Source organism: Brassica napus, chromosome C2 (assembly GCF_020379485.1).
Source record: "Brassica napus cultivar Da-Ae chromosome C2, Da-Ae, whole genome shotgun sequence".
Lineage (NCBI taxonomy): Eukaryota > Viridiplantae > Streptophyta > Magnoliopsida > Brassicales > Brassicaceae > Brassica > Brassica napus.
The window spans coordinates 51913182-52020268 of NC_063445.1; the positions used below are offsets into that span (position 1 = coordinate 51913182).

The 107087-nt window shown below is 35.8% G+C and overlaps 8 protein-coding genes, 4 long non-coding RNA genes and 1 pseudogene across 16 annotated transcripts in view; 7 read left to right on the forward strand and 6 right to left on the reverse strand.

Annotated features, from left to right (window-relative positions):
• LOC106380287 (uncharacterized protein At5g39865-like) overlaps positions 1-1118 on the forward strand; it is a 3007-nt gene extending 1889 nt beyond the window's left edge. Inside the window, exon 1 of the mRNA XM_013820072.3 lies at positions 1-1118. This exon is cut by the window's left edge and continues 1889 nt beyond it. Coding sequence (XP_013675526.2) covers positions 1-544 — 544 coding nt within the window. The 3' untranslated portion in view covers positions 545-1118.
• A 1545-nt stretch (positions 1119-2663) lies between these two features.
• LOC106379863 (transcription factor PRE5) lies at positions 2664-4711 on the reverse strand. The gene is made up of 2 exons (XM_013819720.3): positions 3163-4711; positions 2664-2912 (listed from the first exon to the last, which is right to left on the reverse strand). The coding sequence occupies exons 1-2, from the start codon at positions 3286-3288 to the stop codon at positions 2760-2762; spliced, it is 279 nt and encodes a 92-aa protein (XP_013675174.1). The 5' UTR covers positions 3289-4711; the 3' UTR covers positions 2664-2759.
• A 17087-nt stretch (positions 4712-21798) lies between these two features.
• On the reverse strand, positions 21799-23362 carry LOC111203230 (annotated as a pseudogene).
• Positions 23363-27072: 3710 nt separating this feature from the next.
• On the forward strand, positions 27073-33940 carry LOC106382163. 2 transcript variants are annotated; one of them, XR_002656167.2, is made up of 12 exons: positions 27073-27259; positions 27336-27793; positions 27996-28062; positions 28153-28494; positions 28568-28698; positions 28791-28899; positions 28971-29116; positions 29210-29283; positions 29379-30196; positions 30290-30569; positions 30670-30739; positions 33170-33940. XR_002656167.2 is itself a non-coding variant. In XM_013822129.3 (11 exons), exons 1-10 carry the CDS (start codon positions 27251-27253, stop codon positions 30563-30565), a joined length of 2430 nt encoding a protein of 809 aa, XP_013677583.2. In that variant the 5' UTR covers positions 27073-27250; the 3' UTR covers positions 30566-30569; positions 30670-30859. The 2 variants fall into 2 exon arrangements, 1 of the variants encoding a protein (XP_013677583.2); XM_013822129.3 differs by lacking the exon at positions 33170-33940 and having other exon boundaries at positions 30670-30859.
• LOC125581477 lies at positions 30789-37397 on the reverse strand. The gene is made up of 2 exons (XR_007319100.1): positions 36638-37397; positions 30789-31122 (listed from the first exon to the last, which is right to left on the reverse strand). It is a non-coding gene; the product is annotated as an uncharacterized LOC125581477 (long non-coding RNA).
• Positions 37398-46377: 8980 nt separating this feature from the next.
• Positions 46378-48305, forward strand: LOC106382160 (transcription factor MYB30-like). The gene is made up of 3 exons (XM_013822127.3): positions 46378-46801; positions 47126-47255; positions 47373-48305. Exons 1-3 carry the CDS (start codon positions 46669-46671, stop codon positions 48094-48096), a joined length of 987 nt encoding a protein of 328 aa, XP_013677581.2. The 5' UTR covers positions 46378-46668; the 3' UTR covers positions 48097-48305.
• A 5690-nt stretch (positions 48306-53995) lies between these two features.
• On the forward strand, positions 53996-56476 carry LOC106379862. The gene is made up of 2 exons (XR_001276197.3): positions 53996-55869; positions 55999-56476. It is a non-coding gene; the product is annotated as an uncharacterized LOC106379862 (long non-coding RNA).
• A 13284-nt stretch (positions 56477-69760) lies between these two features.
• On the reverse strand, positions 69761-71093 carry LOC106379861 (protein yippee-like At3g55890). Of its 2 annotated transcripts, none has more exons than XR_007319101.1 (6): positions 70976-71080; positions 70507-70631; positions 70393-70424; positions 70205-70292; positions 70068-70099; positions 69761-69978 (listed from the first exon to the last, which is right to left on the reverse strand). XR_007319101.1 is itself a non-coding variant. In XM_013819718.3 (6 exons), exons 2-6 carry the CDS (start codon positions 70609-70611, stop codon positions 69936-69938), a joined length of 300 nt encoding a protein of 99 aa, XP_013675172.1. In that variant the 5' UTR covers positions 70612-70622; positions 70976-71093; the 3' UTR covers positions 69761-69935. The 2 variants fall into 2 exon arrangements, 1 of the variants encoding a protein (XP_013675172.1); XM_013819718.3 differs by having other exon boundaries at positions 70507-70622; positions 70976-71093.
• Positions 71094-71828: 735 nt separating this feature from the next.
• LOC125581478 lies at positions 71829-73163 on the forward strand. Its single transcript, XR_007319102.1, has 2 exons — positions 71829-72549; positions 72641-73163. It is a non-coding gene; the product is annotated as an uncharacterized LOC125581478 (long non-coding RNA).
• A 5140-nt stretch (positions 73164-78303) lies between these two features.
• LOC125581481 (protein AIG2 A-like) lies at positions 78304-79798 on the reverse strand. Its single transcript, XM_048746996.1, has 4 exons — positions 79470-79798; positions 79319-79391; positions 78719-78811; positions 78304-78594 (listed from the first exon to the last, which is right to left on the reverse strand). Exons 1-4 carry the CDS (start codon positions 79589-79591, stop codon positions 78463-78465), a joined length of 420 nt encoding a protein of 139 aa, XP_048602953.1. The 5' UTR covers positions 79592-79798; the 3' UTR covers positions 78304-78462.
• A 1141-nt stretch (positions 79799-80939) lies between these two features.
• LOC125581480 lies at positions 80940-85020 on the forward strand. Its single transcript, XM_048746994.1, has 3 exons — positions 80940-81414; positions 81624-81692; positions 83140-85020. The coding sequence occupies exon 3, from the start codon at positions 83929-83931 to the stop codon at positions 84952-84954; it is 1026 nt and encodes a 341-aa protein (XP_048602951.1). The 5' UTR covers positions 80940-81414; positions 81624-81692; positions 83140-83928; the 3' UTR covers positions 84955-85020.
• Positions 82115-82984, forward strand: LOC106378717 (glutathione S-transferase T3-like). Its single transcript, XM_013818806.2, has one exon. The coding sequence runs from the start codon at positions 82115-82117 to the stop codon at positions 82982-82984; it is 870 nt and encodes a 289-aa protein (XP_013674260.2).
• A 326-nt stretch (positions 85021-85346) lies between the features above and the next one.
• On the reverse strand, positions 85347-87525 carry LOC106379859. Of its 3 annotated transcripts, none has more exons than XR_007319105.1 (6): positions 86851-87525; positions 86436-86577; positions 86320-86351; positions 86161-86243; positions 86025-86056; positions 85347-85938 (listed from the first exon to the last, which is right to left on the reverse strand). It is a non-coding gene; the product is annotated as an uncharacterized LOC106379859 (long non-coding RNA). The 3 variants fall into 3 exon arrangements; XR_007319104.1 differs by having other exon boundaries at positions 85348-85945; positions 86436-86549; XR_007319103.1 differs by having other exon boundaries at positions 85350-85945; positions 86851-87523.
• Positions 87526-107087: the final 19562 nt, after the last annotated feature.

The window sequence follows — 107087 nt, forward strand, 5'->3', positions numbered from 1 at the left end:
CTTATCGTTTGATGGTGGTTGTAAATGTCCCAAGGGGAATGGTAATGTGATACTCTACTTCACAAGCCTTAGAGGTATAAGGAAGACATATGAAGATAGCTGTGATGTCAGGGTTATACTAAAAAGCATTGGGGTTAGGGTGGATGAGCGTGACGTATCGATGCATTCGAGTTTCAAAGACGAGCTCAAGGAGTTATTACTAGAGGGTAAATTCAATAATGACGTGGGGATCACCTTACCTAGAGTTTTCTTGGGGGGGAAGTATTTTGGGGGAGCAGAGGAGATTCGAAAGTTGAATGAAGATGGGAAGCTTGAGAAGATTCTAGAAGGTTGCGAGAGGGTTGAAGAGAATAAAAATGGTAATGGGCAAGAATGTGAGGCTTGTGGAGATATAAGGTTTGTGCCATGTGAGACATGTTCGGGGAGCTGCAAAGTGTACAATGAAGATGATGAAAGTGAAAAGGAAGATAGAGATTATGGTTTCCAAACGTGTCCTGACTGTAATGAGAATGGACTCGTTAGATGTCCTCTTTGTTGTGATTAGCTGTTTGAACACACACACACACACAGAGAAAGAGAAGCTTGCTCTTCGTTTTGTTTGTTTTAACTTAAGTTTGTGTGTTGAGTGTTTTAGGGTTTTCTTGCCTCTAGAGATTTTATTGTACATATATAAAGAGGTTTTTGATTGTGATAAAGGTATTAATTCCAATGAAATTAATTGATATTAAGAAGTGTGTCGCTGTATATTCTTTAAAATTACACTCATGCTTTACATTTTGTTAGATTTGAGTAGTTTAAAGTTTAAGATCTTAAATTAAAGGTTTAGTTTTTTTAATAAGTCGGTCCATATAAAATCCAACATATTATAACCAAATAAAATGTTATATAATTGAAATCAGTTAATGGCAATAAATGGCATTATTACTATTTTCTTTATTTTTACCCTACTACCATTTAACGTAACCCACTCTATATATTGTATTAAAGAAAATCTTATGAATTTCTCGTCAAAGTAATAATTCTTCATGGACATTTCTAACATTGCATGGGCGCTCCGCGTAACTGTTCCGTCCCGATTTATGCTAAATCGGTTAAAAAAATCGGATATCCGAGTTTTTCCGCTTACACCGCCTAAATGACCGCCTAGGCGGCCGCCTAATCTATTTTTTTATTTTTATATTATTTTTAATAATATTTTTATTTTTTTATTTGATCTAAAATTTAATAAATATCATTTATATTCATATTTTTGATGAAAATTACATTATATTAAGTTTATATATTATATTTGTGTGTTTTATACAATTTTAAACATGAAAATGTATTAATGTTATACACAATTAAAGATTAATATGTTTTATAATATAGTAAACAATCTAAAAATTTTGCCCCGCATAATTTTTGATTAATCCCCGATTTTCTCTTTAGGTGCTAGGTCCAATTCGGCCGTTCGACTAGCGCCTGACACATCAACCTAGTTACGTGGCAGCCCATGAACCAAAGTTTCCAAATAGATTTGTCGGGCATTCATCATATACTACACGCATGCCTGATGCCTATTTGGTTGGATATATTTAAATGTCAAACCTCTCATTACTTCGTCAACGTCAGAGGCCTTTGGAGACGCAGTAAATATGAGCCGGTGCTTACCCAATTAATAACAAATTACGTATTGTAGAAGTAATGTATTTTTTCTTTCTTATAACAGATTAAAAAATTGTATATTTAATAAGATATGGATAAATACCACTTATCCATTAAAGGTAAGATTGTTGGAGTTTCTTGGATATTAAGAAACCATGAAAGAAAGGTTCTACTTCATAGCCGCCATGCTTTTGCTCAGATTGATAGTCTTGATGATGCAAAGCTTCAATGCTTACTTTGGGCTATTGATAGTATGTCTAGTTTAAAGTTCTCTAATGTTATCTTTGGTACTGAAGCAAAAGATTTGATTGGAGCTGTTACAAGACCTAAAGCATGGCCATCTTTTGCATTTCAAGTTTTAGAGATAAATCTGGCGCTATCATCTATTCCATGTTGGAAGCTTCAATCTGAACTTCGTAAAACCAATCTTGGTGCATCGCACATTGCTGAAAGTGCTTCTTATGGAGCCCGGTTACATTCTTATGTGGCTAGGGGTTACCCTTTTTGGCATAAGAACACTTTAGTTAATGATCTTCTACCGGTTTGATAAGTTTGTCTTAATCGTTGTTTTATCCTTTCCGTCTCCTCACCTCAAATTGTCTTAATCGTTGTTTTATCCTTTCCGTCTCCTCACCTGTTTGAGGCTTTTTTTGGTTTATGTTGTAACCATCCCTCTTAAATTTTGTCACCTTGTTTATAAACATCAGTGAAAAAAAAAAAAAAAAAAAAAACTCATGTTTGAACATTTTTTAGGCTCACTGTAATGAATAGAAAAATATAAACCTTCGGTGAAAATAAAAAAAAAGTAATAATGGATTATTCATTATATTTATTCATCCTGCATTTTCTTTAATCTCTTAACTGACACAATCGAGTTCAGATACCACAGTAGTGTCCAGTACTTTGAGAGAATCAAAATTTTCTCCTTCAAAGTCCTACCATTGTTTATGTAAATAGATAACGCATATATTTCGGAGACTATATATTGAATAGGAATTAGTGCAACTGCTGGACAAAAATTCAGAAGTTTATAATAAATATATTAAGGACAATCACGAATACAGATATAATAAATATATATTGGAAAAATTATAATAAGTACATATATTGGAAGGTTACATGAGCAAGCTTCTAATGACGGAAGCTTCATGGCTATCTTCATCAACGGCGTCCAGGAGCTGCGACAAACGGTCACTGAGATTGTCAACTTCTCGATGCAGCTTTCTTATATAGTTGCATGTCTCATGAAGTACCTTTGATGCTGACACCTAATATATTATTAAGAGCAAACATCATCAAACCACATACATGCACGGACATCACACAATGACAAAACATGGCTTTTCGACGTTTCACTTTATCAAATTAGAAAAGAATAATGTTGTCCGGAGTCAAAAGTTTCGACTCTTTATTGATTTGTGTCCCATTTAACGAAAAGGGAAACAAATTTCTTATAAAAACAAAATATATACTTTGAAGGCGTTAAAAGAAATGAATGTTATGCATAATGTAATATACCTTATCAGAACGGCGCCGTTCACGAATCTCGGGCAAAAGTTGACAAAGCTTACTAACAAGGTCGATCATCTGGTCATCGGAGATCCTCAGAGCACTTGAAGATTGTCTTGATCTCCTGTTAGACATTTTCTTGTCGGTTTTTACTTATTAGTTAGCTGTAACTCTACAATAGTTCAAGAAAATAGCCCTTAAGTCGTGTGCTTTCTCTCTGTCTCTTGATTGAACAATAGATAAGAGATGGAGATGGATATAGAAAAATAAAGGTGGTATTAATAAGGGATGAAAAGGAATGAAGCTATATATCTAGTAGAACTAGAGGTTTTTATGTATCCCACAAGCCTTGTATTGTTTTGCAGAAGTGAAAGAAGAAAGAGGAAAGCAATCAGAAGAGAAGAAAGAAGGAAGTGTAAGAAAGTGTTTCGGGGTATAGACTATAGAGATATAAAGAAATTGAGAAAGTGATAAGAGGAATTTAAAGACGTGAAGGACCACAGGAGAGGGATAGAGTAATAAACCTAGACAATGATGCAATGGGAGAGAAAAAGAGACTTGATAACCTCTTGCCAAAATCATTTAAATTAAATATATTTTTATATATCATCTATATAAATATACCTAGAGGGTAAATGCGAAATGAATATATGACATTAATCAGTGTGAAATGGATATGTAATTTCTTTTCTATTTTTGTTAACGTTATGCAATATCATCCAGTGGTTTTGTTCTATTAGTCAAGATAAATAATACATGACCAAAAAAGTCAAGATGAATAATATAATTTGTTTAGATTTACAATACAACATTTTTTCCAATGTAATGGTATTAGTGGTGACATATTTATTTAACAAAAAAATATAAGTGACTATTTTGGGATATACCCTTTCACATAAAAAAATATCACAAGTTACTGTAAAACTTTGTAGCATGCATGTTTATCATTGACAGAAAACTGTAACAAAAAAATGTAAACTTATTTACAGAATTTTCATGGAGAGACGTATCCAAGTCTAAATATCGCTGTATTTACTTAATAAGAAAAATATCATATGTATTCATTTGTTAACAAAATTTTAGAAAACTAGTAAAATATTAATAAACCATTGTATTTAATATAATTATGTTGAATAATGGAGGAGCGTTCGTATTTTAAAATGGAGAAAGAGATGAAAAGAACTGTGTGTTCCCAAAGCTGGTGTAGAAATTGAAGTTGGATTTATGAGAAGTGTTTCATATTGAGCTAACAATGTGGCCCTTTGTGTGCATGTCACTAAAAGGCAATACCATGTGATGACATTAGACTTTCAATTTTCCTTTCCATTACTACTTGTTATTTTATCCCGCATTGGATTAATATTTTTTTTAACATTGTGGTACCCAGATCTATGGAGAGGTTCACGCATTACCAAAAATGAAGTACATCCTACGGATATATCTATTTTCCGAATTTTCAAATGAGGTTCAAATCATGGTTCAATATCCGCATGATCACATATGTTTAGTATTGTAGGGTTGCTTTAAATTCGAGTCGCTTAGCTTTAGGCAAGTGAACAATCCATAATGTTCATATGCAGGATCTCAACAAAATATAGATTGAACTTATCTTCCATCAAGACTAAAACTTTATATGTTAAAAAGGACATAAAACTTTATGTCATGTATGATAATCTCATCGTACACATACAAATATATATATATATATTAATGATTAATTTAGGAAACAAAATATTAATCATCGCTGTTTTAACGTAAAATTTGGGCCGTTGTTTGTTTTCAATTTCCGCTGAATCCAAGTATCCCATATATATTAATTGAGAAGCATTTGAAAAAATGTAACCTCAATTTTATAATAATTAAAAAAATATCATTTGCTTATGTGGCACATCTAAATGTCTTCCAAATCTTTTTCTAAGAATTCTAAAACATATAATATAAACTATAGTTTAATCTAACGTTGTCACGATTTTTCCATAATTATATAACATAAGATCACTCGATTTTAAAGCGGAGATTAATACCCGTATGAAGACTTTGGCGAATGTATGTATAATACGTATGGCGAACAAGAGTCTGTGTTAAGATCTGTCCGTCATTATTTCGAACCAAACTTATGAAAACTACCGTATACAAATTGCGATTGATTTACTCGATCATAAGAACATGGCGATTGATAAACAGTATATTACGTTGGGAAAATAAAAGATGAAAAGCAATACTCTAGCATAACAAGTTGATAAACAATACTCGGCCATACAAAGTTGACACCGAACACTATGATGATAAATTATACATCCGAACAAGTTGACAAACAAACAAAACTTGACACCTTCGTCTGTTAGTATATAGTAACAATTATAATACTTAATTTCTCATGAAAATTTTGACCAAAAAAAAAAAAAAAAAAATTCTCAAGAAAAATTTCAACATAAAACCTTGGTAGCCATTGTAGTTATGATATTACAGTTCTGTATAACCGAGAATTGAAAAACAGAAGAAGGTGTCTCGTTTTGTTGAACCGAATAAAATTGAAAAAAAATTGGTAGGTATAGAATATAAATTTTCCTAAACCAGCAAAGAGACATCGAAGAGATTTACTTTTATTTATTTATAAATGACGTTTTCCTTTTTAGATCAAACGATTAAATAATACTACCTTCATAATCTTATAGTTAAAAATCGAATAACATAGACTTGATACACAAATCGGAATGATCAAAATATAGAAAATTTATATTTAATATGCAAAACTTTGGCAGCAAAGCAGGATTTGATAATATATTGAAGTCCTCTAGGATCTATGACTATAAGTCTATAACCTAATAACTATCATTTATATATCAATAGAAAAACATTAAAAAAGATGTAAAATGTAGTTTGTAATAATTAAAAAAATCTTTATTAATTAACATTTAATTAAGATATCAATTAATTTTACGTGACAACTTAAGGATGTAATTGAAAAAACTGTTGGTCGAAAATCGATTAGGGATTCACTAGGGACATAATATACACCGCTACGAGTTATTCTTGGGTTCACTCATAGGGTAAACCTCTAGGTTCAACAACCAATAGTAGTTGGTTATTTGATATTTGATATATTTTAAAAAAAAAAAACAAAATAATAAGGAATTTAATTTATATTATGTTTTAAAAATAAAAAGATAAAATACCTAAAAAATACTAATAATTGCAACAAAAAAATTAATATCGTTAACACCGTCAGTACAATACTAAACTCTAAACCTTAAACCCTTGGGTAAATCCTAAAACTTGATTAAATCCTAAAATTTTGGATAAATCTTAAACTCTAAAAACATTAAAAATAAAATACTAATAACACAAAACCCTAACTCCTAATCACTAAACCCTAAACCCTTTGGTAAACCATAAACTCTTGAATAATTGATAAATTCTAGGGTTTATGGTTTATCCAAGGGTTTATGGTTTAGTGTTATTAACTTTTAGTTTTTAATATTTATGTTTTAGGGTTTAGAATTTACCCCAAAGTTTAGGATTTATCAAAAAGTTTAGAATTTAGGGTTTATGGTTTACTATTGTGTTGACAGCATTGTCAATATTAGTTTATTAATTTTTTTTGTAATTATAACTATTTTGAAGTTTTTTTATATTTTTATTTAAAAGATATAATATAAATTAAATTCTTTATTGTTTTGTTTCTTTTTTAAAAAGATATCTCATATTAAATAATCAACTACTATTGGTTGGTGAACTTATAGGTTCATCATCCTAGGGGGTGAACCCAATAATAACTCAACCGCTACTTAGAAGATGCGTATATTATTAGGAAATAAAAAATTTAATGTTTACAGACTATACTTATTTTATCGATATGATCTTAAGACGTTAATTAAAATAATTGGTTATTTTTAAATAAAGGCTTGCAATGACATACATATCCTAAACCTACATTGTATTCCAATTATATAGGTATAGTCTCTAAGATATTAACCAAAAAAATATGTGGACATAATATCAATGGTGTAAGAGTCATTTATAAATGTATTATATGCTTTTGGTACATTTTTTCATCGACCATCTTTATAGTTGATCACAAATACTGTTTATTATTATTTTTTATAATATTAACTTTGTATGTATTATAAGTTTTCAAGTATACGATGGCAATTTGAGCAAATATATGACTTAAGGTATTTTTTTATTACAATCTTCATTTATTATCCATAGATATTATTCTTACTTGATAAAATGATATTAAATTTTCTATTTCCCTTATCACTACAAGAAAACAGCGGTATTCTGACGGACATTCCGACGGAAAATGAAATCCTCGGAATATCCCGAGGAATTTCCGAGGAAATTCTGAGGAAACACAAAATTGGGTTTCCTCGGAATTTCCTCGGAATATACCGACGGAATTCCGAGGAAATATCAATCCGTCGGAATATTCCGAGGAAATTCCGAGGAAAAATGGGTTCCTCGGAAAAAACCGATGAATTCCGAGGAAATATTATAGCCGTTGGAGAGCCGTTGGGGGATTTTACAAAATTCCGAGGAAATTCCGACGAACTAGCCTTTTCCGTCGGAATTCCGTCGGAATTCCGTCGGAATTTCCTCGGTCTGTCGGCAGGATTTAAACTATAAATACAAGCACTCCTCTTCCTCTTCATTCACTTCATATCTTCATCCTCCCTCTTACTCTATTTACACACGAATTTGATTCATAAAAAATATGTCTTCTTCAAATTATTTTCGTTCTTGGATCGATCGACCTCATTTGGATCCGAACACGAGATTGCTTACGGAAGAATACCAACGAGGTATAACCGAATTCATGGGGTTAGTTCACCGACAACCGGAAGAAAAAACAGGTATGTTAAGATGTCCTTGCTCTAATTGTAAAAATAGAAAGGTTATTAAAGAGTGGGATGTTTGGACTCATCTATATTTGAGTGGGTTTACACGAAGTTACAAAATTTGGTATCATCATGGGGAAACTGATTATGAACATGGTAGTACTAGCGAACCTCAGCCAGCGGTTAGATTAGAAGAACCATTTTAGAACGGATGTAGATTATGGTGTAGGTACTGAGCATATGGTAAATGATCAAATTTTAGAGGGGAAGATTTACCCAATGCAGAAGTTAGGAGATTTTATGATATGTTGGATGCTGGAAAGCAATCATTGTACGAAGGTTGCAGAGATGGTCATTCAGCTTTATCATCTGCTACAAGATTGATGGGCATTAAAACAGATTATAATTTGGCTGAAGACTGTGTGGATGCGATTGCTGATTTTGTAAAAGGTATTCTACCCGAGGATAATGTAGCTCCTAGTTCATACTACGAGGTTCAGAAACTCGTAGCTGGTCTTGGTTTATCGTATCAGGTAATAGATGTATGCAGCGACAACTGCATGATTTATTGGAGGGCGGATGATCAGCGGGTTACATGCAAATTTTGTGGAATGCCTCGTTATAAAGATACGAGTGGAAGAGTTCCAATGCCATATAAAAGGATGTGGTATTTACCTTTGACTGAAAGGTTGCAGAGGTTGTATCTGTCTGAACGCACAGCGCAACCAATGAGATGGCATGCGGAGCACTCAACAGATGGTGAGATCAGACATCCTTCAGATGCAAAAGCGTGAAAGCATTTCCAATCAAAGTATCCCGACTTTGTGTATGAGAGAAGAAATGTCTACCTTGGATTATGTACTGATGGTTTCAGTCCGTTTGGCAAGAGTGGAAGACAGTATTCTCTATGGCCCGTCATTCTTACACCATACAACCTATCCCCAAACTTGTGCTTGCGACGAGAGTTTTTGTTTCTCTCGATTCTCGTTCCCGGACCAGAGCATCCTAAGAGATCACTTGATGTGTTTCTTCAGCCACTAATATATGAGTTGCAACAACTATGGGCTCAAGGTGCTGAAACATACGATGTTTCGTGTAAAGAAAACTTTCAAATGCGGGCAGTACTAATGTGGACAATAAGTGATTTTCCAGCATATGGTATGTTGTCTGGATGGACAACGCATGGAAGGCTATCATGTCCATATTGTCAAGATAACACTGATGCTTTCCAACTAAAACACGGAAGGAAAACGTGTTGGTTTGACTGTCACAGGAGATTTCTACCACCTGATCATCCATATCGTAGGAGTAGGAATTTGTTTACGAAGAACAAGAGGGTGTTTGACAGTCCACCTCCGGAAATTTGTGGGAAAGATTTGAAGATACAACTAAGAGATTTTGGTGCAGAAAGGACGCCAGACGTCGGTGGACATGAGCGTTTTCCGGTAGATGATGTTGGAGAACTACATAACTGGCACAAAAAAAAGTATTTTCTGGGATCTGCCATACTGGGAGGATCATCTGCTAAGGCATAATTTAGATGTCATGCATATTGAGAAGAACTTTTTTGACAATCTCATGAACACGATCCTTAATGTTCAAGGTAAAACAAAGGATAATTTGAAGTCAAGACTGGATTTAGTCGATATATGTGCTCGTTCAGAACTTCATGTTGATGAGAATGGTAGGGCTCCTTTTCCCATATACCGACTTGATGCAGCGGGAAAAGATGCGTTCTTTGATTGGATTTCAAACGATGTGGAATTTCCAGATGGTTACGCATCAAATTTGCGTAACTGTATCGACAAAAAGGAAGGAAAGTTTACTGGCTTGAAAAGCCACGATTGCCATGTAATGATGCAGCGCCTCCTTCCGTTCGCCTTCAAGGAACTATTACCACGAAATGTTCATGAAGCAATTGCAGGGATAAGTGGTTTCTTCCGCGATTTATGCACGAGATCAGTGACTCTTGAAGGTATTGAAAATTTGAAGACTAACATAGCCGTGATTCAGTGCAACCTTGAGAAGATATTTCCTCCCTCATTTTTTGATGTTATGGAGCATCTTGTTATTCACCTGGCAAGAGAATTGGAACTTGGTGGTCCTGTGCAGTATAGATGGATGTATCTGTATGAGCGGTATATGTTCCATTTGAAGAAGATGGTGAAAAATTTAAGTAGGTTGGAAGGTTCTATAGTCGCACAGATGATCAATGAAGAAACTTCAAACTTTGCCGAGTACTACTTTCCAGCAGAAGTTCAGACCAAAAACAGAAGACCTACTCGGCATGATGATAGAGGCGAACGGGCAACATATCATGTTACGGTTCCAGACATTTTCACAGACGTTGGACGACTTAGCGGAAAACCAAAGGACCGTCGACTTACTGAGCAGGAGCGCAGTCATTTGCAAACATATTTGCTCACCAACTGCGAAGACGTTCTACAATATGAGAGGTAAATAAATGAGCTTACAAATTTTTATTTTAACAAGTTGAAATTTAAATCTTAATTAATTACATTATTGTCATCATATACAGGATTTTCATGGCAGAAAAGCGGTTCGAGTATAGATACGCCACAGAGGACGAACTAGAAGAAATGAAGCAGAGAGAATTTACTAGATGGATGTTTACTTATGTGAGTGTTTTAAACAAATTAAAATATATTTTATCACATATTTATACTAATTCACATTTATTGATATAACATATATATATATGTGCTATTAATAGGTGTCTGCTGGTTTGGCCAGAGGTGAAACATTTGACGATTGGATACGTGAGATGGTCGTTGGACCAAACTTTGTTGTGAAGTCATATCTGAGATTTTGTACTCGAGGATATGCATTCACAACTCAGAAGAGGAGACGTTCGAGTACGACTTATGATGCTGGCGTTTGTTCTGCATCAGGAGATGATGTATACTACGGACACATACATGAGATTTTGGAAATCAAGTATTTGGGCATGGTTGGATTGCGCTGTACTATCCGGTGCATCTTAGTGATCGATCGATGCGTTTTTGGACATATATCCATCGATCGATCCGTTTATAAAAAAACTTACAAGATTTTCCGAGGACATTCCGAGGAACATTTGAGATTCTCGATCGATCGATGGGATAATCTCATCGATCGATCACATTCTTACGGTCCGGTGCATCTTAGTGATCGATCGATGCGTTTTTGGACATATATCCATCGATCGATCCGTTTATAAAAAAACTTACAAGATTTTCCGAGGACATTCCGAGGAACATTTGAGATTCTCGATCGATCGATGGGATAATCTCATCGATCGATCACATTCATACGGTCCGGTGCATCTTAGTGATCGATCGATGCGTTTTTGGACATATATCCATCGATCGATCCGTTTATAAAAAAACTTACAAGATTTTCCGAGGACATTCCGAGGAACACTTGAGATTCTTGATCGATCGATGGGATAATCTCATCGATCGATCACATTCTTACGGTCCGGTGCATCTTAGTGATCGATCGATGCGTTTTTGGACATATATCCATCGATCGATTCGTTTATAAAAAAACTTACAAGATTTTCCGAGGACATTCCGAGGAACACTTGAGATTCTCGATCGATCGATGGGATAATCTCATCGATCGATCACATTCTTACGGTCCGGTCCATCTTAGTGATCGATCGATGCGTTTTTGGATATATATATACATCGATCGATCCGTTTATAAAAAAAAAATTGACGTATTGAAACCCCAAACACTAGTTCCTCGGAATTTCCTCGGAATATTCCGAGGAAATTCCGAGGAAGAAGAGGGTTTCCTCGGAGTTCCCTCGGAATAATCCGAGGAAATTCGGAGGAAATAGGGTTTTTAAACTGAAAACAACGTTTTGCGGTTTGAATAACACCTATATAACCCTTATTAAGTGTCTTACGTTCATTATGAAGTCAAATATTTGTTCCTTACCGTATAATTAACACTTTTCCGATTGTATGAACGAAATCCCACAATATAAGAGAAACACTTATACCTTTTAATGAACGGTAAAGGGAATACTTTCAATTAGTTTTGAAATTTGTTATTTCATAGTTTATTCTCATCTATACAAAGAATCCTCAATGGTATGCATTACAATTGTATAAGAAATGAAATACGGCAAAAAAAATTGATGTTTTGAAACCCCAAACACTAGTTCCTCGGTATTTTCTCGGAATATTCCGAGGAAATTCCGACGGATATTTTACTATCCGTCGGAATTTCCTCGGAATATTTTCATTTTACCGGGCAAATATTTCGCGAAAATTGAAATTAGAATTCCGACGGAATTCCGACGGATATTATCCGTCGGACCCTAGGTTTTATAACCACGAGCCGCTTCTTCTTCCCCATTTCTCTCTTCTTCCTCTGCGCGACTCCTCTCTCCTTTCTGGCGATTTCCCCTTGAAATCCGACGATATCTCCGGCGATCTCCCCCTTCTCTTACACAAATCAAGTAAGGACCCTATCCCACTCTCTTAGGTTCTATTTGTTAGGTTTTTGTGTAGTTTTGATAGATTTTTGTTAGGGTGATTGGTTAGGATTGTGATTTGGTTGTATAATAGGTTTAGAATTATGATTTGGTTGAATAATTTGTTTTGTTGAATTGATTTAGAATTTTTTTATTTTTTTTTTGTATTTATAAAATCGATTTTTGTATATAAAATCGATTTTGGTATTTTACAAATCGATTTTTCTATATAAATTCGATTTTTTGGATTTTACAAAAAAAATTTTGTATATAAATTCGATTTTTTGGATTTTACAAAACATTTTAAATATCTATAAAAAATTTTTGTGATTAAAAACTATTATTTGGGATTTAAAAATATTTTTAATATATATATATTATTAAAACTATTTTTTTTGTAATTATTAAACTATTTTTATTTATTAAAACTATTTTTTGGTTATTAGAACTATTTTTATATATTTATTAAATATTTTTAATATATATAAATCTTTTTTTGTGATTAAATTACTTGGGATTTTTTTTTAAAAAAAAATTAATTTATATATTTCTCTATTTATTAAATATATTTTTTTAATTTACAGGTCTCATGATGATCAGACCCGGCCTCGACAGCGTCGTGGTCGTGGTGATACGGGGAGCCAGTCTCGGGATTCCAGCCATTTTCAGGATTCCCCTTCGCCCCACAGCTCCAACCATACATCTCCCTCTGCTGCACCCGCTCCTGCTCCTCTCGCTCCCACTGCTGCATCCGCTCCTGTTCCTCCGGGTCTTCCGGGAGTGATGCGTGTTGCGGAGTTGGTTCAACAGCCCGGTCGTGACCATCTTCCGTATCTCACTCCGTATCCACATGGACGGGGTCAAACATGGTAATTAAACATTTTTTTTCTTTAAATTTGGATTCATTATTAACCGTTTATTCTTTTTATTAGGTTCAACCGATCCGGGAACGGGATCAGCGCATGGATCAACCGTATGATGTACTCGGCCCTCGACAGTGGACATCCGACTTTCACTCACTTCCCTACCGACAAGCAGGTTCTGTGGTTTCGTCAATTTGCGGTAAGTATTCTAATTTTTTACTTATATTTTTAATCTTTAATATAAATTTTCTACTAATTGTTTTTTTTTTTTCAGCAAGAGTTCAACTGGAATTCCGATGAGACGCTTTTTATCTATCACCACTTCGTCCATAAAGTTATGGACAACTATGGGAAGCAGATCCACGAGTGGAAGAAGAAGTGGGAAATCAATAAGGTTCGATTTAATTTATTAAACAATTTTGTAATTTATTAAACTATTTTTTAAATTATTAAACTATTTTTTTTTTTTTATTAAAATGTCCCAAAGTCGATGAACGACACGGTCTGGAAGGAGTTGTGTGCGCATTGGGATAAGGAAGAGACGAAAGAAACTTCTTCCACCAACTCCACCAACCGCATGAGCGACCGTAAAGGGAAGGGCATCTACAAGCATAACTTGGGTGCTCAATCTATTGCCACTCTGGGAGATCGCATGGTAAGTTCAACCGCTTTTTCTTCAATTATTTGAGTTTCAGAATTTTAATTTATTGTGCATTTCTTCTAATTTCTAATGTTTCTTTAATTTATGTTTTTTTCAAGGCGGAAGAAAATGATGGCGAGCCGGTTGATGATCTCGCCCTAATGAGGAGGGCGTATACCAACAAGAAGACCGGCCATATTGATGACGGTCTTGTGAGGGACGTGGTCGACCTGGTCCAAACTCAGGTGGTAGACGAAGTGTCTCAGCTTCAAACCGAGGATGACGCTTCGACGGCTTCGACCAACTTGTCCCGGTTTCGAATTAACGAAATCGTTGAATCCGTAAGTTCTTTTTTTTTTAAAGTTCAATTCATTTATTTCTTGGTTTAAATTTGTAAATTTGGCTATTTTCTATTCAGTCAGTTCCAAAGAAGAAGGGACGTTTGGTCGGTTTGGGTCGTCGCACCCGGTCGGTTCCTCCTTCTTCTGCACCACCGCCCTTTGTTGATCCAGAAGTACTTACAGCTCAGTTGAAGTACAAAGATGATCGTATATCTTTGTTGGAGACCCAGATGGCGGCTCAACAGGCGGGCTATGAGGCACAGAGGAGGCTGAACCAGCAAATGATGGAGATGATGCAGAGGATGTACCCGAACGAGGTGTTCCCGGACGTGCCAGACCCGTAGTTTTTTTTTTTCCAAAACTCGGAATGTTTTAATTTTATTTGTGAAACTTTGAATATTAATTAATATGATTTCAATTTTAATTTTAATTTCATATTTTCGAATTTAAATTTCAGAAATTTTATTTTTTTAAAAAAATTAATATTTTTTACATTCCGAGGAAATTAATTATATTTTTTACTCGATCGATCGATGCGTTTTTGGACATAAATCCATCGATCGATCTGTTTACAAAAAAACGTTCGGAATATACCGAGGGACCTGTTCCTCGGAATATACCGAGGAACTGTTCCCTCGGTATATACCGAGGGACATTTCCCTCGGAATATTCCGAGGAATATGTCCGTCGGTATATTCCTATCGATCGATGTATATATGTCCAAAAACGCATCGATCGATGAACGTCCGAGGAAATATCCCGACGAAGTTCTCCCTCGGTATATTCCGAGGACATTTCCGACAAACTAGTGATCCTCGGAATTTCCTCGGAAGTTTGTTTCCTCGGAATTCCGTCGGAAAATTCCGAGGGATTTCCGAGGAAAGAAGAAATTCCGAGGAATTATTTCTGACGACTTGTTTCGTCGGTATGTCGTCGGAATAACGATATTCCGACGAAATTCCGACGATTTTTTCCCTCAGAATCCTTGTTGTTTTCTTGTAGTGTATATGCGTAATGACTAATGGAAGTGTCTATAATTAAGTTGATCAAACTTAATGACACTTTTTAAAAATGGAAATACCAATATTTAGCTTTCTAAACATTGTAATACATTTAATATTAGATATAATACCGAATTTTAAATTTTATATCTGACTGTACACAAAATTTAGATATATAATTTGAAATAAATTACGGTGTCTTAAACCCTTTTTACAATTTTTTTTGCGGTGTATAATATATATACTTCGTATGAAATAAATGCATTTTATATGTAAATACATACGTAATGGAAAAAATATCCGAATCCAAAAAACAGAACCAAACCCAATCCAAAAAAAGTTGTAAATCTGAACCGGAATTGATTAAATATCCGAACGGATTAAAATTTTTGCTATTTACATAACCGAACGCGATCCCGACCAGAACTGGAGTATTTTGGGTAACCAAATATATCTGAAATAGATTTATATACCTAAATATATTAATTATTTTTAGATTCAATGCATGTTAAAAACATCTAAAATATATAAGATACTGTTAAGTTGTCCAAAATACTTACAAATAGTCAAAAATAAATATGCAAAATGGCTAAATTAAAGTATAATGAAAACACCAAAAATACTTAAAATAACTATTAATTCTCTATCCAAATATTCAAATCAAACCAATATATATATATATATATATATATATACTAAGTTTAGGTATTTATGTTATTCAAGTTTATATGTAATATTATTTTGCTTATTGATTCTGAGAAATTTAATGTATAAAATGAGTTTTAAAATTTTAAAAATAATTTAAATGAGTTATCCGAACCCGAATCGACCCCGTAAAGATCCGAACCAAATCCAAACCGAAATTTAGAAATACTGAATGAAGATACAATCTTTGATCCCAAAAACCCGAAAACCGAATAGATCCGAATTGAACCTGAATAAAACCCGAACGCACATTCATATATGTACATATGTAACATATATTTTTATAAAGTACTTCATAGTCACCTAGTTGCATCAAAAATAGAACCAAGCGTGGACTTGCTTCGTCCATGCACTTGATTGCCCCCCAAAAAAGTAGCCATGATATGCTCGTATGCTTCCTCGATCCTAATTTAACTTCTATGTTTCGGAAGCTTGGGATTTAGTATACCTGATGATAGACGGCATACATGTCCCATATGGTTGCTTAAGATCTCGGATTATGTCTTCTTAGATTCTTAAACATGATTAATACAGGGACACAAGGTACTTAATTACGTCGTTAATTTGTTTGTCCATTATTTACATATAAAATATAACGTACAAAGGTATTATAAAATTTAATCAACTGAAGATTGTTTTCGGAGATAAGCTCAAAGGTGTTGTGATTTACATTCCCAACATTTCTACAAAAAATTACTATTTGAGAGTTGAAATGAAGTAACTGGTGTTTTTAGCTGGTAGTCTTTCCTTTTAATACGTGTCATTCTAACATTTTTTTTTTGTTACACAAAAAATATCATTTTAGAATTTTAATACAAATTATATTTACTTTCAGCTGAAAATTTATTATAAATTGCATTGATTTTATAAATAATTTTATTTATCTCAAATATTATCAGTCAAATAGATGTAATTAATAATAATTTAAATATAATTTAATCATTTTTTTTAATCTGTGTGAAAAATGTCAAAATGACACTTATTCAGAAATGGAGAAAGTAGTAATCTTCTAGCTTAAAATTTGTCCATGGACTTTTAAAAACATTTAAAAGTTTTCATGTTTTTCCCTTTTATAAAACAGAAACTGAGAAAAAAACACGCAAATAAATGTTAAATTTTAATTATTTATTCAAAACGATAGGAAAAAAACATATCTTCTTAAGATCATCCACAACAATGAGCTCTCATATGTGTCTCATGAATTAAGTAAATAAAAATAAATAAAAAATTAAAAGAGAGAGTATGAAGTGTTCTCATTTGAGAAGCACATACAATACACTTGAGAAAATTTTACACTTGTCACTCATACATGATTTAATAATTTTAGAAAGTTTAAAAATAAAAAATAAATAAAACATTGATATTTTAAAAATTTTGAGAGTATGGTTGAGAGTTTAATGCTGTAAGACTATTTCGAATGTATTTGATATTTTCAACTCTAAAACAGGAGAATTATATAATATATATGAAATATGTTTCAATGTATTCTTCTAAAATAACAATCTTTAAATATAGAGTAAAAATATAAGAATGATATTTCTTTCTTTAGATAAAAAATAAAGATCTCTATTATATAAAAAAAAATAGAAACAAAAATAACAATGAATCAGAGATGCTCTAATTGAATACAGACGATGACATAGCTTGATGAGAGAAACATGCCAATCAATATTTTAGACTTTTTAGTACTAACTATTTATTACAGTATTTCATGAGGACACCAAAGTATGTTCTGTAATTTTGAAATTATTTTTTTCCTAAGCGTCACATCACATTGATTTTGATTTTATTCTCTATTTTAATGAAATGCTCCAACTAATAAATACATTTATTTTGATTTTGATAAACAAGAAAGTTACTCGACAAAAGAAAACAAGAAAGTTATATTCTAATTGATTTTCAATTTTTATATATATAACCACAACATTAAATTACATGGAAAATATGTTAATCTAGGGATCGAAATGGTGATTGCAGTAAAATTAACATCGAACAAGCACAATATGCAGAATGGATAGAATACACATTGTTTTGGGAATATACTAATTGGGAATACTTTTTGTTGACCAAATTAAATCATAGACTAACTCATCATAAATATACAATTAGCGGCGGATTAATTTAGAAATTGTTTTTTGTCGGGAACATGGGAATTTTTTGGTTGCAACAATGAAATCCTTTTTTTCTTCACTAAGTGTGCTGCAAACAGCTAAGAAAATGAAAAAAGCATGCGGATTACTATCTTGTTTGAAGGACTTCATCAATATATAACACCTCTGGTGTTGAAAAGAAAATCGGTCAACAAATATTCATATACCTATCTTTCCATTACAACGTGATTAACGGATTAACATAGTTTAGAATCCATTTGTATTCATCGACAGTAATACTACAAAAATCATCAAAAACGTACCGCTCGTATCTATCATGTGTTTAAAAAAATGTATTTATATAATCAACTGATTGCAAAGGGAGATGTAACATGTTAGTCCATGTGGGTTTCACGTACTGAATGTTTGGTCTCTTAGGCTCCACAATGTTTTAATGTCCAACGATCCTCTTGATTTTTTCCTATCAATTTTTATCCATTCAAACATAATGTAACAAAATAAAAATTGTCAATTTTAAATTTATTAGTAAGAGCATCTCAAAAAAAAACTTTATTTTGAAGTTTCTAAAACTCTATATTTGAAGTTTAAAGGTGTTCTTCTCTAAAAGCAAAATTTCAAACTCAACTTCAAAACTATTTGTATTTTATAACATGGTCCTTATTGTTGGACCCAATTTCGGTCAAAACGTTAATAGGCCGCGATCAAAGTTATGGGCCTTAAGGAACCGAAGCCCATAGCAAGCGATCGAGCTCGAAAGCGAAGGAGTCGAGGTCCCGGAAATCGCGGAGTAGTCCCGGAGATCGCGGAGCAGTTACGGAGATCACGAAGTCGACTTACTATAAAGAAAGGAGAAGAGACATGAAGAAGGACACGTTGAAAACCCTAGAGAGAGCTACACACTAACATCGACCTTGTTTACTCCCGATCTTAGACTCTTTTCTTTACGGTTCTCGTTTGTATCACTCGATCTAGTTCAACTCATTGTATTCGATCTTATTCATCAATAAAGTCCATTTTTACCTACTGGAAACTGTTTAACATCGTTGTGTTCTAAAGATATCGTTGCCTACATCATTTGTCTTCCCTAGATCAAACCCCGATCACTATCAAATGCTTAGTGTAGATTTTAGGTTCTACACTTATATTTGTCATAACTAATTTGAATTTATAAAAAAATTTAAATAACTACACATATATAAACATATTACAACAATATTAATTAATAAAATATTATATTAAAGTATAAAATTTTAAACAAAATAATTTAATTAATATTAAACTTCAAGCAAAATACCATATTATTCCATAAAGTGATTTTCGTAATGCATATATGATATACTAGTGCATTTCGAAGTAAAAATGACTCTTGTAAAAATGACTCTCTTTATTTTTAATTTGTAGATTAGAAATAAAAAAAATTGTTGAAATCGGGTGATATTAATACTTGTAAATACATTAGATCATAACAAGAAAAAAAAAAAAACATAAAATATTGCTAAAAGACTAACTTTTATCGATGATATTAATACTCGTGAATATATTCAATATGAACAAGAAAGAATTGTATGAAAAGACATCATCATCAACAACAACAACAACCATCTTCAGTTACACAAAAAAAATTGGACAATATTTGAAAATTTTAAAGGTTCCGGATCAAACTTACCTGACTATTAGTGGTGTTGTAATATTTAAATTTGTGTAATAGTTATGTCTTCATGTAATTTTTTAAAAGCTTTATTTTTTAAGTTTCTTTTGTATATTTTTGATGTTCAAATCTAGTTTTAAATATTTAAATCTTATTTAAAGTTTTATTTAATTTTATGTGTAAAACTTAGATTTTGTAAACAAAACTTAAAATCTTTATGAGATATAATTTTTATAAAGATTAAAACAATAAACAATAAATATTTATGAATCATAAATGTTATCTGTAGTTGTAGAGACCAAAATATAAATAAAAATATGAAACTTCAAATTTGAAGTTTTGAGTAGCGAAACTTTAAATATAGAGTTTCATTACTCAAAACTTCAAATTTGAAGTTTTGAAATTTCTTTTATGAGAGCAAAAATCTTCATATTTAAAGTTATACAGTGTCTTTCGGAGATGAAAAAACAGCCTGCAATAATTGAACTTTCCGGCGCAACGATTTACTAGTATTATACAGAATAGTTAGATTTACGCTGCGTAATCAACGTCGTAGTTTAAGTACGAGATTACTAAAATGCGTGATAATAGTAAACAGCATGCTATAATAGTGATTGCAACGAGTCATGTATACGTCTCGACTTTCTCATAAGTAGAAAACTGTAAATGCGAACGCTAAAGAATGTTTTAAAGAAATGATAGTATGCCCCGACAGAATACTTAATGATGTTTAAGCACACTTCGCCAACCTATAGCTTTACTCACAAACCCATAGGTCAAATTACCAATTAATGATGAGAAGAAAAAGAAAAAAATAGCATTAAATCAGGTTTTTGTTTTCAAACTAGCACTCAAGGTTAAAAGTCACAAAAATAGCACTTAATATTTTATCAAAAGTCACAAACTTAGGGTTTAGAGTTAAAAGTTGGGGTTTAGGATTTAGGGTTTAGGGTTTAGGGTTTAGAGTTTAGGGTTTAGGGTTTAGAGTTTAGGGTTTAGGGTTTAGAGTTTAAGGTTTAGGGTTTAGGGTTTAGGATTTAGGGTTTACGGTTTAGGGTTTAGAGTTTAGGGTTTAGGGTTTTAAGTTGAGAAATGAGGTTTTGTGGATAAGATTTCAAATTTTGAAAAATTAAAATTAAAATTTTCAAAAGATAAACTTAGAAAAGTGCTATTTTGGTCATTTTAGTTTTTGAATGCTATTTTTGTGATATAAACTTAGAAATGTGCTATTTTGGAGATTTGCCCATTAATGATTGCTATAACTCCTACACACCGACTTACCTTTGCCAACGTTGAATTTGAATGTAACGAATTAATTTTAAGGTAAAATTACAAAATAATATACACATTCAACGAGCTAAAAGAGATTTATACATCTAATATGATAAAAATATTACTACTCCAATCTTTTCATGAAAACTGTCTCCTGACATTTTTTACATAGATTAAAAAATATTTATGTTTTTTATTAATTATATTTATTTAATTAATAATGTTTGAGACAAATAAAATTATTTACAAAATAAATGCATTTTAAAATTAATATTAAATTTAAAGTGAGTACAATTTTTTTTTAAAAAATCCAAAAATAAAACTTTTTGCATAAAGAAGATAAATTATATATTTTTTTATGAAATCTATGGAATAAAATATCCTTGAGTGTCAAAGCATATCATAAGCATTATGCTCCTTATTATACAATCAATAGTTTTTAGAAAAACATTTAAAATATCAAATAGATAATGCAAATGCTTTCCAGATGATTTGTATATCCAATGCTTTTATGTGAAACTTTTGGTATAATATTTGCAGTTAGAATACATATATATTTTTTTAAATAATTTAATATAATTTATTTATTTCATTTAATAATATCACAAAATTATATTTTATTCAAAAATAAAATTTCTATTTTAAAAATAAAATTTTAAACATTTTTTTAGAAAAGCAGAATATTTCACGTTTATAATATAAATAAATATATATAATTAAATTTAATTCATTATTGTCAATAAAAAATTATATACATACATATTATAAATATAATATATTTTCACTATATTCATATTATCCAAAAATATATAAAAATTAATATACTTAAAAGAACTTTCATAAACTTCATTATCTACACTATATTCATATTATCATTATAGACTTATAGTCCATACAAACCTCCCAATAGAAAAAAATTACACAAACTCACTTATGTTTTTTAATCCATCAAGTTTCAAATCCTATGCGTTTGAAGCTGTAACAGCCTTGAATAAGCTCCCTCAGGTCTGCCCACAAGCTCAGAATGGCTGCCTTGCTCCACAATCCTCCCGTCTTGAATCACACCGATGCTATCATTTATCAACCCCCCTTATAGTGGACAAGCGGTGAGCAACTACAACAGTGGTCCTGCCTCTCTCATAAGCCTCTCTAAAGCTTCTTGCAATACACATTCCGATTCTGCATCTAGTGCACTAGTTGCTTCATCAAAAAGCAACACCGTAGGGTTTTTGAGCACTGCTCTTGCTACAGCGATCCTCTGTTTCTGTCCACCTGATAACTGCACTCCTCTTTCCCCCACCAGAGTCTTGTAACCAGATCCTTATTAAAGTGTGTTACATAATATTTTTATTTATAAACAGGCCTTATTTTTTAAGTTGCTTCCAGCCATTATATTTTCAAGGCCGGCTCTGATTGTAGTGTAACCTTCAGGTAAACCAATGATGAAACCGTGGGCGTTTGCAGCTCGAGCCGCCCACATAACCTCGGCCTCAGTCGCATTACCTTTCACATATGCGATGATGTGGAAGATAGTTGCTGCGAAGAGAGCTGGTTCTTGTTGAACAAGACCAATCTTAAGCCTCAGAGACTTTAGGTTAAGCCTGCGGATCTCTTTGCCATCGATCATGACTTTTCCAGAAAGAGGGTCGTAGAACCGTTCGATCCTTGCTATCACAGAACACTTCCCCGAGCCACTGGCTCCGACAAGAGCTTGGCTATGTCCAGCTCGGATTCTTAGGTTAAAGTCTCTCAACACCATTACGTCTGGTCTTGAAGGGTAAGCAAAGCCCACATGCCTAAACTCAATATCTCCGCGGATAGTTTCGACCAGATGAGCATCAGGATCATCCGGTTCAATCCCGGTGTGCCTATCCAACACCGGGAAAACCGAACCCACAGCTTCACCTCCACGTATGATTTCGGGAGCAAGACTGACAGTTTCAGCAACAGAGTTTCCGGTAATGACCAAAACCACAAACAAAGACTTTGATCACTTTGGAGAAGGTTGACTTGCCTTGGCTCACAAGGTGGGCGCCGTAACAGAGGATTAGAGCTTCTGAACCGTAGAGAACAAGCTGGGAGAGACCAAAGAGGAAACCTGAGGTTTGAAAGCTTCTTTTTCTGAGGAACACGTAGCTCGTGACAGAACACAGAGAGGATTTTGCTTTGTGCATTGAAAGCTGCTACGGTTCTAATGTTGCTGACTCCTTCACCAGCGATCATTGAAGTCTTTGCATGAGCCTTGGCTGTGTCTCCAGCAAAACAACCCTTCAGAGATAGTTGCTGCGATATACATTTTTATTCATCAGGACAATTTTAGATGGTAATAAAACATGATGCAAAACCATTCAGTTAATCACATATCTCTATGTCCTTCTGTGTGAAAATTTTGAAGCTTTCAGCTAGTAAACAAAAAAAAAACTTTCACCACCTAATGTACCAAACAAAGTAACACAAGCAAACATTGACCATTGGTTGATTTCGTCATCGTTGTCATGCAACATTAAAATTAATGTTATATTTAGAGACGCATAATGTAGAAAAATATTGCACCATCTAAATTTGTTTATTTTATAACAAAAAAAAACAAATGGTTTCAAATTGTACAATTACACTTTCGCTTCAGTCTTGAGACACATTATACATACTTAAAATCACAAAAGTATATATCTGTTTGTTAGGGCATGATTATCGGCTGGGACATTTTTTGGTCCTTAATTTTTTTTTTTTCTTTCTTTGATTTAAAAAAAAAAGAAAAATTAAATGATGAACTAATTGCAGACCACCACGTGTCAGTGGGGCTTGCAAACAGTGAGGGACAACTCTTGGGACGTTTCTTAATTAAGAACATTTGACCAAAATTCTTAGAAAAATGTGGTGAACCCCACTCCAAAAACACTAAGGACAAAATGCTGGGACTACCAATAATCATGCACTTACAGAAGAGGAAGCTGTCATTCCAGAAAAGGAAAGAAATGATGGTATTAGCCTAATTAAAGGTATAATGATGATAGACTGAGAGAAGGCCTTTAGAAAATGCATTCTTTTAAATTTCTTACTATAGTCTATCGTTAATGTTTTTATTGTCACGACCCTTTACGCTAAACTTCATCATCTTTTCTTCGTTGACTTTGAACTAGGATTGCATACACCAGATTCATCCTACGAAAAAGAGGTTCACCTTCAAAGATACGTCTAGGGTTGTTCTCGCCAAGAGTAGAAGCTCTCTTGCAGCATCTCGATCGGATTTGGTTTGAGTATATGGAACCCTCAAAAAAAAGAAGTATATATATTACAGAGGCGGATGCAATTGAGAGCTAGGGGGGTCAGCTGACCCCTATAAATTTTGGTTATTTACAATAGTTTCTGTAAATTTGTAATAACCCGAAATATTCAAGTTCCCCAGTTAAAGTTTCTTAATGACCCCTATAAAATCTGAGCCCACGTTACTTCAACTGTAACATTTTAAATCTAACCCAAACCCACGTACATTATTTTTCCCACCGAATCCCCATGAGTAAATTAGGCCGCATGAAATGGGTTTATTGCTAAAGTAATTATGTAAATGTTAGAAAAGTTAAAAAGTGATTGCAGAAAATTAGTTTATTTTCTGTGAATATTTATTTTTCCTGAAATAATATCCTGTATTTGTCTTCCTCTTAGGATAAATTCATGCACTATTTAGTCTATGTTTATTTATTAAATTTCAATTGATTTTATATTAGTATAATAAAACATTTATATGAATGCTAAAATTTGGGTTTTACAATAACTTATATAGAAATTATTAAATAATATATGTGTATATAATTAATTTAATCAAATTATGAAAAATTATAATTTAAATAATTTAATTTAGAAATTGGTTCACTAACATAAAATTATAATGTTTTAAACGTATAATAATAAAAAATTAGATTATATAGTATATTATTTATAAAAAAATATATTTTATTATACTTTTTTAATCAAAAAAAATATTGACCCCGGTAACAAAATTTTATGGCTCTGCCACTGTATATATTGAACCCTCTATAGCCTCTGTTACAGGTTACAACGAAGACCATACTCTCAAACAAGCTTTATAGTTCAGCGTCAAGTCGCTCTTTCCATAAGGACGATCGCGTCTTCTTAAACCCAATTCACCAGTGCACCAATATTCTATACATCCGAAGATTCAAAATATCCCAATGGGCTTTAGGGGCTTAAGATTCGAAGGTTGTAGTTGGGGATTAGGCTTTTAAGCTTTGAAGACTTTTTTTTTTTTCCCAAATTGTTTTTATTGATAGATGGGCCAAGCCCAGCGCCGAAGCCCAAACAGCACGAGATTTAAACAAAAACCCACGATACTACGGGCCACAAAGCATAAACACACAATGGGCCAAAGCCCAAGTAATACAAGACTGCCACACGGTCCAAACAACTAGAAACCGGGCTGTTCGCCCTAGGCGCACCGCAAGGAGACGCCACTACCGCCGGAGCTCCGAACCTGCAAAGCCTCCGCACGTACACAAACGTTCATCGCCGTACTGTCTTCACGCCGGAGGATTCATCAGATAACCGAGATCGCCTCCGACTTTGGACCACCAGAAACGCTGGACAGTCGAGCCGAGAACCGCACAAACTTCTTCTAAAAACTTCATCGCCGTCGCCGGAGAGCTTAAACTGATATCTCATCCTCGGCGACCCACGAATCCCTCACAGATTACAAGAACCAACCGCCTCTACAAACCTCGATCTAATCGCCACACCCAAAACAAAGGGTCTCACATCGGTATCAAGGAGCTATGTGAGCCTCCTCTCACCGTAATCCAAAAGCCGGCGTAGAGAGTTAAAGTAACCTCACCTTCCCGGAAGTAAGAGTGGCGACGGTGGATCTCTGAAAGCCTCCACCCCCCACAAGAGAACCGACGTCAACGGAGCAAAAGAAGCCTCCATCGCCCGGAAATAAAATTACCAGAACGCGCATCAACAGCCCCATTACCTCCGAGCTCCACCATACGGACGCTTATAGTGTCTCCGGCCATAGCTTTGAAGACTTTTAAAGGTAATTAAAGTTTCTAAAGCCATCACATTTTTGCTTTTCTAAAATTTCTCAACGTCCCCTAAACTCAGAGTCTAGTTTCTTTTATTCCCATTGTTTTGTTCAAGTTACTCTACTTCTTTTAAAAGCTAGAATCTGAGGCTGTAGAACATATTTTTTGTTACGTCTTAAAAGTCAAATCCACAAAAATAACAGTTATTATATTTTTTTTTAACCACTATTTTTAAAGTCCGGTGAAAGTTCTAAACAATTACAATCAACATATTTTAGTGGGATTTAGAGACTTAGAGCAACATTATTGGTGGGATGAAGAGAGAGTCCCTTGTTCTGCTTTTTTTTTTTTTTTTTTTTGGTCATTAGAGAGTAAGGGACAGTCCTTAATGAAGGGTTTTTCCCTTCTTTTTCTTCCTCGGTCCCCACCCCATTCCCCTAAGGGATGCCTTAAGGGAGTCTCTATAATGTTGCTCTTAGTCCCAAAATAAACTTTGGTCTTATTTTTATTCTCAGCTCACTGAATAGTGTCTACGAAATGACGATCTCTCCATGTCGGTAAACAAAGAGAGAACCCGTTTCTGAGGAAATCCTCTGGTGTCCAACATGTTTCCAGTAGCTGTCAGGCTACATGAGAAGTAGATTATATAATAAAGTTTTGTCATTTCTCTAAGTTGAAACAAAAGTTTTGTTCGGAAACGCAAACGCTTTCTTTTGCGTTTGAACCGCTTATTCTTTTGTCATTCACGAGATCTGCCCATAATGATTCAAAAACAAAAGAGTACGGAGTTTATTCGCCACATCAGACGAAAGGTCGAAAATACAAAACACCAAATCTACCCCTCGTCACATACTCCCATCGTAAACGAAACGGAGGGTAATCACGTCATTTCATAAACACTGCTACGCCCACGTCACGGCTATAAATCTCTACATTTTCCCTCTCCGTTTCCCTCTTCCTTTTTCCATAATCAGAAAAAAGAAAGAAAAGAAAAAATCACTTCGCCGGAAATGCTCTCTTCCGCTTCCCTCCGATCAAAATCAATTGAACAAACTTAGAACCTTCGTTACGTAACTTCTAGCTGATTCCGAACTCCATTTCTCGATTCCGGTGCGCGTTTGCCGTTTAGAGAGGAAGCTAGGGCTCAGAGATGGAACTGGTGCGATTCATCTCACTCTTCGAGCTTTATTCGTCGTATTATCGCTTTTGATTTCTTGATTTCTGTCGTTTTGCAGGTACCGATGAGCATCAATTTCACTCAGATCTTCGATTCATGGCCTCAACCTCCTCACAATCTTTACTCCGCCGTAAAACCACCTCCGGAGCCTTCTCTAACCGCCTTGATGGACTCCCTACGGCGAGACAGCAAATCCGAGTTCGTCTCCCGCGCGAAACGCGTCTTCCTAGGTCAAGACTCGGAGCGCGAGCGAGGCGAGGCGCTCAAGCTTCTCGCCGCCTGCTGCGGCTGCGATTCCGTTAGCTGCGCTTCGTCCATCTTCAACGGAGACATCGGATCGGTTCCGTACATCAACGACGCGGCTGAGGATACGGGACTCTCGCCGCTGCACGCGGCGGCCGAGGCTAACGCGCCGAGGTGCGTGGAGATGCTTATTAAGCGACGCGCTCGTACGGATATGAGGAGCAAAGACGGACGTGCTTTGCTTCCTCTGGAGCTTTCTCTCTGCAGCGGAAGGTATTGTCTTATCTTTTTTTGATCAATTAGGGGAATAAAGCTCTTTAATCACCTCTTGAATGTGTGTTAACTCTCTACCTTAATAAGGAAAGCTATTTACTTTGTACCTACTAATGACACTGCATGTGGTCTCTTACCTTCTTTGTTTGGTAAAGTCTTATCAACTATGTAATTATTAACAATTTTTTTCCTTGTTTTGTAGCATGGATGTGACCTGGGATCCAAGTGGTGACTCTCTTGGAGACTTGGTTCTTCTCCTTGGTGACAAGGTTAAACACTAGTTCCCTACTTGGATTTGATTATGGAATGTACAAGGAAAGAAGCTTGTCATGTAAAAAGTTTGATCTTTTTATGTGAAGGATCTGACGGTGGTGAGACTACTTGCTGAAAAGACGAAGGAAGTGGACGTTGTGGCACATTCATACGCCACGGCTGGTGAAATTGTTCCTTTGACTGCGTTGCTGATTGTAGCGGTTGATAAGATCAGAGAGGCTAGTGTGGCGTTACAGGATGTCGATGATTCTGTGTGGACAAAGCCAAAGAAAACGATCTATGAGTCTGTTATTCGAGAAGCATTGCGTAGTAATAGCAAGAAAAGAATGCTTTTGTTGCGGGAGATTGGGCTCCTTCAGCTCTTTGGTGCTGCAGTTTTTAGTGAATCTGTGGACAAGCAAACCTCGCCGCTTTTCTCCATTGTACAGGTCTCGACTTGGTTACTTCATTAGCATATTGTTATGAGAGTTGTAATGTAATATTCCGTTATCCATCTTGTAGGCTGGAGATGAAGCTGTTCTTGAACTGCTTATAAACACGGACATTGATGTTAACGAAACAGATGCAGAAGGGAACACAGCTCTTCATTGCTGCCTGAAGGGATCATCTGTGCCACATAAGCAACAAACCAGGTATGAGTACTCTCCTTACTACTCTAATCATATACAATAACGTCGCATGGTGATTCTTCCAAACTTGAGAATGGTATATTTGTGTTATCCAGAATCATGAACCTACTTCTTGTACACGGTGCTCGAATTACACATAAGAACAAGTTGGGTTTATCTGCAGTCCACTTAGCTGCCGCAAATGGCAATTTATCTGCACTTGAGGTACACTTTCCTGATCTTGTTGTGTTTCTCATCCTAAGCTGAAACAAGATAATGACATTTTGAGCCTACAGATTCTACTAGCGGCCTACCCTGAGTTGGTTCACTACCGAACAGTAATCAAAGAGACACCACTATTCTTCGCAGTGAAGAATAACCATCTTGACTGCGTTGAGTTGCTACTTCAGTGTGGAGCAAGTTCAGAAATTCATAATCTACGGTGAGGCATTGCACAAACAATTTGTTTTACCTATGGGTCTCTTCTGTGATCACCTTAATCTGATTGGTTACATGTTTCATACATCTTGTGCAGAAAACAGAGACCAATAGAGCTGACTCAGTCACAAGATATACGATTCCTCCTTAACCCAACAAACATCACTTGCTGTAAGTATCTGCTCTTCTATATGGACAAAAACATAAAAGAAAACGACCAACAAGCTTTGTACTTTTCTTCTCACATAAACAACAATGAAATGCAGCTAGCAAAGAAGCAGAACCTGCTAAAGGAGATGATGAAGAAACCAGTTTCGCTGGCACTACCGTGCCACCATGGCTCAAAAAGTTCGTAAAGTGGCTTCCTCGGCATCTCCGAGATGTATCAGACAGGTACAGAGAGATTAATGGATATCCCCTCTCATCACTCAAAGCCGATTTCAGAGCTGATTTTGGCATGGAACTCAACCACTCCTCCCTGGGCTTTTCCAAACTCATCGACTTCATCAAATATTTTCCAAAACTCTGTCAAGTTAAATGCGTCCTCGTTGGTGATTCTGGACTTGCAACCCACTGGGTGATGTTACCCTCCAAGTGTTCTCAGCTCAAAGGAAGACCTCCAGAGCCACTCATCATCAAAAACAACGACTCTTTCTTTCCCAACAAACCGAAGGCCTCATCAGCTCCAGCTCTCAAGTACACACAACAAGCACATGATTCTCAAACCTTGAAGGCCGCCACTCTGAACAATGACTCTCTCTCTCCCAACAAAACGAAAGTCTCATCAACCCCAGATCTTATATGCAGTGGCAGCTTCATACAACAAGCACATGTCTCTAAAATCTTGGAGCCAGAAGTAGAGCCTCAACCTCCCGTGGATGCATCTTACAGCAACTATCGTCAAGTAAAACATCCGGTTCTAGAGACAGCTTCACATGTATCTAAAACATTGAAGCCAGAACCTTCCTTGGATGCTTCTTACAGCTATCATCATCATCAGCTAAAACATCCGGTTCTAGAGGCGCTTGCAAGGATCAGAAACAGCACATCCATATTCTTTCTCCGTGAGTTCGACTTTTATCAAGTAAAGCAATCTCACACTCTCTGCTCTTCTTTATAATAAGTCGAATTATGTCATTGTTTTTTTTTCACATGGGAGGAGGGTAAATATTCGCAGAGCTATGACACGTGTTTAAGGAAAGGAATGTGTTTCTGGTGCAACAAGAGCATGCTTCTATGGGCAAACTTCCCATGTCGACACAAACTCTGGTGCAGCTCTTGTAAACACAAGATTGCACAATCTGCAGGCGACCACCACAAGTGTGTGATCTGTGACGCTAAAGTCGAATGTTTCATCTTGTCTCCACCGTTTGGGTTCGATCATCATAGGCATTCAAGTCGTCTCCCTAACGATGCTGAAATAGCGACTTGGTTCCTCGAATATCTGATATAAGAAAGTAATGTTCTTTTTTTCCCACTTTCTCTGATTAACTTAAAAACCCGTTCTTTAAAGAAAACGTCTAACTAACCTTTTTGTTCATTGCCTCCCTGTTGCAGTTCCATGAAGAAGGGGAGCATTCATTTGGATCATGGGATATAAGAGAAGGAAAGAAACTCCTCTTGTGTGGTAAGTGGGTTTGACTCGTGAAACAAAAAAAAAAAATAAGTAGAATGAAAACAGATGAAAGCTCTTCTTCTTAATAACATGGAAAGTACATATAGTATTGAACATTTCTGGTGCTTGCAACTCTGTCTCTCGATATTAAAAAGACTACTAGCGAGATACCACGCTTAACAAAGTAAAATCTTGAACTCAAAAGCCATTAAAAAAAAATCTGTTGAATCATCCTCATGTCTATTCCTCTCCCCTACAAGACCATTCGTTCCCAAAACTCTCCACAGAGAATATTTCTAGCTCTTAGGCGCAGTCTTCTCCTTGGACTTCTGAAGCTTCAAGACCTTCTTCACAATCTTCTGCTCCTCCACCAAGAAGGCTCTAACGATCCAATCCTGAAGCATACATAGTGCTAAGCATTAGTTGCGAAGCTCTTTAGCATATATATTAATAACTAATCTCTTAAAAGATTTAAATACATCTTCCTAACGGCCACTCCAGATAGAGCACTACCATAGGCACGGTTTACTGTCCTCCGGTTCCTTGAAAACCTTGATCTTTTGTACTCAATAAGTCTCAGATGCGGAATCCGCAAAAAAAAAAAAAAAAAACCTGAGTGTAAGCCTAAGGAAATCATGCTAGTAGTGCAACAAGAAAGCTCACTGATGCTGGATTTTAAGATTCACCTGCTTATCATATTTGATTATATTAGGATATATTCCATATCTTTATATTTAACATATTGAGAGAATATCCTTTTAAGGAACATTGTATGCATATATACGTAAAAAGGGCTAACGATGAATGAGATAGAACATTATTTTTCAATATAAAGTTTGTCATGGTATCAGAGCCTCAGATCTGAAAGACCTAATTTTCTTACGACGTTGGCTTCTCTACAAGTTAACGTTCTTTGTTATCTCTGTTTTTCACCTCTGAAAACAGAGCTTCTTTTTCTTTTATATAAAACAGACCTCTCGGTCATTTTTTTTCTCAACCGAAATCAACTATCATCATGTCGATTGTCGCTGCGAATCCAAAATATAAAACAATATCGCCATATGACTTATCGTCGAACGATAACCCCGGTGCTATCATATCACAACCTCAACTCAACGGTGTGAATTATGATGAATGGGCTATCAATTTCCGTATGGCTTTTAGTTCTCGGAAGAAATTTGGTTTCCTTGATGGAAGTATACCAAAACCAGAAGCAGGCTCTTCATATCTAGAAGATTGGGTGACCAACAATTACCTCCTCGTTGGCTGGATCAAACAAACAATTGAGCCAAAGATTAGGTCGACAATCTCAATTCGGGAGATTGCGAAGGACTTATGGGACATTATCAAGAAGAGATTTTCTATTAAAAGTGGTGCTCGACTTCAACAACTACGAAATTCCTTAGCTACTTGCAAGCAAAACGGTTCAAGCGTTGATGACTATTTTGGGCGTTTGACAAAGATATGGGATGGAATTTCAGAATGTATGGAGTCCAAACGATGTGAATGTGGGAAGTGTGAGTGCAACCTCAATGCAGCTCACGAGAAAGAGAAAGAAACTCTAAGGATACATGATTTTCTTTCGGGCTTGGATGATTCAGTTCATGGCGTGATCCGATCTCAGTTGTGTGCAATAACACCTCTTCCAGATCTTGACAGTGTGTATCAGACAATCGTGCAGAATGAGACGATTCGTTTGAATGCAATTACTGAGCCTCTAGTGATGAGCTTCGCGACTCAAGCTCCATCGTCAACTGGTTCCAGATCTCCTGCAACTGTCTGGACTAAAGACATTACAAGACAAGGAACTACTCAAATGGAGCCACCTCGTGGTAACCGTGACTTCAACAGAACGTGCACAACTTTCGGGAGGAAAGGCCATGATGCGAGCTCATGTTTCAAAATCATCGGGTATCCAGAATGGTGGCCTGATAAACCGCAACCAAGGGTCGGAGGCAGAGGAACTCAGAACCTCTCTGGGGGACGTGGTGGTGGCTCTAACCCAAGAGCAAATGTCACTCAAATACCAAGTGTGAATCAGCTGGAATGATTACAGAAAGCGATCATGTGGGGTTGACTGGACTTTCAGATGAGCAGTGGAACATTGTGCAGCGTATGATCAATGCGGGCAGAACATCTGCATCTTCTGGGGGTAAGATTGATGAAAAATTATGGATTCTTGATACATGGGCAACACACCATATGACAGGTTCCATCGAGTTGCTCACTGATATCCGTGATATATCACCACTTCCGGTTACGTTGCCTGCGGGCTCTAATGCTTGTGCAACAAAACAGGGAACAATCCAACTGACTCCGCGGTTGCGTATGCAAAATGTTTTTTATGTTGATGGCTTTCATACTAATTTGATCTCCTTCGGACAACTTGTTACAGACAGTTTCTTGATCGGACAGGTCACTGATAAGTTGGTAATTTTGCAGGATCGAACTACGAGGATGCTGATTGGAGCGGGTGAACGAGAGAGAGAGGGGTTGTACCGGTTTCGTGGGATTGAGACGATGACTTCATTGAAGACTAGCTTGCAGACAGAATTGGTTTTGTGGCATAATAGGATGGGTCATCCATCATCTCATGTTACAGGAATTATTTCAGGCGATAATAATACTAGTAGTAGCAGTAGTGAGCATTTATTTACAAGTTGTGATGTGTGCTTTCGAGCCAAACAAACTCGACAATGTTTTCCTTCAAGTTCTAATAAAGCAAAAGAAATTTTTGATTTGATACATGTCGATTTATGGGGGCCATATCGTACAACTGCTTTCTGCGGTTCACGATACTTTCTGACGATTGTAGATGACTGCTCTCGGGCTGTGTGGCTCTACTTATTACCCGACAAAACCTTGGTCTCACAGCAGATACTTAACTTTCTTGCCATGATCGATCGTCAGTTTTCTCGGAAAGTTAAGGTGATTAGAAGTGACAATGGCACTGAGTTCTTGTGCTTATCAGCGCTTTTCAGAGAGCAGGGTATCATACATGAGACGTCGTGTGTTCATACGCCACAACAAAATGGCCGAGTAGAGCGTAAACATAGGCATATCCTGAATATAGCTCATGCTCTCCGGTTTCAGGCAAGCCTACCCATAGAATATTGGGGAGAATGTGTCCTTGCTGCGGCCTATCTTATCAATATGACTCCATCAGTTGTTCTCCAGAACAAGACTCCTTTTGAAATTCTCTACGGTCATCCTCCGAGTTATGGGGTGTCTTGCATATGCTCATAACATTGATCATAAGGGTGATAAATTCACTTCTAGGAGCCGTCGGCGTGTGTTTTTAGGTTACCCCTATGGCAAGAAAGGGTGGAGACTATTTGATCTGGAACGAGAAATTGTTTTTACGTCCCGTGACGTAGTCTTTCAAGAGACAGTATTTCCCTTCGCTGTCTCAATATCACCTTATATTCAACAGAAGGATGTAACTTCAGAAGTATCAACTGGACATCCGACGATGGGAGAATTTGATTCAGACTCCGACGCTGAGCCATCTCTTCCTGTGGCTCGTGAATCTTCATCATCTGGCGTAGAAAGACAAGAATCGTTTGCTGCTCCATCAGTGTCGCAATCTGTGTCCCCTGAAACTATGGAAGCAGAACCTGTGACAGAATTGCTTGGTCGTGGTCACCGGACAAAGAAAACGAATGTTAAGCTGCGTGATTATGTTGTTGATGCTATCTCGGCTCCTTCTTCTTCACTCTCTCTCGTCTCGCAAACACCCTCTCCAGAGCAATCCTCAGGTACGATCTATCCCATTGCAAACTATGTTTCATGTGACAGGTTCTCGCCTACACATCAACAATTCTTGATGGCTCTTGCTACGTCTGTTCTACCAAAGTCATTTAAGGAGGCTATGCAGAATCCTAATTGGGGAAACGCAGTACACAAAGAATATGATTCTCTTGAAGATCTCCAGACTTGACGTCTTGAATATCTGCCTCCCAATAAGAAAGCTCTTGGTTGTAAATGGGTGTTTACAATCAAATATCGATCGGATGGAACCATTGAACGTTATAAAGCTCGGTTAGTTGTTTTGGGGAATCATCAAGAGGAGGGATTGGATTATGAAGAAACTTTCGCGCCAGTTGCCAAGATGAAAACGGTGCGATTGTTCTTAGATCTTGCAGCCAAAATGAATCATGAAGTACATCAAATGGACGTACACAATGCGTTTTTGCATGGAGATTTACATGAAGAAGTCTATATGAAACTTCCTCCAGGGTTCTGTCCTGATGGTGAAACAGGAGTGTGTCGTCTTCAAAAATCATTGTATGGATTGAAACAAGCACCTAGATGCTGGTTTGCGAAGCTTACAGATGCGTTACAGGCATATGGATTTACAAAACATGATCTGATTACTCCTTGTTTGTTTACATCAAAGACAGTGTTTCACTAAGGATCCTCGTATACGTTGATGATCTGATCATATCCGGGAATTCACTTACAGCGATTCAATCTTTTAAAGATTATTTGTCTCTTTGTTTCCACATGAAAGATCTCGGACCGGTCAAATATTTTTTAGGCTTGGAAGTTGCTAGGAGTCCGGCTGGAATTTATCTGTGTCAACGTAAATATGCCACAGATATTTTCGAGGAAACATGGTTGATAGGATGTAAATCGGCTGGCTCTCCTATTGATCAAAATCACAAACTCAGTGTTGCGGATGGACCTTTGCTTGCGGATCCGGAACAATACAGGCGTCTTATTGGTCGGCTTATCTATCTAGCTACCACCCGACCTGATTTAGCATATGCTATTCATACTCTGTCTCAATATATGAATAAGCCACGCCAGGAGCATTGGCTTGCAGCATTGAAGTGTGTGCGTTACCTGAAAGGTACTCTTGGGCAAGGAATATTGTTACGTGCTGAATCATCAACTCATGTCACTGGTTGGTGTGACTCGGATTGGGGTGCGTGTCCATTGACACGAAGGTCACTTAGCGCTTGGATACTTCAGTTGGGGTCATTTCCGATTGTATGGAAGAGTAAGAAACAAGATACAGTCTCGCGATCCTCCGCAGAGGCTGAATATCGTGCGATGGCTGAAGCTACTGCAGAATTACGGTGGATGAGGATGATACTTCTTGAGCTTGGGTTTGCTCATGATGGGGCGATGTCACTGTGTTGTGATAGCAAACCTGCTATTTACATAAGCTCAAATCCCGTATTTCATGAAAGAACCAAACATGTTGAGCTCGATTGCCATTTTTTCGTGACGACATTGTTTGTGGTTTTATCAAACCAAAGCATGTATCAACAAAGGATCAACTAGCAGATATACTTACAAAGGCGTTGGGGAAAAAAGAGTTTGATGCATTTTTGATCAAGTTGGGCATAGCAAATTTGTATGCTCCAACTTGAAGGGGGGTATTAGGATATATTCCATATCCTTATATTTAACATATTGAGAGAATATCCTTTTAAGAAACATTGTATGCATATATATGTAAAAAGGGCTAACGATGAATGAGATAGAACATTATTTTCCAATATAAAGTTTGTCAGATTATTCAATCAGAAATATGGATTGGATCTAGGTAGCTACCAACTCATTTCTTACCAGGTACCATTCATAAGCTAGTTCTACTTCTCTGGCTTCTCTCGTCAGCAAGTGAATGAGTAATTCAGAATGACATATAGAAGTTTCACTGACCTTAGACAAAGCACAAGAGAAAGCCTAATGATGCTATCTTACGTACATGCTATCAAGTTAAAGCCAAATGCAACATATGGCGCTGAAATGGATATGATGTCTAAAATAGTAAAACGAACCAGTCACCATGTAAAACTTTATATTTCAATAAAGCGGAGCCCTTCAAGTTTGTAGAAATCCGAAGGTTTTCATAGGTCTTGCAGAATCTTTTCACAGATAATAAATCAGAGTTTTTACCTGTAAATGTTCAAAAACGCGCCCTACGCGGCCGAGTATCCGGCAAAATTACGTGAGGCGGAGGACCACCGTCCCGATGTGGCTCTACTCGACCATAAAATCGGGATTTCTAATAAAACTTCATTTTTATTTCAATTTATGTCAAAAACGGGTTTGTTTTAGTCGGATTTGTAAGAAAAAACTAATAGAATCAAGTATAAACTTGTTGAAAGAATGAAATAACATAAGAGGAAAGAGGCAGCTGGTTTTGAAAACCACAAGACTGGTTAGGTTAAATGAGGGAGATAATATAGAAATTACGATTTTGTCCTTCATTAAAGGAAAAAAAGAAAAAAAAAATGAAAATAGCACTGATGGGGCTTTTAACTTGGACTATTACATAATTACATCAGTTACAAACCATCTGAGCCAACATATTTGTTGTCTATTCTTAACAAATTATATATTTATATCTATATATATATGGAAAATTTTTAAAAATTAATCATCAATTAATTGTCGATTAATCTCCGAGTTATCATCAATTCGCTAGGTCCATACCGACCGGCGAGTCACGCCCGGCGCAATTTCGAATATGACCCGTAATGAATGAATATTTTCCTATCCTATTATGGATTCTTGATGTACCGTTTAGATTAATTAACCGAAAAGAAAAAAAGAAGATTGTTATAAATCATGGAGTAGATTGCCATTAACAAGACCCGGACCGAGACCGGCTCAATACCTAGAAGATGGAGAGATGGCTGAAGCCCTAGACAGAGGAGAGAGAGAGATGACTTTAGGAGAGAGAGAGCCGACTTTAGGAGAGAGAGACGGCCACAAAGCTTGGAGAAAAGGAAACCCTTTCCTTTTCCTAGTAGATGTAATCTTTCCATTATTATGTATTAGTAGTTTTCATAATCCTAGTGAGTTTAGGTTTTGGATACTTTCCATTTATCTTCATCTTGTAATCCTTATATAGAGGAACCCCCTCGATCATTAATAATAACACATAAATATTCAGTTTCTAAACTCTCTAATTACAACACGTTATCAGCACGATAGACTCCCAAAACCCTGAGAAAGAAAAACCCCTAAACCTAACCTAAAATCCGTCACACATAAACTCTAAACCAGGCGCAACTTAAAATCGATCTATCTCTCAAACTTTGAGGAACCAGACGACGAGCCACATATCATCTTGAAGCTCTTGACGAGACGAATCCATCAGCGCAAACCATTCATCGATCCGATCTCAGACGCGCTCTCACTCGCAGGAACAATACGCGGCGCCGTCTTGGTCTTTTGGAACCCTAATCCGAACCAACAAGATTTTCTAGCCAAATTCAAATCCTGTGAAAGATAAGTTTATCATACCTTAGTTGTTTGATGATATCTTGTTCAGATTATGGTGTTCATGTAATCTAATACTCCTTTTTTTTATTTCATGAGCTGAGAGGAGTTGGTGCAAAGATCTAATCCCGAAGAACCCTAACTTGTTCTTGCTTCCGTTCCGGCTTGCAAACACCTGATCAGCTAAAGCCCTTAAGTTCTCCTGATCCTAGACATTCGCAGTTTCCTGTTCACAACAGAGCCAGCCCACGTTCGCATCACAGCCAGCTCGCAATTCAGATCAGCCGCTTGCAAAGGCAGCAGCTCGCGAACTAGATAAGAAGAAGACGCGTCCCGATCGCGTCCGACTACCTCAGCACACATCCGTGACCAGACGCAAGACCGTTCCAGACAGCTCACATCCCGTCCCAGCTTGCGACCCGATAAGGAGCCAGCTCGCGTCCGTGTGCAAGTAGAGGTTCATCTGACTTTGGTGGTCCGGTTCAACCCTACAAAATAAAGGTAATTCGAAATCTGAAAACAAGAATCGAATTTGGTTGTTTTGTAAAGATTGAAACCTTAAAATATAATCTCTAAAACTAAAGGCCATAGGTTAAATAGATCAATCCCCTATGAGTAAATCGAAGCTCTATAAGTTCGATCTAAAACCTAAAAATGAGATTGATCCATTGATCAATTAAAATCAGAACCTTAAAGGTTTTTTTGAATCTCAAATCAAATCCCCTTGATCAAAGATCAAAGTTTTCGAAATCCCCTAAAAACCTAATTTTGGAAAATCGGTTTTAATTTTGATTTGAAACTTGAGTGTTTGATTGATTGCCTAGAGCTATGATTAGGATTGTTTTAAAACTTGAATCTGAATCTTGTTTAAACTAAAACCCTAATCTCGAATTTTAAAATTCCTAAAGGCCTCGAAACCTTAAATCTCTCATTACTTAAGGCTTGAAAGATTGATTTAAAGAATTTACATATTGAATGAGAGTTAGGTTGCTAGATTATTTAATTCTAAAACCTAATAGATATGCAACTAAGAAATACGATTGAATGCATCTAGATCCCGTTTTTTTATATGGCCGTGTGGCCTAATACATTGTTCATACTTGCGGCCTTGTGCCCTTGATTGATTAAAAGCCGTGTGGCTTAGTGAATATCAAAGTGACTGTGTGGCCTAGTATTCGGATGGTTATATAAACCGGATTGCATCATGATCCGATCCTTAAGATCGTTGTATCACTAATATGGCCGTATGGCCTAAACATCACATTGCAAAGTCGTGTGGCTTAAGCATCATAAATAGACTTATGAAATCATGTGCACTGATTATTTAAATTGGTTGCAAGAATTCTAAATCATGAATTGATTGATGATTTCAGATGTCGAGATTTGAGCCTTCGGATTATGCTGCCCTAGATATCTCTGGAAGATATTATCCAGAATGGGAAATGAACACTTCAATTGCCCTGAAGTCTAGAGGACTCGGGAAATGTATCATTGAAGGAAATGATGAAATTGAAAGTGAAAAGCATAGAGCCATAACTATTATGCGCTATCATCTCACTGAGGAACTAAGAAATAAGTATGAAAATATTGAGGATCCTTATGATCTTTGGATAAAGCTAAAATCCATATACTCAATGGAATTATGGCGAAAAGCCATGAATGATTGGAAGATTCTCAAGTTCCAGGATTTTGAATCCGTGGAAGAATATAATTATGCTCTAATGAAAATCACCTATAGTGGTGAAGTGGTAACATATGATGATTTATTATATAAAACATACTCCACATTCCATCCAAAGGATGTACTGTTATCACATAAGGCTAAGGGTTTCACAACCTATAATGACCTATTGTCATATCTATTGGCAACTGAGCAAAGAAAGAAGAAAGTTAAAGATACCATTAACAAATTTGAGAAACTTCAGAAAAGATACATTGAGCAACGAAACAGTGAGATGAGATATCCTGAGGCATTGGATCAGGATGAATCCAAGGAAGCCGTGTGGAAAAATATAGATTGTGAGGCCGGCTTATACATTGACTAAAGAAAGATCTCGACATGATAATTTTATTTTAAGTCTTTGATTTTGTGATTTGCTTTTATATCTATTTGATGTTTCACGATTTTATATATATAATAGAATTGATTTTGAATTCATTATCTTGCCTGATCTTACTTGAACATATGAATGTTTTATTTAGAGTTGCCTAAATGGAGTAATATCAAGTAAAGAAATCGTGAAAGGGGTATAGTAAGCCTAGTAAAGAAACTATGGCTAAGGCATTGCCTACAAGGCATTATACACACCCAATGATATGTGACCCATTGAATTATAAATGGTTTCCAAATAGAAACAATGGGCAAGAAGGAAACAAGTTCCTTCGGTTTTAAAGAGAAAAAAAAAATAAACGCCTAAGACCTTATAAGTGGTCGAGACTATACCTATGATCTCTACTAATTTAAAACTATGCTATAAGATCAATATGATAAGAGGCAAGAGAAGTGGTGACTATACTGATATATCCCACGAAATTTTACACTATATGGCATGATAGGATTAGCCATCCTAAAGTCTAAACCTGATGCAAAGATTGAAAAGGCACAGAGTTATCCCGTAAAAGATCTCACGTTGTGAAACATGTACACAAAGGGAAACTCATTAGGCTTAATTGTCCCAAGCACCTCGACCTTGTAGTATGGTCATGAGGGAGAGAGAGGATAAACCCATGATCAATACTACAAGTTCGTGTACCACTATGGTCTAAGACCATGTTATATGGCTCGGTCATTACTCGGTCATAAAGGACCATTCCTCGGCCGTAGAGGCCATGATACAAACGGCCAAACCATAGAGGCCATTACTTGGCCATGTTATAAATGGCTCGGCCACAAAGGCCATAACCGGCCTTCGGCCGCAAAGGCCATAACCGGCCAAAGAGGCCATCACCTATAAAGATTCGGCCATGTAAGCCATTATCTATAAGACTAAGATTCTAAAGTCTATAAGCTTGGAGACATTATGTTTTACATGTATAGAATGATAATATGATCATATGCATCAGGCCATATAAGTGAGCATAGATATTCCCATCTCAGATTGAATACGGGTCATAAAACCAGACATACACCATCTTAAGAGATTTTGAATAAACCACCACATACATACATGTGCCGTCTAAGATGGAACCTCAGAAGAGGATTGGGAATATATAAGAATAAGATCTTCTCCACGAATTCAAAGGACCGTGAGCCAAAACATTGGTGATTAAAATAGTGACCAGGTACGGATTGCATGAAACAAATGAATCCGGATATTCAATATTAAAGGAGAAAGATTATAAGCTGGACAAAGAAAGATTAAAAAGTAAAAGAATGAAAAGAATGGTTTTAACCATCATTGTCTTGGCAAAGATCCTCAGACTAGAGATTATAATTTAAGACGTCCAAAGAAATATTATATAAAGCTAGCTAATTGAGAAGCTAATCAAAATGCCAGACACTGACCCGAGAAATGACTAACCAGCTTAGCACCAAATGAATGTCCTAGAAGAGACATAATCAAGTTGCTATAGAGTCTATACAAGATAGACCAAGTGTTCCATAAGATAAAGAAATCTCGGATAGAAAAATGGTGCATAGAATACAGATCCGAGATTATAAGAGAAACCATACCAGACATTGAGAAAAGGCTGCGCAGCTACATATCTAAGGTACCAAACCATGTGGCTTGGGACGCCAAGCTATTAGGTAACAATGTTCCTGGATAATGAAATCTCAAAGTGATCAGATCATGTCTGGAACATAATGGAACCATATAAAGGTGTCGACACACATATTTGTATAAAGATGCATAAGAGAATATCACTTGAACATAAAGAGATGAACGAAGATCATGAACCCACGAAAGAGTACTCATACAATCATAAAAGATCATAGAGATTAAAAAAGATAAAACGTAGAGGTTCAAAGTATCTAAAAGAGAGATGGGCGTATTGGCCATATACATATACAGAAACGCCATCTGATAAACCAGTAAAATAGATGGATCTTGTGAGATAAAGAAACCATGAGAGAAGGCACATGATCACGAGGTCTAAGAGTGTTCATGTCTTCCTACTTAACAGCATTAGATTATAGCTTGTTACACAAGGTACTCACAGAGATCAAAGGAACAGATTATAAGGAGATAAACTCATATGTGGTGGATGCTGCTACAGATTTTCGAAATTGACAATGGTCTAGTCATAAGAAAGAAATTAGATACAATGATGTAGTAAGCAGCATATGGATCACTGGATAAGATGAAAGAACAGCTTCGTTCATAAGCTGATTCATGGACTGAAACATAAAGCAGCTGCATATAGTATGTAAAAGAAATTGATCACGCATGATCATTGATCTTGGAGTTGTATAAAAGACAATCCAATACAGTCCATATATTTGAAATTCCTTGTGATAATAGTAAACCTTAAAGAGGTTAGTAGGCATAGAATAAATCTATGTGGGTGTCCGACCAAAAGCGTTCGGCCCCAGCCCTTCAAACTAAAAGATGTCCGACTCTGTCCGTCTAAGGGCGTTCGGCTCTTCAGCAAAGAATGTATGGCTCTTCTACTAGACGCGTCCGGCTTTTAAGACTAAAAGGCGTCTAGCCCTTCTTCTTGATCATGGGCTAGTAGAGACAAAAGATCAACCGGATACAAATGTATTGTAGTCCATAAGCTTGTGAGAGCCGAGATCTATGACCTAATAATATATATTTCAGTGTGTGATATAATCCACAGCAACAGAGGTCATGAGACACCATCAAGAGATGGATAAAGGACTACAATGTCCGAGATAGATATGGTACTGCCTAAAGCATGAAATATCGATGTCCACATGAGAGTGTTTTCAGCCGCAGAGCCATAATAAGAGATTATAAACTCACATCAATGATCATTGATTTTGAACACTCATGAGACAAGTAGTGGACATGTATAGACGAGGTCTATGACACAGACATGGATCGGCCAGATCGAGACATAGAATCATGATAACCATGTCTAGTACATTGTCCATAAGTACTTATTTTGTCCGACCAAAGTAAAGAGTTAACAGTAGACGATCACGTCTAGACTATGGACACATGCAAACACGATTTGCAAAGACCCAATAGTGATCCCCGAGAACAATATGGTTCACATTATTTAGCACACATGCTTTACCGGGACACTCAATGTCAAAAGACATGAGAAACGACCTAAGAAGTCGAAGTGGTCTAATTACGGTTCAGTAATGATACTGGCCGATTACTCCCATCCTATACATACAGAAAATATCACGCACCAAGATGCGTAGAATGTAGAACCTACACTGAGGTTCACATCAGGGGGAGTAGTGCGTGTTGTACTCTTTTTCCTTCATCATGGTTTTTTCCCACTGGGTTTTCCTGATAAGGTTTTAATGAGGCAACATGAAGCGTAATACAAATCCTGTATGGTTATGGCATCCAAGGAGGAGTGTTATAAATCATGGAGTGGATTGCCATTAACAAGACCCGGACCGAGACCGGCCCAATACCTAGAAGATGGAGAGATGGCCGAAGCCCTAGAGAGAGGAGAGAGAGAGCCGACTTTAGGAGAGAGAGAGACGGCCACAAATTTTGGAGAAAAGAAAACCCTTTACTTTTCCTAGTAGATGTAATCTTTTCATTATTATGTATTAGTAGTTTTCCTAATCCTAGTAAGTTTAGGTTTTGGATACTTTCCATTTATCTTCATCTTGTAATCTTTATATAAAGGAACCCCCTCGATCATTAATAATAACACAAAAATATTCCGTCCCTAAACTCTCTAATTACAACAAAGATGACAAAGTTCATAAAAGTTAGCTGTGTTTGGTGAGCTTCGATTTATTTACCAACAGCTAGTCTTAATTCTATTAAATACTGTATTAAGGCTATTGAATATTTGGGCCTCATGATTGAATAATGGGCCTCACTTCCTTAAATGGAACCCAAATATTCAGTATTCAATAGCCATAACGACCAAACAAAACAGACCGGTCAACTCCGGTTATTAATTCGGCCTGGTTAAGAAACACGCATGCACTGCACTTCTTGATAATAAATATAGACTGAATTCTGCATTCGTTCTTACGCATTAACTGCATGTGCCCTTGCAGCGCTTTTATTTCTCTTCATTGACAAAATAGTATTTTAGATTTTTCTTCCATACGCAAAAATAATAAGTACCTAATATTAATTTCAATGCTTATGTGTTTCTCCCTTTTTTGTTTCTTTCTTTAACAACTTGTTAAAATAGGTAATATACGCTGGAAAATGTGCTTGGCCCGTCCCTACATCACAAGCACCATATACATCACCACATGCATTCATGTTATTAAGTCGTCATTTAATAATAGCAAATCATATATATGTATTTTTATTTTATAAGAATATTAGCCGCTTATATTCCACCTCCATGCTTATTATGATTCATCCCTGCACTTTAATGCGTAATGTGATACTCGCTCGCTCGGTTTCCAAAAATAAGATTTTTCAAAGTGTTCATATTTATTAAGAATTCAATAAATTTTTATAATTTAATTTTTCTTTTACTTTATTATACAATTTCCAGTAGCTTTTCACCAATGAAATTTAATCTATTCAAATATTTTCATTTAATGTTTTTTAAAAGTATAAAAAGTATCATAAACATATAGAAAATATATTTTTGTGGAACAAGTCTTACTTTCGGGAACGGAGAGATTATATTTTTATTGTAAAATACCAATCTACAATATACGTCCTATATATATTTGTGGCTGTCAAAATTTTGTATTAATATAGAAGAAAGTAGAGGATTCGTAGCTTATACTAAAATGTTATGCTTTCGAATGATATGATTCACCGAATGATGAAACTGTAGAAAATGAAAAAAAAATATAAAATGAAAATTTCTGAGTAAATTGAACGTTTCCCACTCCCAAAATATATATACAAACTTGCTCTTTTGTAAGAATATACTTTTACAAACTTTTTTAATTAGATGTAAACCACAAAAAAAGAAAGAAAACTTTCATTTTTCGAAATTACGTCTTAATTTGAGTTTTTGTTAACTTTAATTACGTCTTTAAGTTTTTTTTTTGTTTCAATACGTCTTTGAGTTGATAACGCAACTCTGCAGTTCCAGTCCAAATTATTGATAAACAGCCTGTTAACACGATTATACTCCAATTGTTATAAGCTAACAACAATTGGTTAAGTTTCCACAATATGTAATTTCACACTTGTACAAACTATAGAAAACCTTACCTGCATAAATAAATAGATATAGCACAACATTGACAAAAGAGAAGAGATTAAAGGAGTCCCGTGTCTCTTCTTCCTTTCCTTCCGGCCTCGTGAAAACAAAATTGATATCATCTTTTATATATACACATTACATATGTACACTCAAGTACACATAAATAGAATATGGTTGTGTGACTTGTGTTTATTGAATCCAATAATCCTCATTATCTTATGCCAAATTCTCATGCAATTATCTCTTAATCTCTTTTCACCACCTACGATAATTAACGAATGCATAAGTAACCTACAATTAATTTCATCAATAACTGTGTTTACCAAAAGTCCAGATGTGGTCCATCAATTAATTACTATATCCGAGAAAACATACTAAATTAACAATAACATCATGTATGACGTAGATCATCATGTAAATTTGACAAAAGGCCAAAGTCCCACTGGTTCAATCCGAAACAGCAATTTTTTTCTTCTGTTTTCATGGCAACCCGAAGCAAATCATGGCGCTAGAGAAAATCTCGTTCGTCAAAAGATCCTTTCATCAATTTCTATTATTAACGAGTCCCACGTCTTACACATAAATGCATAGTCACTATTCAATTCTTAAAATTATCGTAGCAATAGATCAAAAGCTAGAGAGTGAGATTTCATATCATATAATATTTACCATGTTGTCATGCATTTCCCCATTGTTCTTAATTTTTATGACATAAAATAGTTAACTAAGACCATGATTAATCTAAGGTTCTTTGTCAAAAAAAAAACCTGTTTTTTAACTTTTAACTAAAAAAAGCTAAGAACTGGTTCTTAAAGTCTTTATTTAAGAACCGGTTATTAGTTTTTTTAGTTAAAAATTAAGAAACAGTTTCTTAACTTTCGTTAAGGACTCCATCATAAGAATTCCGGGTTAATCATGCTCTAACAATTTTATGATATTAGGGTTTTTGAAAGGAGCAAGCCCACATTGAATGCCACGCGGTTTTGTGTGGAGAGTAGAGACTTTTCCTTTTGCCACACAGCTGACTTTGGAGGCTTTACCTCCACTTTTGTAGTTAATGCTTTACATATTTTATATTATTTTATTTATTAAATACTCAATTTTGAGAGAACCAATGGCCCAAGACCAAGAGGGGTCAGCAATTTTATCTTTCCCTTTTTATATATATATAGAAGAAGAAGGTGGACGTAGACCTTTGTCACCAAGCTTAACCATTAGATCCTTCCAAAACTAAGAGTGCCATTAGTGAGCTTAAAGAGTACTGTGAGACTCATCAACAACTAAAGCTGTCTCAATTTTCTTCTATTTTCTAGGCAAAAAGTTGTTAGTGGAAAACTTAAGTGAGGCAAAAAGAGAAAAGGGAGTGACTAATTAAATTAATTGATTGATTGTTTAAGAGAGAGATCAAGATAATGGTGAGACCCCCTTGTTGTGACAAAGAAGGAGTGAAGAAAGGGCCATGGACTCCTGAAGAAGATATCATTTTAGTTACTTACATCCAAGAACATGGTCCTGGTAATTGGAGAGCTGTTCCCACCAATACTGGTATATGTCTAATCTTCTTATCTCTCCCTCTCTTTATCTATGCATATATCATCTCTCGGGATATGAATATACATAGAGATATTATTAGGGTTATGTAGGTAAGATATAGACAAGGGATCAAAATGGTTATGTATTGAATTTGGTTGATATATGCATTCTCCAAATGGGTTTAATTGTGGAATAAGAGTAATCAGAACCATATTTTGAATTTAACTAGCTAGAATTTTCTTTATGGACTTTAGGATCAAGATCTAGTGCATGAGCTTAACTTTTTACTCGGTTACTTACTATACCTTTATCGTCATTTGTTCTTGTAAAATTCAGGGTTGCTTAGATGCAGCAAGAGTTGTAGGCTTAGATGGACGAACTATTTAAGGCCAGGAATCAAAAGAGGCAACTTCACAGAACATGAAGAGAAGATGATTGTACATCTCCAAGCCCTCTTAGGCAATAGGTAATTAAATTAACCTAATCACATTCAATCAAAAGATGATTTCTCTATTTTTGTCTCTCACAACCTTTTTAAATTAGAAAAAATAATAATAGAGGGCATTTAATATTTGGTGTATAGATGGGCTGCAATTGCGTCTTATCTTCCACAAAGGACAGACAATGACATTAAGAACTATTGGAACACTCACTTGAAGAAGAAACTCAACAAAGCCAATCAAGTTTCTCATCAAGAACATGATCAATCAAGAGACCGTTCCTCACTCTCTTCTTCTCCATCGTCTTCCTCTGCTAATTCCAACTCAAATATTAATATCGCAAGAGGCCAATGGGAAAGAAGACTTCAAACCGATATTCACTTGGCGAAAAAGGCTCTCTCTGAGGCTTTGTCTCCTGCCGTAGCACCGATCAATACAGCAACAACATCTTCTTCTGCTGAATCAAGACTTACTACTTCCTCAGCTAGTGGGTTTCTTTGGACACAAGAAACATCTACCACTTATGCCTCAAGCACCGAGAATATAGCGAAATTGCTCAAAGGGTGGGTGAAGAAATCGCCAACTCAGAACTCAGCGGATCAAATGGTTTCTCCGGATTCTGAGACAAAAGAAGTGATCAAGAGTAATGTCGAGAAGGACTGTGCAGGGGCATTTCAGTCATTTTCAGGGTTCGATCACTTAAAAGATCGTGACTCAGCTGGTGTTTCACCTGATCATGAGACCAAACCAGACATAACTGGATACAGTAACCAAAGTCAATGGTCTTTGTTCGAGAAGTGGCTGTTTGAGGATTCTGGTGGACAGGTTGGTGATATTTTATTGGATGAAAACCCTAATTTCTTCTGAAAATTTTGGTTAATCAGATGGTTTTCGAATTAACTCGCTAAAATTATGGTTAGCTGAATCGTTTATAATTTTACTTATTTTCCTTCGTTATAATGATAGGTTGTTCTACAACTGGCCTTGTAAAATCTCTAGGGGCCTGAAATATGTCCCCCAATGATTTTAGTGTTGGTGTAATATTTTTCTAATACTCAATTTGTTATTTTGAACTATTGTTTTTGTGTTATTTGCATGTTATGTTTGTATTCTAAACGGACTAAAATCTGAAATGGACCAAAAGGCCAAAAACAAGTCTCGCACATCCAAAAAAAATCTGCATGGACCAATTGATTGTGAACTACTATTTTACCCTTAATGAATGGATAATATGAACCATTGGATTCTATAATCTTTGTATAAATCAGAACCGTCGGATTAAGAGAAGGAAAGAGGAATGTTATATTTACAAAAATGTCATTAATGAAACTTCAACCAGAGCCATTGATCATCTTTTCTATATTTTAATCTTGGCCACACTCTTTCACAGATATTTAATTCTCTCTCCTCTCTCCCTCTTTAATATGACACAGAAATAACTCACAGCCACACGATTTTCATTATTTCATTCTCTCATTCGACTAGGTACTATAACTCATACAACTATACATGTTAAAAAATAATATAACTGGTATAATTAGTATATAAATGTTATAATTCATGTACTATTTGCAGCTACTATAATTAACTCAACTATTAAATCATTTTTTACATATGATGATAAAATTTCATCTATTTTTCTGAGGTTCTTCAATTATTGTTAAATTATTAAATTACACTATCAATTTTACATAAGATACCTTATACTTTTAAGGTTTGTTAATTAGATTGACCATATTATTATGAAAAATAAACATCAAAAATATATTTACAAAGTTATAATGTGAATATATTGGTACAACTCGTAAAACTAAACATATAAAACATTTGGTATATTTTTTTATTATATATTAAATGAGTATTACTGGTATAATTGGTACAACTTTGACATCTCAGAAATTGACAAAATCAATTCGGTATTCCATATGTAAAAACAATCAAATAACCATACTGGTAACTGTTTAGATAGATTCCTTATTTTTAATGATTTTTTGTTTTTTTTTTGTTTTTAGCAATTCTTACACCATCACATAAGTTTACATGATCTACCTTATACTTTTAAGGTTTATTAACTTGTTTGTCTACATAATTTATGGAAAACATACATGAAATATATTGTTACGAAATTGATGATTTCATTGTAACTGGGCAAAGCTATGTACACATAAATAAGTAGTACAACTGAGGTAAATATATTTATTATGTGGTACAACTAATATTTTTTTATTTCACCGTCAAAGTACAACTATACACAAATTGGTACAACTCAAAAATTAGTACAACTATGTACAGAAGGTACAACTAGAAAACTGGTACAACTACTTGTTATTTTATTTAATATTGTTTTAAATGTTCACCACGTTTTAAATGTGTATCATATTTTAAACATTGGGGTTGAACACATTATTAATACTGGTATAACTAGGACAACTATTCAAGTTCTGAAATTTAAATATTCAATTTGGTACTACATATGAAAAAATAATCAGCTGGCCAAATTGGTAAGTGTTTAAAACAACGCAACTCAAATGTTGCCACAATTAAACTAGTAATACTATTATTGTAGTTAAACCAGTTGTATCAGTCAGACTATTGTTATCGTAATCCAAACACCAAACATGAATGCTTATACATCATTTGAACACTTGATGTTTTTTGTGTCATCTTCTAGAACTTCTAATCCTTTACTATTGCAACATTTTTCGGTTTGACAATTGTCTTCTTTGGTTTCGAGAGCAAAAAGATAAAAATGATTTTTTCTGTAAATAGTACAACTAGTACAACTGGTAAAACAACTCATTATTCAAATACATATTATATAAAACAAAATTTTAACATATATTGACAAATTCATGCATGGCAAAATTAGACCAACATTTTGGTTCTACATTATCCTCTTCTATAACATTATTCGCTGAAAACAAAAACCCTAATATAGCCATATTAGTTATAAAATTGTACTAGTTATAGTTGTTCTAATTATACTAGTTATACTCGTTGTAGTTGTACTAGTTATACTAGTTTCAGTTGTACTATGTGTACTAGTAGCACTTTGCGTTCTTCATTGTCAAAAATTTTGTATTTAAAAGTGAGATTTGATTTTATATGAGAGAAAATGGATTGGGAATGATGAAGAATTGATCGATTTGAGATAAGAACGAAAATTCGTAAGGGTTGAAGAGTTTTTTTTTATTTTGATTTTGATTATGGAATGGAGAAATTTGTTAAAATGGAGATTTAAAATCTGGGCTTTTTTAAGGTCGTGAATCCGGATGAAGTAAATGAAAACAGAATAATATGGAAGGGATTAGTTGAATGGCACTTAAGTTTGAGTTTGAGTTTGATTTTTAAGAAATGGTGATGAAAAAATGGAGATGGAGAACGTAAAAATGATGTTGGAGAAGAAAGAGAGATTTGGGGGTCTAGGGATCCGGATTGGGTTGGGTCGGATTATTGGGCTTGGATAGGTAGTGGTTGGGTTGGTAAATAAATAGAATTTTTTGGGTTTTGAAGTCTTTTTGACTATTTTTCTATTTAAAATTAATTCAAAGTAAAAATCAAAATACAAGGGATCCTTTTTAGATTTTTTCTAGACCAAGTGGTCTATATCATCATTTGATCCAAATTAATTCAAAGTAAAAATCAAAATACAAGGGGTCCTTTTTTAGATTTTTTCTAGACCAAGTGGTCTATATCAGCATTTGATCCATTCTAAACAGATTTAAGAACAATAACTCTCAAATATAAAGAGATTAATACCGTTACTAGGATAAGACATGCGCGTTGCGCAGGGTGAATTTATTTGTATATATTATCAATATTTTTTTTATATATTTAATTATTTTATTTATACATATACAATATTTTTTGTTGTTATTATATAATTTATTTCCGATGGAAGGACCTAGGGGTGTTCAATCCGGCAAAATCGAACCAATTAAAACCGAACCGAACCGAATTAGAGAAAGTGGTTTGGACTTGGTAATACCAAATATACCGAATGAATGTCATTTTGAAAACCGCGGTATATGGATATGGTTTGGTATATAAACCGATCAAACCGAATAAACTGATCATTTAAAATATAGTAGTATAATTATATGTAAATTTTATAATATAATTAAGAATATATACATAATTTATTTTATTAATTTTATTTTTATATTGAAACATTGTTTTTAGTAACTTAATATTTTGTTTTAAGTTAAAAGTTATGTTTTATTTTTATCAAATTAAATAAAACATAAAGTTTACCCTTTTGTTAACAAATATGAGCGTTTAGATTTAGTTATTTATAATATTATGGATTACTAATTTCTATTATGTAAAAAATATTATAATTATTAACTTAATATGTTTGCTAAATATTTTAAATAGTAAAAACCGAAATATTTTTTTTTATATAAAAACTAATATCTAATAATATAAATAAAATCCATAAAATACCTTTTTTTTAAACAAATTTATGGTATTTTGGTATTTTGATATAAAACCGAATAAACCGAAAACCGACGGTATATAAACCAAAACAAACCAAAGTAAATATGGTTTTAATATGGTAGCTATTTTTCATAAACTAAATATTGAAAAACCGAAAAAATCAAACCGAAACCGAACCGATATCCGAATTTAACACCCCTAGATGGACCGGATCATTTTTTATTAAAATTGGTGGAACTAAACTATGATTAATATATTATGGGTTGATCAGATTGAACATTAAACAAATTATGACACAAAAACTTTATTATTTTCCACCAAACACATTTTTGAAAAATTTGAACAGTATTGTTTCCACAGTTGAATTATTTTGACATTTATCTTCCATATGATTTTGAAAAGTTTCAGATCAACCATCGAATTGATACATGTTATTTTAATGTTTTTAGTTGTTTGGTTAAGAAAAACTTACATTTTTGTAATTTAAAGTCGTTTTAAAAAATTTAAAATATAACATATAAGAAAAAATCTAACATATAAGAAAAATAAAATATATAAGGTTTCCTTATTTTTGTAATTTAAAGTCGTTTAAAAAAAATAAATATAACATATAAAATTTTCTCATTTATGTACTTTCAAAGTCATTTAAAAAAAACAAAATATAACATATAAGGAAAAAAATCTAATTTGTTATTATATGGTTAATGTGATTGTTTAATATTTTTAATAATATAAAATTAAACAAAAATGAAAAAGGATGCAAAAATTGTTATCAAATCTTTATAATTCATAGTCATTAATTGTAATATATATATCAATCATATTAGGTAATTCCGTAACTTTTATTTAAGGAGAGAATACACATTTCTTATATTTTGGGTTATATAATGTTATTAGAATATTTTAAACTATATTTTATATTAGATGCTCTAGAATTCTTTGAAATGGAATTTAGAAGACATTTAGAAGTGCCACCTAGCTAGGATTGAAGTTTTTTTTAATTAATACAAAATTAAAATTCTAATTTTTTAAATCCTTCTCAATTAATATATAGGAGATTCAACCATTTAATAGTAAGTACCATCAGTACTAATTACAAGTTACAACCTGCACTTTCATTTTATTTTATTTTTTTTCCTTTTATTAAAGGATATATTATCTCTTTTTGTCAGCGAAAAGAAAGAACGTCGATTTAAAATTATATTAGTGTCAAATGGCACCGCTCAATAAAAGAAAGAACGTCGATTTAAAGACATTGTTTTTTTGTTGTCATCTGTTAAGTTAATAAGCTTTTAAACGTTTGATACAAGACCATTCCAGAGCCATAAGCCGACAAGGTAAACATAACCTTTTGGAGCCAAATATAAAACAACAACAACACATGACATCACATAAGCAAGGCAAAAAAATGATCACAGAAATCTTCTTGGAGCATACCAATAATCACTACTAATACGAAGCTGAACGATGACAGAAGCCGAGATGAACGAGAAAGCGAAGACGATCCAATTTATTTGAGGTGAGATAAGAGCTCCAAGACACGATCCAGACCAGGAACCAGGTGACAACGCCACTCAAGAACAAGCTTCAACTATAGGAAGCCACGAGAAAACGTATCAAAGACCTCGAGAAGCTGACGAAGAATACAGTAGACAATGCCACTCAAGAACAAGCTTCAACTATAGGAAGCCACGAGAAAACGTATCAAACACCTCGAGAAGCTGACGAAGAATACAGTAGACAATCAACTACTCAGAGACCGAACGCAATTGAGAAATAGCTCCACAGTCTCTTACCAAGAAACCCGGAAAACCCGTCAGTTAAAAACCAAGAGACAACATAACTTCTCCCCACCAAAGCTTCGCACAGAGCTAATTCAACACTGACAACAAGGGTCGAGCAACTAGACCTTAATTACCGAAAGAGCACGATAAGCGACTTGTCACCAAAGAGGACAAAAGAAAAGGCTAAAGACCAAGGTCAGGGGACCCAACCAGAGAATCCTAAACAGCCACCAATAAACCACCACAGCTTCAAGACCACACACGCTCCAAAAGATCAAGGATTTCTGAGTCACATTTCAATCATACAACAAGCCTATGCAAGGATAAAGATAAGAAAACAAAAGCACACAATCACCGGAGACTTTCCTGAAACCGCCTCACCAACCTCGATGGAAGAAGTAACAACCCACATCAGAGCCGGTATAAACTTACCACCGTGCACCAGAAAACATATATCGAGATTAGAAAGGCATCCCAAGCAAACCGAGACAGTGATGAAGCAACCAGCCTTCTTATCCAAGAGAACCCAAGCTGACAAATTCACAGATCCAACCGAACAGCCGCAAGACAAGGGAGAAGTGGCGATAAGAACCGGATTGTGCTCCTTGCTCCCATAAGAACGACAGAGTTACCAACACACGGTCTCACACACAGACTCCACTAGGGTTTGGGCCTCACCTGAAGGAGAAAATTGGGGAACCAAACCCTAAGCCAGCTAAATCCGACCTCCCCACAGACCCTCCGAAGCTCCTAATGACTCGCCTTCACTCCAGATTGAAAGAGAGAAGCGTCAAATTCGAGATCTGCAAACCAGATCTGAAAGACGCCATCATCTTCCGTCACCAGGGCGTCATGCATATCACCGAAGGAGAGGAGAACTGGCAGGAGGCAAAGAAACACATACAAACAGATCCGTAACAGGTGCACGCGCCGTCACGGTAGACGATGTCTTCACGGAGAGCGTCAAAGACATCGTTATAAATGGTGAATTTGAAAGACCTACTAATAAAGAAAATAGTACTACTAGTAAAGAAAATTAAAATAGATATTTATGGCATTAAATAAAGAAGAAATAAATGGGGCCGACAAGGTTTGAAGAAACTAATTATTAGAAAGATAAAGAAAAACGGAACGAATTGGCAGTATAGGAAAGTGTTTGAAGAAATTAAGTTTTCTTGCGAGTCGTCACTTACATCACCATTAAGTTAGCTTCTCCTTTGGTACTAAGATAGCGCCACTTGTCATTCTACAGTAAAAAAATATTACAATTATTTTGGATAATTATTGTGTATATTTCAGGTGAGCTTGGTCTTGGGTCCGTGTAAGATTAAAACTCAATATCTAAATGTGTTAAAGAGGAGCTGAAGAACCATGTGAGGCTCATGATATCTCAAAGCCCAACCTCTTAGATAAAAGTTAAAACAAATTCTCTAAAGGGGTGTATTGAATTAATGATTTTAGGAGATTGTGGGATTTGGTCATGTTATTCAAGTAATGATTTGAAAAAAGAAATCCAAATCATGTGTTATTCAATATGTTATTCAATATGAAATTTGTATAAAATTATTATAAATCACTTACAATCCCTTTTTATTCAATTAACAATTTGTAAAACTTATATCAAATCCACTTTTATTCAAAGCTAAATAAGATTTTAAAAAGAAAATTTGTGAAAATAATTTGAGGAGAGTTTACATCATCTTTTAGTTAAAAATACCTCCTACAGAATAACAAATCTATTGGTGTTATTTGAAGAGAATTATGTTTTATCTCTCTCCCTCAATTATTTTCTTAAGAAAGAATTGTGAGACACCCCCTCTGGTTTCGACTTCGTCACCTTCATTATACAAACAATTGCATTTACTTGTTTCTGTCGCAAATCAGTCGAAGACGAATCTCAACTCTTCCTACTCCTGTTCCAACTTCTTGATTTCCTCACTTGCATCCCGAATAACTATTCGATCGAGTACACCAACGTAGCAACGGGACGGAAAGAGTGAGGGCAAGTTCATGGCTCTCGTTCGGCTTATCTATTTTCGGAAGCTTTCATCACTTCTTGCAGTAGAAATATGATTGATTGGAGTTGCCACGCCCTGGATGGCTACGAGCTGCTTTCTTCTTGACTCATAAGCTCATACGCTAAGAACCAGTTCTTGTGAGTTTGTTCTTTATCTTTTCCCTCACATCCCTCTTCCTTGATATGTTTTTAGTCATAAATTGATGAATTTTATGATTTCATTTACATATGATGATTTACAAAACATGGGGACTGATTGTTTTGCTAAAGCGAAAACATGTTCATGATTTGATACACAAATCACTATATGAAGCAAAAGATGGCTACTTCTCTCAAGAATCACAATCTGATGGGGCTTTGGAGAGAAGAATTGAGTTCAACCGGGTTAAAACCTTGAAAGTAAACTCATAATTCAAGTTTTTTCACTTGACTGTACTGTTTGATAGTACTATTGTATTCTTGAATTTCAGAGACCTCTATAACTTCCCATTGCTTGGAATTATGCCATTATTAGTTCTAATCCTACAGGTTGGGGTCTTATTTGGAGCACTACTAGTTTTCTCTATGTATCCTGGGAGGGAGGCGTACGTGAAGTTACTGAAGAAAATTTACAAGAAGAGTGACAATTGTTTACTCTAGTGGAACTCTTCAAATTGAAGTGTCGTAGATATGTTCTTTATGTTTTCTTGGAATAGCCTTCCCGTGTTGTAGTTCTTGTAGCCTTGATGTCAATCATCGTCTATGCATCTATGTGTATGAGTTTCAACTATGCAATGTTTTGAGCAATTTTGACATTAATTAGAAGGAATATGACGTGGTATAGGTTCATGCGAACATGGCAGATGTATCAGTAGTGATGCCGAGAGAAGCCGCCATTGCTTATAACTTTGTGGTTCTTTTATCTTGTTTAAGATAAGGCATTCACTACCTCTCCATATCTCTAAAATATTACTGTAACTCTTGTTTTCTTTTTTCACTCGGTATATTAGTGGTGGACTGTTGGCAATATATTCTTAATATACAATAATGACCACAAGTTTAATTTTCTTATGCATAGACGTTATAAGTGATTAGGTAGAGGGACTCTAGGTAAAGAAACCAATAAGAAAAAGTATCTAAGCAGAATATTGACGACAACTATTATACTCAAAATCACTTGACCAACTCTAAAATTTATAAACATGCCTTATCAAATCACCTATAAATTTCCATTTGTATTTTTAAAACTTCATCAAAATCACCCAATTAACTTCAAAACTCACCTAAATCCCACTAAAATTAAACTACCCCAAAGCCTTTTAACACCTCTAGTCCAATACACCCCCCTAAATTTTACGTGAGAAATATGCTTTTCCTTCACTAAAATTCCAATACACGGCTTCTAACTCGATTCAACATCATCATCACTATCCGAATCACCTACAAGAAATATTAAGACATGAATTTTAGAACTCAGTGAAACGTAGTAGGAGATAAAGGAAAACAATAGTGTAAGCTTAGAAGAACTCCTTGATGTTCACAAAGTATGCTTTTAAACAAATATCGTGTAACTTAATTCTATCTATCGTTCTTTATTTGTGCATTATATGATTGGATATTTTCAACATGAAATTGTACTAAGCAATTCTTTATGATATAATACGGTACAAATCACAGATTGTTGTAGCTTAATAGAACTCAAATGATCCCTAGAATATTCCTCATTTTAAACGATTTTAATTTGTTTTGCTATCCTAATCTTTTACTTATTAAAACATAAGAAGCGAGCATGGGGGTCGTTGCAGGAGGAGAAACAATATCTACTCATGTTGTTCGTGATCTCCGGAATGAGCTAGAAGTTGCAAGTAGTGAAGAAACGAGATTTCTTGGCAAGATTCCTGGCGATGAATACAACAAGGTTTTTGAGATCTTACTTCATCAAATTCTTGAAGAATTGAAGCAACTGAATGTTAAGTCAGCTCCTCCTCCTGAAGTCCCTCCTATGAAGACTCATGACTGGGAAACACCATACTTAGAGAACACACGCACTATCATGGGGACGGTTGCGGGTCTCCTAGCTACCGTAGCTCTCACCGGAGGTATCAACCCACCGGCTTCCCTTCTCTACAAACTGGGTTTAAAGCTCACCTTCCACTACTACTCCTTGTGGACGCTTTCTTTTCCTTCGTGGCCTTATTGGTACTGATGGTCATGACTCCATCTTCCAAGAGGATGCTTAGAAGATTTGTCAAATTTGTATATGTGTGCATATACATTGCTTCCCTTCTTCTAGTGATAGCTTTTGGAACAGCAACAATGGCAATGTGTTGCAAGCACGAAAGCTGGGTCGATGAGATGGATGGGCGATGGGTCGATCTTATCGATGGAGATAGTGATCGGATGGGAAGATGGTGAATATGGCCGACTAGCTGTCCTTTCAAGTCCAAACTATCCTGAAAATAAAGGAAGAACAATGAGTTATAAGTAATGGAAACAAGGACAGAAAATAAAGATAGGATGGAATGGATTGATGAAGTGAAGATAGATGATGGATGGATGGAAGATGATGTTGGATAGATGTTGATTGACTCTCTCAATATGTGGGTGCTGATTGACTCTCTCAATCTGTGTCGCAAGGCTCCTGTATCTCAAAAAGAACCTATGAACCACGAATCAATAGGACAGCAAAGAATCACTCTTTGAATCCTAAAGACAATCGATTTTATTCAAAGACAAACTTTGATAAAAACAAAACAAATTTTTATAAATTCTTAAGATAGAGGGTGATTACAAATGAAGGACTAGGAGAGCTTATATAATACTCAGAAAGATCAAACTAAAACGTTCATAAAGTAAAAAGAAAGGAAACAAAACTCCAAAGACATAAAATCGGAAACTAGCCGTTGGAGTGATTGTGGGGATTTGGCTTGCAAAGGGGGAGCTTGAATAATCTTGAACCTGGACGGTTTTAAGGGATAGCTGAGCTTCTTTGGAATCTTCTTTACTGTTTGGAAGGTGCTGAGCACGTCCAGAAATGAATGAGAAAAGAGCTGTTGGAGTTTGAATGCTTGAAACTCCAAATAAGGCAAGTGTGGCCATAAATAGATCCTCCTGATCATGTGGGCTTTGGTGCATGGTAAGAACTCTTCAACTCCTCCTGAATCATTGGATATACTTATCAGATGCTTAGAAACCTCTCTTGGTCACCATTATTTGGTTTGACTAAGATTGAACCGGTGAGACACCAAATTAGGCAATTGCAGAACTGGTTTGACCGGTTTAGAGAATTGGGCCATAACTCCATATTTCCGTGGAATTTTCTCCTCATTCTTGGCTTTTTGGAAATCTAAGAGATCCTTCTTGAAGTACATGCTTTTTTTTGGGTTGTAATGCTTCTTTGTTGGGCTTGAAACAACTTCTAAACTCGGATACTCGCAGATGGACGGGATGGAAAACCTCCGGTTTGTAAAATTCATATCCTCCTGGTCCAAGTAGTTTTGAAGATGATTCCAATTGGGGTTAACTCCTAGTTGAGTTTAGAATGCATTAAAATTGGTTTCATTGTAAAATTTCTCTTGGTTGCTGAGATGCGCTGTTTTGACTGAACACATATCCTGGTTGGTCCTTCGGTTGGCTGAATGGTGCATCCGGTTGGCCCCTGGTTCAGGTGTGGTTTCTGTGCCTATATCATCCCCTATCTCTTGAAAATGTTTCGACCTTGAAACTGGATAACCTGCACCAAGATAGAGCAAGTCAGGTTTCATCCTCCTTTGAGATTCTAGGGCCTTACCTTGGTTTTTGATCGGTTTGATCTTTGATGGCACATCTGGTGGCCCTCCTTTGAGTAAGAACGACAATAATACTCCATTGTTTTGGTCGGGCACTCTTCTGGGTGGTGTGTTGTCTTCTGGAACGTATGGAATCAAGAGGTTGCTGATGACGACTTCTTGTTTTCTTTTGGTATGTAAACACCTTATGATCTCCTTATGTGGATCATCCATGTGATGAAATGCCTTTGTTCCTGAAATAATTTCAACACTTTTGGCAGGAAACAAGTGTATTATATCTGGCTTTGAAATTTTATAAATAGGACAATTAAAGTTTAGATTTAATTTACCCAAATGGTTTCAGCAACTTGAAGAATGCTCATTATTCTTCTGGACTCTATGATCCAAACTTGGGCTTCCTGTACCATGAACACACAAATTAGTTTTACTAATTGTATCTTGCTCTTGGATCATACCTGGTATAGTGCTGGTCGGATTGGGCAGCATGGATCCCTTGGAATCGATCTCCTTAGGCAAGTATGGCCTTATGTCTTGAGATTTATTCTGGTCCATCACAAGGGTTTCTCCTGGTGGTTCTTCTTCAATGGACTCTTGCTACTTAGGACCTGTATTAACACCTTTTGGCATAGAAAAGTGCATTATACAAGCATTGGAAACCAACAAATCAGATTGAATTAAACTATCACTTATTTTTGATATTTCAGTTTTCTCTCCTAGTGATGTTTCTTTCAATTTCTTAGATGGACAAACAGCAGAAAAGTGTCCATGTCTATGATATCTATAACATGTCTGATCTTTTAATTTTTTTGAGTTAGAGGACTTACCTTGGATTCTTGGGTCTTCTTGTTGGTTGAGAGTTTCTTTGGACCTTTGACATACTTCTTGTAGCTCTTGTGATCCCATCAAAAATGTAGGGATTTGTCTCTCTTGAACCTCCTCTGTTTGGGCCGACCTCATAGCTCCTTTGTGGAGTGTAGGGACACTTGATGTCACCTTCTTGGGCTTAAGGTCGTGAGCACTCATAGGCATAGAAGCAGATTCTGGTTTTAAGCTAGACACCTCTTTCCTTGATGTTCCTTGGTAATGGTGCTTTGATGTTGTGCTTGTCTATCCTTGATACTTCTTGGCTGGAGAAAGTTTTTCAACCTCCTATGGCTTCTTTGAAGTGGACAATAACTTCCTTGGATCAGGACAGTAGGCGTGTCTTTTCTCAGCAGCTGGTCTTGGCTTTGGTGTTGACATTGAACTCCACTGATTTTCTTGGTACTTAGACCTTGTGAGAATTTTGTTTCTGGCCCTGAGCTTCCTTACAAAGTCCTTATACATGTGTGCCTTAAGATCTCCCCAATCAAGTACTGGATTAGAGTAGTAGGCCTGGGCATCTTTTTGTTTCCACCAAGTGTAAGCCTTTCCAATAAGCATATCAAGGGCATATGATAGCTTCTCTTCCTTAGGGATGCTCTTTGCTCGTAGCCACTGCTTCATGTCAGCCTCCCATCTTAAATAGACTTCAGGGTCCATGCTAGAGCCAGAAAAGACTAGATAATCAGGTGTGTTCCCACGTTTTGTTCTGCATTGCTTCTTTGTGGCAGCTGGTGTTGATTGAGCTTTTCTAGCGGTGGTGGGTTTAGATCGGCCTGGTACTTTGTATGGAGTAAATCCATAGCTGGCTGGCGTCAGTGATTTCTTGAGAGGATTGCAAGCCTGGGTAGGATATGGATCACATTCATCTTCCGCTCCCGTACTGATTTCAGAATCAGTGTCATTACTCCATGATTTGTTTTCTCGGCAACCTCCTTTCTTGTGAAATCTTGTGTTGCCTTGAGAGTGGTCTGGTGGTTCAGGTTCAGGACTTTCTTCACCAGGGTCGTCTCCATACTTTGAACTATAGTATTCATCAGTAGAACACGATCTTACATAGCCATCCTCCTTACTGGACCATGCTTGGTCGGTTTCATCGATATTGGAGTCTTGGCTTGAATCAAAAGAATGTTAGTGCAAAGATGACACCACAATAAGGTAATGCAGAAGATAAATCAAGAGACAAACAACTACAAGCAACCCTTAAGCTTTATTAGAAATCTCCTTGTACACTCTATTACAAGTTCTGCTTAATCAGCTTTACACAGTCTGTTACACCCTAACAACTGCTACTGAAAGATTCCTAAGCTATCCGCTTGTGTCTCTCTTCCGTCGAGTACTTTAGCCACTGCTTCAGCACGACCCATAACACTTCCAAGAGCTTCTCTCTCTTTCTATAAGATCAGCCTCTGTGTCTCTATCTCTATACAGAAGACCTCATAGCTATCTTATAGTTATTCTCCATGTTCTCGAAACCCTAGTCTCCAAGGCAACATGTATGGACATCTTCCATAACAATAAGTGCAACTTTCCTTTTCTTGGAATGCACTTATTCCTCTTTTTTTAAGTCATAAACTTGCTCCTCAAGTTTATTCCTCTTTCCATATCTCCAAGATACTCCCTTGCTCTCCAAGTCTACACGACTCCAGCTCAGCATCTTGACTCCACATGGTCTTCACCACTTAACCCGACGTCTGCTTCAGCAACTACGTCAGCGACTACTTCAGGGCAGACATCTTGCATCTTCAATCTCCCCCTTTTAGCTTTGTGTGCCGATCAAGCACAACACTCTTCTGGTTCAGCAACCACGTTCCTCACCTGGAAACTTTCATACCAAATGTGCTTCTCTCCCCCACGAGATGTGCACCACACTATGCTTTTCTCCCCCATGAGATATGCATTCTCTGTACCAGAACATCATCATTCTCCCCCTGCTTGATTGCATACTAAGCTAAAACACAGATGCTTAGATGTCAAGCCTTACATACTCATCCGTCTGTTTCTTCATGTATAATCATGACACAGCCTCTGCTGCAGCGGAATAACAAGTACTGCATCACGATCTGACGCACCTGTTGAGCTACCTCTTGACCCACTTCTGTTGAGGACCTGGCTACCTTCATGTGTCGTCTCCTTGACCATGAGCCCTTCCCCATCCGCACCGAGTGCCCTCTGCACTCGTTGCTATTGTCTTGGAGTGATTTCACTATCACACCCCTGAAGATCATCTCGCACCACTTCCTGACGCACTTCGATCTCCTTCCCCTTTGTGCCACAAACAACCTCGTGTCCTGGCTCCAGACTTGATGCTTCTTGATCAACCTCAAGATCACTCCTACCAGAGCTGTATCCATCTTCTGATGTCTCATCCTTGATCTCATCAAGTAAGTCACTCTTGGCTAAGGACACCTCTTCAACCCTCCTGGGCTTAGTGAACGTCTTGTTCACCTTCTTGGCCATGTTTCTGCTCTTTTCACGAGCAAAACACTCCACCTTCTTGTGTCCAACCTTCCCACAGAACCAACAGCACATCCGATGTTGCTTCTTGCTTGGCCTGACACAGTTGCTGATGCACCGATCAGTCTCCTTCCTTGTACCAGCTGCACAACCATGCTTCAGAACTTCCCGTTTGACCTTCGTGTTGTTGCACTGATGTACTACTTTCGGCTTGTTACTCACAGCTGCGCGCTGTAGAACTTCCTGCCTTACTCCCTGTCATACGTCCCGACGTACTTCCTGACAAGCTCCTTTGGCTCCACTTTTTGATGTGCTCCCATGCACGAAATGTGATAGCCCCTTCTGTTGTGCTTCCTTAGTACTCTCAGCTCCTCGATATCCCAGTCCCCAATTCGCCTTGGCCTGGTTGACCCATCGAGAGTATCTTATCCAACTCTTTGGATCCACTGTTGAGCATTCTGATCTGTTTGCGATTCTCAGCCAAATCACGTTCAAGCCTCATTGCTCTCTCACGTTCATCAATAACAACCTCCCTCAGTTTGCTAACCTCCTTCTCCAGAGACTCATAATTCTCATTTACAGCAGCAAGTTCTTCAGCAAGATCTTCATACTGCTCACGGCTCTGCACCAGATCGTGTTGCAACCTCAGATTCTCCTTCTTGAGATTCAACCACTTGTTGAGCATCACTTGATAATCCCCAGAGTCTGTACAGACATCTGAATTCGAGGATTCACTAGATTTCTCCTTGCGTGCACCAAATGCAACCATATTCTTCATCACCTTTCCATCTTCTTCAGACTCTGAATCATCAGACGACTGCAATGGAACTCCTTTTCCCTTCTTTGAGTTTGGAAATTCACGCTGTGTGTGTCCAACACCTCCGCACACAGAACACTTAAGTTCTCTTGGCTGTGCTACAGGACAGTCAACTCTTATGTGACCAACGCCTCCACACTCATAGCACCTGAGACTTTCTCTCCTTCTACCATTGCCACGATCACCTCCCTGGCGACCATACTGATTCCTTCCACTAGAAGAATTCGTCTTACCAAAATTCCTGACCAGCATACCAATGTCATCTTCAATCTTCTGAAACCTATTTTGTCAGCTACAAGCGCCACACTCCTTGGCGCACTGCTTGATGTAGAGACTGAACTACTGTCTGTCTCCATCTCTTGTGCCTTCAGCATACCCACAAGCTTTTCAAACTTGATCTCATCCGTGTTTGTAGTCATCTGCAAAACCGCCTTGTGAGCTCCAAACTTTGTTGGAAGACAGCATAGTAACTTCTTTACCAGCTTCTTCTCCTTGTACTTCTTCCCAATTACAAATGCTTCATGCGCCATAGCACTGAGTTTGGCACTGAAGCTCGCCACAGAATCATTATAAACCACCTGAGATTCTCAAACTACGACCCAAGATGATCTAGACGTGTCCTCTTGACACTCTCATCTCCTTCAAACGAATTCAGCAGGATCTCACACGCCTCTTTAGCCGAAGTACTCCCCTGAATCAGCTGAAACTGCTCTGCTTCAACAGCTCCAAAAATCACCGACAACGCCTTTGCATTAAATTTTGATGCATTGCGTTCTGCCTCTGACCAATCCTCTTTTGGCTTAGGCTTCTTTTCACCTCCTGTGACTATGGTAGGCTCCTCCCAACCAATCTCCACAGCTGTCCACGCATCTTCATTGATTCCTCGAATCATCTGCTTCATGCGAGCCTTCCAATGACCATAATGGTCCGCATTCAACACGATCGCCTTCTGCACAGAGATAATCGTGTTCATCTTCACCTTCAGGATCACACCAGTAACTTAGGTGACCCGCTCTGATACCACTTGTTAGTGCAAAGATGACACCACAATAAGGTAATGCAGAAGATAAATCAAGAGACAAACAACTACAAGCAACCCTTAAGCTTTATTAGAAATCGCCTTGTACACTCTATTATAAGTTCTGCTTAATCAGCTTTACACAATCTGTTACACCCTAACAACTGCTACTGAAAGATTCCTAAGCTACCCGCTTGTGTCTCTCTTCCGTCGAGTACTTCAGCCACTGCTTCAGCACGACCCAGAACACTTCCAAGAGCTTCTCTCTCTTTATATAAGATCAGCCTCCGTGTCTCTATCTCTATACAGACGACCCCATAGCTATCTTATAGTTATTCTCCATGTTCCCGAAACCCTAGTCTCCAAGGCAACATGTATGGACATCTTCCATAACAATAAGTGCAACTTTCTTTTTCTTGGAATGCACTTATTCCTCTTTCTGTAAGTCATAAACTTGCTCCTCAAGTTTATTCCTCTTTCCATATCTCCAAGATACTCCCTTGCTCTCCAATTCTACACGACTCCAGCTCAGCATCTTGACTCCACATGGTCTTCACCACTTAACCCGACGTCTGCTTCAGCAACTACGTCAGCGACTACTTCAGGGCAGACATCTTACATCTTCAAAGAGTCTTCTTCTTCTGAGTAATATTCCATGGCTTCTCCTATGTATTTTTTCAATGTTTACCTTGCACAAACAAAGAGAAGAAGAATCAATTCGTGCCTTAACAAAAGAAGAAAAGAAGAATAAAGAGAAAATGGAAACTTTGTATTTTTTTTTTTTTTTTGAAATTTTGTTTATGAAAACAAATGGAAAAATTCACAAAACCTTTTTTTTTATCAATGAAAGCAATAAATATATAAAGTAAAACAAGAGAAATACATTTTTTTTTTTGGTTTTTAAATTTATAGAAACAAGGAAAACAATTTTTTTTAAATGCAAATGAACCGAAAAAGGAAACTAGGAAATGAACTAATGCAAAAATTCAAATATGGTAAGGGGAGCTGGGGCAATGAATGCAAACAACTTGACTACTTCTTTTGATTATTTTCGTGGATCAAACAACTAACTTCTTCTTCTTTAGTTTTCTTTTTATTAAGAACACAAAAAAAAATGCAAACTTGAAGCAAATATAGATTTTTTTTTTGTTTGGTTTTTAAAAATGGAAACTAAGCAAGAATGAAAAGATATATATGATATAAAGGATTAATATAACCTTGGTCAGGAGCTTTTAAAGCTTTTATACCAAATGTTGCAGGTACGGAAGCTGGGTCGATGAGATGGATGGGCGATGGGTCGATCTTATCGATGGAGATAGTGATCGGATGGGAAGATGGTGAATATGGCCGACTAGCTGTCCTTTCAAGTCCAAACTATCCTGAAAATAAAGGAAGAACAATGAGTTATAAGTAATGAAAACAAGGACAGAAAATAAAGATAGGATGGAATGGATTGATGAAGTGAAGATAGATGATGTATGGATGGAAGATGATGTTGGATAGATGTTCAATCTGTGGGTGCTGATTGACTCTCTCAATCTGTGTTGCAAGGATCATGCATCTCACAAAGAACCTATGAACCACAAATCAATAGGACAGCAAAGAATCACTCTTTGAATCTTAAAGACAATCGATTTTATTCAAAGACAAACTTTGATAAAAACAAAACAAACTTTTATAAATTCTTAAGATCGAGGGTGATTACAAATGAAGGACTAGGAGAGATTATATAATACTCAGAAATATCTAACTAAAACGTTCATAAAGTAAAAAGAAAGGAAACAAATCTCCAAAGACATAAAATCGGAAACTAGCCGTTGGAGTGATTGTGGGGATTTGGCTTGCAAAGTGGGAGCTTGAATAATCTTGAACCTGGACGGTTTTAAGGGATATCTGAGCTTCTTTGGAATCTTCTTTACTGTTTAGAAGGTGCTGATCACGTCCAGAAATGAATGAGAAAAGAGCTGTTGGAGTTTGAATGCTTGAAACTCCAAATAAGGCAAGTGTGGCCATAAATAAATCCTCCTGATCATGTGGGCTTTGGTGCATGGTAAGAACTCTTCAACTCCTCATGAATCACTGGATATACTTATCATATGCTTAGAAACATCTCCTGGTAGCCATTGTTTGGTTTGACTAAGATTGAACCGGTGAGACTCTAAATTAGGCAATTGCAGAACTGGTTTGACCGGTTTAGAGAATTGGGCAATAACTCCATATTTCCGTTGAATTTTCTCCTCATTCTTGGCTTTTTTGGAAGCTAAGAGATCCTTCTTGAAGTCCATGCTTTTTTTTGGGTTGTAACGCTTCTTTGTTGGGCTTGAAACAACTTCTAAACTCGGATACTCGCAGATGGATGGGATGGAGAACCTCCGGTTTATAAAATTCATATCCTCCTGGTCCGAGTATCTTTGAAGATGATTCCAATTGGGATTAACTCCTAGTTGAGTGTAGAATGCATGAAAATTGGTTTCATTGCAAAATTCCTCTTGGTTGCTGAGATGCGCTGTTTTGACTGAACACATATCCTGGTTGGTCCTTCGGTTGGCTGAATGGTGCATCCGGTTGGCCCCTGGTTCAGGTGTGGTTTCTGTGCCTATATCACAATGTTAAGGAACGGCTATTTTACAATTGGAGCAGGCGTTCTGGGGGTTACTCTTCTGCCTCGTTCCCTGCTATTTCATCTCGAAGACCCTGAGGATTAAAGTTTTCTGATGGACCGGTTTTAGTTTGACGGATCAAGATCCCCATGATGATCAACTTGCATACCTTCCAGTCACTCCATCTACAATCCCTCCATCTAGTCCAGCTGCAACCGCAACCGTTTTAGGTACTCCATCTACATCTGGTTTAATTGGACTCTCCAATGTCGTTTAGTAAAACCTATCTGTGAGTGCAGAAATATGATTCTTCTGTAACAGTCTTTGGTTCTAGCTGCAGCTACTTGCCTTGCTCGATCTCCATGTTGGACGAATACTTGTTTTCCCATGTGGAAAAAGAAAAACAAGAAAGACATTTATTTTATTCTTCTAACATCATCAGAATCAAAACTTTCTCAGCGACTTAAAGATAGGTTTTTTCTTTCAAAATTAGTTGACATTTGTGTTTATTTCTTGTTATTATAAATAGATGCAGCAACCAAACTGAGAGAGAGATTTGAAGAATGATGATGATAGAACATCTCAAAGAAGTTACCAATTTTTTTCATTCTTCCATAACAAGCAAGAGAAATAACATATGATATATTAAATTACATAAAGTTTAATTTTTCATAGAGAAACAGAGTAACATAGTATAATGATGAAGACCGATTGCAAGAAGTTTTAAATTAAGTTTAGAAAGTGTACATAAAGATGGAAACTTTTTGACAGTTAAATAAGTGTGTGTTACCTTCTGTAAGAAACAGGGACAACACCAGCTTTGTGAAGTGGAGGGCTACACCAACCACCTGCGTTATTAGGCAGAGTGTTGTTGGGAGGACAGAAGTTGGTGGCTGTAACAACAATAGCACCCATCCAGCATCGTATCCTTGAACAGAGGACGCCATTGCAGCAAACAGGAAAATCCTCAAAAGACCCATTCTTCTCCTGCAGTTGGACAATTATGAAACAAAATTACTACTCGAGACATTACTAGCAAGTTGTAAGAAAAACAGTTGGATGAGAGATATGTTTACATGAGCATTCTGTTTCTTCAACTAATTTTAAAAATAAAATTTTGACATTACAACTTTATATTTTATTTTTTACCAATACTTAGAATTTTACAAAGGTTCAATTTTCAACCTAAAGCAACAAGAAAAATGCAGGATTCCTTTCTTTCTTGTGATGATATCTGTAGAGGTGTTTTGTGATGATTTTATTCCTCCTAAACCGCTTGCAAGCGTTTGAAAACAAAATCAGGAGACTCACATAAATGAATGAGTTTATAACACAAATAGGCAGTTTGTGTGTTTTTATTACACAGAAGAGCAGTTTATGCTACTAGCACACTTTTTGGTGGTTGATTACTCCTATGTTCTCTCAAAAGCGAAACCAGACGTGGATATTTTGGTAATAGACCAAATTGTTCTGGTTAGTTTAGTTTATGGGCTTGAATTTCAAAAATACCAGACTCTGATTGGTGGACCCAATAAAAAGTGGAGTTTATAACACAAATAGGCAGTTTATGTGTTTTTATTACACAGAAGAGCAGTTTATGCTACTAGCACACCTTTTGGTGGTTGATTACTCTTATGTCCTCTCAAAAGCGAAACCAAACGTGGATATTTTGGTAATAGACCAAATTGTTCTGGTTAGTTTAGTTTATGGGCTTGAATTTCAAAAATACCAGACTCTGATTGGTGGACCCAATAAAAGACCGTTGATGTTAGATTAATAGAAAAAGATCCAACGGTTGGGTGTAATGGTAGATAAATGCCATGTCATACTTTATCTGTTGAATGTAAGCTGTTAGATCGTGAAATATATCAATGGTTGTGGTAACATCAGCCCCGCCTTAAGTAAAGTCTTTTGTTTGTTTAGTTAATAAATAGTCAATTGCAAATAAACTAAATTAGTTAGCACAAATGAGTCTCGTTAGAAAAAAGTATGTCAAGAGTATAAAATGACTTATAGTGTAATAAGAAACTTAAAAAGTGACCTTTAACGTAAATGTTTCTAAATGAATTACCGAGGAATATAAAGCACATGGGTGGGAGACTTGCTGTTGGCGGTTTTGGTGGTTAGAACTTTGGACGCGTGTGGCTCTTCTTCTGCACCTTTCTTCTTTTAGTATTTTATGGGCCATCTCTACTTTTTTTTCTCTCCCCTTCTTTAACAAGACATATTATAATTTTATTTTAGGTGTCAAATATCTCTCAAGAAACACACATAGTTTTCACTTAACAAAAAAAAAAAAGTTGTTTTGAACATTTAAAATAGTCAAGTTGATCTTGTACATGTGTGAAACAATAGTATAAGTTGTTGACATTTTTCGTCACATGTTAAATTACAATAAAACATAGGCCGTACACTAGAATTCAAAACCAAAAAGCCCCCATGGTGTATGATTGTCAGATTGTTGTGGCATGAGTGTATTTGTTGTGTCCATGTTCATGTATGAAACTGGTATGCTATATATAGTTAATACACTTTCAAATTGTTGAAAATCTTACAAGAAACACTAAATATTGGTAACAATAACTAATAACTAGACACCTTTATATATTCAGTCTCATTGTCCTCCTTTGCTATCAATGAACCTGACGATCTCAGAAGAAGAAGAAAAACAGAATGTGCCAAGACAAAATAATCACACAAAACAGAGTCAAATAGATGACTCAGTTCACATGTGATTAGTGATAGCTAATTTCACTGTACACATAAAAGAAGTGTAAAAATAAGAACTTTTTTTTTTTTAGCAACAAAATAAGAACTTTCAAATGTCATCAAAATCCCATAAGGAAGAATATGTGATTTATTCTTGAGACTATTCACACACCATACAAAGTAATATGAAATTCAAAAACATATACTTTCTACATTTTCTTAGCACATACCAACTCCTAAACCTCATCATCGCTTCCTTCCGGTCCATGGAGTTCGCTCCTACATATTGTTTGTTTGTTGTTGTATTAATTAATGAAACCCTTTCTATATATATAGAGGATATAACAGGGTAAAAATATTCACATTACCTCAAAACCCTGAAACTATTTGGATCACTTACCTGTGAGAAAGAAACCACGTACAAAATCAATGAACACACATATAAAGTTGAAGAATTGAGTTTGCTTTGGTGGAATCTGAGTCTTGGGGGGGTCTCTTTTCTTACGCCATAAATGCCGATGTCGTTGGAACAACCGACACAAAAGATATCATGGAAGTCACCAGTTGCTTCAGCCAGAATTATTGTATTGTAGCTGCCACCAAAATTAAGGATATATATATATATATATATATAATATTGGATAAAAATCCTCAAGCAACATGAAACAAGTGAGAAGCGCATATAACACTTACAGTCTACTGAACACATATACGAGGCAACCATCCTGAAAAGAAAACACATGAGAGGCATGTCAAGATGCAGTGTCAAGATAAAGATGAGATGTAAGTACTGTGAGAAAACCAAACCTCGGTCTCCTTAGAGATGATATCACTGGGGACTCCGAGATGTGTGTCGCACCATTTGCATGTATACACTGCTCCCTCGAGTTCGATCCCGAACGCTCTTCCCATTTTCCACCAACCTGGAGAGACTACCACAAGATCGTTATTGAGTCTAGAGATGGTTAAAACGAAGTGAATATCGAAATTCGAAAACTAGACAAAAGAACAATCATCAAGAAAATCGAAAACGGTACCAAGAATCATTTCGTGATCTCCAAGAAAAGAGATAAAAGCTACGAATGTCGAAGACGATGATTCTACGATGCAAAGCAAAACCCTAGACTACGAGTGAATATTTCGCGGAAGAAGAATCCATGGATTCTCAGTGACGATGCGATTCTTCTCGACGAGCTTAACAGGAAAAATGCTTAATGTTGCAACGATTAATCGCACAAGAGTGAGAGATTAAGGGAGAGAGAGAGAGAGAACTGACCGTGGCCGGAGATGGTGACGTAACGACGGTGACACGGCGGGAGATGAGAAAGTCAGAGAGAGAGTCTTGGAACCTTTTGCTTTGGAGTCGTGAGAGTCTGAGAGAGAGAGGGAGGGAGGGAGAGGCCTTTTATATTGCGTTTTAAGCAGATATATCTTAATTCGGTTTATGCCCGGAATAATTTGCTTGATAGCAATTGGATCCACATTGAAAGGGTCTTATCATTAACTTTATAAAGTATTAAGGTTTTTCGTAAATTGTTAAAAGTAGTGAAGACCAGTCAACATTTGGGCCTTTAGGTGGGCTTTGGAACTAGTGTATTAAATTTGGCTGTACAACTTAATTCTCTATCACTCATCTTTCAATGTGAGATCAAATTTAAAAGCCAATTACTGTTTATAAATGATTTCATTTTACTTTCTAATTTTTCTTGGTTTTTTTAGTCAAAGGTGAGAAAGATAAATTCACCATTATATGAAAAATAGACATAGCAGATTTTTTTTAACTATTTTCAATTTGTATTTAGATAGAAAAATAATCAACCATATATTTACAAGGGAATTTATGGTAGATATAAAAATTATGAGTTGATATTAGGTAAATAGACATGAAGACTGTACATTTTGATTAATACGAGTATGCCCCTATATTTAGACTTAGGTTTAGTACTGACTAAACCGGTACCCCCATCTTTACCACTATCATTTTGTCTCTTTCCTTGTTATAAACTTAATCTGAAGTATAGATTTGTTTGACAAAAGAAATTCTCCTACGAAATGAAAAAAGGCTCCACCCATCCTCTTCCTTTTCATTTATTTTTAGCCATTATTACACACATCAAAACTGTAAAAACTTATCTATAGCCATTATTAGACCAAACTCGTCCTCTTTTGCTTTACTAACCTTTTTCTGTCTCAACCTTTCAAAAAAAATTTCCCATCTCTGAATGCTTTTTCTTTTCCATCTCATGTTAAAACTCTCTGGAATCTTCATATCTCATTTTTCTACACACATTTATATGATAGTCTGTAACTATGGTGTCTTACGGGAAAACTTCACGATGAAAAAAAAACAGATGTGATGCGTCTTTCTAGCAGTTGAAAATAGATGTGAAGCGTTTTCCACTATTTCTTTTTGTTTCTTCTCTGTTCTGTTTCCAGAGAAACCTGAGGACAACAAAACTTGAGTTTTTGGGGGTTTGATTTTTTTCAAAAGAATCAGAACAATGAAAAAACAGATTTCAGGTTTCTTGAATCTTCAGTGGAAAAGATATGGTTTATGTTGTGAGTTATCCCAATAGGTAATGGGGTTTTTCTCTCATTTCCTTTTAAAATGAGAATTATGTTGTGATGTCTCTGTTTTTTTCAACAAAGGTCCTTCCTTTTCAAGAACAAAGTCCAGACTCGTGTATGTGAATTGGTTATTTGTTCGAATTTTGCAATTTTATTTTTAGTTTTCTGGAAATATTACAATGAGTGTTCCAGCAGTTAAAATGTATAAGAGAAGGTTTAACGACATAGGAATGGGAAGATATGATTCAGATTTTCGGACCCAACAATGTTGAAGAGAAAAAGGTCTCAGCTTTGTTCTGCTTATCTCAGAGAAAGCAAGTACTTCTTGTTTGTTTGTTTGTTTGCTGACTGGGGTCTGGTGATGATCTTTCAGGAGAGCAAGATTCTCAAGTTCTTAGGTTTATGTGGAATCCACTCGCGTGAGCCCGGATCTGTCGTGTTCTTGTCAGCGATTGAGATACGAGGAGGCGTCTCTTGGTCGGAGGAGCATTTGAGGAGGAGAGAGCCGTAAAAAGTGGAAGTGAGGGAAACGAGGTGGTGAGTGTCGCCTTTTCTAGCCGGAGGATGGTGAACCAACGGTGTCGGAAAATAGAAAGCTTTGTGGATCGCCGGAGAAGAGGAGTCAGAGGCGAGCTTCGTTGCCGGGGAAGAAGAGAGAGAAATAGAAGAAGCTGAAGAAGAGGTTTTTGAAGTAGAAGAACCCGTTTTGAATTGAATTTAACAAACACTGAGCTTTGAAAGATTTAGTTTGGTTTCTCTTTCTGGGTTCTTCTGAGATGTTTGATTCTCTCTCTTTAGAGTACATATCTCATTGCTTTTATGGTTTTTGTTCTATTAACTCTGTGTCGTAATACATAAAAATATCACCTTTGTGATTCTTGATTCTTGATTCTCCATTCTTGTTTGGTTTTTCTCATCAAAGTTTGGATTTTTTTTCTTTCTTATCTTTATTTGCAAGAACAAGTGCCATTGCATTATTATAGAGAAAACTCTTTGTAGCCTTTCATATAAAGCATTCAACTTTCTGTTTACTCGGAACCGAGTTTCCTGTTTTCTTAAATGGTTGCAGATGAACTCGATAAAGGCAGACATAGACAGACGTATCTGAGGGAGTAGGCTCGTTGTACTGATGGCATTTTAGAGTTTTGGCACCAAAACCAAACTAATCATGACTCTAAGAAACCAAACCAAGAAAGGCGATGAAGACAGAGCATTGTAGTGTTCATGGACGAAACAACCGGATAGAGGAATAAATACTTGGATATTTAACATATATCTCTTGAATACTACTAATTTAAAAATGTAATATGTCACACGAGTAAGTATATATATCTACAAGATGAATACCTACCCATTTTATATATATTTAATCATATTTGTCACCATATATCCGGTACTATTAATCAATTAATATATAAAATTTACAAAAAAAAATCATTGCTATATTATTGTGAACTTCTATGAAATACATTTTATTAAAATGTATCCAGATAAAGTATAAAAAAAATTGACAAATAATTTAGAGAATTATCGAATCTTATAAATATATCCGGTTACAAAGTAACTTATCATGTTATGATTAAGTGTTTACATACTTAACATACTTAACACCTATGATATTTGGGTTTAGGGATGTATGGGTTTAGGGATGTAAGGGTTTAGGGTATAGTGATTAATAATTTTGATGTTGGTTTTACAATTATCTATTTATATTTAGTATGTATGAATAGTGTATACTGTTTTGTAGTAGGTGTGATGAATTTTAACCCAAAGGTTAAGGGGTGTTTATAATTTATGTTTAATTGTTTAAATAGGTAACAGAGTTTAAACCTATGATATTTGAGTTTAGGGATGTTAGGGGTTTAGGGTATAGTGATTACTAATTTTGATGTTGTTTTACCATCTATAACTTGTTTATACTGTTTTGAAGATGGTGTTCTCTAACTTAATATCATGGTTAAGTTAATCATAAACCTAAGGGTTAACCATAAATTCTATGGTTAGCTCTAAATCCTAGGGTTAACTCTAAGCCCTAGGATTAACACTGAGACCTAGGGTTAACACTGAGCTCTAGGGTTAACCCTAAATCCTAGGGTTTACTCTAATTTATAGGGTTTAGGGTTTAGAGTTTAGGGTCAAGAGTTTTAGGGTTTATTGTTAACTTGGGTTTAGGATTTAGTGTTTAGGGTTTAGCTTCTCTTTTTTCAAAGGGTTTAGCTTATAGCGTTAACAACGTCAAATTTTTTTTGGTCAATTAATATTATTTTTTATTATTTTTTATTTTTTTTGGACAATTACCATTTTCTAGCTATCAACATAAAAAACATAAAAAGTCAGATCATCTATGTAAAATGCAATTATTACCGGTTTCATTTGAAGCTAACACATTTGAAATGCTTATATATGATTTATCCAGTTCTTTAAATAATAATGCTTATATATGTGTGACTAAACTATTTGTATTAAATTGTTGAATATCCAGATATTTTTTTCTTTATTTGGTTGTTTTTCTAGTTCTTTAAATAATAATGCTTATATATGATTGAATATCCAGCTATTTGTATTAAATTGTTGAATATCCAGATACTTGTTTCTTTTCCGGTAGTTTCTTCCATGAAGACGGCTGGAAAAAGTAACTCCTTTCTTCCTCATCCTAGCACACAAAGCTAGATCTAAAACAAGTTGATTAAAAGACTTATGTAAGTAGTACAAAAACAACATCAAACAAACCGAAAAATGAATAAGACTCCACCAAGAGCAATGAAATGCTTTTGCAAGTTAATCTCTTGTAGCTTTGGGTTTTCAATCATGTTCGGAATCGCGCTAATTTCTTCCACGCTCATGTTAGTAATTATTGAGAATTTTAAGTTTTTAGTTTTCAGTTTTCATTTTTCAACTATAAAAAATATTGCTATATAGTTTTCAATTTTACCAGATTACTTTCTATTTATCCGGATAAAGTATGAAACCTATTTCACATGTTCAAATAATTTAGTCAACCACATATAACCGGTCATAAATTAAAAAACCGGATACAATGCATTTTCTTGTTTTTTTTTTGAACGGGTGGCAATATCATAATTTACTTATCATCTTCCTTAGATCTTTCTCTTTTTATTTCTGCAACTCCATGGCCACCGATGCATATTTTCATCATATTCCATTGATTTTTTGCATTATTCTCTTCGTTTTATAGTTAAATGAGTAGATCTACCATATTCTTACAATTTTAGTCATTCAAAATCAAACACAAAATGATGAACCCGATTTTTTGCCCTAGGATGGCCAAATCGCCATGGCCATCCACTGGAGAACGCGTCAACGCCGTTAATCGGTCTATCGGTCTATCGGTCTCCTGAGCTGCGTTTTCGAACATTGATATTTACTAGTAAAACAACCTAATCATATGTTCAGGATTAACTTCTATTGTTGTTTACATTATTAAAAACTAGTATTTTCAGTTTAAACCTATGTTGTAATCGTAGCAGTGTAAGTTCTTGTGGCGAATATCCATCCATATGTTTATATCACTAATGGGACATTGCGCATAATGATGTGTGGCTCTGATTGTCTTCAAATGTCCAAATTTACAATTCCTTTTCTCTGAGACGTTGGCCCAATTGTCAATATAATTTTTGATAAAAGAATTCAATTTTATATTACTCCACACAATATCCTGACAAGTATCTGAAAAATGATTATGTCATACTCCCATACCCGGTTACAGGTACTTCTTCGGCGTGTCTATTTTTTGTATAGGATTAGTTCTGTATTTTTCCATCCATGCGCAACATGATTCACAAATTAATAAAAAAAATTGCACGATCACCTAATTTCTTCCACCATTTTGTATATTGAGCTAATTAACAATCTACTTTTTTGTTGTTTGAATTATTAGTAAAAGAGAAGAAGATAGATTCACCATAAGATGGAAAATAAACATAGTTTATTTATACGGTATTACCAAATCCAAACTAGTTTCTCTATTTTGATTTGGTTTTATCAGATTGAACACCACTATGTTTCGGTGACTATATATTTTGTTGATCAATAAGAAGAATAGTTAATCAACCTAATAGTAAGAGTCGGCTTGATGCAAGACATTAACTTATCAGATTTTGATTCGATTTTCATCTCTATAATTGAGTTGATGATGTTTAACATATGAAAACGGTCGATGATCTATTTCCTCACGAAAATTAACATATAGCATCAGATCTCCACCGAACTATGATCTTGTGCCAAATCTTATCAGCTTTGAACTTTGAAGTGAGACCGTTTTTTTCTTGACAACATAATAAAATGGAAACACATTAATTTTTAATGATTAGTGGAAACTTGTCAGCTAATCCATAATGGTTTTAAACCTCCGAATCCCACATCTTTCAGATTTTTTCTTTTTAAAACTCACCTCTTTCAAATTTTGAGATGGAGAATTTTTCTGAAAGATGGTTTATGATTTTGAGATCAAGAATTGAAATATCAAAGGTACACGATTGGTTAAGAATGTATTAAACCGAAGATATGAGCCATTAACAGTATTCATAACTTCAGAAACTAAATTATAAGGCCACTAAAATAGCAATAAACATGACATTCTATAAGATCATCAACAACCCAAGATATTAAAGGGGTTTTTAACCCTTGGACCCCATAGAAAACATAAAAACCGGTCTCAAAAGGCTTCAGATAAGGATCGATCGTTGTTGGTTTTTTGCACTGTTCGCGGACTCCACCGATACGTGGCGGCCCGCGATTGGTACGCTTTTTAATTTTTTTTTTTTAGTTAGACCAAAAAAAATTAAAAACAAAAAATTTAAGAAACCACAATGTGAATTTTAGGGATAATGCTGCTCTAATTTACTTAATATTTTTAACATTTTATAATCTTAAGATATTCCGTTGGTCTTTTCATATTCATTATTTTTATAATATTTTATAATTAAGGTGTTTTCTTTTGTTCAACATTTGTTTTGTCCGACATTTGGAATAAACATCTATAGAAAAATTTAAAAATAAAAAGAATTAACCAATATACGAGATTGAGCATAGAACCGTCTTAGCTTTTAACTTAACTACCTACGAATAGTTGTCGATTTGTTACTCCATTATGAAAGATTAATATAATGTTTATAAGTATTTGGTTATATGGCCGATGGCTTAATCACTACCTGTCAAAGCCAAACCATTTGCAACTTATTGTATTTAGAGACATAAACTGGGCTAGTCCATGTCCATTAGCCCATATGCATTTATCCATTTATTGTTTGTGGACCATATCCATTAGGAACCATGTTCATTAAAAACCAGACCCACTAACATTCATGTTTACATGGGCTGTCATGGAATCCATAATAGACCATATAAGAAATTTTTTAATTTTAATCTATAAGCTTACAAATTTTACGGTTTTGGCGGAAAACTCGGAAAACTCGATTTTGCGGTTTTGCCGGAAAAAACTTAGTTTTGACGGAAAAACTCGATTTTGCGGTTTTGACGGGAAAACTCGATTTTCTGGTTTTGGCGAAAAAACTCGAATTTACAGTATTGGCGGAAAAACTTGATTTTGCCGTTTTGGCGGGAAAACTCGATTTTACGGTTTTGGCGGGAAAACCCGATTTTGCGGTTTTGGCGGAAAAACTTGATTTTGCGGTTTGGCGGGAAAACTTGATTTTCCGGTTTTGGCGGAAAAACTTGATTTTCCGGTTTTGGCGGAAAAACTTGATTTTCCGGTTTTAGCGAGAACACTTGATTTTCTGGTTTTGTCAGAAAATTCGATATTAAATTTTAGAAACCCTAGCTTTTTGTGACAATTGGACCGACTGCATCCACATAGTCCAAATCCATTAACGTCCATTACCCATTGATCTTGTGATTCTTGTCCATTTATAATCCGTATGGACAAATGGGTGTCACCGAAATAGACCCATTTATATTTGGACAATGAGCAACGAATGGTCAGCCCGCCCATTTGATAGCTATACTTGTATTTTTCAAATCAAAATGACTTTTTGGGTTCAGATTAAGACACCAAACTTAACACATATACCTCTTGTTCATATATAGATATAGATACAGTACAACATCTTTTTGTTTTCGAACTCACAAAGTTTATTATAATCTTATGGCATTGATCACTGATCAGACCCTTTTATTTTTGAGTAAAAGATAGATAAATATTAGATAACACATCCTTCAAGCCACGGGAGGATCTTCGTTTACAAATTTGGCAAACTCTTCCCTTGTTTTGCCATTTGGATTCTTCTTCCATTCGATGAACTTCTTCGATGCCTCTATGAACTTCTCCATGTGAAGCCGCTTCCACTCCTACCAAAATAAAATATCCACACAAAATGTTTGTGCCAAAACCATTAAGCAACATAAACTTAATAAACACTTGTGATTAGTTATGATAATAAAAGATCATTAGAGATTATGAAGTGACACTTACGGTCAATACAACCTCAACAGTTTTTCTCTCGTATTCATCTCCTTCAATCATATCTAAGTTCTCTAGCTGAGCATCTGTTAATCCGGTTAGTACCTGCACAAACCATCAACCATTTCTTTCAGTTTTCGAGAACAAGAAAGAAAAAAGAAAAGAAAACAAGTTTAAGAATAAATGGTTAAATTTTCATTCATTCACATGTGAATGTTCAAATGAACCAGAATTTAGTTTACGTGCATTAAAAATATCATAGAGTAAACCGGAGATAAACCAGAAACAATGTTCATAGCTTCAGAAAACTCATGAAATGAATAAACCCAAACAAAACAAGATATCCTCTACTAATACTGGTTGATTAAAATCCAAATATCCCAATTGCAGAGTCATAGATTATAGAAGAAATTCGAATTCTTATTTTTTGTGGGGTAACCAAGAAGGTTATCTTGTTTATGATTAGTCTTCTAACCCAACCGCTCTTACTTGAGGCGCACTTCTTTGAAAAAGAAGTAGTTACGTGCGCAAGAAGGTTTTAAAGATTAGGTTTTGTTTCTTTCTTTCTTAAGGTTATACTATTTTCCCAAAAAAAAAAGATGAGAACTCAACCTTGCCGTTGATAACTCCGGTCTCAAAAGGAGCAATACAAGGATGCAAACGCCCTTTGAGTCTGTACCTGTGACTGCAACATCCACAATAACACGTCTACAATCAATCTAAGCCAAAAGGAAGGTCGGAGATGTGAAGTAAGGTGCAGTACAAGCCGTGGAGTTGAGCGGATACGATGACGGGAGTGCATTCGAGGATGAAACCCACGACTGCTGGTTCCTGGAAACTGCCATAGACGAAGACATTGTGCGACGGAGATACAGAACTACTCATCTTCTTCTTCTTTCTGATAGTGCTCTGTTTGAAAAAATGTGTGTGAGAGAGATGAGTAAGTAGTGCTCTGTTTATAGCCTCGTATCGTAGCCTACTTTACTTGACTTCTTCTTCCTTCTTCTTCCTTATTTTCTTGGTTTATTTGGTAAAATGGTAGGAGATCATCTTTTTCTTGTTCTTTGTCAACAGTCATACTCTGTTTCTATCATTAACAAATGCATACTTTTCTTGGTTATTAACATCATTTTTGTTTTGAACATTTGATCTTGTACGGTGTGTATGAGTTGTTGATATTTGTCGTCACATCTTAAATTACAATTAAACATAGGCCGTACACTACAATGCAAAACCAAAAAGTCCCCATGGTGTATGATTGTCAGATTGTTGTGGTATGAGTGTATTTGTTGATGTATTTGCTGTGTCTGTGTCTAAGTTCATCTATAAAACTGCCGTAGACAAAGACACTGTGCGACAGAGATTGATCAGAACTAGTCATTGTCTTCCTCTGAAACTGGTAGGTTTAGTTTTGAAATGAAATCCACGTCAGAGAGTTAGTAATATCTTCCTTTATTTATGCACATCATCACGTAACGTAGCTTTCTTTCTTTCTGTATTTAATACAAAATCAACAGATGTATGGCTGTCGATTTATTGGTTTAATGTAATATTTATTGTATCTTTGACATTGTGTTGCTTCATCGGAGGTAGCTAAGAACATATTCATCGCTTGTTTATGGGTTGGATCCCACCAAAAACACAAGCATCATTTTTTCCGCATGCAAAATAAGCACCGAGTTTTCTTTGTTGCTTGTGCTGTTCGTGGATCCCACCAACATGTGACGATCCGCGATTGGTGTACTTTTTAATTTTATTTTTTATTTTTTTAATCAGACCAAAAAAACAAAAAATTTAAGCAACCTTTCATGGTTGTTGGGATAATGATGATCTAATACCTCTGGCTTTTATCTTCTATTTTTTTTTTATATCGGCGAGGTGAGGGTTTCTTGGTAGAGTTCTGTGAGGGCATATGCATCGCACGCAGGGCCGGTCCTAGGCAAAGCTTAACGAAGCATTGGTCTTAGGCCCCCAAAAATTTTGTAAAAAATTACATAGAAAAAAAACCCCAAATTTTTTTTTTTAGGCCTCCAAATTTACCAAAAATAATTTTTAGCTGGAATTTTTAAAAAACCGCCTACAGCCCCCTAAGAGCATGAACATCGCGGTCTCTAAGCCGCGTATTCAACTGTTTTAGGATTTAAAAAAAATAGAAAAATGTGTAAATTAATTGGAGACGTCGCTTAATTAAGCGAAAGAGGAAACGGTTTTATGGGACACGCGTCACAAATGTACCATTCTATCTCTCTCTTGACGGATCATCTTCTCTCTTTCTCTCCCGAATCCTCGACGATATCGAATCTCTCCGGTGATCTCTCCTCGGCGCTGATCTCTCCTCGGCGGTATCTCTCGTCGACGGAATAAGCCGGCGTCTCTCTCGGTCGAATCTTCGACTCTGTCGAATCTTCGACTCTGTCGGTCTCCTCGGCGACTCCGCTTCTCTGTCGATCTCGTCAAGTGTCGGCGTCTCTCTTGCGATCCTCGACAGCTCTGCTTCGGTGTCGGTCTCGTCGATGATTCACACTCCTTTCTCGCGATCCTCGACGACTCCGCCTCCCTATCTTGGTCTCCTCGACGCATCCACGTCTCTCTAGCGATCCTCGACGACTCCGCTTCTCTCTCTTGGTCTCCTCGATGACTCTGCATGTCTTTCGCAGTCGTCGACGCTCTCTGGCCCGTGGCTATCATCGATTAAATCAAATCGAAAGGTAAAGCTATGTATTTGTCCTTTTATGTCTCAGCTCGTGATTGTACAGATGATGATGTCTCTTGTGTTTGTTTAAGTTCGTGTCTTTGTTTATTATGTTGATTTTGTATCTTCTGTTGGTTGTGTCACTTGATAAATTTATGTCTGGTGATTTAAAGATCGATCATCACTGATTCTTTTTGATCTGTCTCTTTGTCTTTATTTCTTTAGATGGACGGATGAAGCTACATGAAGACACCTGAAGGTTCGGCAAAGCAGAGGTCTACAATTGGTGTACAGGTAAAACAATAATCTTTCCTCTCGTAAATTGATTGCTAGTTTGAAAAGAACTTTGGGTAGGTGTGATTAATGGTTAGATAGAAACTGATTACTGTCTGCAATATATTGAACGTGAATCTCGTTTCTCTGCAATATATTGATTGTGAATCTGGCTGTTTGTCTGAGGTGTGATTAATGGGTAGATAGAAAGATGTTTAAGTCTGATTAATGAGTTAGGTGAATGTCAACTCGAATTGGTTGTAAGTTAAACTTTGTCTCTTGTATAAACCACCCCTTCTTCTCTTCTTCTCTTCCATCTATCAACTACAGCTTCTTCTCTTCTTTTTATCTTCTCTTCAACTACGGCTTCTTCTCTTCTTCTTCTGTTCTTCTCTTCAACCTCGGCTTCTTCTCTTCTTCTCTTCCTTTAGACATATTCAGATATGGATTCCAATCCATATAGGAATTTAAATTTTGTTGATCTTCTTCAAAGTCAACAAGATAGTTCCGGTTTTGAATCCTCTGCTCTTCCAACATTCGGCAGTCAAGCTACTGAAGGCTGCAACTTCGAAGAGATCAGTCCTGCAGAGCGTAAAGAAAAAAGGAGTTGGAGTCCAACAGAAGATGTCGTGCTCATCAGTGCGTGGCTGAACACAAGCAAAGATCCCGTTGTTGGGAATGAGCAGAGGTCAGTTGCATTCTGGAAAAGAATCGCAGCTTACTTCAATGCCAGTCCCAAGCTTGTTGGATGTGAAACGAGGGAGTCGTCTCAGTGCAAGCAAAGATGGCACAAGATCAATGACCTGGTCTGTAAGTTTTGTGGAGCGTTTGAGGCTGCAACCAGGGAGAGAAGTAGTGGGCAAAATGAGAATGATGTTCTCAAACTTGCCCACGAAATCTTCTTTAGCAACCACAAAAAGAAGTTCACCTTAGAGCATGCGTGGAAGGAATTGCGCAATGACCAGAAGTGGTCTGAGCTATCTACTGCAAAAAATGATGGAAGTTCGAAGAAGAGGAAGGTTGATGACGCTTCACAGTCAGAGACCTCTCAAGCAATTGAAACCGATGATGAAAGAACTAACCGTCCTCGTGGCGTTAAGGCGTCAAAAGCTAATGGGAAGAAGGCAATGGTTGATGGCAAGGATTTTGCTAAGTTCCAGACGATGTGGACGATCAAGAAGCAGGATTTGGAGATAAAGGAAAGGCTGTCCAAGATGAAGCTACTGGACAGTCTCCTTGGAAAACAAGAACCGCTACAAGATTATGAGGAAGCGCTGAAGCAGAAACTCATAACTGAGTTGATGTCTAATTAGTTAAGTGTGAGTGTCGTTTTATTGTTAAGTGTCAAGTCTCAGTTTCAGTTATGTTTTAAGTTTCAGTGTGAAAATGTTATGTGATGTCTCGTTGCTCTCGTTGTTCTTATGTTTTGTGATGTTCTTACGTTTAAAATATTGTTGTCCTAATGCAGGTGAGAAAGTGAAGTTTGAAGTGAAGCCTTGTCATGTTTGAAGTCAAGTCTTGATCTCAGTCTGGTGCTACTAGAGAAGTCACGGACTGAGAAAAGTCACGAAGTGGTGTATTTTATTGTACTGTCTTCTAGTGTCATGTGTATTGTAGTGTCACGGCGTGGTGTATTGTAGTGTCTTCTAGTGTCATGTGTCATGTACTGTCTCTTGAGAAATGTCTTCTAGTGTCATGTGTACTGTCTTGTAGTTGTGTCATTGTGTTTGTGTCACGGACTTTTAAATCTCAAGCTCATTGTTGTTTTTTTTATGCTTGTGTCTATATAACCAAACACATGCGACTTCTAACAGCATCAAAGCCATCTCCACTCTTTTAACAACATTTCAACTCTCTTTAATCTCAAGCGAGTTCTACTTTCTTTACATCTCCACTCTCTTTACACAAAGCCATCTCTTTCTTTACATCTCCACGTCTCCACTCTATTTACACAAAGCCATCTCCACTTTCATTTTACCATCATATAATCACTATATATGGCTTTTTCTTCCCATAACAATCTAGATGAATCATTTGATCAAATCTTTGATGATACATTTGATCAAATCGTTGATCAACATTTCGATCAAACTTTCGAAAATTTAATGGTTCATGGTGATGAAGAAGAAGCAAGGAAAAAAAGAAAAAAACGAGCCTACATCGAAAGAAATCGAGAAGAAGGTCATGTACGTCTATGGAACGATTATTTCAGTGAAACTCCGACGTATCCTGAAAATCTTTTCCGACGACGGTTAGAATGAACAAGCCATTGTTCATGCACATTATTGATCGACTCTCCAATGACGTTCAATTTTTTCGCCAAAAAAAAGATGCTCTTGGAAAGCTTGGTCTCTCTTCACTCCAAAAGTGTACAGCGGCTATTCGTGTATTGGCATATGGTACTGCGGCTGATACGGTCGATGAATACCTACGTCTCGGTGAATCCACAACTCGTAAATGTTTGGAAAATTTTGTGGAAGGAATAATAAATTTATTCGGCGATGAGTACCTACGAAGACCAACACCGGCTGATCTTCAACGTCTACTTGATATTGGAGAGTATCGTAGATTTCCCGGGATGATAGGAAGCATCGATTGTATGCATTGGGAGTGGAAGAATTGTCCCACTGCTTGGAAAGGGCAATATTCTCATGGCTCGGGAAAACCAACAATCGTTTTAGAGGCGGTTGCTTCATATGATCTCTGGATATGGCACGCGTTTTTTGGACCGCCAGGTATCTTAAACGATATCAATGTTCTTAATCGCTCACCAGTTTTTGATGACATAATAAAGGGTTATGCTCCACAAGTCACTTACTATGTCAGAGAGTATCATATGGCTTACTATCTCACCGATGGTATTTATCCGAAATGGGCAACTTTTATCCAATCTATTCCATTACCACAAGGGCCGAAAGCAGTTTTATTCGCTCAACGTCAAGAAGCTGTTCGAAAGGATGTCGAGCGTGCTTTTGGAGTCTTGCAAGCTCGCTTTGCCATCGTCAAAAACCCAACACTTTTTTGGGATAAAGTCAAAATTGGGAAGATTATGCGAGCATGTATCATACTCCATAATATGATAGTAGAAGACGAACGGGATGGATACACTCAATTTAATGTTTCGGAGTTCCAACAAGGAGAAGACAACAGTAGTTCACATGTGGATCTCACGTATTCTACAGATATCCCTACAAATATCGCCAATATGATGGGTGTTCGAACTAGAATTCGTGATAGACAGATGCATCAACAACTAAAAGATGATTTGGTTGAACATGTATGACTTAAATTTGGACGTGAAGAAGACAACAACTGAACTCGGATGCTTCTTTCAAATTGTTATAGTTTATTCTACTAATCTTTGTTTTTATGTTGTTTTTAAAAAATTTATGTTTAATATTATCTTTTAGTATGTTTTATTTAATAAAAAAATTTAAGTTTAATAAAAAATATAATTTTTTTTTTAAAAACCCTTAATTAAGAACCTGGCAATGGACCAATTAAATTTATGGGTCTCTTAGCTTTGTCTCTTAACACACTTTTTCTACTAAAATGTATTAAAAAATTAATAAGAACCTCTAGTAGGATATTTGCAATAATCATGCTCTAAATCTCAGGATCGGCCCTGATCGCACGGTGTGTATGAGTTGTTGACATTTGTCGTCACATCTTAAATTACAATTAAACATAGGCCGTACACTACAATGCAGAACCAAAAAGTCCCCATGGTGTATGATTGACAGATTGTTGTGGAATGAGTGTATTTGTTAATGTATTTGTTGTGTCCATGTTCATTTATAAAACTGGTATACTATAGAATAGTTGATACACTTTTAAACGCTGAAAATCTCAAATAGAAATACTAAAATTGGTAACAATTAACTAATAAACTAGGCACCTCTATATATTCAGTCAGTCTCTTCCTTTGCTATCAATGAACCTGACGATCTCAGAAGAAAAAGAAAACAGAATGTGCCAGACAAAATAATAACGCAAGACAAAGTCAAATAGATGACTCAGTTCACATGTCACTAGTGATAGCTAATTACATTGTACACATAAAAGAAGTGTAAAAGTAAAAACTTTCAAATGTCATCAAAATCTCAAAAGGAAGAACATGGTGATTTTTTCTTGGGACTATTCACACACTATACAAAGTAATATGAAATTCAAAACCGAATACTTCTACATCAAATTGTCTATTTGTTGAACACATACCAACTCCTAAATCTCATCATCACTTCCTTCCGGTCCATGGAGTTCGCCCCTACATACTGTTAGTTTGTTGTTATATTAGTGAAACCATTTCTATATATATAGAGGGATATAAACAAAGTAAAAATATCACATTACCTCATAACCCAGTAACTATTTGGATCAGTTACCTGTGAGAAAGAAACCACAAAATCAATGAAACACACATATATAATAAAGTTGAAGAATTGAGTTTGCTTTGGTGGAATCTGAGTCTTGGGGGCTCTTTTCTTACGCCATAATTAAATGCCGATCTCATTGAAACAAACGACACAAAAGATATCTTTGACCGTTCTTTCAGCCAGAAATGTATTGAAGCTGCCACCAAAATTAAGGTTATATATATTTGGTTAAAATTCTCAAGCAACATGAAACAAAGCGCATATATACTTACAGTCTAGAGAACTCATATTCGTGACGACCATTCTGAAAAGAAAACATGAGAGGCATGTCAAAATGTAGTGTCAAGTTAAAGATGAGATGTAAGTACTGTGAGAAAACGTCGATCACCTTAGAGATGATATCACTGGGGAGTGCGAGATGTGTGTGGCACTTTTTGCATGTATAGACTGGTCCCTCGAGTTCTATCACGAACACTCTTCCCATCTTCCACCAACCTGGAGACTAGAGTCCCACGAGATCGTGATTGACTCTAGAGAAGGCCAAAACGAAGAGATATGCAAGACAACGACAATCATTATCAAGAACGATCAACGAGGAATTCAAGAAACTGGAAACGATACCAAGAATCAGTTCGCGAGTCCGAGAAAAGAGATAGAATTTACAACGCGCGCTATAAAGGAAACCCTAGAATGTTTGCGGAAGAAGAATCCATGGATTCTCACTGATTATGCGGATTCTATTCAACGAGTTTAAGAGAGGGAAGTTGCTAAATGAGAGACTACGAGAGAGCGAGAGAACTCACAGTGGCCGGAGATGGTGACTCAGAGGCGGGATGAGAAGTCAGAGAGAGAGAGTGTCTAGGAACCAAAAGATAATCTTGTTTTGGAGTCGGGAGGAGAGCGGGAGGGAGAGGGTTCTATATTACGCTTTGACCAAATATCAAGAAGAAGAAAAAGGAGAGCAATAATTCGGTTTATGACGGAAATAGTTTGTTTGAGATCGATTGGATCCACATTGAGGGGGCGTTACATGAATTTCATAAAGTATTGAGCCATTTTCGAGAGAGATAAAAAGTATTTAAGACTAAGTCAACGTTTCGGCCTTTGGGTGGGGTTTGGACCGGTTTATGTAATATCCAACTTATCAATTGGGTTGTACAATTTACTTCTTCATCAATTATTTTTCAAAGTGAAATCAAATGCAAAAGCCGATTTATTTATAAAATTATTTCATTTTACTTTGAAGTTTGAAATCTTATTCTTGGGATTTTAATTATAGATGAAGAATATAAATTCACCATAAGAGGGAAAATAGACATAGCTAAATTTTCTGCTATTAGCAACTTATAATTAAGTAGAAAATTTCAACCATTTCTAGATAAGACAGAGATACTAAAGGTATCTCCAACCAAGACATTAAATTTGGTGTTGAAATTATACAAAATTTGGTGTTTTGGTGTCATTTTTTTTGTCATCTCCAACCATGACATCAAATATTGCACCAAAAGTAATATTATATATTATTTGATGTTTTCAATTTTAAGAATTTTACATTTTTATTATTTCTAATTGATAATTAATTATTTTACCATATTTAGATATTATGTTTGTTAAACTTTTGTAATTTTATGTTTATAAAATTTATTTACATTTATATTTTTGGGGTTTTTGCCAAAACTAACCCACAACTTGATTTTAACCCCAAACCTATACCCAAACTTGAATCAAATGCAAAACTAACCTAAAAGCCTAGTGAAATTACAGCTCAGCCCCTTGTGACCAAACAAAAAAACGGAAGCCAATTTTACGAATATAGCCTTAGTAAATCGTCTGAGTCGTCTGAGATGTTGGAAGTCGTCTGGACGACTGAAGTGTAAGTCGTCTGGTACCGGTTTATTTTAAAAATAATTTATAAATCTTGTAAAAAAATATTTTGATGCGTGAAAAATAAAAATCAAGTAATTTTTTTTTTTTTTTTTTTTTTTTTTTTAACATAAAAATCAAGTAATTATTAACAGTTTTAAGTGATATAAATTAAGATATGATAAAATTGATTTGTTTTGAAGATAGATGAGTGGAAGTAGTGAATCATGAAATACTTTGGTTTAGGAGTTTGGCAAACATATGTTGTAGTATTGTATGTATTGTTAGGGTTAGATTTTGGAAAACTAAAATGTTTTTTTCAAAAATTAGTTTTCACCTATATGTGTTTATTTATGTGTATAGTAAACACTTTTCAAGTTTGATTTGATTTTATGAAGTCTTTAATTAGATAATTAAGTTTAGGGGTTATGTTTAGGGTGTGGACGACTTATATTTCAGTCGTCTGTTGAATAATTTACTCGAACGACGTATATTTCAGTCTTCCACATCGTACCGAACCTTTAATTTTACCAATGTACGTTTTAACCTAACCGGATCATTTTACTCGGAGGACTTACATTTCAGTCGTCTGGTGAAGAAATTAAAACAGACGACTTACATGTAAGTCGTCCAAATATTCCCGCCTAAAATTTTTTTAAAAAATTATTTTTCCGCTTAAATAATTTAAACCAGACGACTTACTTGTAAGTCGTCTGGAAAGTCTTCTATTTTAGTTTCCCGCTAAAAATATTTAATTTCCCGCTAAAAATATTAAACTCTTCTGGACGACTTACATGTAAGTCGTCTGTTTTAATTTCTTCACCAGACGACTGAAATGTAAGTCGTCCAGGAAGTCGTCTGAGTCAAAAATATTTAACCTAATTGGATTTTTTGTCTCCCTATATAAAGAAAAATTTACACATTCTTTCTCCTCCTCTCAAATGGCTGCAACAAAAATGTAATGTTCATCATTCTAAAACTCTCCAACCTCTCTCTAATCTCTTTGACTTGAAAACACCAAACTTTATATGAATTTTTCAGTTTTGTCTCATGTATTTCTTACTTATCTATCTCTTTTGCAGGTTTTTAATCAAATGGTACTCATCTTCCACTAATTTAAAGGTAAATCTATTAATTTTAGATATGTATTTTTGTGTGTTCTATAAATGTAGATTTACCTAATCTTCCACTCATTTTCTCTATTTTTAAGTCATTTGAACGTTTTTGGATATGCAGGTTTTTCAGATCTGGATTTGATATGCAGGTTTTTCAGATCTGGATTTGATATGCAGGTTTTTCAGATCTGGAAGACTTCTTGGACGACTTACCTGTTAGTCGTCTGGAAGTCGTCTGGAAGTCATCTGGACTTCTTGGAAGTCTTCTGACAAAGTCGTCTGGACTTCCAGGAAGTCGTCTGGACTTCCAGGAAGTCGTCTGGACTTCCAGGAAGTCGTCTGGACTTCCAGGAAGTCGTCTGGACTTCCAGGAAGTCGTCTGGACTTCATGGAAGTCTTCTGACGAATTCTCCCTTTCATAATAGATCTGAGCGTTTTGGTAAGTTCTTATGTCTGATTTTTCTTCATTTGGTAACTTCTTGTTGTATAAAGTTCTTACTTTTTTCCCAAACTAAAACTCTCCAAACCCACTCTAATCTCTTTGACTTGAAAACACCAAACTTTATATGAATTTTCCAGTTTTGTCTCATGTCTTTCTTACTAATCTATCTTTTTTGCAGGTTTTTAATTAGATGGTACTCATCTTCCACTAATTTAATGGTAGATCTATTATTTTTAGATATGTATTTTTGTGTGTTCTGTAAAGGTAGATTTATCTAATCTTTCACTCATTTTTTCTGTTTTTAAGCCATTTGAACGTTTTTGGATATGCAGGTTTTTCAGATCTGAAAGACTTCTGGGACGACTTACCTGTTAGTCGTCTGGAAGTCGTCTGGAAGTCGTCTGGACTTCTTGGAAGTCTTCTGACAAAGTCGTCTGGACTTCCTGTAAAGTCGTCTGGACTTCCTGTAAAGTCGTCTGGAAGTCGTCTGAACTTCCTAAAGGTCTTCTGACAAAGTCGTCTGAACTTCCTGAAAGTCGTCTGGACTTCTTAGAAGTCGTCTGGACTTCTTAAAAGTCGTGTGGTCTTGTCTACTCAAGTGGAATCCAAGCTTGTCTTTGTAGAGGAATGATCTATAATAGTTTTGTTTGTGGTCTGTTTTGTGAATTGCATGTCTACTCTTTTAGTTGTGAATTTTTTGTAAAATCAGTAATAATGTTTTCCAAGATGTATTAAATATGCTAACAATGTGTTTACACATTTACAAATCAATGAAATAATAGACTTCAGTAGCCTTTTTCTTATCTTTGGATCTCTCATATGCAATAATAAACTCCAATGGCCTTTTTTCATCTTAATAAACAAGAATGTTGGTAGCTTTATATTGATACAACATTTTAAGAAGCATTTTAACCCTTCTTCCAACTCATAACAATAGTCATCATTATTGTCTATAACAATAATACTTAAAAGATGGAAACAAACAATAATAACTAGTCAAAGCATATCATATTTTATTATAAGTTTGCGTTGAAAAACTTAGTCAAATTTAGTAAAACTAAGGGAGAGAACATATATTGTAAATATGAGTTTTACATATCTTGAAGTTACTTATCACTCTTAAAAATACAAGTTGTTCAAAAACTAAAGTAGAAGACTTAAAAACTAGCGGAGAAGACGCGGACGATTTCAATCTAAGTTGTCCAGACGACTAAACTATACGTCGTCTGGTCAACGCAGAGGTTATTTTTGCAATTGACTTTGAAATCTGTTATTTCGGACGACTGAAAAATAAGTCCTCTACTATTGTTTGGCTAAAAAAAAACTCCAAAAAAGCTAGACGACTTACATTTCAGTCGTCATAGGTTAGTTTTGCATTTGACTGGATTATTTCAGAAGTTTGACTTTTCTGAACGACTTACATTTCAGTCGTCTAGTGAAAATTAAAATAATAATATTTTTTTTAAAAGTAGACGACTTACAGTTAAGTCGTCATAGGTTAGTTTTGCAATTGAAAAAAAAACTTCAAGATTTAATTATATACAGACGACTTATAATTCAGTCGTCCACGAGACGACTGAAATGTAAGTCGTCCAGGATTTACGAGGTTTGACCAGAATCTCGGAAAAAAATCCTGGACGACTTACAAGTAAGTCGTCTCGTGGATGACTGAATTATAAGTCGTCTGTGTATAATTAAATTTGAAGTTTTTTTTTCAATTGCAAAACTAACCTATGACGACTTAACTGTAAGTCGTCTACTTTTAAAAAAATATTATTATTTTGATTTTCGCCAGACGACTGAAATGTAAGTCGTCTGGGGAAGTCAAACTTCTGAAATTATCCAGTCAAATGCAAAACTAACCTATGACGACTGAAATGTAAGTCGTCTAGGTTCTTTGGAATTTTTTTTGAAACCAAACAAAAACAGACGACTTAACTTTCAATCATCTCAGGTTACAGATTTCAAAGTCAATTGCAAAAATAACCTCTACGTTGACCAGACGACTTCCAGGTAAGTTGTCTACAGCCAGACGACTTCCCAAGTAAGTCGTCTGACGAACAGATCTGGAAAAAAACTCGATGTCATACCTTAAATTGGTGAGATAAGTTCCTTAGCATACATAAGGCTTCTCCAAGCACACAGAATCACAAACGAAAGTAACTCACCCAGAATCGTTAGCTTCTATGACTCTATGAACCATAAAAAATTTAGAATCAAAATCTTGGGTTTTTTTAGCTCATTGTGGAGAGAAAGTGAGAGATATGTTGTGTTTAGTTCACAAGAATGGAAAAAGAAGAAGGGTAAATCGATTTTGGGAGCATTAAGAGCTTCAAATTGGTTGTTCATGGTGGTTGTGGTATTGATGACAATGGCAATCTTGTAATTATTTGAAGATGATGAGGGTGAGAGAGTAAAAATGTCATTTTCGAAAAAAAAAAGAAAAAAAAGATTGACGGCATTTTCGTAAATTATATGAACTTGTGGGGTGAATAGGGCAAAACCAATTTTCAAAAAAAAAAGAGGTTAGTTTTGTGTTTGACTTTAAGTTATAGGTCAATTCTGCAAAAAGCCCTATATTTTTTGGCTTAACAATTTTATACTTTTATATATTTATTATATATATATTATATTAAAAATTACTATCTATGAATTATGAAAAGCACATAACAAAATAATATATTTATTTTATTTGTGTGTTCATTTCAAATTTAATATGCATTTTAATCTTATCAAGCTTATATTATTAATTTCTTTATTTTATATAATACTAATTAAAAATTTAAATTATTAAAAATAAAAGATAAAAGTTCTAGCTGACAAAAAAAGTTCTATGGTTTTTTTTTGCAATATAAGATATCATTTAGTAATTTTTTACTTGAAAAAAAAGTAAAATATATTAATTATGTAAAAATAGTATATATATGTTTAGTAACAAATTTAAACTAATTAATAATAATAATAATTGAACTATATTATTAAATGAAACACAATAAAATATGTATATTTAATATTTGGGGCGATGAATAGTATAATACTATTCACAACCAAATTTGGTGGGATTGGAAATTGAATTACATAAATTTTGGTGTTTTGGTGTCCCATTGGAGTTGGCCTAAGAGCATCTCCAACCCTTCCCTATATTTGCCTCTAAATGCTATAATAGAGTAAAATCAGCTCCAATCCACCCCTATTTCTTCCCCTAAGATAGAGATTGCTATTTTTTCCTCTATATTTAGGGGAAAAAATAGCATTACTCTATAATAGAGACAAACTTTTTTATTTACAAAATAATCCTCTAATATTTTATGATTGTAACTAAAATACTTATGTATGAAGAAATACAATTCTTACATATAAAATCACACCTTTTTGGTTACGTACTAATTATTAATTTTTATAACTATAGTTATAATTAAAATAAAAAAAATATTATTTATTTAAAAGTCAATTATAATTAAAATAAAATAAAAAAATATTATTTTATTTAAAAGTCAAAGACTTTTTATTTAAATATTAATCAATACAACATATTAATATGGGTTATTAATTGGCCGATGGTATATATCCGAAATGGTCAACCATAGTGCAAACTATTCATGAGCCAGTAGGTCCAAAGAAAAAATATATTGCAGCACAACAAGAAGCATGTAGAAAAGATGTAGAACGTGCATTCGGAGTTTTACAATCACGTTTTGCGATTGTGAAAGGACCGGTACGTTTTTGGAAAAAAAAAAGTACTACATGATATAATGACTACATGTATAATTTTACATAATATGATTATTGAGGATGAGCGTGATCTCGATGCACCGATTGGAATTGGAAGAGAAGCTCTACCTCCGGAAGTCCAAATACCAGATAATGAAGATAACCGATTCCAAGAGTTTCTAAGTCGATTCAGAAAAATCAAAGATAAAGAAGCTCATTTCTCACTTCGTAATGCATTAATTGATCATTTATGGGAAATATTTAGTAATAATGATTGTTAGATAATGGTACTTTGTTTTATTTTTTTTTGTCTAATGTATTTTTGTAATAAAATGTTTAATTTAAATATTTTTGCAATATTATGAAAAAATTTCAAAAAGTATAATGAATGGGTTAATTTTCAACATTTACAAGTTAGAGGTGTAAAATGTAAAATAAAAAAAGAATCTTTCAAGAATATTCCTTTTTAGAGGAAAAAAATAGAGGAATACATTGGAGAGAAACTCACCTCTATTATAGAGGAAAAAATAGAGAAATACATTGGAGATAGTCTAATAGACTTTTTGTGGTAAATTGCCACTTTTGAGTAAAAGATGAATCTTCCACTACAAGAAAACAGCAAGGATTCTGAGGGAAAAAATCGTCGGAAATTCGTCGGAATATCGTTATTCCGACGACATACCGACGAAACAAGTCGTCGGAAATAATTCTTCGGAATTTCTTCTTTCCTCGGAAATCCCTCGGAATTTTCCGACGGAATTCCGAGGAAACAAACTTCCGAGGAAATTCCGAGGATCACTAGTTTGTCGGAAATGTCCTCGGAATATACCGAGGGAGAACTTCGTCGGGATATTTCCTCGGACGTTCATCGATCGATGCGTTTTTGGACATATATACATCGATCGATAGGAATATACCGACGGACATGTTCCTCGGAATTCCGAGGAACATGTCCCTCGGTATATTCCGAGGAACCGGTTCCTCGGAAAATTCCGAGGGAAATGTCCCTCGGTATATACAGAGGGAACAGTTCCTCGGTATATTCCGAGGAACAGGTCCCTCGGTATATTCCGAACGTTTTTTTGTAAACAGATCGATCGACGGATTTATGTCCAAAAACGCATCGATCGATCGAGTAAAAAATATAATTAATTTCCTCGGAATGTAAAAAATATTAATTTAAAAAAAAAAAAAAAAATTCTGAAATTTAAATTCGAAAATATGAAATTAAAATTAAAATTGAAATCATATTAATTAATATTCAAAGTTTCACAAATAAAAATAAAACATTCCGAGTTTTTGGAAAAAAAAAAAACTATGGGTCTGGAACGTCCGGGAACACCTCGTTCGGGTACATCCTCTGCATCATCTCCATCATTTGCTGGTTCAGCCTCCTCTGTGCCTCATAGCCCGCCTGTTGAGCCGCCATCTGGGTCTCCAACAAAGATATACGATCATCTTTGTCCTTCAACTGAGCCGTAAGTACTTCTGGATCAACAAAGGGCGGTGGTGCAGAAGAAGGAGGAACCGACCGGGTGCGACGACTCAAACCGACCAAACGTCCCTTCTTCTTTGGAACCGACTGAATAGAAAATAGCCAAATTTACAAATTTAAACCAAGAAATAAATGAATTGAACTTTAAAAAAAAAAAGAACTTACGGATACAACGATTTCGTTGATTCGAAACCGGGACAAGTTGGTCGAAGCCGTCGAAGCGTCATCCTCGGTTTGAAGCTGAGACACTTCGTCTACCACCTGAGTTTGGACCAGGTCGACCACGTCCCTCACAAGACCGTCATCAATCTGGCCGGTCTTCTTGTTGGTATACGCCCTCCTCATTAGGGCGAGATCATCAACCGGCTCGCCATCATTTTCTTCCGCCTTGAAAAAAAACATAAATTAAAGAAACATTAGAAATTAGATGAAATGCACAAAAAATTAAAATTCTGAAACTCAAATAATTGAAGAAAAAGCGGTTGAACTTACCATGCGATCTCCCAGAGTGGCAATAGATTGAGCACCCAAGTTATGCTTGTAGATGCCCTTCCCTTTACGGTCGCTCCTACGGTTGGTGGAGTTGGTGGAAGAAGTTTCTTTCGTCTCTTCTTTATCCCAATGCGCACACAACTCCTTCCAGACCGTGTCGTTCATCGACTTTGGGACCTTTTAATAAAAAAAAAAGAAAATAGTTTAATAAATTAAAAAATAGTTTAATAAATTAAATCGAACCTTATTGATTTCCCACTTCTTCTTCCACTCGTGGATCTGCTTCCCATAGTTGTCCATAACTTTATGGACGAAGTGGTGATAGATAAAGAGCGTCTCATCGGAATTCCAGTTGAACTCTTGCTGAAAAAAAAACAATTAGTAGAAAATTTATATTAAAGATTAAAAATATAAGTAAAAAATTAGAATACTTACCGCAATCTGACGAAACCACAGAACCTGCTTGTCGGTAGGGAAGTGAGTGAAAGTCGGATGTCCACTGTCGAGGGCCGAGTACATCATACGGTTGATCCATGCGCTAATCTCGTTCCCGGATCGGTTGAACCTAATAAAAAGAATAAACGGTTAATAATGAATCCAAATTTAAAGAAAAAAAAATGTTTAATTACCATGTTTGACCTCGTCCACGTGGATACGGAGTGAGATACGGAAGATGGTCAAGACCGGGCTGTTGAACCAACTCCGCAACACGCATCACTCCCGGAGGACCCGGAGGAACAGGAGCGGATGCAGCAGCGGGAGCGAGAGGAGCAGGAGCGGGTGCAGCAGAGGGAGATGTATGGTTGGAGTTGTGGGGCGAAGGGGAATCCTGAAAATGGTTGGAATCCCGAGACTGGCTCCCCGTACCACCACGACCACGACGCTGTCGAGGCCGGGTCTAATCATTATGAGACTTGTAAATTAAAAAAAAATATTTAATAAATAGAGAAATATATAAATTAATTTAAAAAAAAAAAATCACAAATAATTTAATCACAAAAAAAGATTTATATATATTAAAAATATTTAATAAATATATAAAAATAGTTCTAGTAAACAAAAAATAGTTTTAATAAATAAAAATAGTTTAATAATTACAAAAAAATAGTTTTAATAATATATATATATATATATATTAAAAATATTTTTAAATCCCAAATAATAGTTTTTAATCACAAGAAAAGTTTTATAGATATTTAAAATGTTTTGTAAAATCCAAAAATTCGAATTTATATACAATTTTTTTTTTTTAAATCCAAAAAATCGAATTTATATAGAAAAATCGATTTGTAAAATACAAAAATCAATTTTATATACAAAAATCGATTTTATAAATACAAAAAAAATAAAAAAATAATAAAAAAATTCTAAATCAATTCAACAAAACAAATTATTCAACCAAATCATAATTCTAAACCTATTATACAACCAAATCACAATCCTAACCAATCACCCTAACAAAAATCTATCAAAACTACACAAAACCTAACAAATAGAACCTAAGAGAGTGGGATAGGGTCCTTACATGATTTGTGTAAGAGAAGGGGGGGATCGCCGGAGATATCGTCGGATTTCCGGGAAAATCGCCGGAAAGTAGAGAGGAGTCGCGCAGAGGAAGAAGAGAGAAATGGGGAAGAAGAAGCGACTCGTGGTTATAAAACCTAGGGTCCGACGGATAATATCCGTCGGAATTCTAATTTCAATTTTCGCGAAATATTTGCCCGGTAAAATGAAAATATTCCGAGGTAATACCGAGGAAACTGGCAACCTTTTCTTTTGAAGAAAAGAACGCACACCTATCGATCCATTTATAAGTTTTTTTTTTTAAAACTTAGACATTGATAAGTATTATACTATCATTTGCGAAGTAGTTATGCATCATGGAAACTGGCAACCTTTTCTTTTGAAGAAAAGAACGCACACCTATCGATCCATTTATAAGTTTTTTTTTTAAAAACTTAGACATTGATAAGTATTATACTATCATTTGCGAAGTAATGTTTTGCAAAGGAACTATCACTTTAAAAGTTATAGCGATTAATATTGTTTATACATTTAATCAATTTTACATATAATTGTTTTATAATTAAAAATGAATTTTACATTAGATATATTAGAATTATATTTTATATTAGATAATCGATAAAAAAAGTTTAGAAAATAAGAAAATTCCTATATATTGTGTTGTTATCTAGAAATAATATTTTTCTATAATAAAATTTAAAATTAAGATATAATATCATTTATAATTAAATATAATCAAACACAAATATTTGTATAAATATATTTTCTAAAATATTAATTTTTCGCAACAAAGCTCTTACTTTAAAAATTAGAGTGGTTAATATCTTTTATAACATAATGAATTTTCACATAGTTATTTTATAACTAAAAATTAATTTTATGTTAGATATATTAGATTTATATTTTATATTAGATAATTGATAAAAAATATATTTTAGAAAATAAGATAATTCATATATATATATCGTTTGTTATCTAGAAATAATATTTTATATTATAACAGTAAAATAATTTATAATTAAATATAATCAGACAAAACATTTATATAAAGATATTTTCTAAAATATTTCTAATGTGAGTGATTTTAAAATTTCAACACAATAATAAGCATTTATATATTTTGATGAAAAATTGTCATATATAAATAATTTGATGATTGATTTAATTTTTTCGAAGACATAGGTAATAATTTATCATGTCGATGTTTGAATTAATAAAAAATAAAATAATAAGTATCTTTAACAACACTATGCCCACATATGTGGGCAAATGTCACGCTAAAATGTTTTTAAAAATAGTCCATTGTAAAAAAATAATAGAGTAAATAGTAAAAAAATCGTAGATATTTGACATAAAAAGGAGTAAATATATTTTTGTAAATCAGATCATGATTATTTTCAAAAATATCATGGTAATAGATATCTCCCAATGTAAGTAGATCAGAGATGCACTACAAGAAAATAGCAAGGATTCTGAGGGAAAAAATCGTCGGAATTTCGTCGGACTATCGTTATTCCGACGACATACCGACGAAACAAGTCGTCGGAAATAAATCCTCGGAATTTCTTCTTTCCTCGGAAATTCCTCTGAATTTTCCGACGGAATTCTAAGGAAATAAACTTTCGAGGAAATTCCAAGGATCACTAGTTTGTCGGAAAGGTCCTCGGAATATACCGAGGGAGAACTTCGTCGGGATACTTCCTCGGACGTTCATCGATCGATGCGTTTTTAGTCATATATACATCGATCGATAGGAATATACCGAGGGACATATTCCTCGGAATATTCCGATGAATGTGTCCCTCGGTATATTCCGAGGGATCTGTCCCTCGGAATATTCCGAGGGAAATGTCCCTCGGTATATACCGAGGAACCGTTCCCTCGGTATATTCCGAGGAAAGGTTTCCCTCGGTATATTCCGAACGTTTTTTTATAAACAGATCGATCGATGGATTTATCTCCAAAAACGCATCGATCGATCGAGTAAAAAATATAATTAATTTCCTCGGAATGTAAAAAATATTAATTTTTAAAAAAAAATAAAATTTCTGAAATTTAAATTCGAAAATATGAAATTAAAATTAAAAATGAAATCATATTAATTAATATTCAAAGTTTCACAAATAAAAATAAAACATTCCGAGTTTTTGGAAAAAAAAAAAAACTACGGGTCTGACACGTCCGGGAATACCTCGTTCGGGTACATCCTCTGCATCATCTCCATCATTTGCTGGTTCAGCCTCCTCTGTGCCTCATAGCCCGCCTGTAGAGCCGCCATCTGGGTCTCCAACAAAGATATACGATCATCTTTGTCCTTCAACTGAGCCGTAAGCACTTCTGGATCAACAAAGGGCGGTGGTGCAGAAGAAGGAGGAACCGACCGGGTGCGACGACCCAAACCGACCAAACGTCCCTTCTTCTTTGGAACCGACTGAATAGAAAATAGCCAAATTTACAAATTTAAACCAAGAAATAAATGAATTGAACTTTAAAAAAAAAAGAACTTACGGATTCAACGATTTCGTTGATTCGAAACCGGGACAAGTTGGTCGAAGCCGTCGAAGCGTCATCCTCGGTTTGAAGCTGAGACACTTCTCTACCACCTGAGTTTGGACCAGGTCGACCACGTCCCTCACAAGACCGTCATCAATCTGGCCGGTCTTCTTGTTGGTATACGCCCTCCTCATTAGGGCGAGATCATCAACCGGCTCGCCATCATTTTCTTCCGCCTTGAAAAAAAAAAAAATTAAAGAAACATTAGAAATTAGAAGAAATGCACAATAAATTAAAATTCTGAAACTCAAATAATTGAAAAAAAAACGGTTGAACTTACCATGCGATCTCCCAGAGTGGCAATAGATTGAGCACCCAAGTTATGCTTGTAGATGCCCTTCCCTTTACGGTCGCTCCTGCGGTTGGTGGAGTTGGTGGAAGAAGTTTCTTTCGTCTCTTCTTTATCCCAATGCGCACACAACTCCTTCCAGTTCATCGACTTGGGGACCTTTTAATAATAAAAAAAAAATAGTTTAATAAATTAAAAAATTGTTTAATAAATTAAAAAATTGTTTAATAAATTAAATCGAACCTTATTGATATCCCACTTCTTCTTCCACTCGTGGATCTGCTTCCCATAGTTGTCCATTACTTTATGGACGAAGTGGTGATAGATAATAAAAAGAATAAACGGTTAATAATGAATCCAAATTTAAAGAAAAAAATGTTTAATTACCATGTTTGACCCCGTCCATGTGGATACGGAGTGAGATACGGAAGATGGTCACGACCGGGCTGTTGAACCAACTCCGCAACACGCATCACTCCCGGAGGACCCGGAGGAACAGGAGCGGATGCAGCAGCGGGAGCGAGAGGAGCAGGAGCGGGTGCAGCAGAGGGAGATGTATGGTTGGAGCTGTGGGGCGCAGGGGAATCCTGAAAATTGCTGGAATCCCGAGACTGGCTCCCCGTACCACCACGACTACGACGCTGTCGAGGCCGGGTCTGATCATCATGAGACCTGTAAATTAAAAAAATATATTTAATAAATAGAGAAATATATTAATTAATTTTGTTTTTAAAAAAATCCAAATAATATAGTGACGAAAAAGATTTATATATATTAAAAATATTTAATAAATATATAAAAATAGTTCTAATAAACAAAAAATAGTTTTAATAAATAAAAATAGTTTAATAATTAAAAAAAAATTTTTAATAATATATATATATAAAAATATTTTTAAATCCCAAATAATAGTTTTTAATCACAAAAAAAGTTTTATAGATATTTAAAATGTTTTGTAAAATCCAAAAAAATCGAATTTGTATACCAAATCTTTTTTGTAAAATCCAAAAAATCGAATTTATATAGAAAAATCGATTTGTAAAATAAAAAAAATTGATTTTATATACAAAAATCGATTTTATAAATACAAAAAAAAAAAAAATTATAAAAAAATTCTACATCAATTCAACAAAACAAATTATTCAACCAAATCATAATTCTAAACCTATTATACAACCAAATCACAATCCTAACCAATCACCCTAACAAAAATCTATCAAAACTACACAAAAACCTAACAAATAGAACCTAAGAGAGTGGGATAGGGTCCTTACATGATTTGTGTAAGAGAAGGGGGAGATCGCCGGAGATATCGTCGGATTTAAGGGGGAAATTGCCGGAAAGGAGAGAGGAGTCGCGCAGAGGAAGAAGAGAGAAATGGGGAAGAAGAAGCGGCTCGTGGTTATAAAACCTAGGGTCCGACGGATAATATCCGTCGGAATTCCGTCGGAATTCTAATTTCAATTTTCGCGAAATATTTGCCCGGTAAAATGAAAATATTCCGAGGAAATACCGAGGAACTAGTGTTTGGGGTTTCAAAACATCAATTTTTTTGCCGTATTTCATTTCTTATACAATTGTAATGCATACCATTGAGGATTCTTTGTATAGATGAGCATAAACCATGAAATAACAAATTTCAAAACTAATTGAAAGTATTCCCTTTACCGTTCATTAAAAGGTATAAGTGTTTCTCTTATGTTGTGGGATTTCGTTCATACAATCGGAAAAGTGTTAATTATACGGTAAGGAACAAATATTTGACTTCATAATGAACGTAAGACACTTAATAAGGGTTATATAGGTGTTATTCAAACCGCAAAACGTTGTTTTCGGTTTAAAAACCATATTTCCTCGGAATTTCCTCGGATTATTCCGAGGGAACTCCGAGGAAACCCTCTTCTTCCTCGGATTTCCTCGGAATATTCCAAGGAAATTCCGAGGAACTAGTGTTTGGGGTTTCAATACGTCAATTTTTTTTATAAACGGATCAATCGATGTATATATATCCAAAAACGCATCGATCGATCACTAAGATGGACCGGACCATAAGAATGTGATCGATCGATGAGATTATCCCATCGATCGATCGAGAATCTCAAGTGTTCCTCGGAAATCTTGTAAGTTTTATTATAAACGGATCGATCGATGGATATATGTCCAAAAACGCATCGATCGATCACTAAGATGCACCGGACCGTAAGAATGTGATCGATCGATGAAATTATCCCGTCGATCGATCGAGAATCTCAAGTGTTCCTCGGAATGTCCTCGGAAAATCTTGTAAGTTTTTTTATAAACGGATCGATCGATGGATATATGTCCAAAAACGCATCGATCGATCACTAAGATGCACCGGACCGTAAGAATGTGATCGATCGATGAGATTATCCCATCGATCGATCGAGAATCTCAAATGTTCCTCGGAATGTCCTCGGAAAATCTTGTAAATTTTTTTATAAATGGATCGATCGATGGATATATGTCCAAAAACGGATCGATCGATCACTAAGATGGACCAAAGCGTAAGAATGTGATCGATCGATCCGTATTTGTTCAAAAACGCATCGATCGATGCGTGTGCGGGAAACAGAATTATAAGGCAAAACCCGACCTTTTTGGATCTAAACCTCAGAACTCTCATCCCCTCCGATTTCCCCTATAATTCGCCCCCCCTTTCTCTCTCTATAATCATCCGATTTGAACAATTTTGGGCTCTATTCCCCTTGATTTTTCGAGCTCTACCTGATTCCTACACTCGTTTTCACCCTAAGACAGGTATACTCCGCGAATCTCCACATTCTGAAATCGTGTTCTTGAGCAATATTTGGGTTTTGTGAATTTCTTATTTCCTTGTTGATTCCTTGATCAAATATGCATGAAACAGATGTTTAAACATGGAATAGAACACAATTGTCTGTGATCAACGAGTTTGGAACACAATTGAGATGATTTAGGGATTGAGAATTTTTTTCAATTTCGTTTTTTTTTATCACAACTCGATTTCGCCTTTCATTTTCATGTTGCTTTGAGTTCTTAATTGATTATAACCATGTTGAGAGCAATGATTCTATTTTGTAGAGAATGAAGCGCACGAAAACATCAGCAAAGAAGAACACACAAGAAGAGGGTTCGTCTCAGCGAGAGAAGCAAAGGCCAAAGAAGTGGGATAAGTCTGATACCACCCACTACAACAACATGAAGAAGGTAGCCGTTCCGGCTACACAACTAGCATGTCCTGAGACGATGACAATATTGGGAATCAAAGCAGACATTGAAGGGCTGTTCCAGAACATGGGTCTAGGCCAACTATGCAACCTCAACGAACCCACTTATCCGGAGTTGGTACGCCAGTTCATAGCATCCGCATACGTCAGCCGTCCCGATGATAGCCATCAGGAAGGTTTTCTGGCATTCGTAGTGCAGAAAGTATACTATGAGGTATCTTTCACAGACCTCTGCGGACTATTTGGATTGAGTGCAGGGGAGAGGACATCTGGTCTTTATTGGACTTCAGAGCTGTTGAACTTCTGGGAAACGATTGGCACAGGGGTTTATAGATCTTCTCAGGCAAAGGAGTCACTTATCCGGAGCCCAGTACTGAGATATGCCACACGCCTCATTGGCTCATTGCTATACGGGACAACCACAGCCGCATCAGTCACGCAATGGGAGTTGTGCCTCCTGTACCAAGGTGTGAGGCATTTGCTACCGGCATTTGGAAACTCTACATTCCCACCTGCTACTGCCTTCAACATGGGAGCGGTGCTGGCCGCAAACTTAGCAGGATACAAGGGGAAAGTAACCAAATCCAAGAGCAATGCATGTGGATTTGGTGCAGTGATTACTCGGATCCTTAGACATGTGGGTGTAGACTGCGAGAACCAGCAGGTAGCACTGGACAGATCGAACAACATTGCTTGGAACTACCTGGATGTCAAAAATCTTGTAAGTAAGGAGTTCATAGCTGGTCCCCACTCGAGGATCGATCGGGATGGTCCTTACGTCTACGTATTCCAGGACCGAGCGAAGAAAACACTCTACTGCCACCTGCCTCAGATCGGCCTGACTGCTCTACTTTCAGAGGCTGCAGTTGAGTTCCTACCCCCTGCTACCGCACTAGTAGACAAGCCATCCTTCTTCACGCCAAAATATCAGACCAAAGGCAAGGCCGTGGTTGATGAAGAAGGAGAAGATGAGGCTGCACAAGCCATTCCAGATGATTCACAACCCCATCAGCTACTCCCATCAGACTCCAGCCAGTACAAGCTGCAAGAGCTTCCACCGAACGCCACTTCGCGCCAGCAACAACATTGGAGAGATCAGAGCATAAAGACAAACAACGACATGCTACACAAGATCTGGGCTGCCATTTCACGTATCAGGCCGTGTCGTTGCCAAAAGGATGATGTAGTTCATCGGGACAACTCTCCATCCAGCTCTGGTTCGGGTTCGAGTGGTACACACAGGGTAAGAAAGAGGTCCAAGAGACCCAACGATGCAGGAACATCTGGAGCAGGAGACGAGGAGTAGGAGCTATCACCGGCCAGTATTGCCATTTGATTTCCGACCGCGCTATTTTATTTTCTTTTCTATTCTAACGTTTTATGGTCTTATTTTCTGTTAATTTTGAACTTAGTTTTTTTTTTTTCTTAATTATGAGTTCGTATTTCTTTTACATGGTTTCTTCGTTTTATTTGGTTGTGTTTTGAGTAGTTTTTAATTCGTATTCAGCTTTGCCTTGCTAGATAAACCAAATAACTAATATCCGAGGAAAGAGGTTATATCAAGTGTTCCTCGGAATTTCCTCGGTATTTCTTAAAAAAAAAAAAAAAAATCAATGGTAGTCTGTTTCCGAGTCATCATCACCAGATGAATCTGAATCTGGATCTTGGTGAAACTCTCCAATCACTGGTTCATCCTCTACGTGAACGACGGCTTCCTCTCCAAAGTCGGTTAAATCGACTACAAGGCCAACTCCAGCTAAATCTTCTGCTGCACTTAAGTTGCCGGATGTGCTTGGTTGTAGTGGGTCTTCCAGCTCAGAACTTCCCTGAACTCGGCCTCTCGGGTTGAGTCTTGTAACAGTAACCCATGGATCATCTCTGTTCCTTACCCGGGGGTACTTGATATAACAAACCTGTAACATTTAGAAAAATTATAAATTAATACACATGATGATGAATCATTCTGAATAATTAACATTTAATTACCTGATCGGCCTGAGAAGCAAGAATGAAAGGATCATAATATTGCAGCTTTCGCCTCGAATTTACTGATGTAACACCAAATGCATCTGTTCTCACACCTCGATCTGGAGTGTTGTCGTGCCAATCACAATAGAAAACAGTACAGCGCAATCCAACCATGCCCAAATACTTGATTTCCAAAATCTCATGTATGTGTCCGTAGTATACATCATCTCCTGATGCAGAACAAACGCCAGCATCATAAGTCGTACTCGAACGTCTCCTCTTCTGAGTTGTGAATGCATATCCTCGAGTACAAAATCTCGGATATGACTTCACAACAAAGTTTGGTCCAACGACCATCTCACGTATCCAATCGTCAAATGTTTCACCTCTGGCCAAACCAGCAGACACCTATTAATAGCACATATATATATGTTATATCAATAAATGTGAATTAGTATAAATATGTGATAAAATATATTTTAATTTGTTTAAAGCACTCACATAAGTAAACATCCATCCAGTAAATTCTCTCTGCTTCATTTCTTCTAGTTCGTCCTCTGTGGCGTATCTATACTCGAACCGCTTTTCTGCCATGAAAATCCTGTATATGATGACAATAATGTAATTAATTAAGATTTAAATTTCAACTTGTTAAAATAAAAATTTGTAAGCTCATTTATTTACCTCTCATATTGTAGAACGTCTTCGCAGTTGGTGAGCAAATATGTTTGCAAATGACTGCGCTCCTGCTCAGTAAGTCGACGGTCCTTTGGTTTTCCGCTAAGTCGTCCAACGTCTGTGAAAATGTCTGGAACCGTAACATGATATGTTGCCCGTTCGCCTCTATCATCATGCCGAGCAGGTCTTCTGTTTTTGGTCTGAACTTCTGCTGGAAAGTAGTACTCGGCAAAGTTTGAAGTTTCTTCATTGATCATCTGTGCGACTATAGAACCTTCCACCCTACTTAAATTTTTCACCATCTTCTTCAAATGGAACATATACCGCTCATACAGATACATCCATCTATACTGCACAGGACCACCAAGTTCCAATTCTCTTGCCAGGTGAATAACAAGATGCTCCATAACATCAAAAAATGAGGGAGGAAATATCTTCTCAAGGTTGCACTGAATCACGGCTATGTTAGTCTTCAAATTTTCAATACCTTCAAGAGTCACTGATCTCGTGCATAAATCGCGGAAGAAACCACTTATCCCTGCAATTGCTTCATGAACATTTCGTGGTAATAGTTCCTTGAAGGCGAACGGAAGGAGGCGCTGCATCATTACATGGCAATCGTGGCTTTTCAAGCCAGTAAACTTTCCTTCCTTTCTGTCGATACAGTTACGCAAATTTGATGCGTAACCGTCTGGAAATTCCACATCGTTTGAAATCCAATCAAAGAACGCATCTTTTCCCGCTGCATCAAGTCGGTATATGGGAAAAGGAGCCCTACCATTCTCATCAACATGAAGTTCTGAACGAGCACATATATCGACTAAATCCAGTCTTGACTTCAAATTATCCTTTGTTTTACCTTGAACATTAAGGATCGTGTTCATGAGATTGTCAAAAAAGTTCTTCTCAATATGCATGACATCTAAATTATGCCTTAGCAGATGATCCTCCCAGTATGGCAGATCCCAGAAAATACTTTTTTTGTGCCAGTTATGTAGTTCTCCAACAGCATCTACCGGAAAACGCTCATGTCCACCGACGTCTGGCGTCCTTTCTGCACCAAAATCTCTTAGTTGTATCTTCAAATCTTTCCCACAAATTTCCGGAGGTGGACTGTCAAACACCCTCTTGTTCTTCGTAAACAAATTCCTACTCCTACGATATGGATGATCAGGTGGTAGGAATCTCCTGTGACAGTCAAACCAACACGTTTTCCTTCCGTGTTTTAGTTGGAAAGCATCAGTGTTATCTTGACAATATGGACATGATAGCCTTCCATGCGTTGTCCATCCAGACAACATACCATATGCTGGAAAATCACTTATTGTCCACATTAGTACTGCCCGCATTTGAAAGTTTTCTTTACACGAAACATCGTATGTTTCAGCACCTTGAGCCCATAGTTGTTGCAACTCATATATTAGTGGCTGAAGAAACACATCAAGTGATCTCTTAGGATGCTCTGGTCCGGGAACGAGAATCGAGAGAAACAAAAACTCTCGTCGCAAGCACAAGTTTGGGGGTAGGTTGTATGGTGTAAGAATGACGGGCCATAGAGAATACTGTCTTCCACTCTTGCCAAACGGACTGAAACCATCAGTACATAATCCAAGGTAGACATTTCTTCTCTCATACGCAAAGTCGGGATACTTTGATTGGAAATGCTTCCACGCTTTTGCATCT

Coding starts and splice junctions, on each gene's coding strand:
- LOC106379863 (XM_013819720.3), bottom strand. CDS start 3,288: ATGTCTAACAGGAGATCAAGACAATCTTCAAGTGCTCTGAGGATCTCC. Junction 2,913..3,162: donor AACGGCGCCGTTCTGATAAG/GTATATTACATT, acceptor ATAATATATTAG/GTGTCAGCATCAAAGGTACT.
- LOC106382160 (XM_013822127.3), top strand. CDS start 46,669: ATGGTGAGACCCCCTTGTTGTGACAAAGAAGGAGTGAAGAAAGGGCCA. Junction 46,802..47,125: donor AGCTGTTCCCACCAATACTG/GTATATGTCTAA, acceptor TGTAAAATTCAG/GGTTGCTTAGATGCAGCAAG. Junction 47,256..47,372: donor CAAGCCCTCTTAGGCAATAG/GTAATTAAATTA, acceptor TTTGGTGTATAG/ATGGGCTGCAATTGCGTCTT.
- LOC106379861 (XM_013819718.3), bottom strand. CDS start 70,611: ATGGGAAGAGCGTTCGGGATCGAACTCGAGGGAGCAGTGTATACATGC. Junction 70,425..70,506: donor TCATCTCTAAGGAGACCGAG/GTTTGGTTTTCT, acceptor TTTTCTTTTCAG/GATGGTTGCCTCGTATATGT. Junction 70,100..70,204: donor ACGACATCGGCATTTATGGC/GTAAGAAAAGAG, acceptor TCTTTCTCACAG/GTAAGTGATCCAAATAGTTT.
- LOC106382163 (XM_013822129.3), top strand. Junction 28,063..28,152: donor TTCTTCTCCTTGGTGACAAG/GTTAAACACTAG, acceptor TTTTATGTGAAG/GATCTGACGGTGGTGAGACT. Junction 30,197..30,289: donor GTGAGTTCGACTTTTATCAA/GTAAAGCAATCT, acceptor AAATATTCGCAG/AGCTATGACACGTGTTTAAG.
- LOC125581480 (XM_048746994.1), top strand. CDS start 83,929: ATGAACAAGCCATTGTTCATGCACATTATTGATCGACTCTCCAATGAC.
- LOC125581481 (XM_048746996.1), bottom strand. CDS start 79,591: ATGAGTAGTTCTGTATCTCCGTCGCACAATGTCTTCGTCTATGGCAGT. Junction 79,392..79,469: donor TCCGCTCAACTCCACGGCTT/GTACTGCACCTT, acceptor TGGATGTTGCAG/TCACAGGTACAGACTCAAAG. Junction 78,812..79,318: donor CCGGAGTTATCAACGGCAAG/GTTGAGTTCTCA, acceptor TGGTTTGTGCAG/GTACTAACCGGATTAACAGA.
- LOC106378717 (XM_013818806.2), top strand. CDS start 82,115: ATGGATTCCAATCCATATAGGAATTTAAATTTTGTTGATCTTCTTCAA.